This window comes from Bombina bombina, chromosome 2 (genome assembly GCF_027579735.1).
Source record: "Bombina bombina isolate aBomBom1 chromosome 2, aBomBom1.pri, whole genome shotgun sequence".
In the NCBI taxonomy this organism is placed as follows: domain Eukaryota; kingdom Metazoa; phylum Chordata; class Amphibia; order Anura; family Bombinatoridae; genus Bombina; species Bombina bombina.
Genome location: NC_069500.1, coordinates 511687077 through 511816914, shown reverse-complemented (window position 1 = coordinate 511816914; position 129838 = coordinate 511687077). Strand labels below are relative to the sequence as shown.

At 39.8% G+C, this 129838-nt stretch overlaps 1 protein-coding gene across 1 annotated transcript; it reads right to left on the bottom strand.

Moving 5' to 3' along the window:
* Positions 1-8366: 8366 nt before the first annotated feature.
* On the bottom strand, positions 8367-70577 carry LOC128647867 (uncharacterized). Its single transcript, XM_053700574.1, has 6 exons — positions 70471-70577; positions 63749-63811; positions 62682-62780; positions 53885-53989; positions 34255-34286; positions 8367-8904 (listed from the first exon to the last, which is right to left on the bottom strand). Exons 1-6 carry the CDS (start codon positions 70571-70573, stop codon positions 8434-8436), a joined length of 873 nt encoding a protein of 290 aa, XP_053556549.1. The 5' UTR covers positions 70574-70577; the 3' UTR covers positions 8367-8433.
* Between the last annotated feature and the right edge of the window lie 59261 nt (positions 70578-129838).

Here is a 129838-nt window from a genome sequence, read left to right as displayed (position 1 = left end):
CCAAGCCGGCAGAAGTCTTCATCCAGACGGCATCTTCTATCTTTATCCATCCGGCGCGGAGCGGCTCCATCTTCAAGACATCCGGCGCGGAGCATCCTCTTTTTATGACGTCTTCTGAAGAATGAAGTTTCCCTTTAAATGATGTCATCCAAGATGGCGTCCCTTACATTCCGATTGGCTGATAGAATTCTATCAGCCAATCGGAATTAAGGTGGAAAAAATCCTATTGGCTGTTGCAATCAGCCAATAGGATTGAGCTTTCATTTTTTTTAGGAGATTTAAATAATTTGAGTAGGGTTAGGTTTTTAAATATGTAATATAGTTAATTTAATTGTTAGTTTAATTTAATTTTAGTATACTAGTTAGGGTAGGTTAATTAGCAGTTTAATATAGTTTAATGTAATTTAGTATGATAGTTAGGGTAGGTTAATTAATAGTTTAATATAGTTTAATATAGTTTAATGTAATTTTAGTATAATAGTTAGGGTAGGTTAATTAATAGTTTAATATAGTTTAATGTAATTTTAGTATAATAGTTAGGGTAGGTTAATTAATAGTTTAATATAGTTTTTTTTTAATTCTAAAGGTAAGTTTAAATTTATTATAAGATAATTTATTATAAGATAATTTATTATAAGATAGGAATTGGTTAATATTTAATGTAAAGTTAGCGGATTGTTAGGTTTAGGGGTTAATAGCTTAATTTAGTCTATGGCGATGTGGGGGGCTAGCGGTTTAGGGGTTAATAGGTTTAGTAACCGGTAGTGATGTAGGAGGCCAGAGGTTTAGGGGATAATACATTTTTTTAGTTGCGGCGGGGGCCGGGAGCGGCGGGATAGGGGTTAATAACATTATGTAGGTGATGGCGGTTTCCAGGAGTGGCGTGATAGGGGTTAATTCATTTATTTAGTTGCGGTGGTGTCGGGTAGTGGCGGGATAGGGGTTAATACATTTATTTTAGTTACGGCAGGGTTCCATAATGGCGGGATAGGGCTTAATAACATTATGTAGGTTGCGGCGATGTCAGGGGTAGCAGATTAGGGGTGTTTAGACTCGGGGCTTATGCTAGGGTGTTAGGTGTAAACGTAACTTTTATTATACCATAGAAATCAATGGGATATCTGGCAGCAGCGAACATAAGTTTTCCCTGCTTTCAGACTCCCATTGATTCCTATGGCATCCGTGGCCTCCAGGGTGGCGGATTGAAAAGCAGGTACGCTGGGCCGGAATAGTGGCGAGCGTACCTGTTAGAAGTTTGATAAATGGCAAAAGTAGTCAGATAGTGCAAACATCTGTAATGACGTAAGCATTGATCTGTGTCGGACTGAGACCGGCGGATCGTATGTTACGCCACAAATTTCAACTTTTGCCGTCTGTAGGCTTTGATAAATGAGGCGAATCAGGCTCGCCACAATTACGCTGCGAAATTCCAGCGTATTTGCGGTTGACTGCTTGATAAATAGGTCTCAGTGTGTCTTTAAATCTGCTGCTGTGAAACATTCAGCACAGCTCTCTCAGCCAGAGAGAAGGGGGGGGAGGGGATTGCTGCAGATCGTGTAGTACTGTGCTACATCTCATTATGTAACTGTATGGAAGCTACCTCTATAGTGTGTACAGTACACCCCTTGTTTCTCCAGTTTACTCTATTATACTGCATAAAATAAATTCATTTATATGTGCATGCATGATGATATTAACTGTACAGTACTGTCAGATACTACATTTATTCCTAATAATAAATGCTCTGTTTGTGGAGTGTGAGCTGAGCCAGGTCCCAGGGTGAGGGAGCTGGGAGTTGAGGGATCAGCAACAGCTGCTGCAGCAGGAGTGACAGGGTGAGAGCTGGGCTGATCAGAGCAGAATTACACTGTCTGTGGACCGATCAAATCATATAGCAAGCATCTTACAAGTAGTCAGTGCTCAGCTGCTTATTATTAATACATATCCTGGTATCTCCGGGTCTGCTTGGATCTGTCTGTGTTGTGAAATATGCATCAAGCAGCAGCTGAGGGATTACTCTCCTAGCCACACTGCTGCAACTCACGGGTTATTGGATGCCTACATGCCTGATAGACTGCAATAACCTCTTACCTCCATACTAGGCTGCTTCTAGTTCTGAAAAACACACACTGAAAATTGTGCGATTAGCAAAGGTATAGGCATGGGCAGTGCAGCAGGCACATAGAAAAAAATTGCAAAGGGCTATGGCAGGCTATACCTCTCTATCGCATGTGCGGTAGAGAGGTATAGAGGTATATAAAAGGGATTTTTATTTTTTTTATTTTTATTAAACTGGACAGTACACTGGAACCTTTTTTGGCTGAATAAATATATTTTTTCCAATAGGAGGGCTATTGGAGAAATTATATTTATTCAGCGAAAAAAATTATTTTCTTTCTTTCTTTCTTTTTTTCCAGGGGGCTCACGTGCAGCTGTGCACATATGGAGGAGCCTCCACTGCTTAGATACAAGCTAATCACAGAGGTAAAAAGTCTATTTATATAACTGTGCTGGTTGTACAAAAGAGAGGTCTCAATTAGAGCAATAGATACAAATAAAGTTTTGCTAGATAATATAGGAATATAGGAACATAAACACTATTTCTTTACCACAATGAAAACATATTTACACAATAATATTAACCCAGGTAATGATAAGGTAGATATAACTGAGGCCTTTTTTATGTTTATGAGAACCTCCTATGATATCAATGGGCCACTCTTGGACCTATATATAATAACTAATTACAATTGAGGTAAACTAGGTTGATATATAGCCATTCTTGGACATATTTCAGCATCATAAGGTATAATTGTACTCTGTAGTATTGTATATTAGAATTCCAATGTTTGTTAAGGCCAGTTAACAGTACTAAGGTTTTAACAGGAGTGCATCTAGCTTATAAATTACACTTATAAGTATATATATATATATATATATATATATCGGGGAGATCTGAGAAGAGCAGTGAGAGGTTAGTGGGTGGGGATTACCAGTGATCTCAGGAAGGCTCGTAGCAGTCCCTATTTATTATAGAAGGTGGACGTGCTAAACATGACAAGACCCATAAAATACTAAATAGCAAGGCAACACTAGTAACAATATAGTGAATTCTTAGTGATTATTATGAGGGTAATGTCTAAAAGCTAGCCAATTATGTCTGAGATATATACCATGAATATTCCCAGAGCTCTGTAATAAAGGTTAAAATCCAGAGAGTTAGCCTCCATAAATGTAGTTTAGGATGAAATGGATGATCTTGCTGCCCCGGTCATTGGCAGCCCGCCATATATTAGCTAATACAGGATTTTTAGTGCTAACTTACAGGCAAGGTTTCCTACAAAACAGAACTCCATAAAAGGTGGATACCAAACATAATGAGATGTGGAGAACTAGACTCCCAATGATCATGAAGTTGTAGTTTCATGAAAGTCACATATTGTAAATTAGGGTAATATCTACCAGACTATCAAAAGCTACATGTCGTCTGATCTATGAGTAATATAACATTGAGTTACCCCACACCGGTTCTTCTAAGGTGAGTAAGGCTCTGCTTGTTGCCTCAACAAATTTTAACCCTAGATTAGCTTGGTACTCAAGGGGTCTCGTCATTAGTCCCAAAATCGTGAGTGTATGCAGGTACTTGGCTAGCTACCAGACACTGTCCACGTGGATGTCGCATAGGTCCCAGTGATCAGCATTGTCATGTGGAGATCTCAGGGGATATTTTGCCCACAAAAGTAAATCAAGGGTTTCACCAACCCCCTTGCTGTCCGTGGATAAAGAGAGTATCTGTTAAAGAAGGTAGTTTTTTTTTGGTGTTTTATGCATAGTCTATAGCTGGAGCCCTGAGCAGATGCGACTGCTCTCCTCGGCTGTTAGCTCCACCCCCCAAAATACTTATTTTAAATAACAGAAAAGTAAAATATAATAAAATATATACAAAAGCAAGTTAAATTGTAGTTAAAACATTTCAGTTTAATTTGGAATTGATGCAAATGTAGCCTTTATATTAGCCCGGGGTTCTCCAATTACCTTATTTCTCCCATGTGAAAAGTTTATACTTTCTATGGAATGCAACTCTCATCTCTCTGGGATTTACAGGTTCCTCCCCTTTTCTTAGAAAATTTAGTGAGTTTTGCCCCTTTGCAGCCAGCACTATAATCTCTCTCCAAACTAGAGAATGTTTGATTTATGGTTACAGTTTTAATTTAAATTAAAGACCTGCAAAGTGCAATCAAATTTGTAAAAGATGCACATAAATATACAAAGTATAAGTGTAATTTGTTAAAGTTACACAGAAACTGTGAAGGCATAATGTAATGAATTATAAATCTTATGGACCACAATTGCAGAATTTGGATGATAGGCTATCTGAATAGTGTCTCTGAGTGGATCTTAATTTGTTTTAGACTGTAAATATTAGTAGCAGTATCAAATGGAGATTATGCAGGAATATAGTGTTTTGTATCACTGACACCTTAAATACCTACTATGATTTTTAGTAGGATTAATTGGTGTCAATTAATTTATTCAAATGATCCTAGTCCTTCTCTGAGACTGAAACAAGGGGGAAGGATCAAGATAGGAGAACTTAACTGTGAATAGCAGAACACAATAGGATGAAACACAAACCCCTTCTATTAAGTCTCTCTTGCAGTGTGTCACTGAATCCGCTGTATACAGGCAAAAAACCTCATCCAGACTAAGTTTCCGAAAATGAGTGACAGATTATGTCACTAGGCAGGAAGGCAGAGTAGAGGTGTTTGAGGAGGTGGAGTCAAAAGTCTGTTACGGATTGTAACCATAAGTGTTTCCACTTAATACAAACTTGAAAGAGATGAGGGGTATGTATAATGCGTTAATGGAAATAGTATACCTCATAGAAGTCTGTGCCTGTATTTGTAAGGTTGAAGTGATGTGTGAATGTTACAGCTGTAACGAGTGAGCAGGGAAGCACACGCCAAAGCTGCGAACAGGTCAGAGTAGACAGCTTGAAACTAATGTAGAGAGCGGTGATTTCTGAAATGTTGGGGTTTAATTTTAGTTGTAGATTGCAGCAGGGGAAACTCAGAAAGAGCAAGTTATCCTTGTAGCTAGGATAAACGTTCAGGAGCTCAGAATCACGTCTTCAGGTAATCACCTTATACAAATTACTAAGCACCTGTGGAAAGGTGCACTGAATACTTAAAGGGAAAAGGGGAGGAGTTTTTAGGTAGGAGGTAGAAAGAGGATGACAGAAACTCGGTGATCATGACACATAATCATTATTTTTAAAATCACAATCCTAAATACACTGCTGTATACAAAATAAAATACAAATAGAAAGTACAAAGTTTAAATGTCATAAAATTTAATTTGAAGTATAAAGTGATATAAAGTGATACAAAATACAAAGCATACAGTGTAAATGCAGCAGACCCGTCATGTTATGACTCTCCTTCACATGCAGAAATGCATGGAACATCCATTGGAGAAGTAAAGCAAAATCTACCTTTTGAAATTTTCATCTCGCAGTTCTGGAGGATCATTTTAGAATATCTCACCTGAGTGGAGAGGTTTTGAATTACAGGGCCTGAGCCTGCTTTATCTGTTCCTACCATTGAAGCCTAAGGGGCCTATTTATGAAAGGCCTGTCGGACATGATCCAACATTGCGGATCATGTCCGACAGACCTCGCTGAATGTGGAGAGCAATATGCTCTCCGCATTCAGCATTGCTCTTGTGAACTGCTGGTGCAACGCCACCCCCTGCAGATTCACGGCCAATCGGCCGCTAGCAGGGGGTGTCAATCAACCCGATCGTATTCGATCAGGTTGAATTGCGGTGATCTCTGTCCACCTCCTCAGAGCAGGTGGGCTGGTTATGGAGCAGCGGTCTTTAGACCGCTGCTTCATAACTGGTGTTTCAAGCTCCATACGAAGCTTGATAGATATGCCCCTAAGGGTATCAAATATCTTATCATTCTGTTTAATTTCCTCCTAGGTTCCTCTTCTACTTATCCTGATTCTAAAAATACATTTAAATGAGAACAAATGGTGTGATTTTTTTTGTATTTAAAATGTAGGGGAGGAATGTTGGTGGTAAAGGTTATAGGATAGTTTGTGTATGTAGAGGAATGTAAAGGGGGGAATCTGGGTAAAAAGTCTAATTTGAAATGCTTGGCAATGCACTGTGAAGAAAAAAGAGCTGCATTATAATCTTTGTAGTAATATATTTTAACATGCACATGAACTGCTCCCCATAAATACCACATTGACTCCCATGTATGCTTCCACTGTTTGTGATGACACTATGTCCTGACAGAATCATAGTCTTTTGAAACTGATACTACAGACAGGATGTGGTGATGGAAAACAGTGTGACTATAACTATAGCTCAAGCTATTGTCACAATGTAAAATTGTAGACTGCTTATGGGAAAGTGATACCACAAATAGCTGACAACAAATGTTTATAACCAGACTACTGGTCACAGCTCATACATGGTGCAACATTTAATAATCTTTTTTGCAAATTCAATAAGTGAAGCCAATATGTAAGTGCAACAGTAAGGATTATTAGTCTGGTTATAGGACTCCACACTAAACTGAAACAAAAAGGGTGTGCAAGTAATATATTTAATGCTCTACTTGGGTATTTTTTATTTTAAAGCTCAGCAAAAATACTTCCAAAAAATGAGAAGCAGAGATTATGACAAGTAGATAGCTTAATATAACACTGCTATACAGTCTTATACTTTCATGGGAGTTAAATGACGTGAATAATTAAACTTTGAATATGATAGATTCTTTTACCTGTGTTGGTGTCACAGGACCTAGGGCAGACAGCTATACTGCTTCTTTCTTCACCTAATAGCTGTCATTTATCTGCTTCTGTGTCTCTACGTACATGTAAGGGAATGCTCCCCTTTTACTGGGCTGTTCTGACCTTGTCTGCTTGACCTGACTTCTGACATGTTACCTCCTGTACCAGACTATGACTTGTTATGTGCTATACCTGATCACTGGCCTGTTACCTCCAGTACCTGACTTCCCCCTGTTATGTGCTATACCTGACTGCTGGCCTGTTACCTCCAGTACCTGACTTTCACCTGTTACGTGTTATACCTGACTACTGGTCTGTTACCTCCAGTACCTGACTTTCACCTGTTACGTGTTATTCCTGACTACTGGCCTGTTACCTCCCCTGACTTTCACCTGTTACGTGTTATACCTAACGACTGGGCTGTTACCTCCAGTACCTGACTGACTTTATATATTTTCTCTGTACGAAATGCCTCTAGGGATAAACATTTAGATTTTAGTTTAGGTTAGATTTTAGTTTTATTAGTTTATATTACCTGTCACAACTGACCATGGGCCATTTATATTCTATACCAAACTGATGGCCTGTTACCTGCCATACCTGAAACCTGTCCTGTTTACATCTGTTACTGACAACTGACCTTTTACCTGCCATACTTGACCTATTTAAAAGGACATTTTTTTAGTATTATTGTGCTACCTAGAGAGGCCACAAACAAATGTTGTTGCCTGTAAATGCTGCAGATCCCATAGCTAGTGTAGGCAATTTGCAGAATTTTAAAAACCGAGGCTACAGATTTTGATTTCTGGCTTCTCTTGGTTGCAAAAACAATACAAATAAGGTGTTTAATGTCTCTTTAATATATTTTTTATCATAAGCAGTTGGAATAATATAAGTTAAACTTTCTACTATGTGATGTATAGATTAACATTTCTGACTATAAAGGAAAATTACATTCACTATATATAGGGGCCGATTTACTAACTGTCAGACGAACATGATCTGATGTAGCGTATCATGTCCGCCCAACATCACTGAATGCCAACAGAATATGCTGTCTGCATTTAACATTGCACAAGCAGTTCTAGTGAACTGCTTGTATAATGTATAATGCTGCCTGCAGATTTGCGGCCAACCTGATTGTATTCAATCGGGCTGATTGCTGTCCATCTATCTATCTATCATCTATCTATCTATCTATCTATCTATCTATCTATCTATCTATCTATCTATCTTTATACTGTATATATTTATATTACACACAAAGAGAAGCACACTCTCAGGAACGAGCAACCAGCTCAATAACTTGTTTCTTTTGTTCTATGGCGATTTAACAACTGGGTGTAGCTTGTTTTTAGCCCAGTAATGCTTTTCACAGAGTAGAACTTTCCTGTAGTATATCAGTCTGATCCCGCCTTTTACAGCCAGTCCAGCACCAAAATACCAAGCAATTCCTCTCTGAACAAGGAACACAGCAAACCCAGACAATTGTTTTGCACTTCAAAATGGGTACAGAGAAATAAAATCAATAAAGTCACTAAACACTGCATTTATATTAACATTAGATGTACAATCTATAATGGTGATGCTTCATCTTCCTTTCATAGTTTTTAAAAAAAAAAAAAGTTCATGAAGAGGTTCCCAGAGAAGAATAGGGAGGTGCTGGGGACTGATTTTTCTTTGCAGGTTTTTTTTTTATATGTGTACTATAAACCGGAGCAAGAGAATGAGGATCAATTGCCTTGACAGTAGAATATAATGAGTCAATGGATGTTTCAGGATGACTTGCATGAGTTGCATCCCCCTTAGGGTTTCTAAGTTCTGATGGTAAAGCTGATCTGTTTGTTGGGAGCACTGCAGGACTAATTTCTGAATACAGAGGTTCATTTTGTTTCTGCAAAGCATCTAACATAGACACAGCTGGTATATAGATATGAGTAGATACCAAAGCTGGTTTATTTGTTGATAGCTGTAACTGATCAATTTCTGAATACAGAGCTTCTTTTTTTATTTCTCCCATGCTTAGTATCTGTACGGCTGGTGGTTTAGGCATTGCCTGTGATGAGCACCAGACATCCAAACATTCTGACTTCTTCAGCTGCACAGAAAACATAACAATGTTACTTGCAGTACAATTTATTACTTTCCTTCCATCTGCAATATGCAAACATACATTATAATAGAGGTTCTTAAAGGTACATTAAACAGTAAATTCATGTTAAACATAGTGGGGCCTATTTATTAATGTGCGAGCGGACATGATACAATGTAGCGTATCATGTCGGCCGCACATCGATAAATGCTGACAGCATACGCTGTCGGCATTTATCATTGCACCAGCAGTTCTTGCACCCCCTGCAAATTCGTGGCCAATCGGCCGCTAGCAAGGGGTGTCAATCAATCCGATCGTATTTCTGTCTGCAGCCTCACAGCAGGCGGACAAGTTATGGAGCAGCGGTCTGCTTCATAACTTCTGTTTCCGGCGAGCCTGAAGGGGCATCAGGTTCCATTCGGAGCTTGATAATTCGGCCACAATGTATTCAAAGTAAAGATTAGCCTTAGAATAATATGTAGGTGTTCTTTTTTTACAATTATAATAGCTGTTTAAATATTGAAAATATAAGTGTAATGGTTTAGTTTCTATAAAGTACTTTAGTTTTTATAAAGCTGTGTTTGAATTTGTTTTCTATTCACCTCTCTTTTCTGCTGAGGATAGTTAGGGACATATATAGATCAGTTAGGGACATATATAGATCATGCAATAAAATAGAGTTTGCCAACAAGGATGTGTGGAAACCCTGTTAAATAAATTCTTAAACAATCCTGTTCTACAAACCATACCTTACAAATGTATGCAACAATGTTGTTGATTAATTCATGTAGTTAAAAATATTACTTAAGGTGAGAAAGGCTTCACAGTTACAGTTCAGCAATGTCCATTTCAGCTAATTGATTCCTGTGTAAGCTTCACTTTTGTTCTTGACAGTTAAGTTTAAGCTGCTGTTCAGCTGTTCCTTTACTACCCTGAAATAAAGGGCAAACCGATTTTCTTTAACAAATGATTTCCTAATGAATGACCCTATGAAAAAATCTGAAAATAAAGTTGTTGTTTTTTGTGATAATGATTCCTCTAACACAAATGTTTGTCCTCCAGGGTATTCTGCAGCATATAATGCTATAAATATTAAAGGGACAGTCTAGTCAAAATCAAACTTTCATGATTCAGATAGGGAATATAATTTTAAACAACTTTACAATTCGCGTTTATCTTCAAATTTGCTTTGTTCCCTTGGTATTCTTTGTTGAAAGCTAAACCTAAGTAGGCTCATATGCTAATTTCTAAGCCCTTGAAGGCCGTTCCTTTTTTATGCATTTGGCAGTTTTCACAGCTAGATGGCGTTAGTTCATGTGTGCCATACAGATAACGTTGTGACCATACCCGTAAAGTTACAAATACGAGGGCACTGATTGGCTAAATGCAAGTCTGTCAAAAGAACTGAAATAACGGGGCAGTCTGTAGAGGCTGAGATACAAGGTAATCACAGAGGTAAAAAGTGTATTAATATAACTGTTGGTTATGCAAAACTGGGAAATAAGTAATAAAGGGATTATCTGTCTTTTTAAATAATAACAATTCTGGTGAAGACTGTCCCTTTAACCACTGACTTAAAATGGCAGCAGGGCAATAATACAAGCAGTATGAAAAGCTCTATGGATTTAGCACCAAAACTGTTAGCGCACCAAACCACTTGAATTTTAGCGCACCACTTTTAATTTTGCAGACATACTGAGCAATGCACAGTTATAACATTGTACTATAAATACGCGTGAGACTGTCTAGAGCTTATTAGCCACATTTACATTGTGTAGGAACTATGCTGCCATAACTTACATAGATTATATGTGCTGTCAGGATTGTAAATTGCCACAGGAAATGCATTCTGTTGTAAAGGACCACTAAACATAAATTGTAAACTAGATGATTTTTAACCTTTATATCTGAGAATAATTTTACAAAGAAAACTGCAGCTTTATTTTGTCAAATAATTTTATTGTTTTATGTTTGTTCATTCAGTTTCTAGTTTAAATGAAACACATGCAAAGTATAATCTAATTTGTAAAAGATAAACATATAGACAAAGGGGCCGAATTATCAAATGGCAGGCGACACGATTCGCTGCAGCAAATCATGTCCACCCCACATCGTTATATGCCGACAGCATACACTCAGCTAGATTACGAGTTGTGCGTTATGAGTGAAAAAGCAGCGGTATGGCTCTTTTTCACTACCTCTGGTATTACAGGTGTTGTAGGTATAAGTGTACCGCACACCTTTTTGGCCGTCACGCAACGTAAGTACTGCACTTTTTAAAAAGTCCTTTTTCAATGGGACTTCCATAGTGCCTGTATTAAGAGTTTTGCCTGGGAGGCCAAAAAGTGAGCGGTTCAGCCTATAACTACAAGATCTGTACCGCCATCTAAAGTCAGTAGTTATGAGTTTTACGCTACAAAGCTGTAGCATAAAACTCATAACTAAAGTGTTAAAAAGTAAACTAATATCTATAAACTACCTATTAACCCCTAAACCGAGGCTCTCCCACATCGCAAACACTAAAATAAAATTATTAACCCCTAATCTGCTGCTCTGGACATCGCCTCCACTATAATAAACATATTAACCCCTAAAATGCCACACTCCCGCATCGCAAACACTAGTTAAATATTATTAACCCCTAATCTGCTACCCCAAATGTCGTTGCCATCTACATACACTTATTAACCCCTAATCTGCTGTGCCTAACATCGCTGCAACCTACATTACTGTTATTAACCCCTAATCTGCTGCCCCCAAAATCGCCTCCACCTATCTACACTTATTAACCCCTAATCTGTTGCCCCCAATGTTGCCGCCACTATACTAAAGTTATTAACCCCTAATCCTAACCCTAAGGTAACTCTAACGTAACCCTAACCCTAACACCTCCTAACTTTAACATAATTAAAATAATTCCAAATAAAAATGACAATTAATACCTAAATTATTCCTATTTAAAACTAAACACTTACCTGTAAAATAAACCCTAAGCTAGCTACAATATAACTTATAGTTACATTGTAGCTATCTTATGTTTTATTTTTATATCACAGGTAAGTTTGTATTTATTTTAACTAGGTAGATTAGTTATTAAATAGTTATTAACTATTTACTACCTAGTTAAAATAAAATGAAATTTATGCTTACCTGATAAATTTTTTTCTCTTGTGGTGTATCCAGTCCACGGATCATCCATTACTTGTGGGATATTCTCCTTCCCAACAGGAAGCTGCAAGAGGATCACCCACAGCAGAGCTGTCTATATAGCTCCTCCCCTAACTGCCACCTCCCAGTCATTCGACCGAAGACAAGCAAGAGAAAGGAGAAACTATAGGGTGCAGTGGTGACTGTAGTTTAAAAATTTAAAAAACACCTGCCTTAAAAAGACAGGGCGGGCCATGGACTGGATACATCACAAGAGAAATAAATTTATCAGGTAAGCATAAAATTAGTTTTCTCTTGTAAGGTGTATCCAGTCCACGGATCATCCATTACTTGTGGGATACCAATACCAAAGCTTTAGGACACGGATGAAGGGAGGGACAAGGCAGGTGCTTAAACGGAAGGCACCACTGCCTGTAAGACCTTTCTCCCAAAAATAGCCTCCGAAGAAGCAAAAGTATCAAATTTGTAGAATTTAGAAAAAGTATGGAGCGAAGGCCAAGTCGCCGCCTTGCAAATCTGTTCAACAGAAGCCTCATTTTTAAAAGCCCATGTGGAAGCCACTGCTCTAGTGGAATGAGCTGTAATTCTTACAGGAGGCTGCTGGCCAGCAGTCTCATAAAATAAGCGGATTATACTTCTTAACCAAAAGGAAAGAGAAGTTGCTGAAGCCTTTTGGCCTCTTCTCTGTCCAGAGTAAACAACAAACAATGCCAATGTTTGACGAAAATCCTTAGTAGCTTGTAAATAAAACTTTAAAGCACGAACCACGTCAAGATTATGTAATAGACGTTCCTTCTTTGAAGAAGGATTAGGACACAGTGACGGAACAACAATCTCCTGATTGATATTCTTATTAGATACCACCTTAGGAAGAAACCCAGGTTTGGTACGCAAAACTACCTTATCTGCATGGAAGATCAGATAAGGGGAATCACACTGTAAGGCAGATAACTCTGAAACTCTTCGAGCCGCAGAAAAAGCTACCAAAAACAGAAATTTCCAAGATAAAAGCTTGATTTCTTTCATGTAATTAGCAAGAGTCCATGAGCTAGTGACGTATGGGATATACATTCCTACCAGGAGGGGCAAAGTTTCCCAAACCTCAAAATGCCTATAAATACACCCCTCACACACCCACAATTCAGTTTTACAAACTTTGCCTCCGATGGAGGTGGTGAAGTAAGTTTGTGCTAGATTCTACGTTGATATGCGCTCCGCAGCAAGTTGGAGCCCGGTTTTCCTCTCAGCGTGCAGTGAATGTCAGAGGGATGTGAGGAGAGTATTGCCTATTTGAATGCAGTGATCTCCTTCTACGGGGTCTATTTCATAGGTTCTCTGTTATCGGTCGTAGAGATTCATCTCTTACCTCCCTTTTCAGATCGACGATATACTCTTATATATACCATTACCTCTGCTGATTCTCGTTTCAGTACTGGTTTGGCTTTCTACAAACATGTAGATGAGTGTCCGGGGGTAAGTAAATCTTATTTTCTGTGACACTCTAAGCTATGGTTGGGCACTTTGTTTATAAAGTTCTTAATATATGTATTCAAACATTTATTTGCCTTGACTCAGAATGTTCAACTTTCCTTATTTTTCAGACAGTCAGTTTCATATTTGGGATAATGCATTTGTTTCAATCATTTTTTCTTACCTTCAAAAATTTGACACTTTTTTCCCTGTGGGCTGTTAGGCTCGCGGGGGCTGAAAATGCTTCATTTTATTGCGTCATTCTTGGCGCGGACTTTTTGGCGCAAAAATTCTTATCCGTTTCCGGCGTCATACGTGTCGCCGGAAGTTGCATCATTTTTTTGACGTTATTTTGCGCCAAAGATGTCGGCGTTCCGGATGTGGCGTCATTTTGGCGCCAAAAGCATTTAGGCGCCAAATAATGTGGGCGTCTGATTTGGCGCTAAAAAATATGGGCGTCGCTTTTATCTCCACATTATTTAAGTCTCATTTTTTATTGCTTCTGGTTGCTAGAAGCTTGTTCTTGGCATTCTTTCCCATTCCTGAAACTGTCATTTAAGGAATTTGATCAATTTTGCTTTATATGTTGTTTTTTCTCTTACATATTGCAAGATGTCTCACGTTGCATCTGAGTCAGAAGATACTACAGGAAAATCGCTGTCTAGTGCTGGATCTACCAAAGCTAAGTGTATCTGCTGTAAATTTTTGGTAGCTATTCCTCTGGCTGTTGTTTGTATTGATTGTCATGACAAACTTGTTAATGCAGATAATATTTCCTTTAGTAAAGTACCATTGCCTGTTGCAGTTCCTTCAACATCTAAGGTGCAGAATGTTCCTGATAACATAAGAGATTTTGTTTCTGAATCCATAAAGAAGGCTATGTCTGTTATTTCTCCTTCTAGTAAACGTAAAAAATCTTTTAAAACTTCTCTCCCTACAGATGAATTTTTAAATGAACATCATCATTCTGATTCTGATGACTCTTCTGGTTCAGAGGATTCTGTCTCAGAGGTTGATGCTGATAAATCTTCATATTTATTTAAAATGGAATTTATTCGTTCTTTACTTAAAGAAGTACTTATTGCTTTAGAAATAGAGGATTCTGGTTCTCTTGATACTAATTCTAAACGTTTGGATAAGGTATTTAAAGCTCCTGTGGTTATTCCAGAAGTTTTTCCTGTTCCTAATGCTATTTCTGCAGTAATATCCAAAGAATGGGATAAATTGGGTAATTCATTTACTCCTTCTAAACGTTTTAAGCAATTATATCCTGTGCCGTCTGACAGATTAGAATTTTGGGACAAAATCCCTAAAGTTGATGGGGCTATTTCTACCCTTGCTAAACGTACTACTATTCCTACGTCAGATGGTACTTCGTTTAAGGATCCTTTAGATAGGAAAATTGAATCCTTTCTAAGAAAAGCTTATCTGTGTTCAGGTAATCTTCTTAGACCTGCTATATCTTTGGCTGATGTTGCTGCAGCTTCAACTTTTTGGTTGGAAACTTTAGCGCAACACGTAACACATCATGATTCTCATGATATTATTCTTCTTCTTCAGCATGCTAATAATTTTATCTGTGATGCCATTTTTGATATTATCAGAGTTGATGTCAGGTTTATGTCTCTAGCTATTTTAGCTAGAAGAGCTTTATGGCTTAAAACTTGGAATGCTGATATGGCTTCTAAATCAACTCTACTTTCTATTTCTTTCCAGGGTAACAAATTATTTGGTTCTCAGTTGGATTCCATTATTTCAACTGTTACTGGTGGGAAAGGAACTTTTTTACCACAGGTTAAAAAATCTAAAGGTAAAAACAGGGCTAATAATCGTTTTCGTTCCTTTCGTTTCAACAAAGAACAAAAGCCTGATCCTTCATCCTCAGGAGCAGTTTCAGTTTGGAAACCATCTCCAGTCTGGAATAAATCCAAGCCAGCTAGAAAGGCAAAGCCTGCTTCTAAGTCCACATGAAGGTGCGGCCCTCATTCCAGCTCAGCTGGTAGGGGGCAGGTTACGTTTTTTCAAGGAAATTTGGATCAATTCTATTCACAATCCTTGGATTCAGAACATTGTTTCAGAAGGGTACAGAATTGGTTTCAAGATGAGACCTCCTGCAAAGAGATTTTTTCTTTCCCGTGTCCCAGTAAATCCAGTAAAAGCTCAAGCATTTCTGAATTGTGTTTCATTCAAATCTCTTCATTGTACCAAAGAAGGAGAATTCCTTCAGACCAGTTCTGGATCTAAAAATATTGAATCGTTATGTAAGGATACCAACGTTCAAGATGGTAACTGTAAGGACTATCTTGCCTTTTGTTCAGCAAGGGAATTATATGTCCACAATAGATTTACAGGATGCATATCTGCATATTCCGATTCATCCAGATCATTATCAGTTCCTGAGATTCTCTTTTCTGGACAAGCATTACCAGTTTGTGGCTCTGCCGTTTGGCCTAGCTACAGCTCCAAGAATTTTTACAAAGGTTCTCGGTGCCCTTCTGTCTGTAATCAGAGAACAGGGTATTGTGGTATTTCCTTATTTGGACGATATCTTGGTACTTGCTCAGTCTTTACATTTAGCAGAATCTCATACGAATCGACTTGTGTTGTTTCTTCAAGATCATGGTTGGAGGATCAATTTACCAAAAAGTTCATTGATTCCTCAGACAAGGGTAACCTTTCTGGGTTTCCAGATGGATTCAGTGTCCATGACTCTGTCTTTAACAGACAAGAGACGTCTAAAATTAATTATAGCTTGTCGAAACCTTCAGTCACAATCATTCCCTTCGGTAGCCTTATGCATGGAAATTCTAGGTCTTATGACTGCTGCATCGGACGCGATCCCCTTTGCTCGTTTTCACATGCGACCTCTTCAGCTCTGTATGTTGAATCAATGGTGCAAGGATTACACAAAGATATCTCAATTAATATTTTTAAAACCGATTGTTCGACACTCTCTAACGTGGTGGACAGATCACCATCGTTTAATACAGGGGGCTTCTTTTGTGCTTCCGACCTGGACTGTAATTTCAACAGATGCAAGTCTCACAGGTTGGGGAGCTGTGTGGGGATCTCTGACGGCACAAGGAGTTTGGGAATCTCAGGAGGTGAGATTACCGATCAATATTTTGGAACTCCGTGCAATTTTCAGAGCTCTTCAGTTTTGGCCTCTTCTGAAGAGAGAATCGTTCATTTGTTTTCAGACAGACAATGTCACAACTGTGGCATATATCAATCATCAAGGAGGGACTCACAGTCCTCTAGCTATGAAAGAAGTATCTCGAATTCTGGTTTGGGCGGAATCCAGCTCCTGTCTACTCTCTGCGGTTCATATCCCAGGTATAGACAATTGGGAAGCGGATTATCTCAGTCGCCAAACGTTGCATCCGGGCGAATGGTCTCTTCACCCAGAGGTATTTCTTCAGATTGTTCAAATGTGGGAACTTCCAGAAATAGATCTGATGGCGTCTCATCTAAACAAGAAACTTCCCAGGTATCTGTCCAGATCCCGGGATCCTCAGGCGGAGGCAGTGGATGCATTATCACTTCCTTGGAAGTATCATCCTGCCTATATCTTTCCGCCTCTAGTTCTTCTTCCAAGAGTAATCTCCAAGATTCTGAAGGAATGCTCGTTTGTTCTGCTGGTAGCTCCAGCATGGCCTCACAGGTTTTGGTATGCGGATCTTGTCCGGATGGCCTCTTGCCAACCGTGGACTCTTCCGTTAAGACCAGACCTTCTGTCTCAAGGTCCTTTTTTCCATCAGGATCTGAAATCCTTAAATTTAAAGGTATGGAGATTGAACGCTTGATTCTTGGTCACAGAGGTTTCTCTGACTCTGTGGTTAATACTATGTTACAGGCTCGTAAATCTGTATCTAGAGAGATATATTATAGAGTCTGGAAGACTTATATTTCTTGGTGTCTTTCTCATCATTTTTCTTGGCATTCTTTTAGAATACCGAGAGTATTACAGTTTCTTCAGGATGGTTTAGATAAGGGTTTGTCTGCAAGTTTCTTGAAAGGACAAATCTCTGCTCTTTCTGTTCTTTTTCACAGAAAGATTGCTATTCTTCCTGATATTCATTGTTTTGTACAAGCTTTGGTTCGTATAAAGCCTGTCATTAAGTCAATTTCTCCTCCTTGGAGTTTGAATTTGGTTCTGGGGGCGCTTCAAGCTCCTCCATTTGAACCTATGCATTCATTGGACATTACATTACTTTCTTGGAAAGTTTTGTTCCTTTTGGCCATCTCTTCTGCCAGAAGAGTTTCTGAATTATCTGCTCTTTCTTGTGAGTCTCCTTTTCTGATTTTTCATCAGGATAAGGCGGTGTTGCGAACTTCTTTTGAATTTTTACCTAAAGTTGTGAATTCCAACAACATTAGTAGAGAAATTGTGGTTCCTTCATTATGTCCTAATCCTAAAAATTCTAAGGAGAAATCGTTGCATTCTTTGGATGTTGTTAGAGCTTTGAAATATTATGTTGAAGCTACTAAGTCTTTCCGAAAGACTTCTAGTCTATTTGTTATCTTTTCCGGTTCTAGAAAAGGCCAGAAAGCTTCTGCCATTTCTTTGGCATCTTGGTTGAAATCTTTAATTCATCTTGCCTATGTTGAGTCGGGTAAAACTCAGCCTCAGAAAATTACAGCTCATTCTACTAGGTCAGTTTCTACTTCCTGGGCGTTTAGGAATGAAGCTTCGGTTGATCAGATTTGCAAAGCAGCAACTTGGTCCTCTTTGCATACTTTTACTAAATTCTACCATTTTGATGTATTTTCTTCTTCTGAAGCAGTTTTTGGTAGAAAAGTACTTCAAGCAGCGGTTTCAGTTTGAATCTTCTGCTTATGTTTTTCATTAAACTTTATTTTGGGTGTGGATTATTTTCAGCAGGAATTGGCTGTCTTTATTTTGTCCCTCCCTCTCTAGTGACTCTTGTGTGGAAAGATCCACATCTTGGGTAGTCATTATCCCATACGTCACTAGCTCATGGACTCTTGCTAATTACATGAAAGAAAACATAATTTATGTAAGAACTTACCTGATAAATTCATTTCTTTCATATTAGCAAGAGTCCATGAGGCCCGCCCTTTTTTTGTGGTGGTTATGATTTTGTATAAAGCACAATTATTCCAATTCCTTATTTTATATGCTTTCGCACTTTTTTATCACCCCACTTCTTGGCTATTCGTTAAACTGAATTGTGGGTGTGGTGAGGGGTGTATTTATAGACATTTTGAGGTTTGGGAAACTTTGCCCCTCCTGGTAGGAATGTATATCCCATACGTCACTAGCTCATGGACTCTTGCTAATATGAAAGAAATGAATTTATCAGGTAAGTTCTTACATAAATTATGTTATCTATGGAATGCAGAAGTTCAAACGGAACCCTTTGGAGAACCTTAAGGAACTAAATTTAAACTCCATGGCGGAGCAACAGGTTTAAACACAGGCTTGATTCTAACTGAAGCCTGACAAAACGCCTGAACGTCTGGAACATCCGCCAGACGCTTGTGCAAAATAGACAGAGCAGAAATCTGTCCCTTTAAGGAACTAGCTGACAATCCCTTCTCCAATCCCTCTTGGAGAAAAGATAATATCCTGGGAATCCTGACTTTACTCCATGAGTAACGTTGGATTCACACCAATGAAGATATTTACACCATATCTTATGATAGATTTTCCTGGTGACAGGTTTTCGAGCCTGAATTAAGGTATCAATGACTGACTCGGAGAAACCGCATTTTGATAAAATCAAGAGTTCAATCTCTAAGCAGTCAGACGCAGAGAAATTAGATTTGGATGGTTGAAAGGACCCTGAAGTAGAAGGTCCTGTCTCAGCGGTAGAGTCCATGGTGGAAGGGATGACATGTCCACCAGATCTGCATACCAAGTCCTGCGTGGCCACACAGGTGCTATCAAAATCACCAAAGCTCTCTCCTGCTTGATCTTGGCAATCAGACGAGGGAGCAGAGGAAACGGTGGAAGCTTGGCGTTCTGACGAGACGCCATGAGATCCAATTCTGGTTTGCCCCAACATTGAATCAATGGTGCAAACACTTCCGGATGGAGCTCCCACTCCTCCGGATGAAAAGTCTGCCGACTTAGAAAATCCGCCTCCCAGTTCTCTACTCCTGGGATATGGATAGCTGATAGATGGCAAGAGTGAACCTCTGCCCATAGAATTATTTTTGAAACCTCCAACATTGCAAGGGAACTCCTTGTTCCCCCTTGATGGTTGATGTAGGCTACAGTCATGATATTGTCCGACTGAAATCTGATGAACCTGACCGCAGCAAGCTGAGGCGAAGCCTGAAGAGCATTAAATATCGCTCTTAGTTCCAGAATGTTTATCGGAAGGAGTGTATCCTCCTGAGTCCACGAGCCCTGAGCCTTCAGGGAGTTCCAGACTGCACCCCAGCCCAGAAGGCTGGTATCTGTCATTACTATAGTCCAGTCTGGCCTGCGGAAGCTCATCCCCTTGGACAGATGGACCTGAGATAGCCACCAGAGAAGAGAATCCCTGGTTTCTTGATCCAGATTTAGTAGAGGGGACAAATCTGTGTGATGCCCATTCCACTGACTGAGCATGCAAAGTTGCAGCGGTCTCAGATGTAGGCGGGCAAACGGTACTATGTCCATTGCCGCTACCATTAAACCGATTACTTCCATACACTGAGCCACTGAAGGACGAGAAGTGGAATAAAGAACACGGCAAGAGTCTAGAAGTTTTGACAATCTGGCCTTTGTTAGGTAAATCTTCATTTCTACTGAATCTATCAGAGTCCCTAGGAATTAAACTTTTGTTAGAGGTGATAGAGAGCACTTTTCTTCGTTCACCTTCCACCCATGGGACCTCAGAAATGCCAGAACAATGTCCGTGTGGGACCTGGCAACTTGAAAAGTCGACGCCTGTATCAGAATGTCATCTAAGTAAGGGGCTACTGCTATACCCCGTGCCTTAGGACCGCTAGAAGGGACCCTAGAACCTTTGTAAAGATTCTTGGTGCCGTGGCCAACCCGAAAGGAAGAGGCACAAACTGGTAGTGCCTGTCTAGAAAGGCAAACCTGAGAAAACGATGATGATCTTTGTGTATCGGGATGTGAAGATAAGCATCCTTTAGGTCTACGGTAGTCATATAGTGACCCTCCTGGACCATAGGAAGGATGGTTCGAATAGTCTCCATCTTGAAGGATGGAACTCTAAAAAATTTGTTTAAGATTTTGAGATCTAAGAATGGTCTGAATGTTCCCTCTTTCTTGGGAACTACAAACAGATTTGAATAGAAGCCCTGACCCTGTTCCTCATGCGGAACTGGGTGGATCACTCCCATAATTAGAAGGTCTTGAACACAATGTAAGAATGCCTCTCTTTTTATCTGGTTTGCAGATAAAAGTGAGAGATGAAATCTCCCTTTTGGGGGAGAGGTTTTGAATTCCAGAAGATAACCCTTGGACACATTTTCCAATGCCCAGGGATCCTGGACATCTCTTGCCCAAGCCTGGGCGAAGAGAGAGAATCTGCCCCCTACTAGATCCGTTTCCGGATCGGGGGCTGCTCCTTCATGCTGTCTTAGAGGCAGCAGCAGGCTTCTTGGCCTGTTTCCCCTTGTTCCAAGCCTGGTTAGTTCTCCAGACCCGCTTAGACTGGGCAAAATTTCCCTCTTGTTTTGTGTTAGAGGAAGTTGAAGCTGCACCACTCTTGAAGTTTTGAAAGGGCCGAAAACTAATCTGTTTGGTCCTTAATTTGTTGGACCTGTCTTGAGGAAGGGCAGGACCTTTTCCTCCAGTGATGTCAGAAATGATCTCCTTCAGTCCAGGCCCGAATAGGGTCTGTCATTTGAGGGAATGTTGAGAAGTTTAGACTTTGAAGTCACGTCAGCTGACCAGGATTTAAGCCATAGCGCCCTGCGCGCCTGAATAGCAAAACCTGAATTTTTAGCCGTTAGCTTGGTTAAATGAACAACAGCATCAGAAACAAATGAATTGGCTAGCTTAAGGGCCCTAAGCTTGTCAATAATATCTTCCAATGGGGTTTCAACCTGTAGAGCCTCATATAGGGACTCAAACCAGAAAGCCGCAGCAGCAGTGACTGGGGCAATGCATGCAAGAGGCTGGAGAATAAAACCTTGTTGAATAAAATTTTTCTTAAGGTAACCCTCTAATTTTTTATCCATTGGATCTAGAAAAGCACAACTGTCCTCGACAGGGATAGTGGTACGCTTAGCTAGAGTAGAAACTGCTCCCTCCCCCTTAGGGACCGTCTGCCATAAGTCCCGTATAGCGGCGTCTATAGGAAACATCTTTTTAAAAACAGGAGGGGGAGAGAACGGTACACCTGGTCTATCCCATTCCTTAGTAATAATTTCAGAAAACCTTTTAGGGATTGGAAAAACATCAGTATAAGTAGGTACTGCATAGTATTAATCCAATCTACATAATTTCTCTGGGACTACAATAGTATCACAGTCGTCCAGAGTTGCTAAAACCTCCCTGAGCAATACGCGGAGGTGTTCAAGCTTAAATTTAAATGTAGACATATTAGAATCAGATTGGAGTATCTTCCCTGAATCAGAAAATTCACCCACAGATTGAAGCTCCCCTGCTTCAGCTTCAGTATAATGTGAGGGTGTATCAGACATAGCTACTAAAGCGTCAGAGAGCTCTGTATTTATTCTAGTCCCAGAGCTGTCTCGCTTTCCTTGCAATCCTGGAAGTTTAGATAATACCTCTGTAAGGGTATGATTCATAACTGCCGCCATGTCTTGCAAGGTATACGCAATGGGCGCGCTAGATGTACTAGGCGTCCCCTGAGCGGGATTTATAGGATCTGACACGTGGGGAGAGTTAGACGGCATAACTTCCTCCTTGTCAATTTCTTCTGGTGATACATTTTTTAAAGCCAGAATATGGTCTTTGTAATCTATAGTAAAATCAGTGCATTTGGTACACATTCTAAGAGGGGGTTCCACAATGGCTTCTAAACATAATGAACAATGAGTTTCCTCTATGTCAGACATGTTTAAACAGACTAGTAATGAGACCAGCAAGCTTGGAAAACACTTTAATAACTGTGAACAAGCAGAAAATAAAAACGGTACTGTGCCTTTAAGAGAAAAAAAAAACAATCACAGAAACTGCAAAACAGTGAAAAAAGAAGTAAATCTTACGAAATTTTTACAGTGTGTATAATAGGCTAAAAGAGCATTGCACCCACTTGCAAATGGAGGATTAACCCCTTAGATTCAAAACCGGATAAAAAACAACAACGATATAAACGTTTTTAAAGTCACACAAAACTGCCACAGCTCTACTGTGGCCCTACCTGCCCATACAACGACTTTGGAAGGCACAAAAACCCTTTAGAGAGGTCCTAAATGTTCAGGGGACTCCTTCAGGGAAGCTGGATGTCTCAAACTGCAAAAACTAATGCACAATTTAGGCCGAAAATAGGCCCCTCCCAGCCTGTACTCACAGTGAGAGGGCCTAAAAAAAACTATCCCTAGGCAAAATCTAGTCAGCCATGTGGAAAAAACTGGGCCCCAGAATAAAGTTGTATCACCAATATGTAATAAACGTTCATACACCTTCAGCAAACGTTATATCTATTCAGTAATGTGAGTAAATAAAAAAAATATTACCCTTTACAGCAAGCATGATACCAGTCGTTATTAAATCACTGTAATCAGGCTTACCTTAAATAAATCCTTTATTGTCAGCATTTTCTAGCATATAATTTCTCTAGAAAAATTTAAAACTGCACATACCTCATAGCAGGAGACCCTGCACGCTATTCCCCCAGCTGAAGTTACCTCATCTCTTCAGTTATGTGTGAGAACAGCAATGGATCTTAGTTACAACCTGCTAAGATCATAAAAGACCACGGGCAGACTCTTCTTCAACTTTCTGCCTGAGGCTAAAATAGTACAACTCCGGTACCATTTGAAAATAACAAACTTTTAATTGAAGATAAACTACATTAATGCACCACCACACCTAAATGTTCAGGGGACTCCTTCAGGGAAGCTGGATGTCTCAAACTGCAAAAACTAATGCACAATTTAGGCCGAAAATAGGCCCCTCCCAGCCTGTACTCACTGTGAGAGGGCCTAAAAAAAACTATCCCTAGGCAAAATCTAGTCAGCCATGTGGAAAAAACTGGGCCCCAGAATAAAGTTGTATCACCAATATGTAATAAACGTTCATACACCTTCAGCAAACGTTATATCTATTCAGTAATGTGAGTAAATAAAAAAAATATTACCCTTTACAGCAAGCATGATACCAGTCGTTATTAAATCACTGTAATCAGGCTTACCTTAAATAAATCCTTTATTGTCAGCATTTTCTAGCATATAATTTCTCTAGAAAAATTTAAAACTGCACATACCTCATAGCAGGAGACCCTGCACGCTATTCCCCCAGCTGAAGTTACCTCATCTCTTCAGTTATGTGTGAGAACAGCAATGGATCTTAGTTACAACCTGCTAAGATCATAAAAGACCACGGGCAGACTCTTCTTCAACTTTCTGCCTGAGGCTAAAATAGTACAACTCCGGTACCATTTGAAAATAACAAACTTTTAATTGAAGATAAACTACATTAATGCACCACATCTCTCTAGCTACTTCCTATCTTGTCGAGAGCTGCAAGAGAATGACTGGGAGGTGGCAGTTAGGGGAGGAGCTATATAGACAGCTCTGCTGTGGGTGATCCACTTGCAGCTTCCTGTTGGGAAGGAGAATATCCCACAAGTAATGGATGATCCTTGGACTGGATACACCTTACAAGAGAAATACAAATTTACCTGTAAAATTAAACCTAACTTGTCTTAAAGTAAAACCTAACATTACACTAAAATTTATTAAATTACATTAATCAAATACAATTAACTAAATTACAAAAAAAAATAAACACTAAATTACACAAAATAAAAAAGAAATTATCAAATATTTAAACTATTTACTAACTAGTCTACCTAGTTAAAATAAATACAAACTTAACTGTGAAATAAAAATAAACCTAAGATAGCTACAATGTAGCGATTATTTATATTGTAGCTAGCTTAGGGTTTATTTTACAGGTGTTTAGTTTTAAATATGAATTATTTAGTTATTAATAGTAGGTTTTATTTAGAATTATTTTAATTATGTTAAAGTTAGGGGTGTTAGGGTTAGGGTTACGTTAGGGTAAGACTTGGGTTAGGGTTAGGGGTTAATATATTTATTTAGTGTTAGTGATGTGGGAGGGCAGAGGTTTAGGGGTTAATAACTTTAGTAAAGTGGTGGCGGCGACATTGGGGACGGCAGATTAGAAGTTAATTTTTATTATTATTATTCTTTATTTATAAAGCGCTGAAAGATTCTGCAGCGCTGCCCATGGGTACAAGGATAACAGTGCAATGGAGAAACAATACAATAAAATACAACATTTTTACAGACAAATACAGGGGGAATTGAGGGCCCTATTCCAGTGGGAACTTACAATCTAGATGGGTAGGAAAACAGGAGGTGGGGACTGCAAAGGTGAGAATGATATTAGTGAGGAGATAGATGAGGGCAACTGTTAGTTAAGCGAAGTTAATTAATAAATTTATGTAGGTGTCGGCGACATTGGGGCGGCAGATTAAGGGTTAATAAGTGTAGGTAGGTTGTGGCGACATTGGGGATGGCAGATTAAGGGTTAATAAGTGTAATGTAGGTGGCGGTGATGTTAGGGGCAGTAGATTAGGGGTGTTTAGACACAGGGTTTAAGTTAGGGTGTTAGGTTGAAACATACATTTTCTTTCCCCGTAGACATCAATGGGGCTGCATTACGGAGCTTTACGCTCTGCGATTGCAGGTGTTAGGCTTTTCTTTAGCCGGCTCTCCCCATTGATGTCTATGGGGAAATCGTGAACGAGCACGGAGTAGCTCAAAGCAGCGCTTGTATTTGTGTGCGGTATGGAGCTCAACACAACCATATCGCCCGCACAAGCCGGGTTTTTGCAAACCTGTAATAGCATCGCTATTAAAGGTGAGCAGTGGAAATAACTTGCAAATTATTAGCGAGCCAGCCATAACACAAAACTCGTAATCTGGCTTACTGTCGGCATTTAACATTGCACAAGCAGTTCTAGTGAACTGCTTGTGCAATGTCGCCCCCTGCAAATTCGGGGGTGTTAACCCGATCGTATTCGAGTTAAGGAGCTGGAAACTGCTGTTTCCGGCAACACCGCCGCCACCTACATTATACTTATTAACCCCTAATCTGCCACCCCCAATGTCTCTGCACCTACCTACGCTTATTAACCCCTAATCTGCCACCCCCCAATGTCGCCGCCACTATAATAAACATATTAACCCCTAAATCGCCGCACTCCCGCATCGCAAACACTAGTTTAATATTATTAACCCCTAATCTGCCATCCCTAACATCGCCGCCACCTACCTACATTTATTAACCCCTAATCTGCCGCCTCCAACGTCGCTGCCACTATATTAAAGTTATTAACCCCTAAACCTAAGTCTAACCCTAACACCCCCTAACTTAAATATAATTTAAATAAATCTAAATAAATATTCATATAATTAAATTAATAATTCCTATTCAAAACTAAATACTTACTAAATATTTACCTATAAAATAAATCCTAAGATAGCTACAATATAACTAATAGTTACATTGTAGCTAGTTTAGGATTTATTTTTATTTTACAGGCAAGTTTGTATTTATTTTACCTAGGTAGAATAGTTATTAAATAGTTATTAACTATTTAATAACTACCTAATTAAAATAAATACAAAAGTATCTGTAAAATAAAACCTAACCTAAGTTACAATAACACCTAACACAACACTATAATTTAATAAATTAACTAAATTAAATACAATTAAATTAATTAAATTAAATTAGCTAAAGTACAAAAAAACCCCCACTAAATTACAGAAAATTAAAAACAAATTACAGATATATAAACTAATTACAACTAATCTAATAGCCCTATCAAAATAAAAAAATGCCCCCCCAAATAAACCCCCCCCCCTAGCCTAAACTAAACTATCAATAGCCCTTAAAAGGGCCTTTTGCGGGGCATTGCCCCAAAGTAATCAGCTCTTTTACCTGTAAGAAAAAATACAAACAACCCCCCAACAGTAAAACCCACCACCCACACAACCAACCTCCAAATAAAAACCTAACTAAAAAACCTAAGCTCCCCATTGCCCTGAAAAGGGCATTAGGATGGGCATTGCACTGAAAAGGTCAGTTAGTTCGTTTGCAGGCCCAAACCCTAACCTACCCCCCCCCACCCAATACACTCTTAAAAAAACCTAACACTAACCCCCTGAAGATCGACTTACCGGGAGACGTCTTCATCCAAGACGGGCCGAAGTCCTCAACGAAGCCGGGAGAAGTCTTCATCCAAGCCGGGCAGAAGAGGTCCTCCAGACAGGCAGAAGTCTTCATCCATCCGGCGCGGAGCGGGTCCATCTTCAAGACATCCGACGCGGAGCATCCTCTTCTGCCAATGACAGAATAAAGGTACCTTTAAGTGACGTCATCCAAGATGGCGTTCATTAGATTGATTGGCTGATAGAATTCTAACAGTCAATCGGAATTAAGGTAGAAAAAATCCTATTGGCTGATGCAATCAACCAATAGGATTGAGCTTGCATTCTATTGGCTGTTCCAATCAGCCAATAGAATGCAAGCTCAATCCTTTTGGCTGATTGGATCAGCCAATAGGATTGAACTTCAATCCTATTGGCTGATTGCATCAGCCATTAGGATTTTTTCTACCTTAATTTTGATTGGCTGATAGAATTCTATCAGCCAATCGGAATCTAAGGGACGCCATCTTGGATGACGTCACTTAAAGGTACCTTCATTCTGTGTTAGTCGTCGGCAGAAGAGGATGCTCCGCCTCGGATGTCTTGAAGATGGACCCGTTGGATGAAGATAGAAGATGCCCTCTGGATGAAAACTTCTGCCTGTCTGGAGGACCTCTTCTGCTGGCTTGGATGAAGACTTATCCCGGCTTTGTTGAGGACTTTCGGCCCAGCTTGGATGAAGACGTCTCCCGGTAAGTCAATCTTCAGGGGGTTATTGTTAGGTTTTTTTAAGGGTGTATTGGCTGGGGGTTTTTTTTAGGTTAGGGTTTGGGCCTGCAAAAGAGCTAACTGCCCTTTTAAGGGCAATGCCCATACAAATGCCCTTTTCAGGGAAATGGAGAGCTTAGTTTTTTTTAGTTAGGTTTTTATTTGGGGGGTTGGTTGTGTGGGTGGTGGGTTTTACTGTTGGGGGGTTGTTTGTATTTTTTTTTACAGGTAAAAGAGCTGATTACTTTGGGGCAATGCCCCGCAAAATGCCCTTTTAAGGGATATTGATAGTTTTGTTTAGGCTAGGGTTTTTTTTTATTTGGGGGGGGGGATTTTTTTATTTTGATAGGGCTATTAGATTAGGTGTAAGTAGCTTAAATATCTGTAATTTGTTTTTTATTTTCTGTAATTTAGTGTTTGTTTGTTTTTGTACTTTAGCTAATTTAATTTAATTTATTTAATTGTATTTAATCTAGTTAATTTATTTAATTATAGTGTAGTGTTAGGTGTTATTGTAACTTAGGTTAGGTTTTATTTTACAGGTACTTTTGTATTTATTTTAACTAGGTAGTTATTAAATAGTTAATAACTATTTAATAAATATTCTACCTAGTTAAAATAAATACAAACTTGCCTGTAAAATAAAAATAAATCCTAAACTAGATACAATGTAGCTATTAGTTATATTGTAGCTAGCTTAGGGTTTATTTTATAGGTAAGTATCTAGTTTTAAATAGGAATTATTTATTTAATGATAGGAATATTTATTTAGATTTATTTAAATTATATTTAAGTTAGGGTGTGTTAGGGTTAGACTTAGGTTTAGGGGTTAATACATTTAGTATAGTGGCGGCGACGTTGGGGGCGCAGATTAGGGGTTAATAAATGTAGGTAGATGGCAGTGATGTTAGGGACGGCAGCTTAGGGGTTAATAAGATTTAATTAATGTTTGCGATGCAGGAGTGCGGCGGTTTAGGGGTTAATATGTTTATTATAGTGGCGGCAATGTCCGGGGCGGCAGATTATGGGTTAATAAGTGTAGGTAGGTTGCGGCGACATTGGGGGTGGCAGATTAGGGGTTAATAAATATAATGTAGGTGACGGCAATGTCCGGAGTAGCAGATTAGGGGTTAATACATTTATTATAGTGTTTGCGATGCGGAAGGGCCTCGGTTTAGGGGTTAATAGGTAGTTTATGGGTGTTTAGTGTACTTTGTAGCAGTTGTACATAAAACTCTTAACTGCTGACTTTCAAATGCGGTTTGAATCTTGGCGGTAGAGGGTGTACCACTCACTTTTTGGCCCAGGACAGACTCGTAATACCAGCGGTATGAAAGTCCCATAGAAAAAAAGACTTTACGAAGTTTACGTAAGTCATTTTGCGGTAAGGCCAAAAAAGTGTGCGGTGACCCTAAACCTTCAAGGTTAGCACCTATTAACGCTGCTTTTCAGCTACCGCAAAACTCGTAATCTAGGTCCATGTTTTTAACTTTTGTGTTCTTTTCTTTTTTAAGAACAAGATTTTGATTACAGGATATTAATAGAAGACACTGGCTGCAGCTTTTTGATTTTACAATAATGCGCTATGTAAAACATGTTTTTAAAAATAGACACCTTTTTTAACTCCTTAACGACCGCAACGTACCCTATATGGTCACCGGTCATTAAGGGTTTGCCTGCTTGCTATAGTGTGGGTCCTGCTGCGAGCGCCAAGATCGCGCTATTAGATCCGCTGTTGCTATTAGAGCCGCCCTACGAGACCGCGCTATTAAAAAACAGTCAGCTAGATTATGAGTTTTGCGGTAACATGGGTGCGGTGCTAACTTGCACGTTATTCTCACAGATCACTTACCTGCAGCGCTGGTATTACGAGTTTTTACAAACCCAGCGTTAAAAGACAAAAAGTGAGCGTAGAGCAAAATTTTGCGCCACACTTCACTTCAATACTAGCGCTGCTTAAGTGAGCGGTGAGCTGGTGTAACGTGCTCGTGCACGACTTTCCCATAGGTATCATAGGGGAGAGCCGGCTGAGAAAAAGTCTAACACCTGCAAAAAAGCAGCGTATAACTCAGTAACGCAGCCCCATTGATTCCTATGGGGAAATAAAATTTATGTTTACACCTAACACCCTAACATGAACCCCGAGTCTAAACACCCCTAATCTTACACTTATTAACCCCTAATCTGCCACCTCCGACATCGCCGACACCTGCATTATACTTATTAACCCCTAATCTGCTGCTCCGGACATCGCCGCCACCTACATTATACTTATGAACCCCTAATCTGCTGCCCCCAACATCGCCGACACCTACCTACACTTATTAACCCCTAATCTACCGCCCCCAACGTCGCCACAAATATTCTAAATTTATTAACCCCTAAACCTAAGTCTAACCCTAACACCCCTTAACTTAAATATAATTAAAATAAAGCTAATTAAAACCTACAATTAATAGCTAAATAATTCCTATTTAAAACTAAATACTTACCTATAAAATAAACCCTAAGCTAGCTACAATATAACTAATAGTTACATTGTATCTAGCTTAGGGTTTATTTTTATTTCACAGGCAAGTTTGTATTTATTTTAACTAGGTAGAATAGTTACTAAATAGTTATTAACTATTTAATAACTACCTAGCTAAAATAAATACAAATTTACCTGTAAAATAAAACCTAACCTAATTTACACAAACACCTAACACTACCCTACAATTAAATAAATTAAACTAAATTAGCTAAATAAAAAAAAAACACTAAATTACAGAAAATAAAAAAACAAATTACAAGATATTTAAACTAATTACACCTAATCTAAGAGCCCTATGAAAATAAAAAAAGCCCACCCAAAATAAAAAAACCCTATCCTAAACTAAACTACCAATAGCCCTTAAAAGGGCCTTTTGCAGGGCATTGCCCTAAAGTAATCAACTCTTTTACCTGTAAAAAAAAAATACAAACACCCCCCCAACAGTAAAACCCACCACCCACACAACCAAACCCCCAAATAAAATACTATCTAAAAAAAACCCAAGTTCCCCATTGCCCTGAAAAGGGCATTTGGATGGGCATTGCCCTTAAAAGGGCAATTAGCTCTTCTGTGGCCCAAACCCTAATCTAAAAACCCACCCAATACACCCTTAATAAAACTTAACACTAACCTCCTGAAGATTGACTTACTGTTCTGAAGACCGGACATCCATCCTCAAGGAAGCGGCAGGAGTCTTCATCTAACCGAAGTCTTCATCCAAGCCGGGCAAAGTGGTCCTCCAGATGGGCATTAAATGGTAATTAAAGGGTAAAAAATCCTATTGGCTGATGCAATCAGCCAATAGGATTGCGCTTCAATCCTATTGGCTGACCCAATCAGCCAATGGGATTGAGCTTGCATTCTATTGGCTGTTCCAATCAGCCAATAGAATGCAAGCTCAATCCTATTGGCTGATTGGGTCAGCCAATTGGATTTAAGCTCATTCTATCAGCCAATCGGAATTCAAGGGACGCCATCTGGGATGACGTCTCTTAAAGGGAACCTTCAGTGTACGGCTGGGGCCGTATGAAGAGGATGCTCCTTGCCAGATGTCTTTAAGATGGACCCGCTCTGCGCCGGATGGATGAAGATAGAAGATGCCGTCTGGATGAAGACTTCTCCCAGCCTGGATGATGACTTCTTACCGCTTGGATGAAGACTTCTTCTGGCTTCGTTGAGGACTTCTTGCGCTTGGATGAAGACGTCTCCCGACTTCGTTGAGGACTTCTTACCGCTTGGATGAGGACTTCGCTGGCTGGATAAAGATGGTCTTCCCAAACTGTAAGTGGATCTTCGAGGGTTAGTGTTAGGTTTTATTAAGGGTTTATTGGGTGGGTTTTATTTTTAGCTTAAGGTTTGGGCAATGTAAAAGAGCTAAATGCCCTTTTAAGTGCAATGCCCATCCAAATGCCCTTTTCAGGGCAATGGGTAGCTTAGGTTTTTTAGATAGGATTTTATTTGGGTGGTTGGTTGTGTGGGTGGTGGATTTTATTGTTGGAGGGTTGTTTTTTTTTTTTTTTTTACAGGTAAAAGAGATGATTTTTAAGGCTATTGGCAGTTTAGTGTAGGCTAGGTTTTTTTTTATTTTGCTTTTTATTTTTGTATTTTGATAGGGCTCTTAGATTAGGTGTAATTAGTTTAACCCTTTGAGTGCTAAGCACTTTCCCACCTGGGTGCTAAGATTTTTTAATGTTTTTTTAATTTTTTTTAATTTTTGAACAATTTATTTTGTAACTTTTTTTTTATTTTTTTCAATGGTGGGTCTTGGGGATCTGTGTAGCTTCTTAGATGTCTGAGATACAGGCTTCTAAGCAGCATGCCCCCTGCTCCTATACTTAACATTGTTAAGTATAAATAAAGTTGCGCTGTGACGTCATCACGTTATTGCGCGTGCAAAACGGGAACCCCCGGCGATTCCTGTCACTCTACAGGCACGATCGCCGGGGTAGGAGCGGGTGGGAGCCCCTAGATCTCCCTCAAGGTGGGAGAGTGCTAGCGATGGCTCTGAGCCGTCGTTAGCACCAGAGTGGGAAACTCTGCGACGGCTCAGAGCCGTTGTTAGCACTCAAGGGGTTAAATATCTTGTAATTTGTTTTTTATTTTCTGTAATTTAGTGTTTTTTTGTGATTTAGCTAATTTAATTTATTTAATTGTTTTTAATTTAGTTTATTTATTTAATTGTAGTGTAGTGTTAGGTGTTAGTGTAACTTAGGATAGGTTTTATTTTACAGGTCAATTTGTATTTATTTTAGCTAGGTAGTTAGTAAATAGTTCATAACTATTTAGTAACTATTCTACCTAGTTAAAATAAATACAAACATGCCTGTAAAATAAAAATAAAACCTAAGCTAGCTACAATGTAACTATTAGTTATATTGTAACTAGCTTAGGGTTTATTTTATAGGTAAGTATTTAGTTTTAAATAGGAATTATTTAGTTCATGATAGTAATTTTATTTAGATTTATTTAAATTATATTTAAGTTAAGGGGTGTAAGGATTAGGGTTAGATTTAGGGGTTAATAAATGTAGAATAGGGTGGCAGATTAGGGGTTAATAAAAATAATGTAGGTGTCGGCGATGTTGGGGGCATCAGATTAGGGGTTATTAAGTATAATGTAGGTGACGGCGATGTCCGAAGTGGCAGATTAGGGATTAATAAATGTAGGTAGGTTGCGGCGATGTTAGGGGCAGCAGATTCGGGGTTAATAATATTTAACTAGTGTTTGCGAGTCGGGAGTGCGGCGGTTTAGGGGTTAATATGTTTATTCTAGTGGCGGCGATGTCCGGAGTGGAAGATTAGGGATTAAAATGTTTATTTTAGTGTTTGCTATGCGGGAGGGCCTCGGTTTGGGGGTTAATAGGTAGTTTATGGGTGTTAGTGTACTTTTTAGCCCTTTAGTTATGAGTTTTATGCTACCGCGTTGTAACATAAAACTCATAACTGCTGACTTTAAAATGCGTTAAAAATCTTGACAGGATAGGGTGTACCGCTCACTTTTTGGCCTCCCATGACAGACTCGTATTACCAGCGCTATGAAAGTCCCATAGAAAAAAAGACTTTACGAAGTTTACGTAAGTCGTTTTGCGGTAAGGCCAAAAAAGTGTGCGGTGCCCCTAAACCTGCAAGACTCGTAATACCAGCGGTAGTAAAAAAGCAGCGTTAGCACCTGTTAACGCTGCTTTTTAGCTTACAGCAAAACTCGCAATCTAGCCGAGTGATTTTATCTTTTTAGAACATTTCACCTGCAATCTTAAATGCGATTGCAAATACCTTTCTAACACATTGCTATTTTGACAATGCTTTGAACACTGACCCCTTAGTGAGATAACAGCTATCAATGTAACATGCCTTTACAGAATCTACTTTTTACAGCATACCTTAAAGGGACATAGAAGTCATTTTTTTAATATAGATTGTACTATATATATCAGCTATTAACCACTGCATTACAAAAAATTTGAATGCAAAATAAATTTGTTAAAGGTATTAAAAGGGTAAGTTTGTTAGCAAAATTTGAATTTTTTTGTAGTCAAGTGAAATTGAAAAGCATCTTGAATATTGTTTATCATTCCCTTTGCTCTGTACAATGGGGACATACGTAAAGGAGCTCTTGCACTGATCAAGCAATCACTGTAAATGTTGGCGCTTCAGTGTTCCTGATCCTGCAGGATTCATTCCTGCCTTAGAGTGATGGTAAATCCTAGCATTTAAAAAATGCTAGGATTTACCATTGCTATAAATAAAGGCAACTTCATTCATGAGTTTTGAAAAGAGTGTGTATAAAGTACCTTTCTTCTGCTGCGGCCTTACTGCTAAACTAATAGCCTCTGGCTGCCCGCGGCAACAATCATTTTTTGTAATGAGGTAATATTTCTACTTCTTAGCCAATAGCTGTGCTAGCCATACAGCACTGTGCCTTCAATTAAGTTATATTAAATTAGGGAAGAAATAAATATTTAAATACATTACAAAGTTTGTTTACTACTCAGAGCTAAACATTTTTAAATGTCCCTATAATAATTTAAGAGCATTTCATTTTCTCATGTTACAAAAGGTTTATTTCTTACAAAAAACCTAATTTTAAAAAACACTTTATGCACGCATAAGACTTACAAATGTTGCTTGTGATGTCTCTTGCCTTTTGTCTATTAAAAGAATTAAAAGAAGAAAAAAAAATGAGATCAGTGTGGTTCCATAATAGGAAATGTTAAAGGAATAGTCTAGTCAAAATGAAACTTTCATGATTCAGATAGGACATGCAATTTTAAGCAACTTTCTAATTTACTCCTATTATCAATTCTTCTTTGTTCCCTTGGTATGTTTATTTGAAAAATCAAGATGTAAAATTGTAAGCTTAGGAGCCGGCCCATTTTTGGTTCAGCACTTGGGTTGCGCTTGCTGATTGATGTCTAAAAATAGCTACCAATCAGCAAGTACTACCCAGGGTTCTGAACCAAAAATGGTCTGGCTAAGCTTACATTCCAGCCTTTTCAAATAAAGATACCAAGAGAATGAAGAAAAAATGATAATAGGAGTACATTAGAAGGTTGCTTAAAATTGCATGCTCTATCTGAATCATGAAAGTTTGATTTTGACATTTTACATGAGATTAATGAGAATGCAGATAATATTATAGCATACAGAAGCGACCTCATTGTGCCTCATTCTGTTTACTGTTCTTTCACTCTATGGGTTGGCGACATTCTCTTATGGGGAATTGGGTACTGTTAGGAATATGCTGCACTGAGGTATATTCCCATCCATTAGAAAGGTTATGTAAAATGTCTCACATGGTTTTCCAATTCAGTCAGTTGTTTTTCTATTTTTCAGTTGCTATACACTGCTATAACTTGTATTCTAATCAATAAAAAAACATTTTTCAAGCAAAAATTCACCTGACTTTTAAAACTGCCTGCTTATTTTACATCACAATAAACAGAATACTAAAAAAAATAAAATTTATGCTTACCTGATAAATGTATTTCTTTTTTGATGCGATGAGTCCACGGATCATCTTAATTACTATTGGGAATACCACTCCTGCCCTGCAGGAGGCGGCAAAGAGCACGCACCACAGCAAAGCTGTTAAATATCACCTCCCTTCCCTCCCAACCCAGTCATTCGACCGAAGTAAAGGAGAGAAAGGAAGTAACAAGGTGCAGAGGTATCTGAAGTTTATAATAACCAACAACCTGTCCTTCAAAAACAGGGCGGGCCTTGGACTCATCATTAGTGATGTCGCGAACCGGGCGAACGGCTATTGACTTCAATAGGCAGGTGAATTTTAAAACCCACAGGGACTCTTTCTGGCCACAATAGTGATGGAAAAGTTGTTTCAAGGGGACTAACACCTGGACTGTGGCATGCCGGAGGGGGATCCATGGCAAAACTCCCACGTAAAATTACATAGTTGATGCAGATGCAGAGTCTGGTTTTAATCCATAAAGGGCATAAATCACCTAGCATTCCTAAATTGTTTGGAATAACGTGCTTTAAAACATCAGGAATGATGTTGTATCGATCAGGTAGTGTAAGGGTTACACCCGCTTCACAGTGACAGACCAAACTCCCCGTTTAACGCACCGCAAACAACCGCAAACAGTCCATTTGCACAACCACAAGATAAATAGATTTGATAGATACATAGATACATAGATTAGATAGATAGATCAATAGATGCAATATACATTTGATAGATAAGATAGATATATAGATTTGATAGATAAATAGATAGATTTGATAGATAGATATATAATTTCCCAGACAGAGAATTACAAGACGTGCGGTCTGGGACCCATGGTAAGGTTCCCAGAGGCAGTTGTGGCGCCAGGGGACATGTATATGGCATGGATTTTAGGAACCGGGAGATGGAAAAAGATGCTTGGTCGGTCCTCCTACTTCAAATTTGGGGCACTGCGCGTGCAATCTACTGTGCCACCAGATATGAGTGGTGTGTTAAGTAGTACTATTCTGATCAGTTTAATACCTGTTACTCCCCCTATCGGGGGACATGTATATGGCATGGATTTTAGGAACCGGGAGATGGAAAAAGATGCTTGGTCGGTCCTCCTACTTCAAATTTGGGGCACTGCGCGTGCAATCGTGGCCGGACTTTTAGCCGACGGACATTTGGCAGACGGACATTTGGCCGAAACACAAGTGGCTGTCACAAAACAATCCGGCCACGAGATAGATAGATTTGATAGATAGATAGATACATAGATTAGATAGATAGATCAATAGATGCAATATACATTTGATGGATACGATAGATAGATAGACAACTGGCAACTGCAATTAGATTGCACTAGCAGACTGATGTTTAAAAGTCAAAAAAGTTTTTTTTTTTTAAATTTACACTACTGTTACAACAGATATGAGTGGTGGCACTGTGGGCAAGTGGGCCTGGCACACACGCTGGCAGGCAGGCAACTGCAATTAGATTACACTAGCAGACTGATGTTTCACAGTCAAAAAAGTTTTTTTTTTTAAATTTACACTACTGTTACAACAGATATGAGTGGTGGCACTGTGGGCAAGTGGGCCTGGCACACACGCTGGCAGGCAGGCAACTGCAATTAGATTACACTAGCAGACTGATGTTTAACAGTCAAAAAAGTTTTTTTTTTTTTAAATTTACACTACTGTTACAACAGATATGAGTGGTGGCACTGTGGGCAAGTGGGCCTGGCACACACGCTGGCAGGCAGGCAGGCAACTGCAATTAGATTACACAAGCAGACTGAAGTTTCACAGTCAAAAACGTTTTTTTTTTTTTTTAAATTTACACTAATGTTACACTAGATATGAGTGGTGGCAACGGGCAAGTGGACACAGTATACGCTGTGAGTCTGGCACACACGCTGGCAGGCAGGCAACTGCAATTAGATTACACAGAAAAAAAAGCAGCCCTAAAAAGGGCTTTTTGGGGTGCTGTCCTTACAGCAGAGATCAGATGAGTCCTTCAGGACTGTAGTGGACACTGAATACACTAGCCTAGCTATCAATTTCCCTATTAAATCAGCAGCAGCTACACTGTCCCTCCTCTCACTAAGACAGCAGCTTCCGAATGAATCTAAAATGGCTGCTGTCCAGGAGCTGGGAGGGTCTGGGAGGGAGTGTCTGCTGCTGATTGGCTGGAATGTGTCTGCAGACTGTGAGATACAGGGTCAAAGTTTACTCAATGATGACAAATATGGGGCGGATCGAACATCGCATATGTTCCCCACCGTTGTGAACGCGAACAAGCTATGTTCGCCGAGAACTATTCGCCGGCAAACTATTTGGGACATCACTACTCATCATGTCAAAAAATAAATAAATTTATCAGGTAAGCATAAATTTTCTTTTCTTTTTAATGACACAATGAGTCCACGGATAATCTTAATTACTATTGGGAATCAATACCCAAGCTAGAGTACACAGATGATACGGGAGGGACAAGACAGGGAACCTAAATGGAAGGCACCACTGCTTGAAGAACCTTTCTCCCAAAAACTGCCTCATCTGCCAGACGTTGTGTAACAAAATAGATAAGGCAGAAATTTGACCCTTTAGGGAACTTGTTGATAATCCTTTCTCCAAACCCTCTTGGAGAAAAGACAAAATTCTAGGAATTCTAACTCAACTCCAGGAGTAGCCCTTGGATTCACACCAATAGAGATATTTACGCCATATCTTATGGTAAATCTTTCTAGTTACAGGTTTACGAGCCTGAATCATGGTCTCTATGACTGATTCTGAAAAACCCCGCTTGGATAAAATTAAGCGTTCAATCTCCAAGCAGTCAGCTTCAGAGAAACTAGGTTTGGGTGAAGGAAGGGCCCCTGAATTAGAAGGTCCTTCCTTAACGGAAGTCCTCAAGGTGGCAGAGATGACATGTCCACCAGATCTGCATACCAAATCCTGCGAGGCCAAGCCGGTGCAATGAGGATCACCGAGGCCCTCTCCTGCTTCATTCAAGCAATAACCAGAGGAAGCAGAGCAAACAGAGGAAATAGGTATGCTAGACTGAAGGTCCAAGGTACTGCCAGGGCATCTATCAGTAACTCCTGAGGATCCCTGGACCTTGACCCGTACCTTGGAAGCTTGGCATTCTGCCGAGATGCCATGAGATCCAATTCCGGCTGACCCCATTTGAGAAACAGTCTGGAAAATACTTCCGGATGGAGTTCCCACTCCCCCGGATGAAAGGGTCTGCCTGCTCAGGAAGTCCGCTTCCCAGTTGTCCACCCCTGGGATGTGGATCGCCAACAGACAGCAAGAGTGTGTTTCCGCCCACTGGATTATTTTGGTTACTAAGGAACTCCTCATTCCTCCCTGATGATTGATGTAAGCCACTGAAGTTATGTTGTCCAACTGGAACCTGATAAACTGGACCAAGGCTAACTGGGGCCAGGCCAGCAGAGCATTGAAGATCGCTCTCAGTTCCAGAATGTTTATAGGTAGAACAGACTCTGACTGAGTCCAAACTCCCTGAGCCTTTAGAGAGCCCCAGACTTCTCCCCATCCTAGAAGGCTGGCGTCTGTTGTCACAATCACCCAAGATGGTCTGCGAAAGCAGGTTCCCTGGGAGAAATTATCCAGAGACAACCACCATTGAAGAGAATCCCTTGTCTCCTGCTTCAGAAGTATTCGAGGAGACAAATCCACATAATCTCTGTTCCATTGCCTGAGCATGTCTAACTGCAGAGGTCTTAGATGAAACCGAGCAAACGGAATGATATCCATCAGCCCGACTACCTCCATGCACTGAGTCACTGATGGCCGAGAAGTGGACTGAAGGGCTAGACAAGTATCGAAAATCTTTGATTTTCTGACTTCTGTCAGAAAAATCTGCATTGATAGGGAATATATTATGGTTCCCAAGAAGATTACCCTTGTATTTGGGACTAAAGGACTATTTTCCAAATTTACCTTCCATCTGTGAGATCGCAGGAAGGATAACAACATTTCTGTGTGTGATCCTGCTTGTTGTAAGGATGGTGACTGTACTAGGATGTCGTCCAGATAGGGCACCACTGCAATGCCCTGTAACTGAAGCACCGCCAACAGTGGTTCCAGAACCTTTGAGAAAATTCTGGGAGTTGAGGCAAGACCGAAGGGAAGAGCCACAAATTGGAAGTGTTTGTCTAGAAAGGCAAACCTTAGGAACTTGTGATGATTCCTGTGAATGGGAACATGCAGGTATACATCCTTTAAATCCACTGTTGTCATAAATTGACCCTCTTGGATCAAAGGGAGAATGGAACAAATAGTTTCCATCTTGAAGGACGGTACTCTGAGAAACTTGTTTAGACTCTTTAGATCTAAAATAGGCCTAAAGGTTCCCTCTTTTTTGGGAACCACAAACAGATTGGAATAAAATCCCAGACCCTGTTCCTGTATCGGAACAGGAACTATCACTCCCAGGTCGGAGAGGTCTCTTACACAGTGTAAGAACTCCTCTCTTTTTGTCTGGTCTACAGATAATCTTGAAAGCAGAAACCTGCCTCTGGGAGGAAAACCCTTGAACTCTAGTTTGTATCCCTGGGACACTATGTCTACTGCCCAGGGATCCTGAACATCTCGAACCCAAGCCTGAGTGAAAAAGGAAAGTCTGTCACCTACAAGATCAGGTCCCAGATCAGGGGTAGACATTTCATGCGGTCTTTGACTTAATAGCAGGTTTCTTGGATTGTTTTCCCTTATTCCAAGACTGATTGGGTCTCCATAAAGGTTTAGTCTGTTCCTGCTTGGAGGCAGAAGAGGAAGAATTTCCTTTGAAATTTCGAAAGAAATGAAAATTACTCTGTCGTTCCTTCTGTTTGTTTCTCTTATCCTGAGGGAGAAGATGACCTTTACCTCCCGTAATATCAGAGATTATCTCCGTCAAGCCCGGTCCAAACAAGGTCTTCCCCTTGTAAGGGATCGCTAATAGCTTGGACTTAGAAGATACATCCGCAGACCAAGGTTTTAACCATAAGCATCTGCGAGCTAGAACAGAGAAACCTGAAATCTTTGCTCCCAGTTTGATAACTTGAAGGGAAGCATCCGTAATAAAGGAATTAGCCAATTTAAGAGCTTTTATCCTATCCTGGATCTCCTCCAGGGGAGTGTCTGTCCTAATAGCATCAGATAACGCATCAAACCAATATGCCGACACACTAGTGACGGTATCAATACACACAGCTGGCTGCCATTGTAAGCCCTGGTGTACATACATCTTTTTGAGTAACCCCTCTAATTTTTTTGTCCATAGGATCTTTGAAAGCACAACTATCCTCTATGGGAATAGTAGTTCTCTTAGCTAGGGTGGAAACCACTCCTTCCACCTTGGGGACTGTTTGCCAAGCCTCCTTAATCGAGTCAGCTATGGGAAACATCTTTTTAAATATAGGAGATGGAGAAAAAGGGATACCTGGTCTCTCCCACTCCTTTAGCAATGATCTCAGAAGCTCGGTCTGGTACTGGAAAAACCTCTATCGAGGAAGGTACCTCAAAATATTTGTTTAGCTTACTGGATTTCTTAGGACTAACAACGACCGTGGAGTCGCTGTTGTCCAAAGTAGCTAAAACCTCCTCAAGTAACAGACGGAGGTGTTCCAGCTTAAACCTGAAGGATACAACTTCATTATCACCAAGAGGAATTACACTGTCAGAATCTGAAATTTCACCTTCAGATGCTACTACGGTATCCTTCTCCTCAGGCTTCTGGGAGGGGGCATCTGAAATAGCAACAACTGCGTCAGAAACCTCGCTTACTGAATGCCTGATTTTCCTCTTACGCTTTCCCTGCAACATTGGAAAAGCAGACAACGCATCTGAAATTGTAGAGGACATGAGAGAAGCGATGTCCCTTAAAGTAATTTCTGCGTGAGCTTGAGAGGAAGCGCAAGCACTGTATGTGAGGGCGGTAAAATTTTGGATGCTTGAGGAGAAAGCTGCAGCATATATTGAATCTCGTCATTAGACTCCTGGACAACAGAAAATGTTGGCTCAGAATTTTTTTTTATCCCTGTAGCTTAAAGTCCTCTCAATACATGAGGAACAGAAAGGGATTGGTGGTTCCACATTGGTATCAAAATGCAAGGAACAAGTGACATTTTGCAAGGCCCCTTGGTCCATTCTGATTCACAATGGTACAATTGTCAAATAAAAACCAAACACCTAGATTACGAGTTTTGTCGGTAATGCTGTGCAGTGCTAACGAGCAGTTTTCCCTCACCGCTCACCTACAGACAACGCTGGTATTGCGGGTCTTTAGAAACCCGGTGTTAGCCGCAAAAAAAGTGAGCGTAGAGCAAAATTTAGCTCCACATCTCACCTTAATACCAGCGCTGCTTGCGGTAGCGGTGAACTGGCAAAACGTGCTCGTGCACGATTTCCCATAAGAATCAATGGGGGAGAGCCGTCTGAAAAAAAAACTAAAACCTGCAAAAAACCCCAAGTCTAAACACCCCTAATCTTCACATCGCCGCAACCTACATTATATTATTAACCCCTAATCTACCGCACCGGACGCCACCGCCACCTACATTATACTTATGTGTCGCGATCGCTCAGCTGCTGATCGCTTCCTCTGTCTCAGCGCGGTAGCGCTTTCATTGGTTGCTTAGCAACCCTGTTCCTGTCGGCTCTTCCGATGACGTCAGGAGGCCTTCTTATTCCGGCGTCTCCTCTCATCGGTGCCTGTTTGTTGTTACTCGTGGGCTATGTGAGTACAAATTTATTCTTGTGATTCCTGAATTTGTGCCTGCTTATTCTGAACCTAACCCCTACCTGCCTGATACCGTTGCTGGACACTGCTTACCTGACTACTCTATTGGTTAACCCCTATCTGCCTGATAAAACGTTGCTGGACACTGCTTACCTAACTATTCTATTGGTTAACCCCTACCTGCCTGATAACACGTTGCTGGACACTGCTTACCTGACTACTCTATTGGTTAACCCCTACCTGCCTGATAACACGTTGCTGGACACTGCTTACCTGACTACTCTATTGGTTAACCCCTACCTGCCTGATAATACGTTGCTGGACACTGCTTACCTGACTACTCTATTGGTTAACCCCTACCTGCCTGATTACACGTTGCTGGACACTGCTTGCCTGACTATTCTATTGGTTAACCCTTACCTGCCTGATTACACATTGCTGGACATTGCCTGCCTGATTACTCTATTGGTTAACCCTTTCTACACAAAGTTTCTTCTCCTGACCCTGCTGTGTCATCTTCCAGTCTATTACTGTGAGTATATTATACTACAGCTGTCGCAGGGTCAGGTCCTGGTATATACTCACTGTGCTAGGGTGTTATTAACCTCATTCTAGCATTTGGGTCTAACTCTGGACTTTACCTTTCCTGACATTACAAACAGGCCATATAATGGACCCTGGTGAGTTATCCAGAGCAGTGGCTTTACAGGGACAGCTTCTTGGAACCCACTCTGCACACCTGCAAACCCTGGATTCTAAATTGGATCAAATAACTGCTCTTTTGCATAACCTTTCTCCTCCTTCTCAAGCCTCGGCAACACCTGTTGTTCCTGCGACCAGCTCTAACCCTGCGTTTAATCCACCACAACCTGCAGAACACTTTATTCCTAGAATTCCACTACCGGATAAATATGACAGCAATCCTGAAGACTGTCGAGGATTTCTTAATCAGTGCCGCCTTCACTTCAGAAATAATCCTCAGATGTTTGTTTCCTCTTCCTCCAAGATCACCTTTTTAATTTCTCTTATGAAGGGTAAAGCCCTGGCTTGGGTTTCTCCACTGTTGGAAAAGGATGATCCTTTGCTCCAGGATATTGACACTTTTGTATCTATATTTTCTTCTGTGTTTGATAAACCTGGTAGATCAGCGGCGGCTGAAGCAGGACTTTTAGATTTAAGACAAGGATCTCTTTCTGTAGCACAATACGCTATAGAATTCCGGACTATAGCTGCTGAAACTATGTGGAATCATGGGGCACTGCGTGCAGCATTTCGTAAAGGTCTTTGTGATCGTTTGAAAGACGAATTGGTTTATAGGGATCTTCCCGATTCTCTAGAAGATTTTATCAACCTATGTATCAAGCTTGATGCTCGTTACTCTGAGCGTCTCCATGAACGTGACCGTAATAGAAGATCCTTTATCAGATCTTCCTTTCGTCCTATGCCTCATTCTCCAAAACTTCCTACTCCAAATACTTCTATCTCTGAGTCAAGTGAACCCATGGAGGTTGGTGCTATTAAATTATCCGAAGCTGAACGTCTCAGAAGGCGTAATCTGGGACTATGTCTTTACTGCGGTATTAAGGGGCATATGTTAAAAGATTGTCCAACTCGTCCAGTAAAAGCCAGGGCTTAACTCCAGGAAGAGGGGCTGAGTTAAGCCAAAGTTCTTTTTCTTCCCTCAATCCCAAGCTGTTTGTTCCGGTTACTGTCCGCTTTGGCAACATCAAATTTCAGGCTCAAGCACTCATCGACTCTGGAGCTGCAGGAATGTTTATGGATTCAGAGTTTGTCAATGCTCTTCGTATTCCTTTGCTTTCCAAGAGCCAAATAATTAAAGTCACTACTGTCAGTGGTCAACCTTTAGGTTCTGGTTACATTCGATATTCTACCATTCCTCTTCTCATGTCTGTAGGAGTACTTCATTCCGAAACCATTTGTTTTGACATCATCTCTTCCCCACAGTTTCCCCTCATTTTGGGACTTCCTTGGCTTCAACTACATGATCCAGTTTTTTCCTGGTCTAAAGGAGAGCTTGTTGCTTGGGGATCTTCTTGTTTCACACAGTGTCTACGGAATGCTCCCAAAACATCCAGTACTGTTGTGGCAGCCTTGAACGTTCCTGATTCTTTGCCTGAACAATATCATTCTTTTTGTGATGTCTTTTCCAAAAAAGATGCTGAAGTATTACCTCCTCACCGGACCTTTGATTGTCCCATTGACTTATTACCAGGAGCACCTCTACCTAAGGGTAAAACTTACCCACTTTCTCGTCAAGAAAATGTTTCGCTTGAGGAATATATCAAGGATAATTTGGCCCGAGGTTTTATCCGCCCTTCTTCTTCTCCGGTAGGGGCAGGTTTCTTCTTTGTGGAAAAGAAAGATGGAGGTCTTCGTCCTTGCATTTATTATCGAGCTCTAAATCAAATTACAATCAAGAATTGTTATCCACTCCCTCTCATTCCCGAATTATTTGATCGTCTCAAGGGTGCTTCCATCTTTACCAAATTGGATCTTCGTGGGGCATATAATTTGGTCAGAATTCGTAAAGGGGACGAGTGGAAAACTGCCTTCAACACTAGGTTTGGACACTACGAATATTTAGTTATGCCTTTTGGGTTATGCAATGCCCCTGCAGTTTTCCAACATTTCGTTAATGAAATATTCAGAGACTATCTTAATCAATTCGTTATTATCTATCTTGATGATATTCTGATTTATTCCCGGACTGTACAGGATCACATTCATCATGTTACATTAGTACTCCAGAGATTACGTGAGAATTTTCTCTTTGCCAAGCTTGAAAAGTGTTCTTTTCATCAAGAATCTATTCCTTTCCTGGGTTACAATATTTCTCCGTCTGGATTCAAGATGGATTCTGACAAACTGTCGGCTATCCTAGACTGGCCTAGACCTACTTCCTTAAAATCTCTTCAAAGGTTCCTGGGGTTTGCCAATTACTATCGTAAGTTCATAAAGGACTTTGCTAACATCTCGGCACCCCTTACTGCTCTTACTAAAAAGGGGCAGGATTGCAAGCATTGGTCTGATCAAGCTGTACAGGCATTTGAATCTCTAAAGTCTGCATTTACTTCGGCTCCCATTCTTTGCCATCCTGTGCCGACTCTTCAATTCATTCTTGAAGTGGATGCTTCTCTGATTGCTGCTGGGGCAGTACTATCTCAGCGAAATCCTGTTTCTAGCAAGATTCTTCCTGTGGGATTTTTCTCCAAGAAGTTCAATACTTCCGAACTGAATTATGACGTTGGAAATAAAGAACTGTTAGCTATTAAAATGGCTTTGGAAGAATGGAGACATCTGCTTGAAGGCACTGTTCAACCGTTTCTTATACTCACAGACCATAAAAATCTTCTGTATCTTCATACTGCCAAACGCCTCAACTCACGTCAAGCCCGATGGGCTCTGTTCTTCTCCAGATTTAATTTTGTCCTCTCTTATATTCCTGGCTCTAAGAATACGAAAGCAGACGCTTTATCTAGACAATTTCTGGCTTCTGATTCTACATTTCTGGATTCTGAACCCATTCTTCACCCTGCTAAAATTCTGGCTCAGTTATCTACGTTTCCTTTACAAGCATTACAGTCCACTCAAGCTTCTGTTCCTTCATCTTATAACATATCTCCTGGGATCTTATTTGTACCTACTGAATTCCGCCTAAAACTTCTTCGTTGGGCTCATGATAATGTTCTGTCTGGACATCCAGGAGTACGTAATACTTTGTGGAGACTCAAACAACATGTCTGGTGGCCTTCCATGGGCAAAGATGTCAAGGATTATGTTGCAGCTTGTACTTCCTGTACCTCAAATAAACAATCTTCATCATTACCTCTTGGGCTCTTACAACCTCTGCCTGTTCCGTACTATCCCTGGTCTCATGTTTCCATGGACTTTATTACAGATCTTCCTAATTCAGCCGGAAACAAGACCATATGGGTTGTGGTAGACAGGTTTTCCAAAGCAGCTCATTTTGTTCCTTTAACTGGATTACCATCGGCCCAGAAACTCGCTGAATTGTTTATACTCCATATCACCAGATTACATGGTTTTCCTTTGGACATCGTTTCTGATCGAGGAGTTCAATTTGTCTCAAGATTTTGGAAATCTCTGTGCAAACAGTTTGGAGTTACCATATCTCTTTCTACTGCACATCATCCTCAGTCCAACGGTCAAACTGAGCGGGTAAATCAATCTCTTGAGTCCTATCTCAGGCACTATGTTAATCATCAGCACTCCAATTGGTCGCAGCTTATTCCTTTAGCAGAACTTGCTTACAATTCCCGCTTCAACTCTTCTTTACAGACTTCTCCTTTCAAGGCAGCCTATGGATTCGAACCTAGAACTTTTCCTATGTCTTCGGGAGGTTCTGGAGTTCCTGGAGCAGATAGTACAGTGAGAAGTCTCTGTAAACACTGGAAGAAGATTCGGGAAATCCTTCTTCTCTCTACTCAAAAGTATAAACGATTTGCTGATCGCAGACGCCGGAAGGCGCCCTCTTTTCGGACTGGAGACAAGGTTTGGATTTCCACCAGATTCATCCGACTCAAACAACCCTGTGCTAAATTGGGTCCCAAATACATCGGACCATTCAGGATTGTTTCCAGGGTATGTTCTACTGCCTACAGGGTGGCTTTACCAGACAACTTGAAGATTCACCCTGTCTTTCATGTGTCTCTTCTTAAACCAGAAGTCTCTAACCGGTTTTCCACCAAATGTAGAGTTCCCTCTCCGTTCCTTGTGGATGGCACTTCAGAATTTGAGATCAGTCAAATTCTTGATTCCAAATTAAGGGGTAACCGTCTGTACTATTTGGTCCACTGGAAGGGATATCCCATCACTGAACGTTCTTGGGAACCTGCTTCTCATGTCCGTGCCTCTACTTTGATCAAACAGTTCCACGCCCAGAATCCTTCGAAGCCTGTTCGTGTTCCCCGGAGGGGTCCTTGAGGTGGGGGCACTGTCGCGATCACTCAGCTGCTGATCGCTTCCTCTGTCTCAGCGCGGTAGCGCTTTCATTGGTTGCTTAGCAACCCTGTTCCTGTCGGCTCTTCCGATGACGTCAGGAGGCCTTCTTATTCCGGCGTCTCCTCTCATCGGTGCCTGTTTGTTGCTACTCGTGGGCTATGTGAGTACAAATTTATTCTTGTGATTCCTGAATTTGTGCCTGCTTATTCTGAACCTAACCCCTACCTGCCTGATACCGTTGCTGGACACTGCTTACCTGACTACTCTATTGGTTAACCCCTATCTGCCTGATAACACGTTGCTGGACACTGCTTACCTAACTACTCTATTGGTTAACCCCTACCTGCCTGATAACACGTTGCTGGACACTGCTTACCTGACTACTCTATTGGTTAACCCCTACCTGCCTGATAACACGTTGCTGGACACTGCTTACCTGACTACTCTATTGGTTAACCCCTACCTGCCTGATAATATGTTGCTGGACACTGCTTACCTGACTACTCTATTGGTTAACCCCTACCTGCCTGATAACACGTTGCTGGACACTGCTTACCTAACTACTCTATTGGTTAACCTTTACCTGTCTGATTACACGTTGCTGGACATTGCTTACCTGACTACTCAATTGGTTAACTCCTATCTGCCTGATTACACGTTACTGGATATTGCTTGCCTAACTATTCTATTGGTTAACCCTTACCTGCCTAATTACACGTTGCTGGACATTGCCTGCCTGATTACTCTATTGGTTAACCCTTTCTACACAAAGTTTCTTCTCCTGACCCTGCTGTGTCATCTTCCAGTCTATTACTGTGAGTATATTATACTACAGCTGTCGCAGGGTCAGGTCCTGGTATATACTCACTGTGCTAGGTTGTTATTAACCTCATTCTAGCATTTGGGTCTAACTCTGGACTTTACCTTTCCTGACATTATGAACCCCTAATCTGCCGCCCCCAACATCGCCGACACCTACATTATATTTATTAACCCCTAATCTACTATTTGTAATTTAGTATAGGGTAGGGCTTTTTATTATTTTGGGGGACTTTTTTATTTTATTAGGGGGATTAGATTAGGTGTAATTAGTTTAAAAAACTTGTAATTATTTTATTATTTTCTGTAATTTAGTGGGGTTTTTTTTGTACTTTAGACAATTTTTTTTTTTTTTTTTAAATAAATTTTTATTGAGGTTCTTGTTCAAAACAAACAGTCATCTCTTAGCAACACACAAGAAAAAGAAGAACATATTATTACAGAGTAAGCTGTCAAAACAAGGTCATATGGGTATTCACAACAGTTAAGTGACACATTACTCGTTGATTATAAGCAATAAACTCTACTCAAACGTAGTGACTACTATAGAATATAGGCGGTCATTTATAATCCTCAAAGGAACGGTAACATAGTAGAAGACAGGTAGACAGCAATACGACAGGACCACTCATGGGCCCTTGTTGGAGAACCTCTATTTTATGTTTTTTACATATTCTGAACAAAATGAGTTTCCTCGCCTAATATCAAGGCACCTTCTATGCTTACTATAGGGGAGGAAAGTGGGAAAGGTGGATGGACCTATAAGGTTAAAGTAGGTCAACAGTCAATGTGTTAAATAATATTAACGCTAGAAGGGTCCTTTTTAAAGTTAGATATTGTAGTAAGAAAAAGTATATATAATGCAGTTGTCAGTATATATATAAACATAAGTGTTAAGCAAAAGATAGCAGCAAATAGGCCACCAATTTGAATTCTTAGAAAACATAGTAGGATATACAGGTACGGTGCAATATGTAAAGCCTGGTAGCTTAGAATAGGGTGGTAAGTAATATTTTAAGCCAAGGGCTACTAAGGAGGCGTCAATCTTTAAGCTAAAATACTATGGTATGATATGTAGGTATGGTATGATATTTATGGAGCGGTATAGGAAAGATAAACCGCGTAGCGAATTCTCCCAGATTGGGAGGCTTATTAGAAAGGGGGATGGGGGGGGGGAGGTGGGAGGCAGAATATAGTAAATAAATAAACAGCTAGCGTGTTTTAGAAATTGGCATCTATTGATTTAGTAGTTATAATGAGCTAAGGCGGTGGGAAAGAGGGTTTTGCCGCCCCGGCCGCTGGCAGCTCAACCCCCATATATTAATAGTATTGGTATTAGCCAAGAGGTTTAATATAGAAGTGGGAAGAAAAATTGAATCTAGTGACATACATGCTGCAAAGATCAATATTTAAAGGAGATAGGGTGTACACAATGGATACATACTCAGCTGACTAGAATAGGTGATCAGTCCTGCTGACCTAATGAGAAAGTAGATATTTTTATGAGCTTTGAGTTGAAGTGTATTAAATACCAACAAGCTAGATATAGGAGAACATCTCTATAAGAACAAAAATAAGGAATAGGTGTGTCCATGTCCAAATATAATATAGCTTCTAGGATAGACATATAAAAATAACAGTGATTCTAGATTCTATTAGCGTCTAGATATGTAGAAATAAACCGGTACAAAGGCTCAACAAGGCTTCCTTGCAAATAATGAAAGGTAGAGTATATACAACATGTCATAACACAGAGACTTAATATGGTAAATAATGATATGGCTAGGCCACAATAGTGTCTTAATGTCGTGCAAGCTACACACTAAAACAGGCTAAAATATAAAGACATGCATGTTCTCCATATAAGTAAAACTATAACTAGGACAAAACATCTATTTTCTTAAGTGGACTGTACAGCGTGCTCTCAAGATGGCTAGGTAAACATCTATTGCATCAACAGGATTGGCAACAGCATGAGAAAGAAAGTATTAGTCCCTGCAGCTATGGAGGTATAAAGCAATGCTGGCTTTAACAGAGACTCAGTTCAAGCAAATAGAAGTGTACAGTCACAATAAGGCTCATCCATATCTATCCCACTCCGGTCTTAAAATGAAGCAGGAGGACTCCACGATCTCCATCATGTTGATGCAGGGCACCTGAAGCTGTGGGAGATGTATCGATGTTGCCACAGACACCGCCAAGGCCTCTACAGGAGCACAGCAGGAGGGGAGCTGCAAATAGTTTCACTGAGGCCCCACAAACAAAGTCGCGATCGGCAAACGTTCCAAGCCCCGCAGCTGCAGGTAGCTTTAGGAGCGGGGGCTGAATATTTCTACAGACTCGCGTCTCGTCGAGCAGCCCAGGGACAAAGTGGGTAGTCAAGTAGTCACCTTCTGTCGCCTTCAGTGAAAGGTGTGGCTCTCTAGCAGCTTGGTCTCTGGAACGCTGGCCAAACGGCTCACCATGCTGGAGGGAGTCGGGCGGGCGACACAGGAACCTATGAGCAAGTGTGCTATCGGCAACATTCTGGTCTGCAGCTGCGTTGGCACAAGTCTGGCTGGGGGCAGCATGTTCAGGAATGAGGGCTGTAGCGCTACACTCAAACAGTGTTGCTTCCATTCTGACAAAATGTTCGTATAAGAGCTGCGCCACATCCTCTGCCCAGCAGGTCAGGGCCTCCATCTTAGCCATATTGATGCAGAGCTTCTAAAAGCTAGAAATACCCTCCTGGGCACCCGCAGGGTCTTGTAGGGCAATTAGAGATCAATAGATTTCCTTATAGTGCAAAAGAACTTGAATCCAAGGGTTAATAGATAAGATTACAGTCAATTTAGAGCCAGGAGCTCCATGCACACACGTCTGGCTCCCTTGGTAGTTGGCTCCGCCCCCCCCTTAGATAATTTTTTTAAATTGTATTTAATTGTATTTAGTTTAGGTAATTAATTTAATTATAGTGTAGTGTTAGGTGTAATTGTAACTTAGGTTAGGATTTATTTTACAGCTAAATTTTAACTAGGTAGCTATTAAATAGTTAATAACTATTTAATAACTATTGTACCTAGTTAAAATAAATACAAAGTTGCCTGTAAAATAAAAATAAACCGTAAGATAGCTACAATGTAACTATTAGTTATATTGTAGCTATCTTAGGGTTTATTTTATAGGTAAGTATTTAGTTTTATTTAGGAATAATTTAGTGAATTGTAGTAATTTTATTTAGATTTATTTAAATTATATTTAAGTTAGGAGGTGTTAGGGTTATGGTTAGACTTAGGTTTAGGGGTTAATACATTTAATATAGTTGCGGCGACATTGGGGGCGGCAGATTAGGGGTTAATAAATGTAGGTAGGTGTCAGCGATGTTAGGGACGGCAGATTGGGGTTAATAAAATTTAACTAGTGTTTGCGATTCGGGAGGGCGGCGGTTTAGGGGTTAATATATTTTTATAGTGGCGGCGATGTCCAGTTCGGCAGATTAGGGATTAAATTTATTTTTTATTGTTTGCGATGTGGGGGGGCTCAGTTTAGGGGTTAATAGGTAGTTTATGGGTGTTAGTGTACTTTTTAGCACTTTAGTTAAGAGTTTTATACTACGGCGTTAGCCCATAAAACTCTTTAACTACTGACTTTTAAATGCGGTATCAGTCTTGACAGGAGAGGCTGTACCGCTCACTTTTTGGAAGACTCGTAATACCAGCGTTATGCAAGTCCCATTGAAAATATAGGATACGCAATTGACGTAAGTGGATTTGCGGTATTTCCAAGTCTGGCCAAAAAATTGAGCTGTACACCTGTACCTGCAGGACTCGTAATACCAGCGTTAGGAAAAAAGCAGCATTGGGATCTCTCAACGCTGTTTTTTAAGGCTAACGCAAGACTCGTAATCTAGGTGTTAGTTTTTTAATAAAAAATTTTAAATGAAAAAACATTACTGTCACTTTACATTTAAAAGTGTAACTTTTTTACCGGAGCTTGCAAAAAGTACTAAATCAAGTTAAGAACGATATAGCACCTCTACACCTCAGCAGCTTTGCTGAGGTGCCTACCTGACTCGCTAAACCGGAGCTATTTTTCCCTCTATTATTTTAGAAGACGATCCGGAACTCAGCAGGAGAGTAATGTAGGTGCTTTCCGGTCCTAAAAATGCATGTTTGACAGAGAATCATGCGTTTCTAGGCAGACCTTGGAGATCTCTTATCCGAAATGTGTCCCACACTGAAGCGCTTTGAAAAAGGCGCGCAACTCCGTTATGATCTGCCCATTGTGGGCGTTACCATTAAAACACAATCTCCCAGTCGGAATCTTTCTAAGTTAAACTGCCGGGAGATTTTAACCACCAGAGCCATCTAGTAAAAGCTTCTCTCCCAGCCCCAGTGCCTGCATCCTAATGCTGTCAGAAGTCCTCTCCAGTCTAGGAGAGTTTACAGTGTCCCAAACAATAAAGTGCCCCTTTTTTACTCTGAGCCCTTTATGTTGTCTATTTGTTTGTAATAGAGTGCTCACTTCTTTCTGAGTGTATCCTGTTGCCCCAGAAATAATAAAGTAGCACTTACCTCGTACATCTTCCTGACAGCAAGGCCGCTCACCAGGTTTGAGAGGTCCTTTCCCTCACATCGACCTTTGGAGAAATAAAAGACTGAGTACTTTCACTCAGGCTTTAGGAGTTAGGGCAGCATAAAAAACATGGGAGGCGCAGTGAGAATTATGTCCCACAAGTTCCCATTGCTCTAAAGCCACCACTGCTCTACTGAAGAGACTGATATGGACTACGGCTACACCCTAGGACAAAGCAGCACAATCTTGCACTGCTTTAAAAATAATAAACTCTTGATTGAAGAATCTTTTCTAACACCTAATTTACCACCTCCTTTCCCTTAACGTAGGTAAAGAGAATAACTGGGTTGGGAGGGAAGGGAGGGATATTTAACAACTTTGCTGTGGTGTCTTTGTCGCCTCCTGCAGGGCAGGAGTGGTATTCCCAATCGTAATTAAGATAATCCGTAGACTCATCGTGTCATTAAAAAGAAATAGAGCTCACATCACACTTTTAAACTATAAAAACTTGTTTACAAATAAAGCATCAGAATGTTCATATATGATTATAATGAAGTGTTTTGATGTAAAACCATTACTTATACTAAAAAACAAAGACACAGGAATAAATATAACTTGTTACATTAAAAATGTGCATTCACATACGTTAGATAAATGAGCCACTGATTTTTGTGTTCACCTTGTATTTTGCTCCTTTGAGAGTCTGTGAACCCTCATTTGAAAATCATTGAATGCCCGTTTTGAAAACTTTTGACATTTGTAATCAGCTTTGTCTGCTACAGTATATAGTATTATCTATTTAGATAATTAGAATGGCTTAGAAAAAAGAACCAAAATCACTGAAGACATCATACAGTGTTATCGCATGGCCCTCACAGCAGTACATGCAATCTTTAGTTTATAATTCCCGGCCTATTGATGCCCTATTCATATGTGTCTGTTTTCTAAATTTTGTGGTTTTTTCCTATTCTACTTGGCAATGATGATTTTGCATCCTTTAAACTTTTGTTTATCCTATATTTTATTTATTGAGAAGTGTTTATGGTATCAGGAGGTGTAATATATACTGTTATTCTTTATAAGGTAACACTGAATGTTGGGACAAGTGTGGGCCATACAGGGGGAGACAAATAAGATTGCTGGGCTGTGGGGCCCAACAAATTTGTCTTGCCCAAGGCCAGCAAATGCTAAGGGTGTCCCTGCCCAACATGGTCTGATCTCTGTGCCACTAGAGTGGGTTATCGTCTCACATTATGGTTGTGGGTCTTTGGTGGAGTCTTCCAGGAGGATAAGATGTGACAAATGGGTAAAAAGGACCTTTGTCTTGTCAAGGTTGTGTATGAATGCTTACTTTATTTATTTTATATTCATTCAAATATTTTGTATTTTATTTGTGCTTATTGTGGTTTATATTCATATTTCACTTGAATCTGATTTGCACTTTTTGTATTTTTTTAGGTTTCATGGAGAGTAGAGCTTGAGGAATTTTTGCTTAACTTGAAACTGTACTGGATTCTTGCATTGTATAACATAAATTTTGGAACTTATGGTACATCCGTTAGAGCTGCTATTGTTGTTTTTTTACTTATTGTGTGTAGCCTTTACTTGCTGTAAAACACAAAGGTCTGTGAGCACAGTAAGCTGTGATCTACATAAATCATTTAACATATACAAGATGGCGGGACTTACTTTTCTTGCAGGTGTGACGTCTGTACAGCAGAAGAACTAATACACAAATCAGTATAACCAGGAGGCTGCCTACCATAGCGAACCATTTCAGAATATTTAATTTATCTATAAAAAAGATATTGATACTGTACTTAATATTCACTAACATAGGAGAGTGCTGAGAAGTAGGAAGTAAAAAAAGCATATTGAATGCATCTATCCTCCATATGATCATTGTATTGTAAAGAATAATTGTAGACTGTATAATATACATTTGTTGCTACATACATTTTATTTGACATTAGCTATATCAATTATTTTCTTATTGTATATAGAATAGGCAGCATTTTCTTATAAATCTTGTGATATGTTTCACCTATTCATTTATGTTCAGTTAGCTATTTGTTTTATTATTTTTAGAGAGACAGAAAACGGAAACAATTTCTCTGTTCTGTCTAAGGGCCTCATATTCAAAAGCTCGTAACTCAGGTGAGATGATCTAAGATGTCATGTCAGCATGGAGAGGTCCTTAAAAAAATGTTAACAACACAAATTTTAGTTTGAAAGATATTTATGGTACTATGCAGGGTTTTGTATGTGAAGTAGAGACACCTACATTACACTATAAATTCTAAAAAATCCCAAAGATTTTAAATAATTACTCTCCATGCAAGAGAGCTTTTGAAAATCTGGCCTTTAGGCCCCAATGAGTACCATGAGGCAGCAAGATATTCAAAAGAGATCTTGCTATGTCCAGAAAGCCGGCAAAATATTTCCAAAACGGCTAACATTGATGTTTAAAGGCTGCATCACAGAGAGGCATTTTACTATACATCGCAATGGGGGGAGATGCTGGAGAAATATTCAAAGCAGCATTGGCACCGACATTGGCGATGTAAAGTAAAGGATCCCAACCTAATAAATATACCTATTAACCCCTAAACCGATATAACCTCCCACCTCAAAATAGCTCTACACTACTTAACCCCCTAACCGCCATTATCCCACTGCAAACTACCCCTAACCTATTAACCCCCTAACTGCCAATACCCCACTGTGAAACTACTCCTAACTTATTAACCCCCTATCCTCCATTACCCCACTGCAAACTACCCCTAACCTATTAACCCCCTAACTGCCAATACCCCACTGCGAAACTACTCCTAACCTATTAACCCCCTAACTGCCAATACCCCACTGCGAAACTACTCCTAACCTATTAACCCCCTAACCGCCATTACCCCACTGCAAACTACCCCTAACCTATTATCCCCCTAACCACCAATTTCCCCACCGCAAACTACCCCTAACCTATTATCCCCCTAACAGCCAATACCCCACTGCGAAACTACTCCAAACCTATTAACCCCCTAACCACCATTACGTCACTGCAAACTACCCCTAACCTATTAACCCCCTACCCGCCATTACACCACTGCAAACTATCCTTAAAGGGACACTGAACCCAATTTTTTTCTTTTGGGATTCTGATAGAGCATGAAATTTTAAACAACTTTCTAATTTACTCCTGTTATCATTTTTTCTTCGTTCTCTTGCTTTCTTTATTTTAAAAAGAAGGCATCTAACCTTTTTTGGTTCAGTACTCTGGACAGCTTTTTTATTGGTGGATGAATTTAACCACCAATCAGCAAGAACAACCCAGGTTATTCACCAAAAATGGCCCGGCATCTAAACTTACATTCTTGCATTTCAAATAAAGATACCAAGAGAATGAAGAACATTTGATAATAGGAGTAAATTAGAAAGTTGCTTAAAATTACATGCTCTATCTGAATCACGAAAGAAAAAATTTGGGTTCAGTGTCCCTTTAACCCCTTAATGACAACTGACGTACCAGGTACGTCATGCAAAAACTAACAGTTAATGACAATAGATGTACTTGGTACGTCAGTTGTCTAACAGAGTGCTGGAAGCGATCGCAATCGCTTCCAGCAGCTCTCAGGGTATTGCAGTGATGCCTTGATATGGAGGCATCCTGGAATACCGTTTTACAAGCCTCCTATGCAGAGAGAGCCACTCTGTGCCGGAAGCGTGCGGGGGGCTGGGGGTATTGAGGGGGGGCTGCTACACTACAGAAAAAGTTTTAAGGTCAAAATAAAAAAAAAAATACTGTTGTTTTTGGGGGCAAACTGGGTACTGGCAGACAGCTGCCAGTATCCAAGATGGCGGCAATTAGGTAGCGGGGGAGGGTTAGAGAGCTGGGGGGGGGATCAGGGAGGTTGGGGGCTAAGGCAGGGGTCCATCACAGCTGAATAAATATTTTTTTAAAAATAAAATTAAAAAAAAACTCCTTTTATTTAGTACTGGCAGACTTTCTGCCAGTACTTAAGATGGCAGGGACAATTGTGGGGTGGAGGAGGGAAGAGAGCTGTTTGGGAGGGATCAGGGGGTGGGATGTGTCAGGTGGGAGGCTGATCTCTACACTAAAGCTAAAATTAACCCTGCAAGCTCCCTACAAGCTACCTAATTAACTCCACTGCTGGGCATAATTCACGTGTGGTGCGCAGCAGCATTTAGTGGCCTTCTAATTACCAAAAAGCAATGCCAAAGCCATATAAGTTTGCTATTTCTGAACAAAGGGGATCCCAGAGAAGCTTTTTCAACAATTTGTGCTATAATTGCACAAGCTGTTTGTAAATAATTTCAGTGATAAACCTAAAATTGTGAAAAATGTAAAAACAAAATGTATTTGCTCGCATTTGGCGGTGAAATGGTGGCATGAAATATACCAAAATGGGCCTAGGTCAATACTTGGGATTGTCTACTACACTACACTAAAGCTAAAATTAACCCTACAAGCTCCCTAATTAACCCCTTCACTGCTGGGCATAAAACATGTGTGGTGCGCAGCGGCATTTAGCGGCCTTCTAATTACCAAAAAGCAACCCCAAAGCCATATATGTCTGCTATTTCTGAACAAAGGGGATCCCGGAGAAGCATTTACAACCATTTGTGCCATAATTGCACAAGCTGTTTGTAAATAATTTTTCAGTGGGAAACCTAAAGTTTGTGACAAAATTTGTAAAAAAGTGAATTTTTTTTTATATTTGATCGCATTTCGTGGTGAAATGGTGGCATGAAATATACCAAAATGGGCCTAGATCAATACTTTGGGTTGTCTTCTAAAAAAAATAGATACATGTCAAGGGATATTCAGGTATTCCTGACAGATATCAGGGTTCCAATGTAACTAGCGCTAATTTTGAAAAAAAGTGGTTTGGAAATAGCAAAGTGCTACTTGTATTTATTGCCCTATAACTTGCAAAAAAACAAAGAACATGTAAACATTGGATATTTCTAAACTCTGGACAAAATTTAGAAACTATTTATCATGGGTGTTTTTTGGTGGTTGTAGATGTGTAACAGATTTTAGGGGTCAAAGTTAGAAAAAGTGTTTTTTTTTTATTTTTTCCTCATATTTTATAAAAAAATGTATAGCAAATTATAAGATATGAAGAAAATAATGGTATCTTTAGAAAGTCCATTTAATGGCGAGAAAAACGGTATATAATATGTGTGGGTACAGTAAATGAGAAAGAGGAAAATTACAGCTAAACACAAACACTGCAGAAATGTAAAAATAGCCCTGGTCCTTAAGGGTAAAAAAGTTGAAAAATGGACTGGTCATTAAGGGGTTAACCTATTAACCCCCTAACCGCATTACTACCCCATACATATAAACCCCCTAACTGCCAATACCACCCACAAACTATCCCTACACTAGGTAACTTCCAAACAGCAAACCCCTTCAAGACCCCTAACCTTAGAACCCCTTACACAAAATAAAGTTACACAAAATAAAAAAACACTACCATTACTAAAAATTAAAAAAAAAATAATCCAAAAATAAAACCCCCAACCAGGAAGCATATCCTAAAACTAAAGTCCCACCTCAAAAAAAAAAAAACAATATACTAACACTAAAACCAAAATATGTTTATTCAAAAGAGCTAATTACTTTAACTATGGCACTGCCAGACAAATGCCATTTTCAGGGCAAATTTTAAAGTAGGTTTTATTGTTAGTTTAGGGTTTTTTATTTTGGAGTGGTCTTTTTTTAAAAGGGGACTTTAGTTTTAGGATAGGCCTTACTGTTTGTTTGTTTTTTTTATTTTTGGTAGCTTGTATACGGCTAGATTTAGAGTTTGGCGTTAGCCGTCAAAAGCAGCGTTAAGGGGTCCTAACGCTGCTTTTTACCGCCCGCTGGTATTTAGAGTCAGACAGGAAAGGGTCTACCGCTCACTTTCTTTCCGCGACTCCAGGCTACCGCAGATCCCCTTACGTCAATTGCGTATCCTATCTTTTCAATGGGATTTTCCTAACGCTGGTATTTGGAGTCTTGGAAGAAGTGAGCAGTATACCCTCTACAAGACTCAACAAGACTCCTACCGCCAAAAAAAGTCAGTAGTTAAGAGCTTTATGGGCTAACGCGGGAATATAAAGCTCTTAACTACTGTGCTACAAAGTACACTAACATCCATAAACTACCTATGTACCCCTAAACCGAGGCCCCCCCACATCGCAAACACTATAATAATTTTTTTTAACCCCAAATCTGCCAACTGGACACCGCCGCCACCTGCATTATCTGTATGAACCCCTAATCTACTGCTCCTAACATCGCAGACACATACATTATATTTATTAACCCCTAATCTGCCCCCCCCCCAATGTTGCCGCTACCTAACTACAATTATTAACCCCTAATCTGCCGTCCGGACCTCGCCGCCACTATAATAAATGTATTAACCCCTAAACCGCCGCACTCCCACCTCGCAAAAACTATAATAAATTGTATTAACCCCTAATCTGCCCTCCCTAACATCGCCGCCACCTACCTACAATTATTAACTCCTAATTTCCTGCCCGCAACGTCGCCGCTACTATAATAAATGTATTAACCCCTAAACCTAAGTCTAACCCTAACACCCCCCTAATATAAATATAATTTAAATTAAACGAAATAATATTCCTATAATTAAATGAATTAATTATATTTAAAACTAAATACTTACCTAGAAAATAAACCCTAATATAGCTACAATATAAATAATAATTATATTGTATCTATTTTAGGATTTATATTTATTTTACAGGCAACTTTGTATTTATTTTAACTAGGTACAATAGCTATTAAATAGTTATTAACTATTTAATAGCTACCTAGTTAAAATAATTACAAAATTACATGTAAAATAAATCCTAACCTAAGTTACAATTAAACCTAACACTACACTATCATTAAATTAATTAAATAAATTACCTACAATTAGCTAAACTAAAGTACAATAAAAAAAACTAATCTATAATACAAAAAAAACAAACACTAAATTACAAAAAATAAAAAAATATTACAAAAAGTTTAAACTAATTACACCTAATCTAAGCCCCCTAATAAAATAAAAAAGCCCCCCAAAATAAAAAAATGCCTTACCCTATTCTAAATTACAAAAGTAATCAGCTCTTTTACCAGCTCTTAAAATGGCTTTTTGCGGGGCATTGCCCAAAAGTAATCAGCTCTTTTACCTGTAAAAAAAATACAACCCCCCAACATTAAAACCCACCACCCACATACCCCTACTCTAACCCACCCAAACCCCCTTAAATAAACCTAACGCTAACACCCTGAAGATCTCCCTACCTTGAGTCGTCTTCACCCAGCCGAGCCGAAATCTTCATCCAAGGTGAGCAGAGGAGGTCCTTCATCCGGTAGAAGTCTTCATCCAGTCGGCGTCTTCAATCTTCATCCATCTAGAGCGGAGCGGAGCCATCTTCCAAGGAGCCGACGCGGAGCCATCCTCTTCATCTGGAGTCATCGTACACAATGACGGTACTTTTAAGTGACGTCATCCAAGATGGCATCCCTTCAATTCCGATTGGCTGATAGGATTCAATCAGCCAATCAGATTGAAGTTCAATCCGATTGGTTGATCCAATCAGCCAATGGTATTGAGCTTGCATTCTATTGGCTGTTCCAATTAGCCAATAGAATGCGAGCTCAATATGATTGGCTGATTGGATCCTACCTTAATTCCGATTGGCTGATAGAATCCTATCAGCCAATTGGAATTGAAGGGATGCCATCTTGGATGACATCACTTAAAGGTACCGTCATTGTGTTAGAAGACTCCGGATGAAGAGGATGGCTCCGCGTCGGCTCCTTGGAAGATGGCTCCGCTCCGCTCCGGATGGATGAAGATTGAAGACGCTGCCTGGATGAAGACTTCTACCGGATGAAGGACCTCCTCTGCGCACCTTGGATGAAGATTTCAGCTCGGCTGGGTGAAGACGACTCAAGGTAGGGAGATCTTCATGGGGTTAGCCTTAGGTTTTTTTTAAGGGGGGTTTGGGTGGGTTAGAGTAGGGGTATGTAGGTGGTGGATTTTAATGTTGGGGGGTTGTATTTCTTTTTACAGGAAAAGAGCTGATTACTTTGGGGCAATGCCCCGCAAAACGCCCTTTTAAGGGCTGGTAAAAGAGCTGATTACTTTTGTAATTTAGAATAGGGTAGGGCATTTTTTTATTTTGGGGGGGCTTTTTTATTTTATTAGGGGGCTTAGATTAGGTGTAATTAGTTTAAACTTCTTGTAATATTTGTATTTTTTGTAATTTAGTGTTTGTTTTTTTTGTATTATAGATTAGTTTATTTAATTGTATTTTAGTTTAGCTAATTGTAGGTAATTTATTTAATTAATTTAATGATAGTGTAGTGTTAGGTTTAATTGTAACTTAGGTTAGGATTTATTTTACATGTAATTTTGTAATTATTTTAACTAGGTAGCTATTAAATAGTTAATAACTATTTAATAGCTATTGTACCTAGTTAAAATAAATACAAAGTTGCCTGTAAAATAAATATAAATCCTAAAATAGATACAATGTAATTATTATTTATATTGTAGCTATATTAGGGTTTATTTTCTAGGTAAGTATTTAGTTTTAAATAGGATTAATTTATTTAATTATAGGAATATTATTACGTTGAATTTAAATTATATTTATGTTAGGGGGGTGTTAGGGTTAGGGTTAGGCTTAGGGGTTAATACATTTATTATAGTAGCGGCGACGTTGCGGGCGGGAGATTAGGGGTTAATAATTGTAGGTAGGTGGCGGCGATGTTAGGGAGGGCAGATTATGGGTTAATACAATGTATTATAGTGTTTGTGAGGCGGAAGTGCAGCGGTTTAGGGGTTAATACATTTATTATAGTGGCGGCGAGGTCCGGTCAGCAGATTAGGGGTTAATAAGTGTAGGTAGGTGGCAGCGACATTGGGGGGGGCAGATTAGGGGTAATAAATATAATATAGGTGTCGGTGATGTTAGGGGCAGTAGATTAGGGGTTCATAGCTATAATGTATAATGTATAATGTATGTATAATGTAGGTTGCGGCGGTGTCAGGAGCGGCATATTAGGGGTTAATAATATTATGCAGGTGTCAGCGATAGCGGGGGCAGCAGATTAGGGGTTAATAAGTGTAAGGTTAGGGGTGTTTAGACTCGGGGTTCATGTTAGGGTGTTAGGTGCAGACTTAGAGAGTGTTTCCCCATAGGAAACAATGGGGCTGCGTTAGGAGCTGAACGCTGCATTTTTGCAGGTGTTAGATTTTTTTTCAGCCAGCTCAGCCCCATTGTTTCCTATGGGAATATTGTGCAGGAGCACGTTTTTCCAGCTTACCGCTACCGTAAGCACCGCTGGTATTGAGGGTTGAAGTGGCGCTAAATTATGCTCAACGCTCACTTTTCTGAGCCTAACGCAGCCACTCAGACAACTCTAAATACCAGCGTTGTCTTAAGGGTGTGCTGGGAAAAAAAGCAGAGTTAGCTACGCAGGTCTTTACCGACAAAACTCTAAATCTAGGCGTTTGTTTGGTAAGGTGTTTTTTTATTTTTTGTAATGTTAGTATTTTTAATTTTTTTTGTAATTTAGAGGGAGTTAGGGGTCTTGGAGGGGTTAGCTGTTAGGGAGTTAAGTAGTGTATAGTTAGTTTGCGATGGGGGGTTGTGACAGTGTAGGGGATAATAGATTAGGGGGTGATTAGGTTAATGGGTTATTGAAGATTAGGGGTTAATAGTGTAACTGTGTTAGGATGCGCTGGGTGTAAGTTCACGTAAAAGGTTTATAGTTTAGAGGAGCATTATATGTATATATAATGTTTAAATAAGATGCATTTTCTTGTATAATGCATATTTTAAGTATAGATTTTAACAGCTGTTCTTTTTTTTTTTAAAAAAAAAACCTTAATATTCATTTTTCTGAATATAATTATGTTATCAAAGTCAGTAGACACAACTTAACATTTGTACATAACAGCATTTATTTTTAACTTTGCAAGTAAAAGATTATGCAGTTATGAAACACTATAAAGTTGAGGCTACTGTCTTTTATAACATAATTATATTTAGAAAAATAAATATTAATGTTTAAAATAAAAAAAAGGAAATACATTGGCCCAGATTACAAGTGGAGCGCTATTTAACACTCTCGGTCAAGCGCTAACTGCGCTGCAAGTATACATATATTAAAAAAAAACAACATATATATATATATATATATATATATATATATATATATATATCAGTACAACTCTTCACAGAGCCCTCTATCTTTGTCTCCCATAATTGTTACCTTGCCTATTTGCTAGCTTTTGTATAATTGAGTAAACCCTTTGATGTTGGATTTAAAACATTGTTTTTGACTTTCAACATTTTTTCTCCCATAATAAACTTTCTCGGATCACTGCCATTGTTGCATGCTCCTGTGTCATTATATTTGCATTCCTCATTTTCTAGATGGTACCTGAAGGTGTCGAACTAGTAGTTGAATTAGTTATTGGTTGAGTTATTCTGTTAATATAGCTGCTGGATGTCACTGAGATTGATGTGGTCATTTTATAACCTTAAAAAAACAAAACACATCTATGATCAGTAATATATGATATGCAGAAACAGAAATAAACACCTGAACTCTCTTAAATAGACAATTATACTGTGGTATAACATAGTGCTGCATCTAATTAATGTAGAATTGGTAAAAAAAAAAAAAGAGGTTATGTTTTTCTATTTAAATAGGTTTAAAAGTATTAGTCATAATAAAGAAACAATTAACATTCCAACTGGCACAAAATCTTTAAAGGCTTAAAGGGACACTGAACCCAAATTTTTTCTTTCATGATTCAGATAGAGCATGCAATTTTAAGCCACTTTCTAATTTATTCCTATTATTACTATCAATTTTTCTTCGTTCTCTTGCTATCTTTATTTTAAAAAGAAGACATCTAAGCTTTTTTTTTTTATTCAGAACTCTGGACAGCACTTTTTTTATTGGTGGATGAGTTTATCCACCAATCAGCAAGAACAACCCAGGTTGATCACCAAAAATGGGCCAGCATCTAAACCTACTTTCTTGCATTTCAAATAAAGATACCAAGAGAATAAAGAAAATTTGATAATAGGAGTAAATTAGAAAGTTGCTTAAAATGTCATGCTCTGTCTGAATCACAAAAGAAAAAATATGGGTACAGTGTCCCTTTAAGTCACCAGGAGAGATGTACAGTATATAAGAAAATAAGAAACTTATTTTCAGCCAATTACCATGAACAGATCTCATGAACAAACCAATAGTGTCCATGGATTATCCCAAATTATTATGATGATTAGGACTTAAAAATACAGATAACATGAATATTTTTAATGGGGAGGTATTCGTTACCTCATTAATCTTATGAAATGAAAAGAAAATAGTTTCAGTACTCATTGTGAATAAATCCTTGAAGGCAAAACCATTAAAAGGACAAACTAATCATTTTAATAAAGAAACATACTAATCTAAATCAAGCAATACATTTCCCTTTAACAGAATGTTACCATTAGAGGTCTGGAGTTTTACTTGTGTGGAAACCTGAGAGCTAGAACGCTCTGTTGTAAAGTCTGTAAAAGAAGAAAGAGACATGCAGAAGAGGTCACTTCAGGAAATAAATAAGCCTACATATTAAGTTTCTTAAACATTTCAGAAATCTCAATAGTAACATTTTTAACACAAAAATAATAATGTTTTTATAGTTGATAAGTTTAACAAAATGCTAAACTAAAATGAGCTTCTTAGACTGTCTAAGAAATAAAAAAATGATACCAGTGAAATACAATCCCCGACATTCACAAAGGGGTACAGAGGTGGAAGAAGATCCCTCTTTTTATATCTATCTATCTCATGGGGTGCGTGCACAATTTGTTTTTGTTTATTATTGTTGAATCTGTCAGGTGGCAATAATGATGTAGAGACGTTAATGGTTATAGGTGAATAGAAGGCTGTACTACTGTACTATTTAATGCACTTTGTATTGGAGTGTTGGAGTGTACCTCACCTCTTTGTTGGGAGGGATAATTTGATTGGGGCACCACACTGGTTTTGAGATTATGGTCAATATTGCTAGTAGGAGTGTATGTACTGTATATATAAATAACAAGTGTTATTTTTTTATTTTTTTTTAAAAGCCTGAGGAAACAGCCTATGTTTAGCTAAGAAACACATTGCTGTTTTTTTTTTTAACTTTGTTCTTAACACTATTTTTAATAAATTTACTTTAGTTGCAATACACTTGCTATTAAGGATTGGTGTACTCCTGACAGTATGGATTAAGAAGATTGAGGTTCTTGGCTCCTGCAGTAGAGTGAAGATCAGTCTGCTGGATGGCTGTGAAGTTACAGCCTGTGATTATGGAGCCTTGTGGTGCCTCCCTTCTGTTAGTATACATATCCCTTATACTTTGGGAAGGTTGCTTTAAACGGGTACTTGTGTTCTCTTGTTTTAATATAATTTCTGTCATATCTCTGTGCTTATTTATACCACTATATGTATATAATGTAAATGTATTATTATTCTGAGCAGGAATAATTGCAAATATAACATATAATCAGAGTATCATATGTATTTATTTGCAATCAATGGATATTTTAAAGGGAGTAGCGCTGCGGAATCTGTTGGCGCTCTACAAATACCTGATAATAATAATAATAATAATTGGAAAGTAAAAATTTAATTTGCATGATTCAGATAGAGCGTGCAATTTTAAAACAATTTTAAATTCAGTTCTATTTTTAAATGTGCTTTGTTCTCTTGGTATCCCTTGTTGGAAAAGAATATGCACACATATCCTACACTAGTAAGAGCTAGCTGCTAATTGGTGCCTGCACACATTTGTCTCTTGTGATTGGCTAAATAGATGTGTTCAGCTAGCTTCCAGTAGTGCAATACTGTTCCTTCAGCAAAGGATAACAAGAGAATGAAGCAAATTTAATAATAGAAGTAAATTTGAAAGTTGTTTAAAATTGTATGTTCTATTCAAATAATGAAATAATGTTTTGGGGTTTCATGTCCCTTTAAGAGCTGGGAAAGTTTTATCTCTGCACCTGTCTAACCTCTCCTGATTGCATCTATTTTTTAAAACCACCCCTTCACAGGTGTTATAAAATGGGCTAGCATATAAGATGACATTTCTTACTGAAAAAGAAATTCAAGAGAAGGAAGAAATACACTGAAAATAGCATGCCAGTAAAGAGGTGATTTTAATTTCTGCTGTATCTGAATCATGGCAGTTTAAAGTTAGGTGGGCTATCCCTTTGAGCTATCAGTTTAAGATTATATTGAATCAAACATCAATTTGAATTTTAAAATCCTTGTCTAAAATATTACACTGTGTATCTTAATGTCAGCATCAATGTTTATCTTGAATACTAATTTCACATATACATACTTTCAAAGTATAATACAGAATGTAACAAATGGCACTTACAAGTTCTGATGAGTGATCAATGACACAAGTATCAAGTCATTTGATTTGTTAGTGATAGTTTATAATGTGTATTTGAATCAGATTGGCTGATGTCATAAATCATGTGATTATGCATATTCTAATCAAAAGTGGTGGAAAAATTCACTATTGTGTGGGTTATTTAGGAGTTTGCGTCATAAAGACTCTACTGTTCAAGGATGCATACAATCTATGCTAACCTTACTTTATACCAGTTCCACTCCTCCATTGCTATCCCCTGAACCCTCTTAGCATGTAAACCTAAGAGTCCAGTTGTTTGTAGATCACCTTCTCAAGAGTGGATTACAACAGTGCAACTCTTGGCAGGGCCCTCTACCCATTTGATCCCTTTAATTGTTTTGCCGTACTCCCCTTTGTTTATAGCGCTGCGGAATCTGTTGGCGCTCTACAAATAACCGATAATAATAATAATAATTGGTGCGAAAAGTGTTGAGTCAAATATGGCGCAAGTTGGAGAGTGGGACTTGAATTACATGGCTTAAACATGGTGCACATAGATTATTCCAACAAATAAAAAGGAAGTTAGCTATATTATGTTGTGTATTTATTTCATTTTTATCTCTATATCTATTAGTGAAACAAGTTTGGGGCAAAACTTTGGGTGTCTATTAGAAGGACATCTCTAATCTTCCAATCCTGGATTTTAACAGTATTGAAACTGTAAACCCGTGAAACTGCTTCATTGCAATATTATACAGTAGCTGCAAAATTTATGTTCAAACAAGATTGTGCTATTGTGACTGAGATTTGAAAAGGAAATGCGCCTTTATGCAGAGGCTTTCAAAAGGGAACGTTTGAAAAGTTCCATAATGTAGCACAGCAACTGGAAAATGCACAGTTGTGAATGTGTTTGATTTTGTGGTCATGAAAGTGTGTTCCTGTTTGAGAGCCCGGTCATGAAGATGCGTTCCTGTTTGAGAGCCCGGTCATAAAGGTGCGTTCCTGTTTGAGAGCAGGGTCATGCAGGTGTGTTTCTGTTTGAGAACCAAGTCATGAAGGTGTGTTTCTGTTTGAGAGCCCAGTCATGAAGGTATGTTTCTGTTTGAGAGCCCAGTCATGAAGGTATGTTTCTGTTTGAGAGCCCAGTCATGAAGGTATGTTTCTGTTTGAGAGCCCAGTCATGAAGGTATGTTTCTGTTTGAGAGCCTAGTCATGAAGGTATGTTTCTGTTTGAGAGCAGGGTCACGAAGGTATGTTTCTGTTTGAGAGCCCAGTCATGAAGGTATGTTTCTGTTTGAGAGCAGGGTCATGAAGGTATGTTTCTGTTTGAGAGCAGGGTCATGAAGGTATGTTTCTGTTTGAGAGCCCAGTCATGAAGGTATGTTTCTGTTTGTTTTCATTTTTCATTAGGTACTCTGTATGTTGCACAGTTTATAATCAAAATGTCTACATTTTGTCTACAAATCTACACTGTTTTAATACAGTGTACTATGATTAGAATATTATTCAGGTTATATTCATATATGTCTATAGCAGCGCCTGTATGAATACAAACATATATAACTGCAACTTAAATTCCTATTATTTGCTATGTTTTAGTTTGGAGGATAGACCAGGCATTTGTTCTTTATTCAGTCCATTAAAAAATCCTAGAGGCTGGCTCAAACAGATAAGTGTTTAACCCTTTAATGACCACAGCACTTTTCCATTTTCTGTCCGTTTGGGACCAAGGCTATTTTTACATTTTTGCGGGGTTTGTGTTTAGCTGTAATTTTCCTCTTACTCATTTACTGTACCCACACATATTATATACCGTTTTTCTTGCCATTAAATAGACTTTCCAAAGATACCATTATTTTCATCATATCTTATAATTTACTATAAAAAAAATTATAAAATATGAGGAAAAAATGGAAAAAACACACTTTTTCTAACTTTGACCCCCAAAATCTGTTACACATCTACAACCACCAAAACAATCCCATGCTAAATAGTTTCTAAATTTTGTCCTGAGTTTAGAAATACCCAATGTTTACATGTTATTTGCTTTTTTTGCAAGTTATAGGTCCATAAATACAAGTAGCACTATTTCCAAACCACTTTTTTTCAAAATTAGCACTAGTTACATTGGAACACTATTATCTTTCAGGAATCCCTGAATATCCATTGACATGTATATATTTTTTTTTAGAAGACATCCCAAAGTATTGATCTAGGCCCATTTTGGTATATTTCATGCCACCATTTCACCGCCAAATGCGATTAAATAAAAAAAAATTGTTTACTTTTTCACAAATTTTTTCAAAAACTTTAGGTTTCTCACTGAAATTATTTACAAACAACTTATGCAATTATAGCATAAATGGTTGTAAATGCTTCTCTGGGATCCCCTTTGTTCATAAATAGCAGAAATATATGGCTTTGGCTTTGCTTTTTGGTAATTAGAAGGCCACTAAATGCTGCTGCGCACCACACGTGAATTATGCCCAGCAGTGGAGTTAATTAGGTAGCTTGTAGGGAGCTTGCAGGGTTAATTTTAGCTTTAGTGTAGAGATCAGCCTCCCACCTGACACATCCCACCCCCTGATCCCTCCCAAACAGCTCTCTTCCCTCCTCCACCCCACAATTGTCCCTGCCATCTTAAGTACTGGCAGAAAGTCTGCCAGTACTAAATAAAAGGAGTTTTTTTTTTATTTTATTTTTAAAAAAAATATTTATTCAGCTGTGATGGACCCCTGCCTTAGCCCCCAACCTCCCTGAGAAGGCTGCTAAATGCCACTGCGCACCACACGTGTATTATGCCCAGCAGTGAAGGGGTTAATTAGGGAGCATGTAGGGAGCTTCTAGGGTTAATGTTAGCTTTAGTGTAGCATAGTAGACAACCCCAAGTATTGATCTAGGCCCATTTTGGTATATTTCATGCCACCATTTCACCGCCAAATGCGATCAAATTTAAAAAAAAAACGTTAAATTTTTCACAATTTTAGGTTTCTCACTGAAATTATTTACAGCTTGTGCAATTATGGCACACATGGTTGTAAATGCTTCTCAGGGATCCCCTTTGTTCAGAAATAGCAAACATATATGACTTTGGCGTTGCTTTTTGGTAATTAGAAGGCCGCTAAATGCTGCTGCGAATCACATGTGTATTATGGCTAGCAGTGAAGGAGTTAATTAGGTAGTTTGTAGGGAGCTTGCAGGGTTAATTTTAGCTTTAGTGTAGAGATCAGCCTCCCACCTGACACATCCCACCCCCTGATCCCTCCCAAACAGCTTCCTTCCCTCCCCCACCCCACAATTGTCCCCGCCATCTTAAGTACTGGCAGAAAGTCTGCCAGTACTAAAATAAAAGTTTTTGTTTAGCATATTTACATATGCTGCTGTGTAGGATCCCCCCTTAGCCCCCAACCTCCCTGATCCCCCCCAAAACAGCTCTCTAACCCTCCCCATCTGCATTATTGGGGGCCATCTTGGGTACTGTAGTGTAGCTTCCCCCCCCCCCCACAGACCAACCCCCACACCTTGATTGATTTATTTTTTTAAAAACTTTTACTCCCGTTTTTGTAGCATTTTTATTAAACTTTTCTCTGTAGTGTAGCAGTTCCCACCCGCTCCCTCCCCGTGCACGCGCCCACCCCCGCCCTCCCGTGCATGCGCGCACGTCAGTGCGTGCCCCCGGTCACCCCCGCCCACAATCCCGCCCCCCCTCCACATCACCAGGTCCATCGATGGCCGCCACCCGCCTCCCACCCACCAACGAAGTAAGCCACCGATCTCCGGTGCAGAGAGGGCCACAAAGTGGTTCTCTCTGCACCGGATGGCTTAAAAAGGTTATTGCAGGATGCCTCGATATCGAGGCATCACTGCAATAACCGGAAAGCAGCTGGAAGCGAGCAGGATCGCTTCCAGCTGCTTTCCAGACCGAGGACGTGCAGGGTACGTCCTTGGTCGTTAAGGGGTTAAATAAAAAAATGTAATAGTATGTAAAAAAGTCAATCTCATTGACATTTATATTTGACAATATTCCATCAACTACAAGCCCATTTTAAACTGATGAGGGATACAAGGCTAATTAGTGTCTAGGGGCATAATTTGCCACCCAATATCACTGAATTTCAGCCACATTTTTATTAATGTTTAAGTAGGAGTGAGTTAAAATCTCACAAGATCTAGTGCAGCGATTTTCAGCCAGTGTGCCGCAGCACACTAGTGTGCCGTGAGAGATCCTCAGGTATGCCGCGACAGACTGACAGGCTCATCATCATTTTAGTTTTAAATTATTATTTTTTTAAATCGTTATTGGGCCCTGGCTTGTTGCACAGTCTCCCCCTCCTCCTCTCTCCCTGCTGTTTTGTTGTTGATGCAGGTTGTTGTTCTCAGTGATTGTTATTATTGTCCCTCTAGCTTTGGCAATACATAATAGTGACTGTCATGCTAATAAAGCTTAATTGAATTGAATTGACTCAAATTTACTAAATTGTTCATATATATATATACTGTATTGATTATTAGGCTACAATGTGATTTTGTAAAATTTTGATGTGCCGCAGGATATTTTAATGTAAAAAAATGTACCACAGCAAAAAAAGGTTGAAAATCACTGGTCTAGTGAGCCTTGTCTCATGGACCTACAAAGTTTATTGAATCTATCCCATGATTGGAAATAAATATAAAAAAAAACTTATAGAGAGACAACTTTAACACATTAAACTTAGAAGTCTGTCTTTGTTAACTGCCTAATCCTGCACTCAGTATAACCTATATATGGGAAGGTGGAGAGTAGACTCCCAAGTTGATATTATATACTCAGCGTGTTACCTGTAGGCCCAGTGGTAAATGTGGGGATAGCAGATGATATAATGTTTGGTTGAGGTTCACTATTAACAACATTTCTGGATACTGATTGGATAAGGGTGGTCATTTCAATTCCTAGAGAGAGAAGAGAAAAAAAAAAATAAAACTGTATTATTATCTGATAATTTACTATGTGTAAATTATCATAGTAAACTGGCTATACTGATAAATACATTCTTCACTGTGTAATTCACAAACGTCTAAAAGTACATAATATTAGACACTGCATGCCAATAGGTTATGGAGTGCAATTAGATAACATTTGGAAATGTATCTATCTACTGAGTTAAATAGTCTTATCTATAGCTTTACTAATATATCTGCTTGCGTAAATGCATAGAAAATATATTAACTGAAAAGTTAAAAAAAAGTCCTTAAAGCGACATAATAATAAAACAATTACATGCTCTCAAATTATTAAAGCATGTAATCTCACTATTGACCCTGCAAATCGATGTGTTTAATCCCCACAAAGGGCTTAAGCAGAGTTAAAAGAGCACTTTGGACCAGCAGTTCTCTCACTGAGCCAATTAGCAGCGCCAGTCAAACAGCTAGGCTGTGCAATTAGCGCTGCTATTTGGGTCACTGGCAGTTTATCGAAACTAGCAGTTCTCTGAGGCTTCCAAATGGTACTTTGCATGGGTTAAGAACTTAAATTTGCAGGCTTGATAGTGGTGAAATGACATGCTCTGACAAATGAAAGCTTGCAAATGTTTAGACTATAATGCTCCTTAAACTTATTTTTGATGCTCTGCAGTGATCAGATCTTATTGATTAGTTGTCATTACCTCAATATCATATATCATGTATAGACTTTCATCAGCATACTAGCCAGAATTCACTGTAAAGCATACGGTATCAATTGATCATCATATTACCCAATGATTGCACATCATTGGGGGGATCACTAAAACTAAATTTCATACAATTCACTTCCTTAATTATGCATGGATCCATTTTGAGGAATATAACCACTCTTCTATTAAACAAAATCAGCATTTAGAGAGTACAGTATAGAGCAAATCTTGTAGAAAGACCTTACTTACCTCACTGATTAAATAACACATTGAAGCCAAACAACTGAAAAACAATTGAAGATTTTGTTTTATCTGAAACCTACACCTGTTTCAATCAACCTTGGAGTTCTACCTTTAGAGATCTATGAACCCCTCTTTGCTGAAGCCTCTAAAGCTGAAAGACTCACTGGAGAGTCATGAAAAAATGATATTACATTGTGGTGTTACACCAGCATCAAAACATCTGTCCTTGTCATGTATTGAGATGACTATGAACAGTAAATCAGTTAATGAAATGTGGGTAACAAGTCCAATAAGCGGATTGGTAAGGTTGGAATCTTGTTTATCTTATATATGGAACAGAAATATATCATCTATGCATGATAGGCATACTAGGTATGTTTTTTTCAATTTCTACATTGACACATAATATTTTAAAACTATTTTTTTTTTTAAATTTGCATTTATTGGTTTTAAGAGAGCCATTTTCCAGTTTGCTGTGATATACATCTGAAATCAAGACTGTGAGGCCGAATTATCAAATGTCTGTCGGACCTGATCCGACAGTGCGGATCAGGTCTGACAGACATCGCTGAATGCGGAGAGCAATACGCTCTCTGTATTCAGCATTGCACCAGCAGCTCATAAGAGCTGCTGGTGCAACACCGCCCCCTGCAGACTCGCGGCCAATGGGCCGCCAGCACGGAGGTGTCAATCAACCTGATCATACTCGTACTCAGAGCAGGCGGACAGGGTTATGGAGCAGCGGTCTAAAGACCGCTGCTTTAGAACTGCTGTTTCTGGCGAGTCTGAAGACTCGCCAGAAACACAGGCCCTGAAGCTCCATTCGGAGCTTGATAAATGGGCCTCAGAGACTTTGGGTGTCTATTAGAAGGACATCTCTAATCTTCCAATCCTGGATTTTAACAGTATTGAAACTGTAAACTGTGAAACTGCTTCATTGCAATATTATACAGTAGCTGCAAAAATTATGTTCAAACAAGATTGTGCTATTATGACTGAGATTTGAAAAGGAAATGCGCCTTTATGCAGAGGCTTTCAAATGGGAACGTTTGAAAAGTTCCATAATGTAGCACAACAACTGGAAAATGCACAGTTGTGAATGTGTTTGATTTTGTGGTCATGAAAGTGTGTTCCTGTTTGAGAGCCCAGTCATGAAGATGAGTTCCTGTTTGAGAGCCCAGCCATGAAGGTGCGTTCCTGTTTGATAGCAGGGTCATGAAGGTGTGTTTCTGTTTGAGAGCCAAGTCATGAAGGTATGTTTCTGTTTGAGAGCCCAGTCATGAAGGTATGTTTTTGTTTGAGAGCCCAGTCATGAAGGTATGTTTCTGTTTGAGAGCCCATTCATGAAGGTGTGTTTCTGTTTGAGAGCCAAGTCATGAAGGTATGTTTCTGTTTGAGAGCCCAGTCATGAAGGTATGTTTTTGTTTGAGAGCCCAGTCATGAAGGTATGTTTCTGTTTGAAAGCCCAGTCATGAAGGTATGTTTCTGTTTGAAAGCCCAGTCATGAAGGTATGTTTCTGTTTGAAAGCTGGGTCATGAAGGTATGTTTCTGTTTGAGAGCAGAGTCATGAAGGTATGTTTCTGTTTGAGAGCCCAATCATGAAGGTATGTTTCTGTTTGAGAGCCCAGTTATGAAGGTATGTTTCTGTTTGAGAGCAGGGTCATGAAAGTATGTTTCTGTTTGAGAGCCCAATCATGAAGGTATGTTTCTGTTTGAGAGCCCAGTTATGAAGGTATGTTTCTGTTTGAGAGCCCGATCATGAAGGTATGTTTCTGTTTGAGAGCCCAGTTATGAAGGTATGTTTCTGTTTGAGAGCAGGGTCATGAAGGTATGTTTTTGTTTGACAGCCTGGTCATGAAGGTATGTTTACTTTTAAAAACCCTGTCAGGAAGGCTCAATCTTGTTTGAATATCATTTTGGGGCTATAATAATGTTCCCCAACCCATTGTTAGTTTGTTACATATATCTAATTTCAAAAGCCCTAGAAATGGAGTTTAATTCACTGAGGGCTTGATGATCTAAACCTTGCAATTTCACACTTGTTTTTTTTCTCGCCAACCCTCACAGGGGCTGTCCTGGCGGAATTTTCATAAAATGGGGCAGTCCATGCTAGTGGCAAGATGTCTCCTATTGAAAGTAATAGAGCTCGCTGGAAAGGGACACTTCACATAGTGAACCAAAATCAGCAGTGAGCAGGGGCGGCACTTTAAAAATTAAATTCTGTAGCCAATATGAATAACATTACGCTGCTTTCTGCGTATAGCATCTGACAAAACTGCATATATTTTCGTTTGCATTTATTTGTCTTTTAGGGAAATAAGTATTTTGAGTGTTTTCAAAAATGCTTGCCGCCTTTTAGTTGGCGAGAAAAAACTGACATCTCTAGTGCTAAATTTTTTACATATTATATTATATATATATATATATAAGAGAAAGAAAGATGTGCATGTGGCGCAAAAAGAAAACCCTGATCCTAAAGAATATATTGAAAATGAGGAAAGTGGTAATTAGATGCTGCCCCAATCTATCTACCCTAGAGAGATGGTCCCTAAACCCTCTAACTAGGGTAAAAGAAAATATGAAAGAAAAGAGAATCTGATAGAAAAGGTAGGGCGCAAATAAAACAAATTTTTATAATATTTAGTGGATATGCTATTGTTCTGCAAAACAATATGTAGTAGTGGAGATATATAATTCCAGTAGAGAATGAGAAATAAAGGATACACTATATATAATATAGTCACTTATAAGATAGGTCCAATATGTGTAATATCCTTATAGTAGATATGTAGTGACTAAACACAAATCAAAAATCAAATAGAATGAAAGTAAAATGTAGGTAAACAATAATAAGCTTATTAGGCTAGTAATGCATAGTAAATATATATTATTATAAAACACACATTGCAATCTAAACACTACGTGCATAACACATATTAAAAATTAATATTAAATATATAAATAAAAAGTATACACTGTGTTATGGGAGATAATATATATGAGAAAAACTGCCTTTATCCAAAAAGCAGATATCTTAAGGGGTGTCTACTTACACTCCTTTACCTCAATCAGTATGAGGTAAGTGCCGCGCAGTATCAGTAGAAAACTCCCTTGAATCACCAGCTGTTCAGAATATAGGATGATCACTTGTAGGACTGGAGTCAGAGTACTTGTCTTTGTGGGGGTAAAATAAACCCCTTTCACCAGATGGCCATATTTAATATTAATTTTTAATATGTGTTATGCACGTAGTGTTTAGATTGCAATGTGTGTTTTATAATAATATATATTTACTATGCATTACTAGCCTAATAAGCTTATTATTGTTTACCTACATTTTACTTTCATTCTATTTGATTTTTGATTTGTGTTTAGTCACTACATATCTACTATAAGGATATTACACATATTGGACCTATCTTATAAGTGACTATATTATATATAGTGTATCCTTTATTTCTCATTCTCTACTGGAATTATATATCTCCACTACTACATATTGTTTTGCAGAACAATAGCATATCCACTAAATATTATAAAAATTTGTTTTATTTGCGCCCTACCTTTTCTATCAGATTCTCTTTTCTTTCATATATATATATATATATATATATATATATACTTTTTTTGCCCATCCAGTGTACTTTAAATTATGATTTACGCTGTGCATAGTTAAAAACAATTTATTCCGATGTAATGACCATACAAATGTTTTGATAAAATAGGATTATTGGTGAACAATTTCTTATACACCTTATGTGAATGGTTCAATTATTCTTTTTATTTGATGCTTAAAAAACAAATGTTATCGTGCACTTTTCATACAAAAATGTTATACGTTTTCAGGGTAAAAAGTGTCTCTAGATCATTCCACCAGGAAAATAGAAGGAATAATCTTGGCAGCCCAGAGAGCTTTAGATGATTGGGCCCTAAGTATTAGAGACATGCATTTTTTTGTTTCTGAACAAATGCCGAATATGGCCGCAGATAACAGTGCTCCACTTTTTTCAGAGCCGAATGTATTCCTCTAACAGTGCAACACACAGAGATCTGTGCAAATCCAGATTTCTGTGTGTTACACTATTAGACTAATAAATCGGGCTCCAAAAAAAAAAAATTAACGCAGCTACCAGCAGCCATATTTAGCATTCATGTAGAAAAACAAATGCAGAACGTGTCTACTAAGTATGATAATTTTTTTTTTTAAAACATCAGGTTTGGATGAATAAAATAAGAATAATTAACTTTGCTGTACTCTTTGCATTCCTTTCCAAACAAAAAAGGAGCTGCCCCCCCCCCCCCCCAATAAGCAAAGGAACAAATAATGGTGCAGCAAAAAATAAATAAATAATTAAAAAAGTAGTGTTTTTCCTGTCATTGAAAATGTTACTCTATAGGAAGGAAAAGCTTTTCTGGAGGAGAGAAAGGATTAAAAACTTCAGATTTATACTATTCAGACAAAAAAGACTTCACAAGTTCAAATTTACACAATTCAATAACTATATTCAGCAACGTCCTTCTCAGTTGTTTGATTTCTGTGCCAGCCAACAAGAATGTAAGCTTTGCTTCTTACTTGGACAATATTTGCATGCGCTGTTGGCTTGTAGTAGTAGCACTAGTTGCTGTATTAACTTACTTATGTTTAAGCTGCTCTTCAGCTACTCCTCTGCTGCCCTGAAGATATTGCCCATAGGAATAAGGGGTTAAAGAATTTCTGTTAACAAATGTCAAAATTCCACCAAACCAAATGACCCCAGGAACTAATCTTGGACAAAACTACAACATTTTTTTTCCCATGATTCATTTTTTGTTTGTGCATATCAATGGCTAGTGCAGAGCTTTCCAAACTTTTCATGTTGGCGACACACTTTTTAGACCTACATCATTCTGCGACACAGTAATTCAGTTGTACTGGCAAACAGGAGGTTAAACTAACTTGTTTTAAGAGATGCAGACACATACATAAATTATATAATAACAAAATGTATTTACAAGTAACAGTATGTATGTGCAAGAATTAAAAAAAAGTTTAATAACACCAATAGCTACTTACTATTTTAATGGGATGTATGAGGTTGATGGGATTAACACAAATTTCTGAATATTTGGTGGAATATTAGATAAAGATACTCTCATTTCATCATCAGGCATTTTTAAGCTTCCCCTTCCTATCCAAAATATCAAGAGCAGGAGCAGCAATGCACTACTGGGAGCTAGTTGCAAAAAAAAACCCCCACTGACTTCTGACTTCAGCTCAGCGCTTAAGCTGCCGCCCTTAGAGCTCTGCGAGTCTGACTGACTACTGACCGCGCTGCAAACACACTGCTGTCCCACTCACTGACTACACATGCAGTCACGAGCCAATTAAGGAGCCTACACGTGCAGTCAAGAGCCAATTTGCCACCAAAGCTGCCAATGGGAATAGTTTGTTTCCTCTGAGCTGCGCCAATTGGTTAATTTGATCTGTCACCCCCTAGGTATCAATCACGTGTCAACCATGTGATATGCGTAGGAGGCAGGCGGAAAGTCAGAAACCAAAAAAAAAAAATAAAAAAAAAAAATGTAAAAAAATTTGTGCTGAAGCAGGGACACACCTACACACTGCTGCCGACACACCAGTGTGTCCCGACACACAGTTTGGAAAGCACTGGGCTAGTGTATGAAATGCTGCCTAAGAGCCAGCAGATCTGAAGATTGTCATAGGATCAATATTTTCTAAGTGCATATGAAATGTTCTAAAGAATCCTTATTAGAAGGTAATGTCGCAAAGAGGCGTTTAGTGTTTGATGTGAAGGTTCGCTTCCATTTGTGGAATGATCAGTACTGCATCCTTCCCATGTGCAGTGAAGGTTACAGTAATTGGTCCCTTTGTAAAATGTTTAATGACAGTAACAATTTACATTTGTAAACTTAACCTCTTTAGTAATGTACATGATTAATGGTGTGTTATTAGTTTATAATAGATCTTAACTAACTTTTGTTTATTGTAAAAAACGTATTTCATTTGGAGTGGTTTGGTCTAGAACTAACAATGCGGTATAATATATTGCAGAAGAAGGTGGCTTTAAAATGATGGATTTTACAAAGTTCTCACACTGAACTGAACGGGTTCCTGCAAATAAACCCTATTCTATATAGTGAGAACTTACAGTATGGTGCTATTGAAACTGCTCAGTTTCAATGTTAGTGATGTCTAAATTCTCTAAAAACCTGAATTATAGCGTGTAAACATTGTAAAGTGCACTATTGTAAATGGGAGATGTTGTGGCCCCTTATTCAAAGCATCGACAAACTGACGAGAAACTGCCTGTCAGGTCTCATCGGCCTCGCAGTCTGTTGATCTGTCGATAAGTTTGAATAAAAGGGGTGAATCTGCGAACTGCACAGGAGTGGCGATGTGTCTTACATAGGATATAATGGGGAGCGCTACGTCAGCAAAACATTGCCGACATCGCCACTTGTCGGCACTTTCTGCATGTGGAAGGTGCATTTGAAGTGCTCCTACACAGTGCAGACAGTGCGCTCACTGAAACCAAAAACATTTTTTGTGTCGAACACTGTGTGACCTTACTGTAACTACACCTACACTATTTGTCTCACACTGTAGTCTCGCCACTGAAAAGGTGGTGAGACAAACATGGCTGACATCCTACTCGTTACCTGTAGTTCAAAGATTAATAGGTTAGGGAGCTTATTAAGTTGGGGGTTGTGGTGCATTGGGGTTAATTGGTTAGGGGGCTTATTGCATTGGGGGGTTGTGGTTGACTAGGGGTTAATATGGTAGAAGGTTTATTGCAATGGAGTTAATAGAGTAGAAAGTTTATTGTGGTGGGCTATTAGCATCTTAGGGGTTAATAGGGTAGAAGGTCTATTACGGTGGGCTATTGGTGGTTTACGGGTTAAGTAGTGTAGGGTTTATTGCGGTGGTGGGATCTGTCGGTTTAGGGTTGTTAGGCTTGGTTCTATATATTTCATAGGTATCCTTTACTATACATGACCAATGTTGGAGCCCATTGGGATGTATAGTAAAATGCCTCTTGGCGATGCCGCCTGTTAATATAGATGTCAGCAGTTTGGAATATTTCACCAACTTGCACAACATAATGGCTGATCCTTTTGACTATATCAGTGCATCACAGCACTTTCGATCATTGGGGCCCCAGTGTGAAGCTGTCAGATAACAATGACAGCTCACAGAATAGGATTGAGGTGCTTGATTATCACTTACAATTTATAGAGTAATTGCAAAACTGTTTGCAAATAATGGGAACAGCATTTTTTAAGTTTGCCTGTTGTTTTCCCCGTTTTTTTAAATTACGCTTTACATTCACCTAAAGTTCTCAGCTAATGCTTTATAGATGTATTTGAATAGGCCTTATTTCCCAAACTGTTTTTAATATTTTTTTCTGTGTTTTTTTTTTTATTTTAAAGCAGCTATAAGGCAGCAAAAACACCTCTAAGAAGGCAATTGGCTGGACTGTATTCTAACCCACTATAAACAAATGGTGACATATCTATATGTATTCATAATCAAAACTCAACTATTATACATTATCCATGTAAAACTCAAAGATTCCAGAGATTCTTACCTGTAGTTCTGATAGTTATTGTATCACTTACACTGGATATGTAAGTACTCCCATTGTTTTCTACAGTATATGTACACCTATAGTCCCCATCAGCTGCCAGGATAGATGTATAGTTTTCTGGTCTCTCGCTTATAGTTTCATTTATATTTTTGTAAAATATGACTGTTTTCCATGCTCTGATTCTGGGAGGAGTACATATCAAAGTGAGATTCTCTCCTCTGGTATACACAGAGCGCAAGGGACTCACACTGAAGTTGGGAGCAGGTGGTGACTCTAGATACAAAAGAATATGACATAAACATAACATTTCTGTGTCTGACATGTAGTAACTTTCAGATATAGCCCCTCATTGATTATGCATTTGTGTCAACTAATTGTTTAGTATCCTAGCTTATATTGCAAGTGTTCACATAAAAGGGGTGGCATTTGGTATAGAATGCTACAAATGAGCCAAGGCTCCTACAGTTTTATTTCTTAACCTTCATGTAAACATACCAGTTGGTTTACTACTCTTGCTTGCTGTTGAATTTGATTATATTTTGCAAACTATGGGCGAGATTACATATGCGGCGTCGCCTGCAAAACCCGGCGACGCCGGTGTTTAGTCCGGTTTTGCTATCACATATACGGCACAGCATATAAATGCAGCGCGTATATTTCACCCGTCGCCCACTAATTTTACTCCCATAAGCTAACACAGAACCGCGTTGCAAGTTGTTATCACATTTTCAGCGCAAGGACTTATGTGGCGAAAATGGAGACATTTTACTCCATTTTCACCTCGCCACACATAGGCAGGCACAGCAAGCCTTATGCTGAAAATGTGAGCACCGTAACTCCCTGAAAATATAAACAAACACATAATACATGCGCAATATCTATCAACCGCAATCCCCCACCGCAATAACTAATAAAGTATATTAACTCCTTATCCGCCAAACCCCCACATTGCAATATAACTTATTAAACTATTAACCCCTAATCCGCCATTCACCCACATCGCAAACTACCTAATAAACAGCCAGATTACAAGTTTTGCGTTATGAGTGGCTCGGTAATAACTTGCAAGTTATTTCCACCACTCACCTTTAATAGCGCTGCTATTACAGGTTTTCCAAAAACCTGCGTTAGCGGGCAATATAGTTGCGTTGAGCTCCATACCGCACACAAATATCAGCGCTGCTTTGAGCTGGTTTTACGTGTTCGTGCACGATTTCCCCATAGACATCAATGGGGAGAGCCGGCTAAAAAAAAGCCTAACACCTGCGATAAAGGAGCGTAAAGCTCCGTAACGCAGCCCTATTAATTCCTATGGGGAAAGAAAATGTATGTTTAAACCTAACAGCCTAACATAAACCCAGAGTCTAAACACCCCTAATCTGCCACCCCTGACATCACCGACACCTACATTACACTTATTAACCCCTAATCTGCCGCCCCTAACATCGCCACCACCTACATTACAGTTATTAACCCCTAAACCTCTGGCCTCCCACATCACTAACACTAATAAGTATATTATCTCCTAAACCTAACCCTAAGTCTAACCCTAACCCTAACTTTAATATAATTAAAATAAATCTGTTCTGTCTATTATATGCTTAATATGTTCATTTTGATGACATCTGGTGGTTTCATGTTGCAATTACAGCTTGGTTCCTCTCAAGAATGAAACAGGAAGTGTTAATAAAGTTTGTAAATAAAAAGTTTTACTTTCAGTTTCTCAGCAGCCATCTTAGCTTCAAGAAGCATGGAAATCAGCTCTTCATATTTGCCTCTAAATATACATATGCCTGTAAGTTATTTATTGTTTGCTAAGAGTTCATTGTGCATTTGAATTGCATTGCTATTTGCTGTAAGGTTTAAATGTAAGCTCTCTGTGTTAGAAACATGTATTATTGTATGTATTACAAGCACCACAAGTAACTAAATATTGTAATTTCAACTTTTCTTATTGTATTGCAGTTTTACAAAATAACTATTCAGAAGTAAAATCAGTTTGGAATAAACACAAAGCTATTTCTGTCTGGTTTGTTAACTAGCTGTCTAGCTATCAGTTAGTGAGGACAGTATAGTAAAAAGGCATGCTATATCAAGGCAAGATACAAGGGCTGCATTTTATAGTAAAAAGGCATGCTATATCAAGGGAAGATACAGAGCTGCATTGTAAAGTAAAAAGGCATGATATATCAAGAGAAGAAATAACAAGCAAGATACAAAGGCTGCATTTTAAAGTAAAAAGCAGTAAATAACAAGCAAACATACAAGACCTGCAATTTAAAGTGAAAGGCAGTAAAAATAATTTGCACAAGAACTGCATTTAAAATATTGCACTACTTTAACCTGATCACTATGAACCAAGATAAGAGTGTTGATATGACGCAGCAAACTTTTGAGACCAGATCCTATGCCTCTGGCTCTAAATATTCCATGCGCTCCTGTAGATCATAAGCCAGTTCTGCAGGACTCAGAGCCCGTGCTAAAGCGCAAGCAGCCCAGGCACAAATTTCTTATGCTAAAAAAGAAGCAGACATGATAAAGCAGAAAGCATCACTAGAAGCAAAGGCAGCTAGGCACAAAGCAGATATGGAAGCAGAGGCAGCAAGGTGCAAAGCAGATATGGAAGCAGAGGCAGCTAGACGCAAAGCAGATATGGAAGCAGAGGCAGCTAAGTGCAACGCAGATATGGAAGCAGAGGCAGCTAGGTGCAAAGCAGATATGGAAGCAGAGACAGCAAGGTGTGAAGCTGAAACAGCGCAACTCAAGGCAGAGTTAGAAGCTAATATGCATGTGCTAGGAATTCAAAGGGCAGCAGTTGCAGCATCTGCAGAAGCAGCAGTCTATGAAGCAGCAGCTGAACTAGAAGAGGAACCACTCCAAGATTTTTCAGAAATAACTACCCATGATTCAGTACAAAGGACTCGTGAGTATGTACAGAACCATGCTCTGGACCAAGATAAAACAGAGCATGCTCCTATCCAACCTATGTCCAGCATAATACCACAGTTTCCTGACTCAACATATTTACAGTCCACTCCAAGTATTCCTGACTTACACCCTCCTTTCCAGACTGACACTGCAAATGTCTCAACACCAAGAGTGCGCTTTCAAGAAAGCAGAGGCTACGCTAATCTACAACATCCATCACATTATATGGACTCTCACATATCCCCTCTCAGAAATAGCACATTAGGAACTTCAGAGACTACTGACTTAGCAAAGCACCTGATTCGTCGAGAGTTAGTGAGTACAGGGCTACTAACATTTGATGATCGACCAGAGAACTACTGGGCATGGAAGACATCATTCCAAGGTGTCACCAGAGATCTTAATCTTACAGCCAGAGAAGAGCTAGATCTTTTGACTAAGTGGCTTGGACCAGAGTCATCTCAACATGCTAAGAGAATCAGGTCAGTGCATGTTCATAACCCAATTGATGGAGTTAAAATGGTATGGCAGAGAGTAGAAGAATGTTATGGCAGCCCTGAAGCTATTGAGAATGCACTGTTAAAGAAGCTAGAAAACTTCCCCAAAATCTCAAACAAAGACAACATAAAGTTAAGAGAACTTGGTGACATGTTGTTGGAGGTGAATGCAGCTAAGACAGGAGGCTTTTTGCCAGGACTGGCATACCTAGACACAGCTTGTGGCATCAAACAAATTATTGAAAAACTGCCATATAGCCTGCAAGAAAAGTGGATTTTTCAAGGTTCCAAGTACAAAGAAGACCATCATGTCTCCTTACCACCATTCAGTTTCTTCACCAGATTTAGTGTCAACCAAGCAAAGACTAGAAATGATCCAAGCTTCATATTCTCAACATGCAGCAACCAAGTTCCAGTAAATACAGAGAAGTCAAGAACAAGGTACAGTAACAGACCAACAGTGTCGGTAAGAAAGACAGAAGTGTCAGCTACTAATGCAGCTCCACAGGTGAAAAGCCCTTCGTGGAAATCCATGGAATCAGACAGTCCATGTCCAATTCATAATAAACCTCACCCACTGTCAAAGTGTTGTGGGTTAAGAAGCAAGCACATTGATGAATGTAAAGCTTACCTGAAGGAGAATTCTATCTGCTTTAGATGTTGTGCATCCACCAGACACATTACCAAAGACTGCAAAAATAACATAAGATGCAGAGAATGCAACAGTGACTAGCATACTTCAGCTTTGCATCCAGGTCCAGCTCCCTGGGCAGTAGAGACTCCTTTACCAAAGGGAGGGCAAGGCAGGGAGCAAGAGGAAGCTACTCCACCCACTATTGTATCCAAGTGTACAGAGGTATGCGGGAAAGGGACAAGGCTCAGATCATGTTCCAAGATTTGTTTAGTGACTGTATATCCCTCTAACAAACCTTACTGTTCTGTAAAGATGTATGCAGTGTTAGATGATCAAATTAACCATTCTTTAGCCAAATCAGAGTTTTTTGATGTGTTTAACATTAGTGGTGAAACATTTTCCTACACTCTAAGAACATGCTCAGGCATTACAGAGAAAACAGGGCGTGGGTATCCAACTTTACTGTTCAGTCTATTGATGGGAAAACACACATAAAACTCCACCACACTCATTGAATGTGACATGATACCTGATGACAGGTCAGAAATTCCAACACCTGAGATTACACAGCATTTCCCTCATCTGAAAACCTTAACAGACAAGATCCCAGCACTTGAGCCTAACGCACAAATACTTCTCTTGTTAGAAGAGACATTCTGAAGGTGCACAAAGCACGTGAGCAGATTAATGGGCCTCATAATAGTCCTTATGCACAACATTTAGATTTAGGTTGGGTCATAGTTGGGGAAGTATGCTTAGGAGGAGCTCATAGACCAACAGATGTGAACTCTTTCAAGACAAATGTGCTGCCTAGTGGGCGCACTTCTCTGTTCAGCCCATGCACTAGCTATATACAGGTAAAAGAGACTTTTAATGCTTGTAAACAACAGTCATACACCCCCTCATTGTATTATTTAGGAACTGCAACTCACAATGTGGGCAGTTTAGATGATAATGTGTTTGTTACTATTCCAAACGATGACAAACCTGCTATGTCTATTCAAGATGGTATGTTCCTTGATGTAGTTCAAAAAGAGATGTTTATTGATTAAGCAAATTACTGGGTAGCACCCCTACCATTTTGCTCACCTTGTCTTAGACTACCAAACAACTTAGAGCAAGCCCAGAAAAGACTACTTGCTCTACAGCGTTCCTTTGTGAAAAAACCTGAAATGAAAGAACATTTTGTTAACTTTATGCAAAAGATCTTTGACCATGACCAAGCAGAACCTGCCCCACCATTGGAACCAGTTGAGGAGTGTTGGTACCTACCAATCTTTGGTGTCTATCACCCTCAGAAGCCAGGACAGATCAGAGTAGTTTTTTACTCAAGTGCTCAGTTTGAAGGCATCTCACTGAATGATACACCTCTAGTGGGCCTGATTTAAATAATACACTACTAGGTGTCCTTTTACGTTTCCGCAAAGAGCAAGTTGCAATTACCACTGATGTATAACAAATGTTTTACTGTTTCATGGTTAGAGAAGATCACCATAACTAGTTGAGATTTCTTTGGTTTCGTGACAATGACCTTAACAAAGAAATTACAGAGTTCAGGATGAAGGTACATGTCTTTGGAAACAGCCCTTCTCGAGCCATAGCCATTTATGGTCTAAGACAAATAGCAAAGCAAGGAAAAAGTGAGTCTGGCAAAGATGTAGAACAGTTTATCTTGAGGAATTTCTATGTAGATGATGGACTCGCATCTGTGCCTACTGAAGCTGAAGCAATTAGTCTTCTGCAAAGTGCTAAGGACATACTCGCAGGATCGAATCTCAAGCTACACAAAGTGGCATCCAACAGAAGTCCAGTAATGGAAGCATTTCCCGCAGATGACAGAGCTAAAGATCTAAAGGATCTTGTTCTAGGTGTCGATCCTCTACCCCTCCAAAGGAGCTTAGGAGTAAGTTGGAACTTACAGACCGACAGTTTCACTTTTCATGTGTCCAAAGAGGTAAAACCTTTCACACGGAGAGGTATCCTGGCTACAGTAAACAGTCTTTATGACCCACTTGGGTTTGCATCTCCAATCACTATGCAAGGTAAATCTTTAGTCAGAGAACTCTCAACAGACTAATGTGACTGGGATTCCCCACTCTTACCAGATAGAGAAGCTCAATGGAGAGCATGGACAGAAGACCTGATCCATCTTGAAGATCTCAGTATTCCCAGACCCTATGTGCCAGTGTCACTATCGTCCACAGTAAGAAAGGAGGTATGTGTTTTTTCTGATGCTTCTACTGTAGCGATAGCAGCTGTGGGATATCTCAGAGTCATAGACAGTAGTGGTCAATGTCATGTAGGATTTATTATGGGCAAATCTAAACTAGCTCCAAGACCAGCCCATACAGTGCCACATCTAGAATTATGTGCAGCTGTTTTGTCAGTTGAGCTAGCTGAACTTATTACTGAAGAAATGGACATTGAACTTTATGCAGTTAAATATTACATTGATAGCAAAATTGTGTTAGGTTATATTCACAATACTTGTAGGAGATTTCACGTATATGTCTCAAACAGAATAATTCGTATTAGAAAATCTACTAATCCAGATCAGTGGCATTATATTAACACCAGTCAGAATACAGCAGATCATGGTACTAGACCAATTCAGGAAGCTCACCTAAAACATACCAACTGGTTCTCAGGCCCAGATTTCTTACATCAGGCAGATACAAGTGATCAATCTGAAGCTAAAGTATTTGACCTCATTGAACCAGATTCTGACAGTGAGATCAGACCTGAAGTGACAGCTTTAAGAACTGAAGTGTATGAATGCCAGCTAGACTCACATAGATTTCTTAGGTTCTCAAAGTGGAAGTCTCTTGTGAGAGGTATAGCAATACTAATTCACATTGCCAAGTCATTTTCCAGCAAAGGGTTATGCCATTCATTAGATTTCTTGCAAGCTGAAACAATGACTATCAAATGTATCCAGACATGGAAATATAGAAAATGGAAAGAGAAACAAAACGTTCAAGAAGGAGATCTTGTATTGTTGAAAGACTCCCAAGTAAAGCGCAATGGATGGACGAGTCTTATTGTAAAAACCATTCCTAGTGTTGATGGTAGAATTCGCAAAGTAGAGGTCAAAATCATTAAACAAGGGACTGCTAAAGTATACCTTAGACCTGTGTCAGATTTAATTGTTCATTTTCAAAGTAAAGAGTTATCTGGTTGAATTTAATAATTTATAGATCATGTAATATGTTTATACCAGGCGGGGAGTGTTCTGTCTATTATATGCTTATTATGTTCATGTTGATGACATCTGGTGGTTTCATGTTGCAATTACAGCTTGGTTCCTCTCAAGAATGAAACAGGAAGAGTTATTAAAGTTTGCTAATAAAAAGTTTTACTTTCAGTTTCTCAGCAGCCATCTTAGCTTCAAGAAGCATGGAAATCAGCTCTTCATATTTGCCTCTAAATATACATATGCCTGTAAGCTATTTATTGTTTGCTAAGAGTTCATTGTGCATTTGAATTGCATTGCTATTTGCTGTAAGGTTTAAATGTAAGCTCTCTGTGTTAGAAACATGTATTATTGTATGTATTGTAAGCACCATGTGTAAATAAATATTGTAATTTCAACTTTTCTTATTGTATTGCAGTTTTACAAAATAACTATTCAGAAGTAAAATCAGTTTGGAATAAACACAAAGTTATTTCTGTCTAGTTTGTTAACTAGCTGTCTAGCTATCAGTTAGTGAGGACAGTACAAAATCTAAATAAAACTTACTATCATTACCTAACTAATTCCTATTTACAACTAAATACTTACCTATAAAATAAACCCTAAGCTAGCTACAATATAACTAATAGTTACATTGTAGCTATCTTAGGTTTTATTTTTATTTCACAGCTAAGTTTGTATTTATTTTAACTAGGTAGACTAGTTAGTAAATAGTTATTAACTATTTACTAACTATCTAGATACAATAAATACAAATTTACCTGTAAAATAAAACCTAACCTGCCTCACACTAACACCTAACATTACACTAAAATGAAATAAATTACATTAATTAAATACAATTAACTAAATTACAAAAAAAACAAAACACTAAATTACACAAAATAAAAAAGAAATTATCAAATATTTAAACTAATTACACCTAATCTAATAGCCCTATCAAAATAAAAAAGCCCCCCCAAAATAAAAAAACCCTAGCCTAAACTAAACTGCCAATAGCCCTTAAAAGGGCCTTTTGCGGGGCATTGCCCCAAAGAAATCAGCTCTATTACCTAGAAAAAAATTATTCAAACAACCCCCCAACAGTAAAACCCACCACCCACAAAACCAAACCCCCCAAATAAAATCCTATCTAAAAAACCTAAGCTCCCCATTGCCCTGAAAAGGGCATTTGGATGGGCATTGCCCTTAAAAAGGGCATTTAGCTCTTTTTCTGTGCCCAAAACCCTAATCTAAAAATAAAACCCACGCAAAAAAACCTTAAAAACCTAACACTAACCCCCGAAGATCCACTTACAGTTTTTGAAGACTGGACATCCATCCTCATCAAGCCGGGAGAAGTCTTCTTCCAAGCGGGCAGAAGTCCTCAACAAAGCCGGGAGAAGTCTTCATCCAAGTGGCAAGAAATCGTCCTCCAGGCGGACAGAAGTCATCATCCAGATGGCATCTTCTATCTTCATCCTTCCGACGTGGAGTGGCTCCATCTTCATCCATCTGTTTGCATTGCGGGAGTGGGGCAGTTTAGGGGTTAATATGTTTATTATAGTGGTGGCGATGTCCGGAGCAGCAGATTAGGGGTTAATATTTTTATTATAGTGTTATTAGTGTTTGCGATGCGGGAGGGACTCGGTTTAGGGGTTAATAGGTACTTTGTAACACTTTAGTTATGAGTTTTATGCTACAGCTTTGTAGCGCAAAACCCATAACTACTGACTTTAGATGGCGGTACAAATCTTGTCGGTATAGGCTGTACCACTCACTTTTTGGCCTTCCAGGCAAAACTCGTAATACCAGCGCTAAGGAAGTCCCATTGAAAAATGACTTTTTGAAAGGTGCGGTAGTTATGCTGCATTACGGCCAAAAAAGTGTGCGGTACACCTATACCTACAAGTCTCGTAATACCAGCGGTAGTGAAAAAGCAGCGTTATGAATCATAACGCAAAACTCGGAATCTAGCCGAAAGTATTTTTTTTTTTAATTCAGTTTTTTATTGAGATTTTTGGCAAATACAACAAAAGACTATCGTCCATTTACAATAACAAAGAGTATACATGATATATGCAGGTTGATATGGTACATATTAAGCTATACAACAGGTTTGTGAGCTTATGTTTTATACACCTATAATACTTCTTTGAAGGTAATAGTAAATATATTGGTGAATAAGCACCTGACAAGAATCCCTCTATGGATGACAATCAATGACTGTGTATTAGAATGTGGGGAAGGATTTTCAATTATAGGATTGCTAAGGACGTATCTATTGATCAACCAATAAACAAGTAAAGTGGACTGGGCTCAATGAAATCTCCTTTTTAATAAGGTTAATACTTAGTATGCAATAGTAAATAAAGAAAAATACAAGAAAAAAGAATTGGGGTGAAATCAGCAGACAAAAGCTACTTGAAACTTAAGGGGGAGGGAGGGGGGCGTGGTCAGGGAATTTTAACGATATTATTACTACTATGGGGCGTATTAATAAACAAGTTTCTCTTGGGGTCAAAATGAAATGTTTAAATAGAGGGTCAACGAATATCTCAGAGATTCACCGTGAGTAACCTTAGATTACTGAGGTTATACAGAACCACCATCTGTTATCCAAAATAGTAGTCCCATATCATCAATATGTAGTAATATGAGTTATTGCCTGGAGAATAAAACGGTTACTTAAGGCGCTAAAACATATGAGATATTACATAATAAAAACATAAACTAAGAATACGTATAAAACACTTAAGTGTTGTAGAACATGTGGGCTTAGTTCTAGTTCTCAGTTAGACTATTATTAGAGACGGGAGAACTCTTAATAATTATCTGTTGGTCTTTTCCAAACTACTAATATGGTCATTTTGGATCGCTAGTGAGGTAAAAGGTGAAAATTTTATAGGCACTGAGTATGATAAATGCCTCCTAAATATGCACTGCTATTGGTCTCCAATAACTTTTGGGCCATGACATGCTATACGGGCCTTGGAATCACAGTGATAAAATTGGCTATAAGCAGGCTCATTGAGTCCAAGCATTGGAAATGAGGCTTTTTGAATATATATTTTTACTTGCTATGTAATGAAACTCCCATATAGCTTTAATTGTAGAGATAATTTGACAAGTAGTGGGTAGTAAGGGTATCTATGAGGGCTCAGCAATTTTCAGTTATGTGGAGTACAAAATAAACTCGCATTCCATGGGAAATGAAGATAAAGAAAATATAAAAAAATAAATAAAGAGAAATAGAAAAATCATACTAGGTTCAGGTATAAAAAGCTCCCACTGCCTAGACATTGTCAATTAAAGTAAACTATAGCATAATAACCCCTGGCGATATACAATACAATATTGCCACATGACCCATACGGTATGGAGAGAGGGTATACAAATAATTTGAAATGAAATCGGAACAGTAATTGAGAGCTGAAATGGGCAATCGCAAATGTGAGTTTGGGTAATAAAGTGAAATACATTCTGAGCCAACATACTGTATATCCCAATAACGTTACAACTATAATTACAACAGAATATAAAACTGTAAATTTGCCTATACACACAAAAATAAAGCAAGAACTGAAGCCAGATATCTAAACCTTGTTAACATGAGATATACTAGCATTAATTATGAGACTGAAGAGAGTCTGGAGGTAGATTCTGATCACCCTACACCAGATGCAGCAAACTGGGTGATAGCTTGCGTGTAGTGAGACTGATATTGAGTCATGCATGTAAGGGACCGCAACTGGATAGTTGTGATCATTTGGCAGGGATTGCCATAGCTCCAAGGATCCAGCGTGACAACAGTTTCAGAATCTATAGTCCTTTGTAACCCGTATCTTATGTTGTATCACAGGGGACCTCCTCGCTCTCTCTGCGACGCCATCAACAAGAAATCAACACTCCCTGTATTAAAATTGATACTGTCATGTATCAGGAGGCCGGCCGCACCATCCTGAGTTTTGGCCAAGGAGGGCTCAGTGTGAAAACTGCGCTGCTGCATAGCAATCCCATGGCTAGCCGCATAGTAGAGATTACCTGGTTCCCTGTTAGGTGAGGTAAAGTTCAGTTCCCTTTCGCTTCTCTTAGGCTGGGTCAAATATCTTTCACTTAGAACTGCTGTGTGAGGATGGAAATTCACAGTGCTTTGTGACTTCCTTTTCTGCAAAAAATCGTCCTCTTTCTCCTCCATCTTTAGTGTACTGACTTCTCCTTGAGCGCATGGACCTCTAATCAGAAGCGTGAGTTCAGCAAAATTGTTTCGCATCTGCAGATCAAACTTTGAAAGAAGCGCTTGTATCTCCTCCATGGTCAGGATAGAAGGATTAGTTAGTGTAGACTTTAGAGTTCCTGTAGATTACTAGCTGCACTAACCCAGGTTACCGGGAAGGGTGATGAGAGCTGCAGCGCAGATTCTCACAGGGCTAAATCAGATCCCTAAGAATGTAGAGAGAATAAACTTAGCATGCCAGAATCACCCCACTATAAGGCCACCAGGCAGCCAATTTTGCGACTAGTATTGCCACGCCCCCAGCCGAAAGTATTTTAACCCCTAAACCGCCAACCCCCACAACGCAATTAACCTAATTAAGCTATTAACTCCTAAACCGCCAACCCCCCACAATGCAAATAACTAATTTAATTACTAAGCCCCCTAACCTAACACCCCCTAACTTAATCCCAATTACCTAAAATTAAAAGATACTAAATTACTATTAAAATAAAAAAACGAACGTTACTTTAATCTGCGGAATCTGTTGGCACTCTACAAATAACCGATAATAATAATAATAATAATAATAAAAAATTTAAATTAATCTAAAATTGCCAAAAATAAAAAAGTCTAACATTACAGAAAATAATAAACCAAATTATCAAAAGTAAAAAAATTAAACCTAATCCATATGAAAATAAAAAGCCCCCCCCAAAATAAAACCACCCCCTAATCTAAACTAAACTACCAATAGCCCTTAAAAGGGCCTTTTGTAGGCCATTGCCCTAAGTTAAACAGCTCTTTTACATTTAAAAAAAAAAAACTAAGTTCCCCTAACAGTAACCCCCCCACCCAGCAAACCCCACAAAAAAAAAAAAAAACTAACACTAAAAAATCCTAAACTACCCATTGCCCCTAAAGGGACATTTGTATGGGCATTGCCCTTAAAAGGGCATTCAGCTATTTTACTGCCCAATAAAATCTCAAATCTAACCCCCCCAAAAATAAAAAATAAATAAAGCCTAAATCTAACCCCCAGATAGGTAATCACAGTTCCTTAAAGGGACACTGAACCCAAATTTCTTCTTTTGTGATTCAGATAGAGCATGCAATTTTAAGCAACTTTCTAATTTACTCCTATTATCAAATTTTATTTGTTCTCTTGCTATCTTTATTTGAAAAAGAAGGCATATAAGTTTTTTTGGTTCAGGCCTTGGGACAGCACTTTTTTTTGGGTGGATGAATTTATTAACCAATCAGCAAGAACAACCCAGGTTGTTCACATAAAATGGGCCGGCTTCTAAACTTACATTCTTGCATTTCAAATAAAGATACCAAGAGAATGAAGACATTTTGATAATAGGAGTAAATTAGAAAGTTGCTTAAAATTCCATGCTCTATCTGAATCACAAAAGAAAAAAATTGGGTTCAGTGTACCTTTAAATCCAGTGGTGAAGTCTTCTTCCAAGCAGCAACATCTTCTTCCATCGCGGTGACCTCTTCTATCTTCAACCAGGACCGCGGAACTGAGAGCTACTACATCCAGGACCGCGGAGGATGAGAGCTACGGAAATCCTATTGTCTGTTCAAATCAGCCAATAGGATTTCAGTAGCTCTCATCCTATTGGCTGACTTGAATTTGAAGATTCAAATCAGCCAATAGGAATGCAAGGAACGCCATATTTAAATGTGAAACTTGCATTCAAAATTCAGTGTACGGCGGTGATCGTATGAAGAGGATCCTCCACACTCCATGGCTCCACGGTCGCCGGTCTTCAGTTCCGTGGTTGCAGGTCTTCAGTTCTACGGTCCTGGATGAAGATAGAAGAGGTTGCAGCTTGGAAGAAGACTTCACCACCGGACTTCAGGAATCGTGAGTACCTATCTGGGGGTTAGACTTTTTAATTTTTACATTTTTTACATTTTTTAGATTAGGGATTTTATTGTGCAGTAAAAGAGCTGAATGTCCTTGTAAGGGCAATGCCCATACAAATGCCAGTTTAGGGGGAATGGGTGAATATGGATTTTTTAGTGTTTGGAGGGTTTGGTGGGTGGGGTTTTCTAGTGCTAGGCGGAACTTAGTATTTTTTTTAAAAAAGAGCTGTTTAACATAGTGCAGTGCCCTACAAAAGGCCCTTTTAAGGGCTATTGGTAGTTTAGTTTAGATTAGGGGGTGTTTTTATTTTCATAGGGATAAGGTTTATTTTTTTATTTTTTATAATTTGGTTTATTATTTTCTGTAATGTTAGACTTTTTTATTTTTTGTAATTTTAGATTAATTTAAACTTAGTTTTTTATTTTTAAAGCAATGTTAGTTTTTTTTATTTAATTGTAATTTAGTATTTTATGTAATTTGGGGTTAATTTAGGGGGTGTTAGGTTAGGGGGCTTAGTAATTAAATTAGTTATTTGCGTTGTGGGAAGTTGGTTCAGGAGTTAATAGATTAATTAGGTTTATTGCGATGTGAAGGTTTGGCGGTTTAGGGGTAATAAGTTAATTAGCTACTTTTCAATGTGGGGGTTTGGCGGTTTAGGGATTAATACATTTATTAGGTAGTTTGCAATGTTGGGGTTGGCGGATTTAGGGGTTAATACTTTTATTAGTTAACTAGCGATGTGGGTGAATGGCGGATTAGGAGTTAATAGTTTAATTAGGGTTGTCGGTTTAGGGGTTAATACTTTTATTATTAGTTGCAATATGGGGGGATTGCGGATATAGGGGTTTTTACGTGCTGGGTTTATTTTTGGGAGGCGGATGAGACTTTTACAGGAGATTTAAATTATTATTTATATTCTTAGGTGCCGGAAGTTTCTAAAGTCAGACATGAATAAGGACATGGGTCCGAAACGTTGTCTGTTTTAAAGTGGCTAAATAAAAACATGATGTTTTAATACAATTGGTGGTGCAGCTATACTATTATTTTTGGAAGTTTCTAAAGTGCCGTAAGTCACTGGCGACTCCAGGAAATGTGTATTTACGCACATTTCTGGACATCGCTAGTTTATCCCACTTACGGCTCCTTATGAACTGTCGGCGGGGTTTATGTGATTGTGATTCCCCGATGTGCGAGGTGAAATTACGGGGGGGGCGCGGGTTTCAGCAGTTACGCTGAAGCCTGTGCCGCATATGTAATCTTGCCCTATGAGTTACCTCACTGAATGTGCTGCCATCTTAGAAAACAATGGTAAACATTGTAGAGGTAAGGTCCTGTTGACCTGTTTTATGGTATATTATGACTGTGCGGCTTTTTTCCCAATGCTAAAGTTTTTTTATGTTCATGGTTTACATGTTGATAAACACAATGGGATAGATTATGTGTGACACTCTAACAGTTGCGCACAAGCAGAAAGAGGTTTATCGTGGCTCTTTGAATGTGTCGTAAGTAGCGTGTGTGTGTTTAGAGTTGAAAGCAAACATGTTCGCTTAAGCGCAATTGAATTTAATGCTCTGGTTAGCTGTCACGCGAGACAAAAAAGTGGAAAAAACACATCAAAATTATATTGAAAAGTACAGTTACAATATTATGATTGTATTATGGCTGTCTAATAAAAATTATTTAAGGAAAATATTGCATAAAAAAGGGCTCAAAGATATGTATATATATATATATATATATATATATATATATATATATATATATATGCATATGTATTTATATGTGTCTATATATATATTTACAGACAAATATACACATATAAACACAAATACATATATATACAAATATAGACATACACATATTTTTAAATAGATATTCCTATATATCTGTATGTATATATATATATATATATATATATATTGTACCAAAATACACACACACACATATATATAAAAATGTGTATTTATGAATTCAGCGTAAAATGTGGCTTTTGATCATTCAACCAGGGAAATAGAAGTACTGGCCAGCATTCTTTAATAACCTTGCCAAGTTGCCAACCCAGAGAGCTATAGATCATCGGGCCCTGAATATTAGAGACGTTTCTTCATTTTTTTCTAAACAAATGCCGAATATTTTCAGAGACAAGTTTATTCCTCTAACAGTGCAACACACAGAGATCTGTGCAAATCCAGATTTCCGTGTATTGCACTATTAGACTAATAAATCTGTCTCCCACCCTAAAAAAAACCAATGCAGCTACCAGCAGCCATATTCAGCATTTTTAGAAAAACAAATGCAGAATGAACGTGTCTACTAAGTATGATAAAGAAAATTTTAAGACATCAGGTTTGGATGATTTAAAAAAAATCAATAACTTTGCTGTACTGTTTGCATTCCTTTCCAAACAAAAAAGGATCTGCCCCTTTAACAAATAAGCAAAGGAACAAATAATGGTGCAGCAATAAATAAATAAATAATTTAAAAAAAATTGTGTTTTTCATGTCATTGAAAATGTTACTCTATAGGCAGGAAAAGCTTTTCTGGAGGAGGGAAAGGATTAAAAACTTCAGATTTATACTATTCAGACAAAACAGGTTTCACAAGTTCAAATTTACACAATTCAATAACTATATCCTGCAACGTCCTTCTCAGTTGGTTGATTTCTGTGCCAGCCAACATGTAAGCTTCACTTTTTACTTGGCCAATCTTTTTATGTGCTGCTGCTGGCTTTTAGTAGTAGCACTAGTTGCTATATTAACTTACTTATGTTTAAGCTGCTCTTCAGTTACTCTTCTGCTGCTCTGAGGATATTGCCCATAGGAATAAGGGGTTAAAGAATTTTGGTCTGTTGTCAAAATTCCACCAAATCAAATGACCCCAGGAAATAATCTTGGACAAAACTAAAACATTTTTTTTTCATGATGAATTTGTTTGTGCATGTCTACTTATCAATGGCTATTGTGTGAAATACTGCCTAAGAACCAGCAGATCTGAAGATTGTCATAGGATTGATATTTTCTAAGTGCATGTGAAATGTTCTAAAGAGTCCTTGTTAGAAGGTAATGTCGCAAAGAGACGTTAAAGGGACAGTCAAGTCCAAAAAAAACTTTCATGTTTCAAATAGGGCATGTAATTTTAAACAACTTTCCAATTTACTTTTATCACCAATTTTGCTTTCTTCTCTTGGTATTCTTAGTAATCTAAATGCATTTGATAGTTTTTCACCACTAGAGGGCATTAGTTCCCGTGTTTCATATAGATAACATTGAGCTCATGCACGTGAATTTACCATGGAGACAGCTCTGATTGGCTAAAATGCAAGTCTGTCAAAAGAACTGAAATAAGGGGGCAGTCTGCTAAGGCTTAGATACAAGGTAATTACAGAGGTAAAACGTGTATAATTATAACTGTGTTGGTTATGCAAAACTGGGGAATTGTTAATTAAGGGATTATCTATCTTTTAAAATAACAAACATTCTGGTGTTGACTGTCCCTTTAAGTGTTTGATGTGCAGGTTCTCTTCCATTTGTGGAATGATCAGCACTGCATCCTTCCCATGTGCAGTGAAGGTTACTGTAATTGATCCCTTTGTAAAATGTTTAATGACAGTAACAATTTACATTTGTAAACTTAACCTCTTTAGTAATGTACATGATTAATGGTGTGTTATTAGTTTATAATAGATCTTAACTAACTTTTGTTTATTGTAAATAACTTATTTCATTTGGAGTGGTTTGGTCTAGAACTAACAATGCGGTATAATATCTTGCAGAAGAAGGTGGCTTTAAAATGATGGATTTTACAAAGTTCTCACACTGAACTGAACGGGTTCCTGCAAATAAACCCTATTCTATATAGTGAGAACTTACAGTATGGTGCTATTGAAACTGCTCAATAGTTTCAATGTTAAAGATGTTTAAATTCTTTAAAAACCTGAATTACAGCGTGTAAACATTGTAAAGTGCACTATTGTAAATGGGAGAAGTTGTGGCCCCTCAGGCTCCAATATTCAAAGCATCGACAAACTGACGAGAAACTGCCTTTCAGGTATCATCAGCCTTGTAGTCTGTTGGTCTGTCAATAAATTCGAATAGAAGGGGTGGAATCGCAAACTGCCGGTGAGTGGTGATGTGTCTCCCTTAGGATATAATTCGGGAGTGCTACGTCAGCAAAACATTGCCGACATCGCCACTTGTTGGCACTTTCTGCAGGTGGGGGCGTATTTGAAGTGCTCCTACACAGTGAAGACAGTGCGCTCACTTAAAACCAAAAATGGTTTCTGTGTCGAACACTTCAAATAATGTCTTTATGACCTTACTGTAACTACACCTACACTATCTGCCTCACACTGTAAAGTCTCGCCACTGAAAAAGTGGTGAGACAAACATGGCTGACACCCTTCTCATAACCTGTAGTTCAGAGATTTATAGATTAGGGTGCTTATTGCATTGGGGAGTTGTTGCGCTTTAGTGGTTAATTGGTTGGGGGGATTATTGCGTTGTGGGTTTGTAGTGGACTAGGGTAGAAGGTTTATTCTGGTGGGCTATTGGCAGATAAGGGGTTAATAGGATAGAAGGTCTATTGCGGTGGGTTATTGGTGGTTTAGGGTTTAAATAGTGTAGGGTTTATTGCAGTGGTGGGTTCTGTCGGTTTAGGGGTACAGTTGTTTTGCTCGGTGCTATATATTGCAAAGAGATCCTTACTATACATGCCATTGTCGGAGCCCATTGGGATGTAAAGTAAAATGCCTCTCGGCGATGTCGCCTCTTAATATAGATGTTACCTGCTTGGATTATTTTTCTGGTTCGCTCAACATCATGGCCGATTCCTTTGAATATATCAACGAATCACAGCACTTTTAATCATTGGGGCCTCAGTGTGAATCGGTCAGATAAACATGACAGCTCACAGAATAGGGTTGAGGTGCTTGATTATCACTTAAAATTGATAGAGTAATCGCAAAACAGTTTAAAGCTGTCAAATAAGGGTAAACAGCATTTTTTAAGTTAGCCTGTTTTTTTTCTTTTTTTTTAGGCTTTACATTCACCTAAAGTTCTCAGCTAACACTTTATAGATGTATTTGAATAGGCCTTATTTCACAAACTGTTTTTAATATTTTTTCTGTTTTTTTTTTAATTTTTTATAGCAGCTATAAGGCAGCAAAAACACCTCTAAGAAGGCAATTGGCTGGACTGTATTCTAACCCACTATAAACAAATGGTGACATATCTATATGTATTCATAATCAAAAGTCAACTATTATACATTATCCATGTAAAACTCAAAGATTCCAGAGATTCTTACCTGTAGTTCTGATAGTTATTGTATCACTTACAAGGGATTGTAGGTTCTTATTGCTTTCTACAGTATATGTACACCTATAGTTCCCATCAGCTGCCAGGATAGATGTATAGTTTTCTGGTCTCTGGCTTATAGTTTCATTTATATTTTTGTAAAATACGACTGTTTTCCATGCTCTGATTCCGGGAGGAGTACATATCAAAGTGAGATTCTCTCCTCTGGTATACAAAGAGCGCAAGGGACTCACGCTGAAGTTGGGAGCAGGTGGTAACTCTAGATACAAAAGAATATGACATAAACATAACATTTCTGTGTCTGACATGTAGTAACTTTCAGATATAGCCCCTCATTGATTATGCATTTGTATCAACTAATTGGTTAGTATCACAGTTTATATTTCAAGTGTTCGTATGAATGTTGTAGCATTTGGTATAGAAGCTACAAATGTAGAGCACTAATTGTTGAGGAATTGAGCCAAGGCTCCTACAGTTTTGTTTTTTAACCTTCATGTAAACATACCAGTTGGGTTACTACTCTGGCTTGCTGTTAAATTTGATAATATTTTGCAAACAATGAGTTACCTCACTGAGGACCAGATTATGGCCCATATTTATCAAGCTCCGTACAGAGCTTGAAGGGCCGTGTTTCTGGTGAGTCTTCAGACTTCAGACTCGCCAGAAACAGCAGTTATGAAGCAGTGGTCACAAAGACCGCTGCTCCATAACCTGTCCGCCTGCTCTGAGCAGGCGGACACACATCGCCGGAAATCAACCCGATCGGGTACGATTGGGTTGATTGACACACCCCTGCTGGCGGCCTCGAGTCTGCAGGGGGCGGTGTTGCACCAGCAGCTCTTGTGAGCTGCTGGTACAATGCTGAATACGGCGAGCGTATTGCTCGCGGTATTCAGCGAGGTCTGGCGGACCTGAACCGCATTGATGGATCAGGTCCGCCAGTATGAGTGGAACGCTTTTTAAAAAAGTCAATGGAGCAAAAAAAAAAGGGTAAACCCCACCCACCCTACTTGAGCTCAAACACAATCCCATATTCTCAAGTGCGCTAACCTGACATAAAAATATGAAAATTTTACATTCCAATGTTATGCACATAGAAGAATATGTTATATTTATTAATAACTACATATTTATATCTATATATGATGGTATTTTGCACAAATATCTATATCTATATCTATATCTATATATATATATATATATATATATATATATATATATATATATATATATATATATATATATATATATATACATACATGATTATATATAGGTATAGATATATACATATAGGAATATCTATTTAGAAATACTTAGAACATATTCCTCTATGTTCAGAACATTGGAATGTGAAATATATTTACAGTATATAAACAATATAATATTTTATTAAATATGAATATTGTATAAATATGCTTTCCATGTTTTCATCTACTTAACTGCAAAGAGTGCCAATGCACTTAAATATATGTTTATATACGTTTACATATGAATTTATGTGTTTATATGTGTACTAGTCCTAATGCCTGCTGTGTACATTTTTTGCACTACAGCAGTCCCAGCCCTTGCTCTCTCTCTCCCCCTTTCTTTTTCTCCCCCCCCACTCTTTTGCTCTCCCCCCCACTCTTTTGCTCTCTCTCCCCCACTCTTTTGCACTCTCTCTCTCTCCCATTCTCTTTTGCTCTCTCTCCCCCCTCTCTTTTGCTCTCTCTCACCCTCTCTTTTGCTCTCTCTCACCCTCTCTTTTGCTCTCTCTCTCCCCCTCTCTTTTGCTCTCTCTCCCCCCTTTATGTTGCTCTCTCTCTCCCTCTCTTTTGCTCTCTCTCTCCCTCTCTCTTATGCTCTCTCTCCCCTCACTTTTGCTCTCTCTCTCTCTCCCCCTCTCTTTTGCTCTCTCTCTTCCCCTTTTTCTGCTCTCTCGCCCCCTCTCTTTTACTCTCTCCCCCTCTTTTTTGCTCTCTCCCCCTCTCTTTTGCTCTCTCTCCCCCTCTCTTTTGCTCTCTCTCTCCCACCCTATCTTTTGCTCTGTCCCCCCTCTCTTCTGCTCTCTGTCTCCCACCCTCTCTTTTGCTCTCTCTACACCTCTCTTTTTCTCTCTCTCTGTCCCCCCTCTCTTTTGCTCTCTCTCTCTCCCCCTCTCTTTTGCTCTCTCTCCCCCTCTATTTTGCTCTCTATCCCCTCTCTTTTCCTCTCTTTCCCCTCTATGTTGCTCTCTCTCTCCCCCCTCTCTTTTGCTCTCTTTCTCCCCTCTCTTTTGCTCTCTCTTCCCCTCTCTTTTGTGCTCTCTCTCCCCCTCTCTTGTGTGCTCTCTCTCCTCCTCTCTCTGTTGCGCTCTCTCTCCTTCCCTCTCTTTTGCTCCCCCATCTTTTTTGCTCTCTCCCCCTCTCTTTTGCTCTCTCCCCCCTCTATTTTGCTCTCCCCCTGTATTTTTCTCTCTCTCTCTTTCCCCCTTTCTTTTGCTCTCTCTCTCCCCTCTCTCTTTTGCTCTCTCTCTCCCCTCTCTTTTGCTTTTCCCCCTCTCTTGCTCTCCCCCCTCTTTTTTTCTCTCTCTCTCTCTCTCTCTCTCTCTCTCTCTCTCTCTCTCTCTCTCTCTCTCTCTCTCTCTCTCTCTATCTCCCCCTCTATTTTGCTCTCTCCCCCCTCTTTTACTCTCTCTCCCCCTCTCTTTTGCTCTCTCTCTCCCCTCTCTGCTGTCTCTCTCCCCCACTCTTTTGCTCTCTCTCTACCCCACTCTTTTGCGCTTTCTCCCCCTTCTCTTTGCGCTCTCTCTCCCCCTCTCTCTTTTGCTCTCTCTCTCCCCCCTCTCTTTTGCTCTCTCCCCCTCTCTTTTGCTCTCTCTCTCCCCCTCTCTTTTTTGCAGGGTCGGATCAGGTCCGCCAGTATGAGTGGAGCGCTTTTTAAAAAAGTCAATGGAGCAAAAAAAAAGGGTAAACCCCCCCACCCTACTTGAGCTCAAACACAATCCCATATTCTCAAGTGCGCTTACCTGACATAAAAATATGAAAATGTTACATTCCAATGTTATGCACATAGAAGAATATGTTATATTTATTAATAACTACATATTTCTATCTATATATGATGGTATTTTGCACAAATATATATATATATATATATATATATATATATATATACATACATGATTATATATAGGTATAGATATATACATATAGGAATATCTATTTAGAAATACTTAGAACATATTCCTCTATGTTCAGAACATTGGAATGTGAAATATATTTACAGTATATAAACAGTATAATATTTTATTAAATATGAATATTGCATAAATATGCTTTTCATGTTTTCATCTACTTAACTGCAAAGAGTGCCAATGCACTTAAATATATGTTTATATATGTTTACATATGAATTTATGTGTTTATATGTGTACTAGTCCTAATGCCTGCTGTGTAGATTTTTTGCACTACAGCAGTCCCAGCCCTTGCTCTCTCTCTCCCCCTCTCTTTTGCTCTCCCCCCACTCTTTTGCTCTCTCTCTCCCTCTCTTTTGCACTCTCTCTCTCTCCCATTCTCTTTTGCTCTCTCTCCCCCCTCTCTTTTGCTCTCTCTCAAGCTCTCTTTTGATCTCTCTCTCCACCTCTCTTTTGCTCTCTCTCCCCCTGTTACGGTTACCCTTAGTCTCGCTGAGAGATGGACCGCTTAGTAGCCTGGATCCCTATTGCTAAAGAGGGGAGAAGCTGCTTTCCATAGTATTCTATATGAGTCTCGCAAATATAGAATAATCTCCCTTAGCTGTAGTACAGCTAGGATACCCTTCTGCCCACAAAAACGAGTCAACGCTGCGATTGAGGGTCAAACAAGAACTCAGCACTGGGATGCCCAGCCTGCTTTTTATTAAGGTTACATGCACACAGGGCACTCCCAGGGGGAGAGGGGGGGAAGCACAAAATCCCCCATCACACATTTAGATAGAGAGCACTGTCCTTTGACAGGCCACAATAGGATTACAGTACTTAAGATAACAAGTTTACAAGTTCATCTTATCAATTAGCAGTCTGGCTCCAGAGGTGATTAGACAATGGGATTGGTTATCCCTAAACTTAGAGCTGAGGCCAGCAAAAATGTGTATTTAGGCAATAGTTTCTAAAAGCTGAAAAAAAAGAGTTAACTCTTTATGAAATGATACTTGTTACGGTTTTCTTGGAGCCCTTCTTAGGCGCTGGCTTGCTGGTTCAGGCATTGCTGCTGGGAAATAAGCTCTTCACAACAAAATAACTAATGCTTCTGTAACAGTGCTCCCTTTCTGTGGAACACTCTGGCAGACACGGTCTGACCCCTTTTCGGGGCAGACTAAGGCTGTCCAGACCGCTGGTTATGCGGGGCTGAGGTCTGTTTGTCTGGACAACCCGTCGGCGTTGCCATTCTGTTTCCCAGGTCTGTAAGTAATGGTGAAATTGAAGGGTTGCAACGATAAGCTCCAACGTAATAGCCTGCCGTTATCTCCAGAGACCCGGTTCAGCCACACCAACGGGTTATGGTCGGTGACCAGAGTGAACTCCTGACCATATAAATAGGGAGTCAATTTCTTTAATGCCCACACCAAAGCCAAACACTCCTTTTCGACCGCTGCATAGCTGACTTCGCGGGGCAGGAGCTTCCGGCTGATGTAGGCAACTGGATGCTCCCCTCCATCTTCGCCTACTTGGCTGAGGACAGCTCCCAGCCCGAACATGGAAGCGTCTGTATGGACGATAAAACGTTTGTTAAGGGCTGGGGCCGCCAAGACAAGAGCGTTAATTAGAGCATTTTTGAGAGCCTGGAAAGCCGTTTCACAGTGGGGAGACCACAGGACCTGTCGAGGTAAGTTCTTCTTGGTCAAGTCAGTCAGGGGTTTGGCAAGTGTGCTGTAGTCTGGTACGAACCGTCTATAGTACCCTGCCGTGCCCAGGAAGGCTAGGACCTGAGTCTTAGTGATGGGGGTGGGCCAATTGGCGACAGCTTCTATTTTGGCCGGCTCTGGTCGCTGCTTTCCACACCCCACCCGGTGACCCAGGTACTGTACCTCGGCCATCCCAAAGTGGCATTTTTCTGGCTTCAGAGTCAGGCCAGCAGCCCGGATCTGATCCAGAACCATTCCCACATGAGCTAAGTGGTCCTCCCAGGACTCACTGTGGATCGCTATGTCGTCCAGGTAGGCGCAAGCAAAACTCTGGAAGCCATCCAGGAGCCTATCCACCAAGCGCTGGAATGTAGCTGGGGCATTCTTCATCCCAAACGGCATTACCCTAAACTGATATAAGCCGAATGGGGTGACGAATGCCGACTTGGGGATAGCCTCCGGGGCCAGGGGAATCTGCCAGTAACCTTTGCAGAGGTCAATAGTGGTCAGGTAATTTCCCCTGGCTATACAATCGAGTAGCTCGTCTACCCTGGGCATAGGGTAAGCGTCCGTCACGGTATTTTCATTGAGCCTCCGATAGTCTACACAGAACCGGGTGGTCCCATCTTTCTTGGGCACCAAGACAACTGGGGAGGCCCATGGACTATCGGAGGGCTCAATTACCCTGAGCTGGAGCATCTCATCGATCTCCTTCTTCATTCCTGTCCTAACTGCTTCGGGGATTCGGTACGGAGCCTGGCGCAAGGGAGCTTGTCCCGGAGTATCTACCTGGTGGGTGGTTAAAGTAGTGTACCCTGGCTTCGGGGAGAAGGTGAGGTGTTTGGACTGGAGGAGTTGGTTGAGCTGCTCCCTTTCAGTGGGGCTAAGTCGGTCCCCTATCTGAACCTGCGCCACTATACCTGTGGGGAGACTCTTTTCTAATAGGTCTGGAATGGGTAAACTGTCGGGGTCTTCCTGAGGGGAACAACATACGGCCGTCACGTTCTCTGGTCGCTCAAAATATTCCTTGAGCATGTTTACATGGAATGTCTTTCTAAGATTGTTGTCATGGCAGCTAGCTATCACATAAGTGGTGTCTCCCCTTTTCTCTACGATCTGGTAGGGACCCTGCCAGGACGCCTGCAATTTGTCTGTCTTCACCGGCTTAAGTACTAACACCTTTTGTCCTATGGTGAAGATTCTCTTTCGGGCCCCCCGATCGTACCATACTTTCTGTCTTCTCTGGGCCAACTGGAGATTAGCCCGCACGGATTTGGCTAATTGCTCCATTCGGTCCCTGAGTTCCAGCACGTATGGCACAATGGGGACACCGTCAGCCTCCATCTCTCCCTCCCAGTGCTCCCGGATCAGGTTTAGGGGTCCCCGTACCTTTCTTCCGTAGAGCAACTCGAAGGGAGAGAACCCTGTCGTTTCCTGGGGCACCTCCCGATAAGCAAATAGGAGGTGCGGCAGAAAGCGTTCCCAGTCTCGGTATTCCTGAGTGAACGTCTTGAGCATTTGCTTGAGGGTCCCATTGAACCTCTCACACAGCCCGTTTGTCTGGGGGTGGTATGGGGAGCTCAGGAGGGACTTAATTTTGCAAACCTGCCAGAGTTGTTGGGTTAATTCAGCCGTAAATTGGGTGCCTCGGTCGGATAGGATTTCTTTTGGAAATCCTACCCAGGAGAACACCTGTACTAGTGCATTCGCTACCGTATCCGCTTGTATGTTGGATAGGGCGACAGCCTCTGGGTACCTGGTAGCGTAGTCCACTACGGTAAGAATGTAGCGCTTACCGGAGGGACTAGGGGTAGCCAGTGGTCCCACTAGGTCAATAGCAACCCGGCTGAAGGGTTCCTCTACAATGGGCATATTTACTAGCTGGGCTTTAGGGTGATCGCCTCGCCTTCCTACTCGTTGACACACATCGCAGGTGTTACAGTAAGTTCTAACGTCAGCGTGCACCCCTGGCCAAAAGAACGTGTGAGTAATGCGGTGTAGGGTACGGGTAACGGCTAGGTGGCCTGCTAAGGGGATGTCGTGGCCTATTTTGAGGATTTCTTGACGGTATTTGTGGGGCACTACCAGCTGTCGCCTACGCTGTCCCCTTTTCTCTGTCCAGCGGTATAGTTTCCCTTTTTCCCATAAGAATGTTTCGTTATCTGCCCCGCCCCCTCCGGTCTCTGCTCGTTCCCGGTACTTTTGTAAGGTCGGGTCAGTCTTAGACTCTGCCTCGAAAGCATCTGGGGTGTCCCAGGGTATGGGGCCTAACCTGTCAGGCAAGGTCGGGGTAGGTCTTACCTGTGTCTCCCGCACTGGTGAGAGCTCTCGCTCCGTCCGGGCTTGGGCCCGTGTAGTCACTGGGTCCGCCTCGTTGTTGCATACTGGAGCATAGGCAGAAGTCATGGGGTCCAAATCATTGCCCAGTAGTACTTCGGCAGGTAAATTATCCATTAGGCCCACGTTCACAGCCCCCTTTCCCGCTCCCCAATCAAGATGCACTTTAGCTGTTGGAATTTTGTACACATCCCCCCCCGCCACTCTAACGGCCACAGTCTGTCCGGATCGCTTGTGCTCTGGCACCAAATGACTCTGTACCAGCGTGATAGTAGCCCCTGTGTCTCGCAATCCCTCGGTAGATCGCCCCTCGAGCCATACCCTCTGCCGATGGTGCTGGCGGTTATCTGAGGCAGCATATACAGGGTCTGCCTCGTGAAGCGGCCCCACATATCCCTCCATAGGGGCCTCTTGGTTAACACAGAGGGCCCGGGCCGGACGATAGGACCCAGAGGGGTAATTGTAATTCCTGGGTGTCTGGTGCGTATTAAGGGGGCAGCTAGCCATGAAATGCCCTGGTTGCTTGCATCGGTGGCAAGTCGGTCTGTGACGCTCAGAGCTGTTATTGGGTGGTCCTGAGTGTCGGACGGGCCCTGTGGGCACCGGGGCTCGGAATTCAGCACGAGGGGGTGCACGGTTAACCTCTCTGGGTTCGACCCGTGCTGGAGCTCGGTAGTTCATGGGTTCGTGAAGACGGGAGTCATAATGTTCATCGGCCAATTTGGCTGCTTCTTCTAAGGTAGAAGGCCGCCTGTCTCGCAGCCATTCCTTCCCTTGCTGTTCCATGCCATTATAAAAATGTTCTAAGAGAAACAATTGTAAAATTTCCTCCCCAGTCACCGCTTTACTTCCGCTCAGCCAGTGATTTGCCGCTCTCCGCATTTGGTGCGCCCATTCCATATGGGTATCGTTAGGCTTCTTTTCCGTGCCCCGAAACTGTCGGCGATACGTGTCCGGAGTTACAGCGTACCGTCGCAACAGTGTCTCCTTAACTAGCTCATACTGTATCACTTCCTTAGCACCCAGAGTACGAAAGGCTTCCAGGGCTCGCCCGGATAGTTTCCCAGACAATATCGTGGGCCACTCTCTGTTGGGAATCTGGTGCAGGGCACATTGCCTTTCGAAGTCCGCCAAATATTCATCAATCCCTGTCTCGCTCTCTAGAAAGGGTCGAAATGCCGTATAGGGTATCTTGGGCCTCCCAGCATTTTCGACAGGGATGATTACCTGCGGGGCTACAGCATTGCGGTGTGCGTTCGCTAGGTTGAGTTCGTGGGCTCGAGTCTCTCGTATATCCTCGTCCGCCTCCGCCATCAACTGCTGTACCAATTCCATGGAGGGGTTCGGCCCGTATAATGAGAGCCTTTCCCGAACAATCCTGGTTTTTTCGTCACTAATCGTGGTCGGTGTTTCCGCCATTGTGAAGCTCTGATCCAGTTCGTTCAATTCTGCGATCAGCTCTCTCCTCGGCCGGTTGCTGGCGTACCCCCCTCTGCTTTCAAGTAAATCCTTTAGGGTTGTACGCTTCAATTTTTCGTAAGCGCTCTCCATCCGTTCTGTACCTCTCCTAGGAAATCCAGGAAAATCCCGCCGCTGCCGCCAAATGTTACGGTTACCCTTAGTCTCGCTGAGAGATGGACCGCTTAGTAGCCTGGATCCCTATTGCTAAAGAGGGGAGAAGCTGCTTTCCATAGTATTCTATATGAGTCTCGCAAATATAGAATAATCTCCCTTAGCTGTAGTACAGCTAGGATACCCTTCTGCCCACAAAAACGAGTCAACGCTGCGATTGAGGGTTAAACAAGAACTCAGCACTGGGATGCCCAGCCTGCTTTTTATTAAGGTTACATGCACACAGGGCACTCCCAGGGGGAGAGGGGGGGGGGGAAGCACAAAATCCCCCATCACACATTTAGATAGAGAGCACTGTCCTTTGACAGGCCACAATAGGAATACAGTACTTAAGATAACAAGTTTACAAGTTCATCTTATCAATTAGCAGTCTGGCTCCAGAGGTGATTAGACAATGGGATTGGTTATCCCTAAACTTAGAGCTGAGGCCAGCAAAAATGTGTATTTAGGCAATAGTTTCTAAAAGCTGAAAAAAAGAGTTAACTCTTTATGAAATGATACTTGTTACGGTTTTCTTGGAGCCCTTCTTAGGCGCTGGCTTGCTGGTTCAGGCATTGCTGCTGGGAAATAAGCTCTTCACAACAAAATAACTAATGCTTCTGTAACACCCCCCTTTATGTTGCTCTCTCTCTCCCTCTCTTTTGCTCTCTCTCTCCCTCTCTCTTATGCTCTCTCTCTCCCCTCACTTTTGCTCTCTCTCTCTCCCCCTCTCTTTTGCTCTCTCTCTTCCCCTTTTTCTGCTCTCTTGCCCCCCTCTCTTTTGCTCTCTCTCCCCCTCTTTTTTGCTCTCTCTCCCCCTCTCTTTTGCAATCTCTCTCCCACCCTATCTTTTGCTCTGTCCCCCCCTCTCTTCTGCTCTCTGTCTCCCACCCTCTCTTTTGCTCTCTCTACACCTCTCTTTTTATCTCTCTCTGTCCCCCCCTCTCTTTTGCTCTCTCTCTCCCCCTCTCTTTTGCTCTCTCTCCCCCTCTATTTTGCTCTCTATCCCCTCTCTTTTCCTCTCTTTCCCCTCTATGTTGCTCTCTCTCTCTCCCCCTCTCTTTTGCTCTCTTTCTCCCCTCTCTTTTGCTCTCTCTTCCCTTCTCTTTTGTGCTCTCTCTCCCCCTCTCTTTTGTGCTGTCTCTCCTCCTCTCTCTGTTACACTCTCTCTCCTTCCCTCTCTTTTGCTCCCCCATCTTTTTTGCTCTCTCCCCTCTCTTTTGCTCTCTCCCCCCCTCTATTTTGCTCTCCCCCTGTATTTTTTCTCTCTCTCTCCCCCTTTCTTTTGCTCTCTCTCTCCCCCCTTTCTTTTGCTCTCTCTCCTCCCCTCTCTTTTGCTCCCCCATCTCTTTTGCTCTCTCCCCCCTCTCTTTTGCTTTCTCCCCTCTCTTGCTCTCCCCCCTCTTTTTCTCTCTCTCTCTCTCTATCTCCCCCTCTATTTTTCTCTCTCCCCCCTCTTTTACTCTCTCTCCCCCTCTATTTTGCTCTCTCTCTCTCCCCTCTCTGCTGTCTCTCTCCCCCACTCTTTTGTTCTCTCTCTACCCATCTCTTTCACGCTTTCTCCCCCTTCTCTTTTGCACTCTCTCTCCCCCTCTCTCTTTTGCTCTCCCCCCCTCTCTTTTGCACTCTCCCCCCTCTCTTTTGCTCTCTCTCCCCTCTCTTTTGCTCTCTGTCTCTCTCTCTCTCTCTCTCTCTCCCCCTCTCTTTTCCTCTCTCTCTCTCCCCCTCTCTTTTGCTCTCTTTCTCTCTCCCCCTCTCTTTTGCTCTCTCCCCCCTCTCTTTTTCTCTCTCTCCCCCTCTCTTTCTCTCTCTCTCTCTCTCTCTCTCTCTCTCTCTCTCTCTCTCTCTCTCTCTCTCTCTCTCTCTCTCTCTCTCTATCTCCCCCTCTATTTTGCTCTCTCCCCCCTCTTTTACTCTCTCTCCCCCTCTATTTTGCTCTCTCTCTCCCCTCTCTGCTGTCTCTCTCCCCCACTCTTTTGCTCTCTCTCTACCCATCTCTTTTGCGCTTTCTCCCCCTTCTCTTTTGCACTCTCTCTCCCCCTCTCTCTTTTGCTCTCTCTCTCCCCCCCTCTCTTTTGCTCTCTCCCCCTCTCTTTTGCTCTCTCTCCCCTCTCTTTTGCTCTCTCTCTCTCCCCCTCTCTTTTCCTCTCTCTCTCTCTCCCCCTCTCTTTTGCTCTCTTTCTCTCTCCCCCTCTCTTTTGCTCTCTCCCCCCTCTCTTTTTCTCTCTATCCCCCCTCTCTTTTGCTCTCTCTTTCTCCCCCTCTCTTTACTCTCTCTCCCCTCTCTTTTGCTCTCTCTCTCCCCCTCTCTTTTGCTCTCTCTCCCCCTCTCTTTTGCACTCTCCCCTCTCTTTTTCTCTCTCTCCCATCTCTTTGCTCTCTCTCCCCCCTCTCTTTTGATCTCTCTTATGACCACGCCCACTCCTGCCCAGCCACGCCCCACACCATGCCAGCTCCCACCCCCACCCCACCCGACCCAGCCTTGCTTGGCCCGCCCTCTCCCATCCTCTGTTCTTGCGGCAGACAGCAGATCAGGTGAATAGACTGAGGCCAGGTGTGTTTGTCCTCGCGCTGTCTCTACTGCACATGACAGCTTTGGACAAACACACTTGGCCTTTTATATTATAGGATATATGTCTGTAAATACATATAAATACATATGTACACACATATAGAATACACATAACAAAAAGCAGGCAAAGGGCTTTAATTTAGAGATACATACATATACTGTACATGTCTAAAATTGTATAACACCTGAGACCTCATATCTTTGAGCCTTTATAACTTTTTTGTGCATTTTCTTTAAACAATTTTTATTAGATGGTGTTAAGATGAGTGTAAGTGTAGTTTTTAATGTATTTTTTGTGTGTTTGGTGACACTTTTTTGTTTTGCGAACCAGAGCTCTGAGGACACAGTAATTATTCTAGCATAAATAGCAATTGTGCTCAAGTGATCGGGTCTACTTTCAACTTGTAATATGACCGGAAAAGCCGATGAGCGCAAACAGCCAAGATCAACCCCTTATCGCTCGCACGTAACTGTTAACACGCCACTCGTAATCTGGCCCTGAATGTTCTTCCATCTTAGAAAACAATGGTAAACTTGGTAGAGGTAAGTTCCTGTTGGCCAGTTTTATGGTATATTGTGACTGTTCATGCTGCTTTTTCCCCAATTTTAAAGGTTTTTGCATGGTCTTGGTTTACATATTGATAAAAAAATGGCTTCTTGGTTTGAAAACATAGCTCAGATAGCACTTGTTATACTATGAAATTTCTACCCAAAATGATGTGCAATTAACAAAATATTAATTTCTGATTAATATATGAAATCTTAAAGGGGCAGTAAAAATTAAACTTTCATGATTCGGATAGAGCATGTAATTTTAAACAACTTTCTAAATTACTTCTAATATCAAATTTGCTTAGTTCTCTTGGTTTCCTTTGTTATAGATTAATCCTAGGTGAGTTTAGGAGCAGCCATGTATTTAGCATTATATGGCAGCAATGCTTGCAACTAAGTATTACATTGCTTTAAGCATTGTTGCAAACACTGCCTGAAGATGGCTAAAGACACATGCACACTGCTGTGCTCATCTGGGATTAGTCTATAACAGCGAAGCTTCCTAGCACATGGTGGCCAAAAATTAAACACTTTGAGATGGTAATATAAAATGATAAATTATATATATATATATATATATATATATATATATATATATATATATATATATATATATATATATATATATATATATATATATATATATATATATATATACAGGGAGTGCAGAATTATTAGGCAAGTTGTATTTTTGAGGATTAATTTTATTATTGAACAACAACCATGTTCTCAATGAACCCAAAATACTCATTAATATCAAAGCTGAATAGTTTTGGAAGTAGTTTTTAGTTTGTTTTTAGTTATAGCTATTTTAGGGGGATATCTGGGTGTGCAGGTGACTTTTACTGTGCATAATTATTAGGCAACTTAACAAAAAACAAATATATACCCATTTCAATTATTTATTTTTACCAGTGAAACCAATATAACATCTCAACATTCACAAATATACATTTCTGACATTCAAAAACAAAACAAAAACAAATCAGTGACCAATATAGCCACCTTTCTTTGCAAGGACACTCAAAAGCCTGCCATCCATGGATTCTGTCAGTGTTTTGATCTGTTCACCATCAACATTGCGTGCAGCAGCAACCACAGCCTCCCAGACACTGTTCAGAGAGGTGTACTGTTTTCCCTCCTTGTAAATCTCACATTTGATGATGGACCACAGGTTCTCAATGGGGTTCAGATCAGGTGAACAAGGAGGCCATGTCATTAGATTTTCTTCTTTTATACCCTTTCTTGCCAGCCACGCTGTGGAGTACTTGGACGCATGTGATGGAGCATTATCCTGCATGAAAATCATGTTTTTCTTGAAGGATGCAGACTTCTTCCTGTACCACTGCTTGAAGAAGGTGTCTTCCAGAAACTGGCAGTAGGACTGGGAGTTGAGCTTGACTCCATCCTCAACCCGAAAAGGCCCCACAAGCTCATCTTTGATGATACCAGCCTAAACCAGTACTCCACCTCCACCTTGCTGGCGTCTGAGTCGGACTGGAGCTCTCTGCCCTTTACCAATCCAGCCATGGGCCCATCCATCTGGCCCATCAAGACTCATTCTCATTTCATCAGTCCATAAAACCTTAGAAAAATCAGTCTTGAGATATTTCTTGGCCCAGTCTTGACGTTTCAGCTTGTGTGTCTTGTTCAGTGGTGGTCGTCTTTCAGCCTTTCTTACCTTGGCCATGTCTCTGAGTATTGCACACCTTGTGCTTTTGGGCACTCCAGTGATGTTGCAGCTCTAAAATATGGCCAAACTGGTGGCAAGTGGCATCTTGGCAGCTGCACGCTTGACTTTTCTCAGTTCATGGGCAGTTATTTTGCACCTTGGTTTTTCCATGCGCTTCTTGCGACCCTGTTGACTATTTTGAATGAAACGCTTGATTGTTCGATGATCACGCTTCAGAAGCTTTGCAATTTCAAGAGTGCTGCATCCCTCTGCAAGATATCTCACTATTTTTGACTTTTCTGAGCCTGTCAAGTCCTTCTTTTGACCCATTTTGCCAAAGGAAAGGAAGTTGCCTAATAATTATGCACACCTGATATAGGATGTTGATGTCATTAGACCACACCCCTTCTCATTACAGAGATGCACATCACCTAATATGCTTAATTGGTAGTAGGCTTTCGAGCCTATACAGCTTGGAGTAAGACAACATGCATAAAGAGGATGATGTGGTCAAAATACTCATTTGCCTAATAATTCTGCACTCCCTGTATATATATATATATATATATATATATATATATATATAACTCTGCAATATACTTTTAATTAGTTTGTCCCCTTTTCCTGTAATTTAATTCTGAAATTGTGAGCTTTTCAGTTCCTGTCAGAAATGGAAGTGCAGAACACTGTTATATTTCACCCAGCCATTGGCTGCACACCCTAGTCACCTATTTATAACTGCCCCTAATTGGCCACAGGAGAGAAGGTAACCTAAGTTACAACATGGTTGCTCCCATTGTTTTATAGACCCTAAAACTTTACACTTATTTTGCCAACATTTAAACAACTAATGAAACCCAAAACATCCATCTACTTGTTATTCTTAGACTAATCTTTTTTTTGACTGCATCATTTTATCTTGGAAAAAAGTAGGGCTAATGACACCCTATAGAGGTGCGCTGAAGATTGCGGCAATGTATCCAAATCGATCAAGTTGAAGGCAGCTCTACCAAACTTAAGCAATCAGATAGATATCCTGTAGAACAGAAAAATAAGGCGCCTCATAGAGCAGTATCGTCAGGTTATACGGAACAAACAAACAGGCGATTTTGAACTCACATATGGAGCGGCACTCGTGATGCCAGAAACAACAGGCTGGGACCTCTTAGTCGCCCAGCAGACTCAATCGGCAATATCCGCAGTCAGGTCACATGGATACATCTCACCAATCAGAGGCAACAAAATCCCAACACCTTCCAGTGGTAGTACCAATCAGCAGAGCCGAATCAGGAGATGTGTATGGAAAAGCCTGCAATCACCAATGCCGACAAGCTTGCTGAACAAACTCGGCAAACCAGTTAGTGGTGATGGGTGGTCGAATATATGAGGACAAGGGAATGGAAAGCTAAAACAAATTTATTAAAACAAATAAAACTCAGCAAGGCGTTTCTTGGCTACGCAGAGCCGTTTCATCAGGCTGTAAAATACATACCATCCCCTTGCTCTATTTATACCTCCCTATACCCAATCAGACGATAGGAAAAGTTGAACACCCCTAAAAATGCAAATTGGTATTGGTAGCTTTCCATTACCTTGTCCTCATATATTCGACCACCCATCACCACTAACTGGTTTGCCGAGTTTGTTCAGCAAACTTGTCGGCATTGGTGATTGCAGGGTTTTCCATACACACCTCCTGATTCGGCCCTGCTAATTGGTACTACCACTGGAAGGCGTTGGGATTTTGTTGCCTCTGATTGATGAGATGTATCCATGTGACCTGACTGCGTATATTGCCGATTGAGTCTGTTGGGCGACTAAGAGGTCCCGGCCTGTTGTTTCTGGCGCCACGAGTGCCGCTCCATATGTGAGTTCAAAATCGCCTGTTTGTTTGTTCCGTATAACCTGATGATACTGCTCTATGTGGCGCCTTCTTTTTCTGTTCTACAGGATATCTATCATTCTATCTTAAATTTATTTAGTGTTTAATGTCCCTTTAAGGGCTGCATATAAATGTATGACAATGAAGCAAACAAATAATAAGTTTCCCTAAAATATTCAGCGGCACAGGGCCAGATTTAGGTAAGGTTGCAGGGTAACATCTATCTGCTGTTCTTCCCTGTATCAAATCAATTTACTTTTGATGTTACTGTCACTTTAATTGCACATTATTAACCCTTTCGCTGTTGAGACATTTTCCCACCTCTGTGCTAGAGTTGTCTTTAGTTGTTTGGCTGGCCCCTCATTGCATTTCTTCATAAGTTCCAACTTTTTTTTGTTTGTGAAACACCCACGCAAATTATAACCCATGTTTTTTAGCAGACCAGGAATTTTAGAAAATATCTTTAGTTTGCAAAATTATCTTAATTTAGGAAAATGCCACCATATGGAGTGCAAAAAAAATAAATAATAATTTTGGTATAATTTTCTATGGTGAATAAAATAGCATCATGGGAATCATCATTTACTAAATATTTCTAACCCACATATTTTTGTCTCACATTTAGGGGCCAATTTATCAAATGGCGGGCGGACATGATTCACTGTTGAACAGTGTTGAGGGAGCTGACAGGCTTTTGCCTTCCACAGCTTGTTGCAACAAGCAGATTGATTTAATTTACTTTGGGTGTACTGAGAGTATCAGAGGATTAACTGATTTGGTTGTACTGAGAGTATCAGAGGATTAACTGATATGGGTGTACTGAGAGTAGCAGAGGATTAACTGATTTGGGTGTACTGAGAGGAGCAGAGGATTAACTGATTTGGGTGTACTGAGGGTAGCAGAGGATTAACTGATTTGGGTGTACTGAGGGTAGCAGAAGATTAACTGACAGTCTTATGTTTACCCAGCACACAGCAGATAGAGACAAGTAACTTCAGTATGCAACTAGAGATTTTAGTTATGGAGGCTTTTATCTTAAATACTTGCGGTCTCCCAGAGAAACAGATTGGCATTCAATTGAGAGTTTCAATACAAACATAACAAAGTACCTGATTAAAAGTCTGAATGCTGGAGGTTAGGAGTCTGGATAAGAGATTATATGATCAGTAGTTGGAGGTGCGTTCAGGATAAGATTGCAAAAGAGATAATCACAGGAAGGCTAGGTATCAGCAGGATCTCTGTGTTCAAGGTAGTCCACAGTTTGATTGCGATAATTCAAGCAATGAGTTGGAGCTGGACATAACTTTTATAGGCAGGGTTCAGAGGGGTAGGAGAAATAAGCATAAAGGCACAGTGTTAGTGCCAAATATGACGCAAACAGAGACACCTGCCTGAATAACTTTTCTACCAAAGACTGCTTCAGAAGAAGCAAATACATCAAAATGGTAAAATTTTGTAAATGTATGCAAAGAAGACCAAGTTGCTGCTTTGCAAATCTGATCAACTGAAGCTTCATTCTTAAAAGCCTGATCTAGTAGAATGAGCTTTAATTCTCTGAGGCGGAGACCCGTCTCTAAAAAAGCCTTGTGAATCAAAAGCTTTAACCAAGATGCCAAAGAAATGGCAGAGGTTTTCTGACCTTTCCTAGAACCAGAAAAGCAACAAATAGACTAGTCTTCCTGAAATCCATAGTAGCCTCTACATAGTATTTCAAAGCTCTTACCACATCCAAAGAATGTAACAATTTCTCAAGACAATTCTTAGGATTCGGACACAAAGAAGAAACAACAATTTCCCTACTAATGTTGTTAGAATTCACAACCTTGGGACTCACAAGAGAGAGCAGACAATTCAGAAACTCTTCTAGCAGAAGAGATAGCCAAAAGGAACAATACTTTCCAAGAAAGTAGTTTAATATCCAAAGAATGCATAGGCTCAAAAGGAGGAGCCTGCAAAGCCTTTAATACAAATTAAGACTCCATGGAGGAGAAATAGATTTATTAACAGGCTTGATACGGACCAAAGCCTGAACAAAACAGTGAATATCAGAAAGTTTACTAATCTTTCTATGACATAAAACAGAAAGAGCAGAGATCTGTCCCTTCAAAGTACTTGCAGACAAACCTTTATTCAAACCATCCTGAAAAAACTGTAAAATTCTAGGAATTCTAAAAGAATGCCAAGAGAATTTATGAGAACACCATGAATTATAAGTTTACCAAACCCGATAATAAATCTTCCTAGAAACAGACTTACGAGCCTGCAACATAGTATAGATCACTGAGTCAGAGAAACCTCTATGACTAAGCTCTAAACGTTCAATTTGCATACCTTCAAATTTAGCGATTTGAGATCCTGATGGAAAAAATGCCCTTGAGACAGAAAGTCTGGCCTTAAAGGAAGGGACCAAGGTTGGCAACTGGACATCCAGAAAAGATCCGCATACCAAAACCTGTGAGGCCATGCTGTTGCTATCAGAAACACATGTGATTGTTCCATTATGATCTTGGAGATCACCCTTAGAAGAAAAACTACAGGCAGAAAAATATAAGCAAGTTGGTAAGACCAAGGAACTGCTAACGCATCCACCATCTCCGCCTGAGAATCCCTGGACCTGGAAAGGTATCTGGGAAGTTTCCTGCTTAGATGGGAAGCCATCAGATCTATTTCTGGCAGACCCCACATCTGTACAATCTGAAAAAACACATCTGGATGGAGAGACCACTCCCCCGGATGCAAAGTCTGATGGCTGAGATAATCTGGTTCCCAATCGTCTACACCTGGGATAGAAATCACAGAAATTAGACAAGAGTTGGATTCTGCCAAAGAAAGTATTCTTGAAACTTCTTTTATTGCTAAAGGACTGTGAGTCCATCCCTGATGATTGACATATGCCACAGTTGTGATATTGTCTGTCTGAAAATGAATGAAAAGTTCTCTCTTTAATAGAAGCCAAGCCTGAGGAGCTCTGAATATAGCTTGGAGTTCTAAAATATTGATTGGTAACCTCGCCTCTTGAGGTTTCCAAACCCCTTGTGCTATTAGACTCCCCAGACAGCTCCCCAACCTGTGAGACTTTTATCTGTTAAGATCACAGTCCAGGACAAACAAAGGAGGCCCCTTGAATAATTCGATGATGGTCCAACCACCAGGATAGAGAGAATTGAATGTTGGGATTTAAGTATATCAATTATAATATATATAATCCTTGCACCATTGATTCAACATACAAAGCTGCAGAGGTATCATATGAAAACGAGCAAAGGGGATTGCATCCGATGCTGCAGTCATGAGACCTAAAATTTCCATGCACATAGCCACTGAAGGGAATGATTGAGACTGAAGGTTTCGACAGGCTGAAACCAATTTCATTCGTCTCTGTTAAAGACAGAGTCATAGACATTAAATCTATTTGGAAACCTAAAAAGGTGACCCTTGTCTGAGGAATCATGAAACTCTTTGGTAAATTGATCCTCCAACTATGACTTTGAAGAAACAGCACTAGTTGATTTGTGTGAGATTCTGCTAAATGAAAAGATTGAGCTAGTACCATGATATCGTCAAAATAAGGAAACACCGCAATACCCTGCTCTCTTATTACAGATAGAAGGGCACTGAGAACCTTCAAAAAGATTCTTGGAGCTGTCGCTAGGCCAAATGGAAAAGTGACAAATTGGTAATGCTTGTCTAGAAAAGAGAATCTCAGAAACCTATAGTGATCTGGTTGAATCGGAATGTGAAGATAAGTGTCCTGTAAGTCTATTGCGGACATTTTATGACCTTGCTGAACAAAAGGCAGAATAGTCCTTATAGTCACCATCTTGAAAGTTGGGACCCTTACAAAACAATTAAAAAGCTTCAGATCCAGAACTGGTCTGAATAAATATTCTTTGGGAAAATGAATAGATTTGAATAAAAACCCAAACCCTGTTCCTGAAGCGGAACTGGTATAATAACCCCTAAAAGCTCCAGATATGAAACACACTTCAGAAAAGCCAGAGCTTTCACAGGATTTGTTGGAACATGAGAGAGAAAGAATCTCCTCACAGGAGGTCTTATTCTGAAACCTATTCAATACCCTTGAGAAACAATGTGTAATGCTCATGGGATACTTCTTTATTAGACTGAACTCAGCCAGTAGTCTTGTTATCCCAGCGTTGAGCCAGGAAGATAGGGAATATCCCATAGCACAGAAAGTTAGCAAGATGAGGAAAGCAGCACTCACCACAGGCAGTGTAGTCTTCAGCGGCAATGGTACAGCAGTCCAAGGTAAACCACTAGGATGGTCAGGCAGACAGGGTTTGGCAATGGTAAAGCAGTCCAAGGGCAAACCTCTAGAATGACCAGGCAGGCAGGGTTTGGCAACGGTAAAGCAGTTGAAGGGCAAATACCTAGAATGGTCAGGCAGGCAGGGTTTGGCAACAGAGGGACAATTCAGAATAACGGGGGTTAATAGGCAGAGTAGTCAGGCAAGCAGAATTCAGCAGCAGTAAATCAATCCAGCAATTTAGCGGGAAAACAGGCAGAGAAGTCAGACAAGCAGAGTTCAGCAGCAGAGTATAAGTCCAGCAATTTAGGGGTATAACAGGAAGAGTAGTCAGACAGGCAGGGTTCAAACACAATAAGGCAATATAGCAGTAAAGATCTATCACACCCAGGAGCACACAAAGTAACACCTATACTTGGGCAGTGATAGATTGTTTTGAATAGGCTTACATAGGCACAGGATTCGCACCACAGACGTACGGACCGGCATCAGTGAGAGAGGAGCGTACAGTGATGACATCAGCACCGCATACATCTGGACCCGACACAGCCCCTGGCAATGAGCAGGGAAGGAGACGCAGTGCCCCTAGCAAAAGCTAGAGTGGCACGGCATGACACAATGTTCTGAATCCACTGATTCTGAATGGAATCTGTCCAAATGCTTTGAAATAATAGGAATAGTAGTACGCTTGGCAAGAGTAGAAATAGCCCCATCAACCTTAGGGACTTTTTCTCAAAATTCCAAATTAGCTGCTGGTAAAGGATATAACTTCTTAAACCTAGAAGAAGGATTAAAAGAAGCACCAGACTTAGACCATTATTTAGCAATCACATCAGAAACGCCATCTGGAAAGGAAAAACATCAGGAGTAATCACAGGAGGTTTAAAAACAGAATTTAAACGCTTACTGGGTTTGTTATCAAGAGGATCCGACTCCTCAATACCCAAAGTAACTAATAGTCTTTCAACAAAGACTGAATATATTCAATATTAAAAATATAAGAAGATTTATCAACTTCAATGTCTGTAGTAGGATCTTCTGAACCAGAGAGATCCTCTTCAGAGGAGGATATATCAGTATGTTGTCGGTCATCACAAATTTCATCAGCTTTATGAGAAATTTTAAAAGACCTTTTACATTTATTAGAAGGTGGAATAGCAGACATAGCCTTCTGTATTGCATCAGCAATATAATTTTTCATATCAACAGGGATATCATGTACATTAGATGTTGAGGGAACAACAGACGCTGTTATAGTACTAATAGAAACATTATCGGCATGCAAAAGCATATCATGACAACTGTTACATAGTAACAGCTAGTTTACAACAGATACACTTAGCCTTGGTAGAACTGTGTTCAGGCAGCATGGTTCTTACAGTAGCTACTGAGAGAGTATCAGACTGTGACATCTTGCAAAATGTAAAAGAAAAATAATAATAATAATAATAATAATAATATCCAATTTCCTCATATAGCAGTTTCAGGAATGGGAAAAAAATGCATATGCTAAATAAGCAGAAAAGCAAACAGCATAGCCCTGTAGAATATATAGAGAGCAGGGAGTGTAAAGGAAGTGGGGTAATATAATCAAAAAAATAAATTGCGCCAAGTATGACGCATGACACAAAGTGAAAACATTTTTGGCGCCAATCAACATCCAGAAATGACGCAACTCGCATCATAGCAAGTGCGACTTCATGCCAAACAACCTAACGTCAATAAAGACGCAGGAAATAACAAAACTTGCAACACTATAGACACAAATATTTGGGCCCCTAACTTAACCATTGATTAGGGCCCCTCCCTTGACATGTGCAATTTTTGATCAAGTGACTAAAAATGTATATGCACTTTATTATTAACTGTAGTCAAACAGGGAAATGTTGTAAAGGTAGTAACAAACAAACACAGAAACACACAGACACACATAAGGATTCACATATAGACACTTTAGCAGACACGCCAAGAAACACACAAACAATCTCAGACGCAGACACCCACACAGACACTCAGCACTTGTTTACATTGACCTGACAAGTAATGAGGTAGACTACAGTTTTCTTAAAAAAAGGAGATTTACAAGACAAAGGCCTCTAGTTATCAAGCCGTCAACCTCAAATACGCTGGAATTCTGCAGCGTATTTGTGGCGAGGCTGATTCGCCTAAGTTATCAAGCCCTGCTGCCCGGCAAAAGTAGAATATAGTGACGTAAGCTTCGATCCGCCGGACTCAGTCCGACACAGATCGATTCTTACGTCACTCCAGATGTTCCGAATGCAAGTTGGCACAATCTGACTACTTTTGCTAGTTATCAAATGACTAGCAGGTACGCTCGGCACTTTTCCGGCCCAGTGTACCTGGTTTTCAATCCTGGGGGGCAGATTAGGGGTTAATAAATTTAATATAGGTGGCGGCGGGGTCCGGGAGCGGTGGTTTAGGGGTTAAACAATTTATTTAGTTGTGGCGGGGTACGGGATCGGCAGGATAGGGGTTAATAAATTTATTATAGGTGGCGGCGGTATAGGGGGGCAGGATAGGGGTTAATAGGTATTATGTAGGTGGCTGCGGGGTCCGGGAGCAGTGGTTTAGGGGTTAATCAGTTTATTAGGGTGGCGGTGGGCTCCGGGAGCGGCGGTTTAGGGGTTAATACATCTATTATAGTTGCGGCGGGGTCTAGGAGCGGCGGTTTAGGGGTTAATAACTTTATTTAGTTGCGGGGGCTCCGGGAGCACCGGTATAGGGGGTAGAACCGTGTAGTTTAGTGTGGGTGCTTAGTGACAGCTTATCAATAAAGCTGTGAAAAAGCCGAAGAGCAGCGAGATCGGATGAGTGATAACTATCACAGTCCGCTGCTCATCACCCTGTACTTGGTGCGTGGCTTTTTGACAGCTTTTTTGATAACTTTGGCGAGCGTATTCAGGTCCGTGGCCGCGATGGTAGGCGAGCTTAGGCGGGCGTATTGGGCCGGCAAAGGCAGGTAAGTAGACACGTTGAGAACTAGAGGCCATAATATGGAGTTTTGATTATCATTTTGTCAAGGAAGATGCCAACTATATAATGCCAAAAGCATGCAGTGGCTGAAAGGAAGGACCCTGAATTGCCTTAACAATTTAAGTTAAGTGGTGGATTGGTGACTTCCGGAAAGGTCTCATTAGTCTCAAAGTCTGTAGAAAGATGTGAATAATCAGTAATAAGGTCAAAATGCCCTAAAAAGGAACAGATAATGGACACACAAACTCAAACAAAATCTTGTACATACACCCAAAGGGACAGCCTCAGATAACACACAAAGACATACATACAGACACACACACAGACACCCACAGAAAACACACAAAGACATACACACACAGAGACACCCACAGAAAACACACAAAGACATACACACACACAGACACCCACAGAAAACACACAAAGACATACATACACACACACCCTCACAGAAACATCCACAGAAAATTCACAAAGACAGACACACAAACCCTCACAGAGAGACACACAGAAAAAAAAATACGCACTCATAGGGACACAAACTAAAACACAAAGACAATGAGGCCGAATTATCAAATGTCCGTCGGACCTGATCCGACAGAACGTATCAGGTCCGACAGACATCGCTGAATGCGGAGAGCAATACTCTCCGTATTCAGCATTGCACCAGCAGCTCACTCGTGGCCAATGGACCGCTAGCAGGGAGGTGTCAATCAACCCAATCGTACTTGATCAGGTTGAATTTTGGCGATTCCTGTCTGCCTGCTCAGAGCAGGCGGACAGGGTTATGGAGCAGCGGTCTTTAGATGGAGCTTGATAAATGGGCCTCATAAACACAGACACCCACAGAAACACTCACAGGAGGTAACATTTCTGCACATTGACATCCCCTAAATCAACAGTGTGTGATGCATGATAAAAAAAATAGCAGAAATTAAGAGATCACTTTTTAAAGAATCATATTTGTAAATGTGCAAACAAAAATACTTCTGTGAATTCAAAATTGTACATTATTAATCTGTCAGAATGGGTAGATGAAGACAGGTACTTTTGAAAGGTTTACATATGTTTGGGTCCCCCCCCCATTTCCTCAAGCAAGAGCACCACTTTGAATCTGTCAGCTGTACTTATGGATTTTGAACAGTGTTATGTTAACCTGTCTCATTGCAAACACTGAGCAATCTTAGCCTGAGAGTATAACATTTTATGCAGATGTAAAATCTTAGATAAAATGCCTCCTGGCATCTGGAAAGTCCTTGCATAAAGGGGCAGTAAACTGGAATGTAATTAAAATATATAACTAAATTTAAAAAATGGGCACCTACTATTTGTGTATTGAGGAGGAAACATTTCTGCATGATTTTAAATATAGAATTTCTTTAGCATTGTAAAATAATCATAAATACACTGTTGCATATTGCTAACAAAATGTGTTTTATTGACCCCTGGCCCCACCATACAACTACCAGACTGAAGTTACAATCCAAAATTGCACAAATAAATAAAAAACAGTTACTAAGTAAGTCCTACATACTCTGCAAATGGAAGTGATCTGCCGTCTGACTCCTGGCACACAATGTACAAACTAAAGTGCCAAATCAGTCTCACACTGTGCATAGTGGTTGAGTGCACATTCAGAAATACTCTCAAATGCTAATACTTTACTCCTTGTGACATTTCCCATGCTCAATAGCACTCTGCTGTAGCGTTCTCTGGTGGCTGCCAAAATGTAAAAAAAATAATAGTTGTGCTTGCCTCATGGGGCTCCCTGGTCCACTGGGCCCCTGACAGGTGTCACCCTATTCACCTCCTGATGGCGGCCCTGTCCGTATGCACAAGGAAACTTCTGTTTCTGTAATTATGTGACCTTCTGCTGGCCATTTAGAAACCTTTGTCTCCGTAACTTGGTGATTATGGTACCAGGATAAAGGCTGTTACCAGACTGAAACACTTAGATGAAACTGATTATTCTTTCTATACACAGTCCCTAACACGAAAGTACAGAGCGCTCTGTTATTCTTAGGAAGACTGTGCCATACTCACTAAGTTATGGAGAAAGATGTTTCTGATTGGCCAGCAGAAGGTCACGTGATTACAGACATGGAAGTCTCCTAACACACATGGAGTGCGAATGCCGAAGCAGCAGCATCTGAATTCACCTGAGGACAACGGCTGGGTCTTATGTGGACCTCCCTGGTGCAGTAAGTTACTACGTCCCCCTGAGGTCCGTTGTACTGTATGAGCACTATATGTGTACTGATTCACACCTCTTGGATGTCTCCTCTGGCTTGTCTAAAAGGGAATGTGGTTGAATAGTCTCAAACATAATTCTAATAAACGGACTAGTGTCTTTCCCATTTCAGCTCATTTATACGAGTCTCACATCAGCTGAATAATACTGTGGATTTTGTATACCTAATGTATTTTTATCTAACCACAAGTGATTTAATTTTGTGTTTTATTATTTATATGATTTAGTAAATATTTATTTCATACTGTTTAGCGTGATTGCTGTTTTATGCACCAATTTTCATATAACTGCATTTTTATTATTATTAATAAAGAATAATATGCACAGATACTGATATAAAAATCCTGCATAAAACTGTTTAAAAACTAAGGCCTAGATTTAGAGTTCGGCGTTAGCCGTGAAAACCAGCGTTAGAGGCTCCTAACGCTGGTTTTAGGCTACCGCCGGTATTTGGAGTCACTCAAAATAGGGTCTAACGCTCACTTTTCAGCCGCGACTTTTCCATACCGCAGATCCCCTTACGTCAATTGCGTATCCTATCTTTTCAATGGGATCTTCCTAACTCCGGTATTTAGAGTCGTTTCTGAAGTGAGCGTTAGAGCTCTAACGACAAAACTCCAGCCGCAGGAAAAAAGCAGGAGTTAAGAGCTTTATGGGCTAACGCCGGTTCATAAAGCTCTTAACTACTGTACCCTAAAGTACACTAACACCCATAAACTACCTATGTACCCCTAAACTGAGGTCCCCCCACATCGCCGCAACTCGATTACATTTTTTTAACCCCTAATCTGCCGACCGCCACCTACGTTATACTTATGTACCCCTAATCTGCTGCCCCTAACCCTGCCGACCCCTGTATTATATTTATTAACCCCTAACCTGCCCCCCACAACGTCGCCGCCAGCTACTTACAATAATTAACCCCTAATCTGCCGACCGCAAAGCGCCGCCACCTACGTTATCCTCATGTACCCCTAATCTGCTGCCCCCAACACCGCCGACCCCTGTATTATATTTATTAACCCCTAACCTGCCCCCCACAACGTCGCCGCCAGCTACTTACAATAATTAACCCCTAATCTGCCGACCGCAAAGCGCCGCCACCTACGTTTTCCTTATGTACCCCTAATCTGCTGCCCCTAACACCGCCGACCCCTATATTATATTTATTAACCCCTAATCTGCCCCCCTCAACGTCGCCGACACATGCCTACACTTATTAACCCCTAATCTGCCGAGCGGACCTGAGCGCTACTATAATAAAGTTATTAACCCCTAATCCGCCTCACTAACCCTATCATAAATAGTATTAACCCTTAATCTGCCCTCCCTAACATTGCCGACACCTAACTTCAATTATTAACCCCTAATCTGACGACCGAATCTCGCCGCTATTCTAATAAATGTATTAACCCCTAAAGCTAAGTCTAACCCTAATACTAACACCCCCCTAAGTTAAATATAATTTAAATCTAATGAAATAAATTAACTCTTATTAAATAAATTATTCCTATTTAAAGCTAAATACTTATACTGATCCAATCAGCCAATCAGATTGAGCTCGCATTCTATTGGCTGATCGGAACAGCCAATAGAATGCGAGCTCAATCTGATTGGCTGATTGGATCAGCCAATCGGATTGAACTTGATTCTGATTGGCTGATTCCATCAGCCAATCAGAATATTCCTACCTTAATTCCGATTGGCTGATAGAATTCTATCAGCTAATCGGAATTCGAGGGACGCCATCTTGGATGACGTCCCTTAAAGGAACCGTCATTCGTCGGGAGACGCCGGAAGAAGAGGATGGATCAGCGTCGGATGCTTCAACATGGACCCGCTCCGCACCGGATGGAAGAAGATCGAAGATGCCGCTTGGATGAAGATGTTTGCCGGTCCGGATGTCCTCTTCTTGCCGGATAGGAGGAAGACTTTGGAGCCTCTTCTGGACCTCTTCAGCACCGGATGCCAGGACAGATCGGTGATACCTGTTGAGGTGAAGACAAGGTAGGAAGATCTTCAGGGGCTTAGTGTTAGGTTTATTTAAGGGGGGTTTGGGTTAGATTAGGGGTATGTGGGTGGTGGGTTGTAATGTTGGGGGGGGGGTATTGTATGTTTTTTTTTACAGGCAAAAGAGCTGATTTTCTTGGGGCATGCCCCGCAAAGGGCCCTGTTCAGGGCTGGTAAGGTAAAAGAGCTTTTAAATTTATTAATTTAGAATAGGGTAGGGAATTTTTTTATTTTGGGGGTCTTTGTTATTTTATTAGGGGGCTTAGAGTAGGTGTAATTAGTTTAAAATTGTTGTAATATTTTTCTTATGTTTGTAAATATTTTTTTATTTTTTGTAACTTAGTTCTTTTTTATTTTTTGTACTTTAGTTAGTTTATGTAATTGTAGTTATTTGTAGAAATTGTATTTAATTTATTTATTGATAGTGTAGTGTTAGGTTTTATTGTAGGTAATTGTAGGTATTTTATTTAATTAATTTATTGATAGGGTAGTGTTAGGTTTAATTATAACTTAGGTTAGGACTTATTTTACAGGTAATTTTGTTATTATTTTAACTAGGTAACTATTAAATAGTTATTAACTATTTAATAGCTATTGTACCTGGTTAAAATAATTACAAAGTTGCCTGTAAAATAAATATTAATCCTAAAATAGCTACAATGTAATTATTATTTATATTGTAGCTATATTAGGATTTATTTTACAGGTAAGTATTTAGCTTTAAATAGGAATAATTTATTTAATAAGAGTTAATTAATTTCGTTAGATGTAAATTATATTTAAGTTAGGGGGGTGTTAGTGTTAGGGTTAGACTTAGCTTTAGGGGTTAATACATTTATTATAGTAGCGATGAGCTCCGGTCGTCAGATTAGGGGTTAATAATTGAAGTTAGGTGTCGGCGATGTTAGGGAGGGCAGATTAGGGGTTAATACTATTTATTATAGGGTTAGTGAGGCGGATTAGGGGTTAATAACTTTATTATAGTAGCGCTCAGGTCCGCTCGGCAGATTAGGGGTTAATAAGTGTAGGCAGGTGTCGGCAACGTTGAGGGGGGCAGATTAGGGGTTAATAAATATAATATAGGGGTCGGCGGTGTTAGGGGCAGCAGATTAGGGGTACATAAGGATAACGTAGGTGGCGGCGCTTTGCGGTCGGCAGATTAGGGGTTAATTATTGTAAGTAGCTGGCGGCGACGTTGTGGGGGTCAGGTTAGGGGTTAATAAATATAATATAGGGGTCGGCGGTGTTAGGGGCAGCAGATTAGGGGTACATAGGGATAATGTAAGTTGCGGCGGTTTACGGAGCGGAAGATTAGGGGTTAATAATATAATGCAGGGGTCAGCTATAGCGGGGGCGGCAGATTAGGGGTTAATAAGTGTAAGGTTAGGGGTGTTTAGACTCGGGGTACATGTTAGAGTGTTAGGTGCAGACGTAGGAAGTGTTTCCCCATAGGAAACAATGGGGCTGCGTTAGGAGCTGAACGCTGCTTTTTTGCAGGTGTTAGGTTTTTTTTCAGCTCAAACTGCCCCATTGTTTCCTATGGGGGAATCGTGCACGAGCACGTTTTTGAGGCTGGCCGCGTCCGTAAGCAACTCTGGTATCGAGAGTTGCATTTGCGGTAAAAATGCTCTACGCTCCTTTTTTGGAGCCTAACGCAGCATTTTTTTGGACTCTCGATACCAGAGTTAATTTTATGGTGCGGCCAGAAAAAAGCCTGCGTAGCGTTAACAGCCCATCTACCGCCAAACTCCAAATCTAGGCCTTACTTAGAAGCTCCCAGTTTAGCTCTGTTGAAAAGGCTAGCTGGAACACCCACTGAAAGTGGCTGAATAGCAAAAAGAGCAGATACTCACCCCCTCCCCCTTCCTCTGCATATGAAAATAATCTTTTAACAAACAGGTGCAAGCTGGAGTAGGTAGACACCAGTCTACTTCTAAAACTTTGGGGCTTGGTTAGGAGTCTGAAAATCAGTTCAATGTTATTTTAAAATAAGCAAAACTATACATTTAAAAAAAAAAAAAACCCTGGGCTATATAAATGGCTAATTTACTAAACATTTATGCAAAGAAAAATCTAGTGTATAATGTCACTTTAAAGATAAAAAACAGATGGCTAGATTATAAGTGTTGCGGTACCGCTTTTAATGCTGAAAAAATGATCATTCCAGCGTAATGACCAGGAACGCATATTACGAGTCATGTCAGTATAGCTGTAACACAAGCATTTTAGCCTGTAACGCAACGTCCATTCCGCACTTGAAAAAATTACGTTTTTGTGTGGGATTTTCATAGCGCCGGTATTACAGTTTGGGCGGTCTGGCTAAAATGCTTGCATTACAGCCTATGCCGACACGATCCATACCGCCATCTGAGAGCAGTAGTTATGGATTTGCGAAACAAAAATGTTTCCCAAAACTCATAACTAAAATGTCACAAAGTACACTAACACCAATAAACTACCTATTAACACTTAAACCGCCACCCTCCCACATTGCAAACACTATATTAAACCTATTAACCCCTAATCTGCCGCCCATCCACATCGCGACTATTAAATAAACCTATTAACCCCTAATCTGATGCCCACCCACATCGCCAACACTATTCAAATATATTAACCACTAAACCGCCGGTCCCCGACATCGCCGACACTATAATAAACCTATTAACCCCCTAAACCTCCGGCCTCCCACATCAGCACCACTAAATAAAGCTATTAACCCCTAAACCTCCGGCCTCCCACATTGCCTCCATTAAATAAACCCATTAACCCTTAAACCGCTGGCCCCTCACATCGCAAACACTAAATTAAACTATTAACTCCTAAACCTAACACCACCCTATCTTTAAATTAAAATTGAAAGTGGATTGTTAAGCTTTTTACGGCTTACAGATAGAGAGGGCGCCTAGGGCTAAAGGTATCAAACACCAATGTAGTGTAAAAAATATATATTTAATAAAAGACAGTATACAATAATAAAATTAGTACAAATTAGGGACGTCTCCCTAAATGTTAAAAATCCTAAGTCACAATTAATTGCTACAATGTGGCAGACAAATATAAAATAAAGTGCATATACGATCTAATTTGAATATATTAGAAAATGAGCAAAGGTTACTAAAATATAAAACAATTTACGGTATACCAGAGTCTTAAATATGTATGTTTCACAAGGGATACGGCAGTTATTCCCAAGTATACTGAGGGATATATGATAGCGTAGGACTTTCAAATGAAAGGAGGTTAGTCCTGAAAATGTTCCATACACTTGAAATCGTAGTATAATGCTTGTTTCAAAGAGTACAATAGTGCTAAAGCAGTACTTTACTTTATTTTACTTTACCGCCTGTGAAATCTTCAGTCACACCAAGGACCGCTACGTTAGCCAAGGCAGTCTCTCCCGAGCTGCAAACACAGATCACACACGTGTGTACGGACGGCGTCTGACGTCACTTCTCGTCCGTGTGTTTCCTCTGTGAAAGTTTGACAGCGTGCTGTTATCGATGTTGCAAAGTTGTGGATGTTGTTAACTCCTTCAGTATACAAGCACTCTGTTGTGCTTATACTTGCAAATACAGTTGGATATTTAATTTCATCCACACTGTCAGAGCTTTAAAGTTGTGGTGACAAAATTAACCCGGGTTAGAAAATAGCAATGTTGTTCACAAATAGGGTGACACTTAACCACTCCTGGTACACTGCTACAAAGTCACAAGGTAACTTTGCTATTGATAAAGCCCACAGGTGGGTGAAACGCGTCGATTACCTTGTGACTTTGTAGCAGTGTACCAGGAGTGGTTAAGTGTCACCCTATTTGTGAACAACATTGCTATTTTCTAACCCGGGTTAATTTTGTCACCACAACTTTAAAGCTCTGACAGTGTGGATGAAATTAAATATCCAACTGTATTTGCAAGTATAAGCACAACAGAGTGCTTGTATACTGAAGGAGTTAACAACATCCACAACTTTGCAACATCGATAACAGCACGCTGTCAAACTTTCACAGAGGAAACACACGGACGAGAAGTGACGTCAGACGCCGTCCGTACACACGTGTGTGATCTGTGTTTGCAGCTCGGGAGAGACTGCCTTGGCTAACGTAGCGGTCCTTGGTGTGACTGAAGATTTCACAGGCGGTAAAGTAAAATAAAGTAAAGTACTGCTTTAGCACTATTGTACTCTTTGAAACAAGCATTATACTACGATTTCAAGTGTATGGAACATTTTCAGGACTAACCTCCTTTCATTTGAAAGTCCTACGCTATCATATATCCCTCAGTATACTTGGGAATAACTGCCGTATCCCTTGTGAAACATACATATTTAAGACTCTGGTATACCGTAAATTGTTTTATATTTTAGTAACCTTTTCTCATTTTCTAATATATTCAAATTAGATCGTATATGCACTTTATTTTATATTTGTCTGCCACATTGTAGCAATTAATTGTGACTTAGGATTTTTAACATTTAGGGAGACGTCCCTAATTTGTACTAATTTTATTATTGTATACTGTCTTTTATTAAATATATATTTTTTACACTACATTGGTGTTTGATACCTTTAGCCCTAGGCGCCCTCTCTATCTGTAAGCCGTAAAAAGCTTAACAATACACTTTCACTATATTCTGACACTCTTTAGGGATAGTGTCTCTTAGAGAGGTGCTTGGTATTAGTTCCTAAGCGCACTTCTAAACTTTTGTTTATTTAAATTAAAATTACAATATAACTATATTTAAATAAATAAAAACTTACCTGTGAAATAAAAATAAACCTAACATTAAACTATAAATTAACCTAACATAACTGTTCTAATAAAATAAAAAAATACTACCAATTAAAAAATATAAATGACAAATTTAAAAAAATCTAACACTATGAAAAAAATTAAAAAATCTAAAATTACAAAAAATAATAAACACTTAATTGCGAAAAATAAAAAACACTAAGCTTGCAAAAAATAATAAACAAAATGATCAAAATTAAAAACAATTATACCTATTTCAATAGCCCTATAAAATAAAAATGCCCCCCCCAATAAAAAAAATAAATAAACTACCAATAGCC

Excerpts from the sequence above, each read along its gene's own strand:
- LOC128647867 (XM_053700574.1), bottom strand. The coding sequence starts at position 70,573 with ATGACCACCCTTATCCAATCAGTATCCAGAAATGTTGTTAATAGTGAA. Across the intron at positions 53,990-62,681 it reads TACTAGTTCGACACCTTCAG|ATAAATTAAATATTCTGAAA; the intron begins GTACCATCTAGA and ends TCTTTTTTATAG. Across the intron at positions 34,287-53,884 it reads ACGTCACACCTGCAAGAAAA|ACAAAAGGCAAGAGACATCA; the intron begins GTAAGTCCCGCC and ends TTCTTTTAATAG.